At 41.7% G+C, this 143,104-nt stretch overlaps 10 protein-coding genes and 2 long non-coding RNA genes across 26 annotated transcripts in view; 6 read left to right on the forward strand and 6 right to left on the reverse strand.

The window, feature by feature from the left end:
• Nucleotides 1-1,815, reverse strand: part of LOC121682154 (granule associated Rac and RHOG effector protein 1-like) — a 36,690-nt gene extending 34,875 nt beyond the window's left edge. The window contains 1 exon segment of the mRNA XM_042062193.1: nt 1,808-1,815. The gene's annotated coding sequence lies outside the window, so the exon portion shown is untranslated.
• Nucleotides 1,816-7,907: 6,092 nt separating this feature from the next.
• celf1 (cugbp, Elav-like family member 1) lies at nt 7,908-47,728 on the reverse strand. 11 transcript variants are annotated; one of them, XM_042061078.1, is made up of 17 exons: nt 47,558-47,728; nt 44,752-44,796; nt 36,486-36,608; nt 27,519-27,706; nt 27,094-27,176; nt 26,329-26,377; nt 25,728-25,862; nt 25,522-25,601; nt 24,732-24,893; nt 22,892-22,949; nt 18,168-18,290; nt 17,402-17,518; nt 16,027-16,248; nt 15,440-15,460; nt 14,983-15,126; nt 14,303-14,472; nt 7,908-10,393 (listed from the first exon to the last, which is right to left on the reverse strand). In XM_042061078.1, the coding sequence occupies exons 3-16, from the start codon at nt 36,587-36,589 to the stop codon at nt 14,345-14,347; spliced, it is 1,614 nt and encodes a 537-aa protein (XP_041917012.1). In that variant the 5' UTR covers nt 36,590-36,608; nt 44,752-44,796; nt 47,558-47,728; the 3' UTR covers nt 7,908-10,393; nt 14,303-14,344. The 11 variants fall into 11 exon arrangements, with proteins under 11 accessions (XP_041917012.1, XP_041917011.1, XP_041917009.1 ...); XM_042061077.1 differs by having other exon boundaries at nt 16,027-16,245; nt 22,892-22,961; XM_042061075.1 differs by having other exon boundaries at nt 22,892-22,961.
• Nucleotides 46,272-52,397, forward strand: ptpmt1 (protein tyrosine phosphatase mitochondrial 1). 2 transcript variants are annotated; one of them, XM_042061087.1, is made up of 4 exons: nt 46,272-46,472; nt 49,261-49,341; nt 50,306-50,497; nt 52,002-52,397. In XM_042061087.1, the coding sequence occupies exons 2-4, from the start codon at nt 49,297-49,299 to the stop codon at nt 52,131-52,133; spliced, it is 369 nt and encodes a 122-aa protein (XP_041917021.1). In that variant the 5' UTR covers nt 46,272-46,472; nt 49,261-49,296; the 3' UTR covers nt 52,134-52,397. The 2 variants fall into 2 exon arrangements, with proteins under 2 accessions (XP_041917021.1, XP_041917020.1); XM_042061086.1 differs by lacking the exon at nt 46,272-46,472 and adding an exon at nt 48,863-49,150.
• A 2,490-nt stretch (nt 52,398-54,887) lies between these two features.
• Nucleotides 54,888-56,643, forward strand: LOC121681959. Its single transcript, XR_006022368.1, has 3 exons — nt 54,888-55,021; nt 56,427-56,429; nt 56,611-56,643. It is a non-coding gene; the product is annotated as an uncharacterized LOC121681959 (long non-coding RNA).
• Nucleotides 56,644-64,919: 8,276 nt separating this feature from the next.
• LOC121681960 lies at nt 64,920-75,356 on the forward strand. The gene is made up of 3 exons (XR_006022369.1): nt 64,920-64,932; nt 68,146-68,147; nt 75,195-75,356. It is a non-coding gene; the product is annotated as an uncharacterized LOC121681960 (long non-coding RNA).
• LOC121681958 (high choriolytic enzyme 2-like) lies at nt 64,964-67,503 on the forward strand. Of its 2 annotated transcripts, XM_042061928.1 has the most exons (9): nt 64,964-65,051; nt 65,300-65,303; nt 65,401-65,472; nt 65,856-66,008; nt 66,178-66,295; nt 66,540-66,718; nt 66,883-66,964; nt 67,056-67,180; nt 67,325-67,503. In XM_042061928.1, coding segments are annotated over exons 1-9 (810 nt in total). In that variant the 5' UTR covers nt 64,964-64,976; the 3' UTR covers nt 67,327-67,503. The 2 variants fall into 2 exon arrangements, with proteins under 2 accessions (XP_041917862.1, XP_041917861.1); XM_042061927.1 differs by lacking the exon at nt 67,325-67,503 and having other exon boundaries at nt 67,056-67,188.
• Nucleotides 75,357-78,248: 2,892 nt separating the features above from the next.
• LOC121681955 lies at nt 78,249-81,616 on the forward strand. Of its 2 annotated transcripts, none has more exons than XM_042061924.1 (3): nt 78,249-78,315; nt 79,134-79,173; nt 79,269-81,616. In XM_042061924.1, the coding sequence occupies exons 2-3, from the start codon at nt 79,164-79,166 to the stop codon at nt 80,666-80,668; spliced, it is 1,410 nt and encodes a 469-aa protein (XP_041917858.1). In that variant the 5' UTR covers nt 78,249-78,315; nt 79,134-79,163; the 3' UTR covers nt 80,669-81,616. The 2 variants fall into 2 exon arrangements, with proteins under 2 accessions (XP_041917858.1, XP_041917859.1); XM_042061925.1 differs by having other exon boundaries at nt 78,280-78,315; nt 79,111-79,173.
• Nucleotides 81,617-81,653: 37 nt separating this feature from the next.
• On the forward strand, nt 81,654-86,842 carry ndufs3 (NADH:ubiquinone oxidoreductase core subunit S3). The gene is made up of 7 exons (XM_042061926.1): nt 81,654-81,757; nt 82,258-82,317; nt 82,466-82,563; nt 82,730-82,879; nt 83,187-83,312; nt 84,726-84,845; nt 86,532-86,842. Exons 1-7 carry the CDS (start codon nt 81,703-81,705, stop codon nt 86,694-86,696), a joined length of 774 nt encoding a protein of 257 aa, XP_041917860.1. The 5' UTR covers nt 81,654-81,702; the 3' UTR covers nt 86,697-86,842.
• Nucleotides 86,843-89,671: 2,829 nt separating this feature from the next.
• c1qtnf4 (C1q and TNF related 4) lies at nt 89,672-103,287 on the reverse strand. Its single transcript, XM_042062369.1, has 2 exons — nt 103,122-103,287; nt 89,672-91,123 (listed from the first exon to the last, which is right to left on the reverse strand). Exon 2 carries the CDS (start codon nt 91,113-91,115, stop codon nt 89,964-89,966), a length of 1,152 nt encoding a protein of 383 aa, XP_041918303.1. The 5' UTR covers nt 91,116-91,123; nt 103,122-103,287; the 3' UTR covers nt 89,672-89,963.
• Nucleotides 103,288-113,583: 10,296 nt separating this feature from the next.
• On the reverse strand, nt 113,584-116,314 carry c6ast4 (six-cysteine containing astacin protease 4). The gene is made up of 8 exons (XM_042062560.1): nt 116,237-116,314; nt 115,789-115,877; nt 115,366-115,518; nt 114,949-115,066; nt 114,517-114,695; nt 114,308-114,389; nt 113,829-113,953; nt 113,584-113,673 (listed from the first exon to the last, which is right to left on the reverse strand). Coding segments are annotated over exons 2-8 (741 nt in total). The 5' UTR covers nt 115,871-115,877; nt 116,237-116,314; the 3' UTR covers nt 113,584-113,671.
• Nucleotides 116,315-120,312: 3,998 nt separating this feature from the next.
• Nucleotides 120,313-123,335, reverse strand: LOC121682420 (high choriolytic enzyme 2-like). Of its 2 annotated transcripts, XM_042062559.1 has the most exons (9): nt 123,241-123,335; nt 122,989-122,992; nt 122,829-122,900; nt 122,292-122,444; nt 122,005-122,122; nt 120,952-121,130; nt 120,706-120,787; nt 120,490-120,614; nt 120,313-120,345 (listed from the first exon to the last, which is right to left on the reverse strand). In XM_042062559.1, coding segments are annotated over exons 1-9 (810 nt in total). In that variant the 5' UTR covers nt 123,316-123,335; the 3' UTR covers nt 120,313-120,343. The 2 variants fall into 2 exon arrangements, with proteins under 2 accessions (XP_041918493.1, XP_041918492.1); XM_042062558.1 differs by lacking the exon at nt 120,313-120,345 and having other exon boundaries at nt 120,482-120,614.
• Nucleotides 123,336-139,924: 16,589 nt separating this feature from the next.
• Nucleotides 139,925-143,104, reverse strand: part of LOC121682422 (low choriolytic enzyme-like) — a 3,234-nt gene continuing 54 nt past the window's right edge. Inside the window, exons 1-8 of the mRNA XM_042062561.1 lie at nt 143,090-143,104; nt 142,031-142,091; nt 141,676-141,828; nt 141,517-141,634; nt 140,933-141,111; nt 140,699-140,780; nt 140,239-140,363; nt 139,925-140,014 (exon numbers count right to left, since the gene is read on the reverse strand). The exon at nt 143,090-143,104 is cut by the window's right edge and continues 54 nt beyond it. Coding sequence (XP_041918495.1) covers nt 140,013-140,014; nt 140,239-140,363; nt 140,699-140,780; nt 140,933-141,111; nt 141,517-141,634; nt 141,676-141,828; nt 142,031-142,091; nt 143,090-143,104 — 735 coding nt within the window. The 3' untranslated portion in view covers nt 139,925-140,012. The remainder of the gene's footprint in view (nt 140,015-140,238; nt 140,364-140,698; nt 140,781-140,932; nt 141,112-141,516; nt 141,635-141,675; nt 141,829-142,030; nt 142,092-143,089) is intronic.

Consider the following 143,104-nt stretch of genomic DNA (forward strand, 5'->3'; position numbering starts at 1 on the left):
TCGCTGACTGCACCTTAGTTTAAATGTCAGCACCATTAACAAAGTGGGCTAATCAATACACTAAATGGGTCAACACACGACACTGTACAAGTCATTTAACTAGCCTGTGCCTTTATTTAAAAGGCATGAGTATAGATATCATTTAGACGTGGTAGTGTGGGTGTTTGTTTTAAGAGTCTCTCTTCACATCACAATCTACAAATAGTCCCTTTGCAGAAGCCGCCTCATGCGGCCCTCATGTATCTTAATCCATCCTCTCACTCGCAGTCAAACCTCAGGGAGACGGTGTGGTGAGATCCAAGCAACAGTGCAGGGCCCCAGAGCCCTAGCATGAGAACACCCCCGTCACAGGAACACCCCTGCCTTCTGTGAAGTGAAAAGATAACTTAAGATAAAAGGGGCATACATTCTCCTAAATCCCCCCCCTGTAACATCAATCAAGACCTTTCCTCAGGAATTACCGCTCCCTTCAGATCTAATATTTCAAATGTGATGTGTGCTTGCTTGTGCGTACTGTTATTCAGAATTAACAACACCCTTCCAAACACCTCTTTCCCGTGGTCTGACAAAGTTTGTCTCGTCTGCAGAATTCAGAATAAGAACAGGAATAACCTCAAAGCAGTGGGTGGCTCACACCGTCTCCCACAATGCATCACGCTGCAGCTGCACGCTACACAACTACAGCGTGAGGGCAGTTCCATTTCAGATTCCAGGTGAGAAACCCCCATATGCCTCCTCTCAGTCAACCACGCAGTGCTGAACTGGGCTGAATAAATCAAAGCTGAGCGTGAGATAGGATCTGAGAGGCATGACGGCATGGGCCAGTGAGGTCAGCTATCTCCTGGGGGGGGGGCTTTACCTGACAAACAGCTATAGGCTGAATGCATGAAACGTGAAAAAAAATGGAGGTAACATGTGCCAGACAGAGACACCTCATGAGAGGGGAATGCGGAGACTGTGCAACGTTGCTCAAGTAGAACATATTTTGCGGAGAGCCAAGGCCCCATTTCCTATGCTTGCAAAACAATGTGCTCCAGCCTACATTCTCTGTACATAGAAGACTCTGCCTAGAAACACCTGTTTCTCCTATGACATCATACCATGGTGAGTGACAAATTTGGAACCTGAGGGCTCTATAACAGACAGACCCCCCCCAACCCCCAATCCACCTATCAGGTACCCAACTGATCCACAACAGGACAAAGAGAGCACCCCCCACTCGACCCCAAATCCACTCCAGACAGTGTGCAGAAGGAGAACACACACCCATGAAACACTAGAGTCAGAACTCCTAATCTGCCCTTTGTTACGGCACCCCCCCATCCACATCATGAAAGATTCCATTGTGACATTCTAAACTGTGCTGGGAGGCAGAGAGAGCAGCGCATACTCACAACAACACACCATCAGCAACACTGGAGGGCTTTGTTAGAGCGTACAGCCAACCCCCAACACACACACACACACACACACCACCCTCCCGCCTCCCCATCCAGTCCAGTAGCCCAGGATCCAGCAGTGTAGCGCTTACCAACACAACTGGCACAAAAACCAAACACATGACCAGTGACAAAGGGGCAGGAAATAGGAAAGGCAGAGAGATATTGGAAACCAGCTGAGCTTCAGAGATGCCACACAGATGCCACCATAAGACACACTCTCACTTGTGCTGGTTCATGAGTGAATGGAGATATAACTGCACGCCTAACGAATGGAACAAGACGAGATCCCAACTGCTGCTACAGACACTGTCTGGGACATGAGTATTCAACATCTCATTACGTAACCTTCAGGCAAACAATCGGACCACACAAACACACAAAACAGAGCGATTTCATTCTAGTAGCCTATTTTTGCGCCTCGTCTCAGATCATCTCAGGTGAAACCCGTCCCACGCTGTAGCAGCGTAGCCAGCAGTCTCACGGACGCCTTCAGCTAGGCCAGGGAGAGCGCACTGCACTGCACTACACGGCAGATTTTTGCAGAGCGACGCATTTATTTCCATAGCAACAGTGCTGAGTAGCGAAATCAGTGACTCATCAGTCAGTGAAAGGACTTGTCTGGAGAGGCTGATGTGCAAAGAAAATATAATAAAATAAAAACAGGCTGAGCTGCTGGAGGAGCAGTCCCAAGCACTGCTGCAGCTCACACAAAGTAGCCTGCATTAAGGCCTTCCCAGACATGAGGGAAGTTGATGATCCATCTGAAGACCAATTCAAATGAAACCATCTTAGTTCAGTTGTGCTTAATGCACTTAATTGTCAGAAAAAAAAAAAAAAAAAAAAAAAAAAAAAAAAAAATTATATATATATTATTAATGTGCTACATTGAAAATTCAGATATCAGCCTATAATTGTGAGCCATAGAGGAAAATAAAATAGCTATCCCACCCTTTGAATTCTGCCATTCAGATCTTGACTGCAAAGAATACACATACACAGTTACATGCTGACTGTCCACTAACAAGATGAAAACACACAAGTGGATTATGAAATAAAGCCTGATGAACCCACTGGCCTATCTCTCTGCATGCACTTCTGACAGCCACAATCAATGCAACCAGAATGGGTTATACCAACGAGACTGCCTTCCCCTGATGTTTTTACCACAGCAATGTTCAGGGTCAACCATTTGAAACAATACGCTACATACCACACAAAGACCGAGTCCGCCTCACTGCCCCAGGATCAAAATACTGCAGTGAGCATCTTCAGGGGAGAAAGAAAATGTCCCAACTTCACACAGACAAATGAGTGCGCGAGAGAAGTGCTGTGAGACCCAGTCCTGTTTTCCCATCGTTCCCAAACGTGACCAGACCCAAACAGGAAATACATTCCACATGACCTCGGAGAGGCAGGTCCTAGCTGCAGAAAAGTCTTCACACACACAGTTCTGGTGCTCCAGAAACTTTTGCTTGGCTGAGGGATAGTTATAAATATCTGTTTTTTGTGATGTAATCATTAACCATTAGGCAAACGTCCATGTACTAGCAACTGCAGTAACAAACCAGAATAAAAGTTAGATTGTACCTAATAAATGAGACCATTTGAGAGATCTCATTATTGATGTTTCTATACCAATGGGACTCCATTTACTACACGCCTGAACAGCAGAGGAGAACCCTTTCACGCAGCCTCATACTAACCCCGAGCAGTGCCATGGCTATGTTTATAAACTCAGGCCAATAAAGGAAATAACTGATGAGAGACACGATATCACGCAGTGGCAAACAAAGACTTTATAAACGCTTAGGTGTTCAACATGAAAAACAACCATCAAGTGAATGTCCGGAAGGTGTAGGCTGACGCTACTATGCAAATAAACAATAGAGGTTACATTAAAGCATTGTTTGTTAAGTTAACACATATCTGGCAAACAAAAAACAAACATTACTGTGTCGAAACGGAGCCAAAAATCCCGACACAGCCAGGAGTCTGGAATTTCAAGATGGTTTTGTCAGCTAGCTGGGTAGCTGTAACTGTCAAAATCACAATTTGTTCTTAGAAAGACTAAATACTTAAATACTTAAGAAGACTAAAGAAAGAGAAACACCGACCGTTAAATACTTTCGTTGTATATACGTTATGTTTAATTAGATTTAGCATGCAAATTCGTGCAGAGAAATCGCAAAACCTCTGACAGTCGTAACAAGGTGTATAACTGCTGTTACCCTTGTGGATGCAAGGCAACATAAGCCACGTACCGCTTTTCTCTATCCTATCCATTCCATCAGGCTTGCCGACGGTATAGTTAAAGGACATGAAACAACCAACGGGTGTATAAAATCAACGTTACAAATCCACAGAAACTAGGAATTTGTAAATATGCTAAATAGCGCTGGAAGGTGCATTGGAATTCTCGCAAGCGCAGTCAGCCAGTTTCATCGAAACTCACGCGCAGGCGACACCAAGGGACACTTTGTTGCAAGCTATTAATACGGCCTTTTAACGCCCTAAGTACAAATCTGCCTCCAGCTAAAGCTCAACTTGAGCGACGCAACAGTTCTGATATGTCCCTGGAGACTGACCCTCCTTCTACAGTAACATTAATATAAAATCGGCTAAATACACAACAGGTTGACAGATCCTTCGCATAATGTCAACCACATAACGTTATCTAATGAGAAAATTAATTGCCAGCTACAAACCACACTGTGCTGCAGCAAGCTTGCCGTCAGGGCTAGCTTGGTGGTTATCGTGGTTAACCTCCGATGTTCGCCAGTTTGCGAGCTAATATTACAAATTCCTAGAAATGTCCTAAAGGCGTCGAATTTCAGTCACAGCCAGACAGTTTGATTACAACCTAGCTTTAGATAGCTATATTTGCTAGCTTGCTCGTCCTACCGCTAGCTCACATAACGTTAAAAGTGTGACATTGTAAAAATGCAACAGAGCACATATCAAATAAACCACTCGAGGGAAAGTGTCAATGATGTGTCTCATCACGACCTGAAAGACAGAAATCTGATGGATGTACTCACGCTGTCGAGCTGTGTTCAGAGCGTTATCCACTAACGTTAGCAAGCAAGCGAATGCAATGGAATGAACTGCACCAGTTGAAAAACTAGCCAATCGATAGGTGCAGAGCTAGCTAGCTAGTTTGCTAAAATAACCAATATTAGCTTGCTAGCATTTAGCTAGTTTTCTTGCGACACGGTTTTAAATAATGCACCGTTCACTCACAGGGTTAAGCAATCACAATATCGTTCTGAAATACCTTGCTTTGTACAAAATGTAAGATGTAAACATGTTAAGCGATATTTGTATGCACAATGCACCCTTTAAATGCAGTTGATAATCGCATATCTTACCAGCTATGTATCCACCCCTCTGGCACAAGCAACAATAACAAAGTTTCTCCGGGTCATAATATTCTCAAAGGACGTCAAAATAAAAGTCTCAATTAGGTTTACAAGGCTTGCATACGAAGACACTGACAATAATTATCCCTGTGTATGTGTGAAAAAACTAGTAATGTTTTCTTCAAATATGAACAGTTGCCTCCATATATGGAATATTCAATAGAAGCATTCATACAATCACCGTTAACTCTTTAGTTCAGAGTTTATAAATTGTTGCTGCTGCAAAACTACGTGGGATAGCAGGTAATAGTATTTCGATTCTACTGGTGCATGTAGGATAGTGAATTTGCACTATGGTTTAATCGGACAATTTTGCAGAGAGGCTAGTGATGATATAGAGTTGCCGAGTTAAAATAACAGTGCAAGGTCTGGTTATAGAGATATGTTAAATTCCTAGTGATAATATGTAGGAGAATTCACATAGCATCCACTCAACAATCAAGTCTATTTACTGCAAAAACATATACATAAAAAAAAACACATCACCAACAGAGCAGCATTTCACTGACACATTATTTATTACATGGAAAGCAAACTCTGCCATGCTAAGGTCAGGTTCACAGGTCATCACCAAGACAACAAGGCTTTGGGGGTACTCTCCATTAAGGTGTGGCAGTAGTGGTCTAAATATAGGGAGAAACAATAATCCTGTTCTGGGCACTCAAGGCACATACTGTATGTATGTATAAAGGTGCTGAGAATTTTAATGATGGTCATGGTGTGGGATGGTGGTGACTAGCTCACATGCACAACAAACCAATTCCATTCAGGGTTGTGCTGGATGAAATATCAGTGTCATTATCCCCTGCAAATGGCTCAGCACAGCATACCCACAATGCAGCTGTGCTGTGATCCTGCTGTAGAAACCAGTCAAACATATTCCACTAAGCATCAGGAATCTTCACTACACTGTTATGAAGGATAAGGTCTGAGCAGCAGCATTCTGAGAAAGGCATACTTTTCTTGCATGTGCATTATCCATGAACATAATAAATTGAGTATATAAGTATAAGTATATATAATCGTTTGATCCTGTGAGGGAAATTTGGTCTCCCCATTTATCCCAATCTGTGAATTAGTGAAACACATTCAGCACACAGTGAGGTGAAGCACACACTAATCCCGGTGCAGTGAGCTGCCTGCAACAGCAGCGGTGCTCGGGGAGCAGTGAGGGGTTAGGTGCCTTGCTCAAGGGCACTTTAGCCGTGCCTACTGGTCGGGGTTCGAACCGGCAACCCTCTGGTTACAAGTTCAAGTGCTAACCAGTAGGCCACGGCTGCCCCAGAGACCGAATTGATATGATTCTGACCATAAGAGATTGTGGAAGGCGTGGAAGGTCGGAAGGTGGGCCTTTACAGGTTGATACTGTAAGTCTGTGCCTACTCCGATAAACATACAACCTGGTCACCCAATAATTGATCATCATAATTTTGTAACATTCCCTCAGGCACGTCCTTGAGGATATTATCAGGTCAGGTAAGTCCCACTCAAGATAAGGTGGGTGATTGGTTTCCAAATGTGAGAAAGTGTTCCTCAGGAGTACAACCTTAAACAGGGAAAGCAGTTAGGGATCTTGGTTACTTGTGTAGATACTGAGTTTATATTTGGGATTCATATGTGTTTTAGCCTACATTACATTTATTTGATATTTTTATTTGTAATAAGAGAAATTTCCTCAACACTTGTTTAGTAGCATGCATGCAGGGATAATCTGACAGATTCAATCAAAGTCTGGTTCTGTTATTGGGTTGGATGTGGTATCTTTGACTAATGCTGTAGATCCATGAATAACCGTGGAAGACAGGGCAGAAGGTCAATGGGAGTTCGACAAAAGGAGGCCTACAGGAGAGAAACTGACCAGTCTACCTTTGTAAATCAATCTTGAAATCTTGGTGGGGCAGCCGTGGCCTACTTGCCGGTTCGAACCCTGACCAGTAGGCACGGCTGAAGTGCCCTTGAGCAAGGCACCTAACCCCTCACTGCTCCCTGAGCGCCGCAGTTGTTGCAGGCAGCTCACTGCGCTGTGGAGTGTGTTTCACTAATTCACAGATTGGGATAAATGCAGAGACCAAATTTCCCTCACAAGATCAAAAGAGTATATATACTTACACTTGAAACCATTTGCATGGGAGAGATCACTGTGTTAAGACATAATAATAATAATAATGACTACAGTACATACTGGTCCTCTGTGTACTCAACTTTATATTATAGAACATAGTTATCTCTGTATTTTGGAATTATGTGAACAGACTATTTATAGTATACATTAGTGTATGGCCACCTTACAAAAAGAGAAACAAAACACTAGGTGGCAGCCTTGCTGCAAGACTGAATTCAGAGATTACAGAACCCATATTAGTGCAGTCTTGCACCAACTTGCATATGAAGCTGTTAAAAAGTTAATGTTAACATTTGAACCTAATGATAACCAAATAATCCAACTCTGATATCAGAAAAACGACTGACTCCACTACTTGCTGAAGATCTCTTTTAGCAAACACCTAACCTAAGGTGAGGACATCCATAATATCAGCATGTGTATTTCTTTGTCCTGTGACTTATCTCTAAACAACACCCTTATCTGCCACAAGCACTGCCACAATCCCCCCCCCCCCCAGAAAGCCAGATGGAGGGAGTTTCAGCATACTTTGCCCTGGTCCTCTCTGAACCGAGTTTCTCTGCCTAAGGCCCTAGGTGTGTCATTTATTCACCATCTGTCTTTCTTTCTTTCCTTCATAGACTTTCCCAGTTCCTTTTCAAAATCCCAGTAATGACTCATAAAAGGGTCAAATGTTTTTGCTTTTTGGTCTAAAATTACACACAGCAGAGGGCGCCATGCTAAATCTCTGCAAGCAAAGGCATCATACCAGCTGGCATGATGTAATGGCCTCTGTCATACTTCCACATTGTGTAACACCTCTAAAATCACATTTGGCCCCACAGTTTCAAATAAACTAAATATGGGCTAGATTTTGCATCACAGAATTGATCACAGAATGATTTTGTGTGAATCAGGAGGAAAAATTCTGAGTGACAGCCATTGTGGATTTTCTCAAACAGTTTAATAGTACATAAACAAACTGACCAAAAAGGAATCACACACTTGGTTTACAAAAGTACTGCTTTGTTGGGTGTGCACTCAGCTGTATTCCTGTGGAGACATCCATGTGAAATCTTGATAACTGTCTCATCCCATTCAAAATAAAAAAGTCTCAACAGAAAACATTAAAAAGCAAATGGTTTTGTTGGCCAACTAATGAATTCATTCTTCTCTATTCGTCACATCAAAATCACACAACTTAAAAACAACAAAGACACTAGATTGTAATTGAATTTAACAGAATTTGATATTTTTTTTTAAGTAAAGCTTTTTGCTCATCTATGGTACAGACGTAAGTTTGGTCATGGTGGCAAGATCTACATGGCTTCACTAAACTGAATTTAAATTTCACATTTTGAAACATTGTCCTAGTAGAAAAGGCAAAAACTGTACAAATTCTAGCGTTAAATACAATCACTTTGTACCAGTAATAGTAATGATAAAAAAATCCCACAGGTTATTTATAGTCAGAAAAAGTATCAGGAAAACCTGAAAATAAACTGAAAAGATCTAAAATCCAATTATCAGTACAACAAATGCTTGCCATCACTGTTACACACGTGCAACTCTAGTCTTACACATCTATGAGAAGGTTTGTTGAGCTGTGGGATGTCCAAAAGAAAAAGGAGAAAGAGAAAGAAACAAAATATGCCAGTTTCAGAACACAACAGTCATGAAATGACATGGATAGAAGCAAACAAAAAATAATAATAAAAAAAGAGTGGCTGTGGAATTGTCAATGAGCGGTGATGTGATGCTGTGAATGCTCGTGTTGAGATGACAACTGCATCAGTGTCAACTCTGGATACAGACACTAGACCACTGACTACTAACAGGGACATGGGAATGTGTTTATGCTACTGGGAGGTTGGAGACTTGCGTGATTGGCTGATTTTTGCAAATAGCATGACTTTAAAAAAAGGTGGCAGTTAAACCAGCTATGACATGATTTTAGTCTCAATTGAAAAGAAACTGATACATACATCTGATCTGAACTGAAATCTCATATCGGTAATATAGAAGGCAATCAAGTGAATCCTGGGAAAGTAAATTGTAAACTGGTTGCAGACGTGATATAAGGACGTGCGTTGGAGAAATGGTTCTATTATTAGTAGTGTGTTTTGGTCGAGAGACTCCACAGGCACATCTTTTAGAGAAAAGAAAAAAAAAAAAATATGAACACACCTTAATAAGGATACAAATACTTCACTTCAATAGTCACAGCACAAAACAAAACTAAAAACACACTCCTCTCTATGGGGTTGGTGGTGGTTTTGGGTGAGAGTTGGACAAGAGTCTAAACACACACTCACACACACACACACACCCAGGCACACGCGCGCACGCAGGGTGGAATTGCCTGCCTGTTTAGATCGGTCACATCACATCAGTAAAACTCACTGTAATCTCTTGCCCAGTGGAACTTCTCAGGTGACGACAGAGGAAAAATGTGACCAACAGGAACATGCAAAACTTTTGGCACTAGTTTATTTGTTTTTCGATTTTGGAAAGAAAAAAAAAAAGATAATAAACTAAAATCACATTATACTGAGGTTTTCAGTGCAGTTACAGAAAAAAAAAAACATGCAGGCTAGATATACCGTATATACTCCACTAACAGTGACGAAGAACTCAAAACTCTGCTGTGTTCTGTGCTTTCAACCTAATGCTGAGCCTCACACGGCAGGAAATGAAGAACATTATGTGCCTGTGATGGCTCGACACACGAAAGGAAAGAAGAAAGGCAAATTCACGTGTGTAGTGTAGATCCCACTCTTGTTAATAGGAAACTCCCAAAGTACACCATGCCAACTAACCTAGCACAAAATTACAACATCACCCTCAGAATCAGCAAAATGTGACCAAAAGACATCCTAAAAACTTTTTTCTTTGAGAACAAACGAGAGATAGAGGAAAAAACACCCATACAAAACTCACGCACACAAAGGTGATTCTATAAATTGATTGGCTGCTTTTAGACACCACAGAAACTAAAAAAAACAGGGCACTGGAAAGACTGCTTGGAAATGAGGACTAAAAGGAGAAAATGGAAGCAAAAAAGGCAATTCAAAGTGACAAAATGAAAATAAAACGCTTTTGCAAAATTTAGTGGTTATGTTCGGAAGTTCTAGAAAAATAGATTTTTTTTTTTTGCTCGTAACAATACTCATGTAACTTTATACATTTTTTAATAGAGTTAGCAGTCTTTCTAATGCACCTTGGCAGCACAAACAACAACATAGATGAACACACAAAATCCACAAACAAAAAACTATTATAATTAATAAGCGTCAAAAGTTAAACAAAAAAGGGGTCAAAGGTGAAATTTCAAGCGTCAGAGAAGCGCAGAGGACAACGGACTGGACGATGAACTTTTGACGTCACATCGACATGCTAGGCAAGTGATGAACAGACGGGCACGGAGAGATCTAGAATAAAAACAAAAAGAAACACAGGGAGAACAAACTGAGGTTAAGGCCACAACAGAAAAGAGGAAAGAGGGAGACAGGAAAAAAGAAAATCAGAAACGATTATCTTTGCAGAATGGGGGTAAGGAGGGGAAGGGGAGAAACACATACACACATCACCTAAAACACTTAACATTGAATGCAACATGGGGCAAAGGAGAAGAGAGGGGGTGGGAGAGAAGAGAGGGGGTGGGGGAGTTCACAGGGGTGGGGGGTGGGGGTGGGGATGACGACACGAACGACATGCCGACGAACAGTTAAGATGAGAATGTACAGTACACGACACCACAGAGACAAAACACAAGACTATGTGCCCACAGTGAACACCACACAGAGCCGTACACCACACAGAACAAGGCTGCGCTAAAAACATACCCGATTTGGGCCACAGGTACAACTACAGCTAGTAAAACCAAATCCCCGAAAAAGAAATTACTAATAATAATCATCAAAATAATAATCACAATAATTCATACTTCTCAACTTCACTGATTGCTAAAAATATCAAACTGAGGATTCAGGATATCAGCCAGCAGGACAGTGACCCACAGACCAGCAGGACAGTGACCCACAGACCAGCAGCAGCAGCAGCAGCAGCAAGAGGAACATGTTGTGCTTCGATAGTCTGCCAGAAGTCTGTCGTCATGACGACAACCGTTTTCAGTTGCAGCTGAAATATCCTTAGCTTTGGGGGTTTTTTTGTGCTTCAAATTTTGAATTGTATGGGACTTCTCCATGAGGATATATTAATACACAAACACATACACGCCACAAAGATTAGATTAGATTGTAGGAAACTGGGGTAGTCTTATTTCCTCCCCAATACTACCCTTACAGGTAGCGTCACAAAAAACACTGGGGCACTGTTTCTTCTTAGCAAAGCACGTTGCCTTTCAATCTCGGAACCACAAAACAGACGAGAAAGAGAGAAAAACAAAACACACACTCCAGTGTAATAAATAAATAAATAAATAAGCTCTAAACCTGACGTAAATCTCAAATGTTCACAAGTACATCTCAAGTTACACAACTTTTAATTAAGACTATATATTTATATATGTATAATTCTATATGAATAGCCCCTATCATGTGGTAAACAGAAGAGCGTTTTTGACCGAGTTTGGCACTGTGTCCTCGACTGCTTTTGGCTGTAGGACCGCTCTTTATAAATTCCAGCTCTGCGTATTCGACATGACTCTGTACTTTGTTGAAAAAAAGGTTTAACTTTAGAATCAGGATAAAAACAAAAGGGTGGCGGATATTATTACTAGTAGTCATTCCTTGAAGAAAAGACAGAAAAATGTCCATCAGTTCTCCCACAAAATTCAAATCTTTGAATTGTGCCACAATTCAGGCCATTATCCTGAACTGGGACATGTTTGGTTTTCCTGACTCTCCTTCTGTCTCTCGCAGTGGACCTTATTAAGGTGCTTTCACACAGGCACAGGTGGGCTTGGGAGGCAGCTTGGGCTCTTAACCTCCCAAGCACTGACAGCTTGGAGGAGGTAGTGTTGGGGTGGGGGAGGGGCAAGGGGTATGAAGAGAGGGGGTAGGGGGCAAGGGTACGAAGAGAGCTCAGGTCTGAACTGGGGAGGAGGGTAGTTCTGTTCACTCACTGAACCAAAATAAAAATGAATACAGTATACGCACCACTCTGCGAAATGAAAAGGCTCAAACAAGTCTGAACATAATCTGTGAATGTCATCACAAAATGTCACATTAGAATTCTACAAAATACTGTTGAAGTTTTAATGACTTTTCAAACAACTGCGTTCTGAATGCAGATAAATAATTTAGGCAATAAATAACCCTGGTAATCAGGAGAAGTATAAAACCTCTATAAAAATAGAAAAGGCATAATAGTTTAATATACATCTGGACAACTGTTTCTAGACCAGTTTTATAAAAAGACTCCTCTCCTGACTGTGACAGTCTAAGAGCTCTGGTGATTACTGCTGTTTATGAGAACATTTAATTGACAGAATTGACCAATGAAAATATACTTCAGACCATTCTGAACCAATCAGAAATGCCAAACTGAGATTAGCAATATATGAGTGGACGTGTTGGCAGATGTGATTTTTCTGGTGATGCCAGGCAGATGCAGAGCCAACTGCTCTTGCTGTGAATGACCTATTACTGAAGCACCAAAGGCCTCAAAACAAACAAATAAACAAACAAAACCCTCAAAATGTGAGGAGAACAAAGAGGGGTCAATAAGCTAACTAAGGGGTCGATTTTGCAGCGATTTGTTCATTCTGTATGTCCCGTCCTATTCTCCACCCTTTCAGGGGCGGACTCGTAAGCATCCTTTCCTGGGTGTCGTTATTGCTAGGAGCGTGGACAGCAACATGGCTAGGAACGCTTGATCTGGTGCTACTGGTGAAGGTTAACACAAATGGACAGCAAGAGGACCATAGTCTTAAAAGAGGGTGGGTGAAGGGTTTTTTTGTTGGTGTTTTTTTTTTTTTTTTACAGGTGAGGAATGTTCGAGCGAGTGTTTTGAATGTAAAAGTAAAAATGTTAGAGTTCAGTCTATACAGCCAACACCAGAGATCTGCCTGGCTTCTTTCTAGAATCTTCTTTTTTGTCCAAAGCAGCATCAGACATGGGCAACGGTACACAGCAGCAATGAAAGAGCTCGCTACTGCCAGTGCATAAGGACAGGGTAGTACTTTAAAAGAGTCAATAACAATAACCAATAATGATCATAATTAGAATAGTAATAGTTTATATACATTATCTGTTCTCTCCGTCCCAATGGGGTCCCAATGTTTTGAACAGTAAGTGATGGTGTGTGTGTGTGTGTGAGTTGGTACCTATGTACATTTTGAAATACTCATTTACTTTAAAATTAGCCATTATGGCAGTTGTGGTCTTAAGACCAGCTAGGTTTACGTTATGCTGCATACTGCATCTTGACCGCAAGCAATACTGTCAGTGTTCTTCACATAAAAAGGTTTCATAACAAGTGATAACCAAAACTTGGATCTGAATTTGTAAATGACTTCAAGTTTTCTTGTTATAAAAAAAAGGCAGAAAAAAAAAACAAACAAATAAATAAATAAATAAATAAATAAAACATATTTTCTTAAATGTCTTAAAAACAATACTAACAGACCTTGCAATAATTCTACCCCCACCCCCCCCAAAAAAAAACAACAAAAACAAAATGAAAAGTGAAAGAAAAGGCTTCAGTGAGACTGGATACTGAACAGTGATCAACATGTGACATAACCTCAGTGATGACGCAGGACTCCCTGGTCTCACTACAAGAGCAGCTTTGGCTGGCAGACAGGGGCTTGGGGTGGGTGGGTGGGGTTGCGTATAATAGTTCAGAGATTGGGGTGGGGGAGATATTAGGATTCACATCGGGTTTGGATGGGTGAAGGGGGGAGGGCAATTTCAGCAGGGAAAATTTGTTTTGGCCACTGGCATTTCATCGTGCAACATCCTTTTCTTCGGACTCCAAACGGTTACACAGCAAACTTGTAATATGGCACCAAAGCTTAGATAGAAAAAAAAAAAAGAAAAAAAAACACAAAATAAAATACAGCCATGTTAAAAATACAATACAGAAAACTGAAAGGCGCAATAAAGAATGTAAGGAAGAAGCCATTTCTCAGAATTCTTTTAGTTTGTTTGTTTGTTATTTGTGTGTCTGAGTGTGCTGTTCTCCGTCTGTTTGGGTTAAAGAATGGGGGGAGGTGGGAGAAGAGAAGAGTTCCCCAAGAGCTGGAGATCCAGTGCCGTGCGTAAACAAGGGAGTGGGGGGGGGGGGGGGGGGGGGGAAGCAGGGGGTGGTTGGGTGAGGGAGAATAGGAAGGGGGGGGGGGGGGGGGGGGTCTTTTTTTTCCACACTCCACTTACCAGAAAACAACATTCCTAACCAAGTCCATTAGAGGGCAAAGCTCAGTATGGCTTGCTGTCGTTTTTGGATCGCTTGAGCTGGACCTTAAGCCGCTTCATGCCAATCTGAAAGCCGTTCATGGACTGGATGGCCGCCTGTGACGACACAGGATTGTCATAACTCACGAAGCCTGCAGTGGAAACGAGCGAAAGCACGTTAATAACTGGTGTAGGTGCCCACACAAGGGGACACATAGATACACACACAAACCTGTCAAACATAAATCATACAAGCCACATACTACCAACCTCACCACATAACATGCACACAATCCAGTACTACGAACACACACACACACACAACCATCACACTGGAGTACCTCACCACATAACATGAGCGGGAGCATGCACACATCCAGTACTATGAACACGAACACACACACACACACACACACACACCATCACACTGGAGTACCTCACCACATAACATTGGAGGGAACATGCACACATCCAGTACTGCACACGCATACACGCCTACTTAATCAAAGCACTACAGGAGACTGGCAGTGCAGTGCTCTGCAGAGTGCTCTCTGGATCCACACAGCAGGATTGTGGGTAATCTCAGATACAGCTGAAGGACCATCTGGACAGAGCAGAGCCAAGCTGAAAGGCATTTCTGTACCTGTGCTGGCTCGACTCACCGAAACACTTGCTGAGGTTGGTCTGTTTGTCGATGAAGACCTTGGCCGAGATGACGTTTCCAAAGGGCATGAACATCTGCAGGAGATCCTGGTCGCCAAATTCCTGGGGCAGGTGGTATATGAACAGGTTGGCTCCTTCAGGACCTTCAGCCAGATGAAGGAAGAGGAGGGAGAGAAAAGGTTATGCATCTGGACGCAGTGTCACTGGTGTTCGATTATACCCACATAATTGGTACTAAACGCTAAGAAAACATCTAGAACATCTAGAACGCTAACAATGCAATCTAGAACACTTAAGAGTTCCACCTAGACCCCCGTAAGGAAGGGTTGGTTCTGAAGTGTTATGGGCAGGAAAAAGAAGAACCTTCTTAACGGATCTCCTTTTATCTTATGGAAATAAGTTGGAAAACAGTGCTATAGAAATGAACATTTCAGGAAGCCAGGATGGGTCTCTTACCGGTGCTCTGATTGCCGCTTGCTGTTGCAGCAGATTTAAAACAAGACAGAATCCTTAACAAACAGTCATAATGCATTGGCTAATATGCTATCCTAGTCCTATCCTACAGTTTTCACATTTCACAAAATGCCTGAATCTGTTGACATTCTTTACCTTTAATATTTCACTATTATCCTTCATTTGACAGTATAACCAATTGCTGTATAACAAACAACCCTAAGAGGGGTGTTAAGAGGAGCATGCACAACTGCTAACTTGACATGCTGCACAATATCTAACTACTACCACTCCTCTGACAAACACCACTTCCTAACACAGTGAAGTCAAATACATTTTACATTCTTTTTCGTTCCCCTCCAAATTACCATACAAACTGAAATGCTAACAGTATGTTAACTTTCCTATAAAACATGACTCGCACTTGACCCTCCCCTCCTGTCCACGTCCTGGTAGGCCCTGACACTTACAACCACCACCATAGACACACAGATGCACACAGACACACACATACACTTGACCCATGCAAGTGTCCTACCCGCCCTCCCCCCTCCATTCCACCCCCCTAGTGAGCCCCAGGTGGCACTTGCCTTCCTTCTGGCTGCCGGCAGCGCCCATGCTCTGCTGGGAGAGCAGGCTCTGGTTGTAGAGGCTGGGCAGGGCGGCAGCCGCGTACTGCTGGATGCCCGAGTAGGCTGCCTGGGTCAGGGCCTCCATGGTGCTGGCCGAGCCGTTTGACAGACCTCCACTGCCCAGACCTCCGCTGCCCAGACCTCCGCTGCCCAGACCTCCGTTCAGCGCTGCCATGCCTGCTGAGGGGGGGGACGGTATGTCAGTCATGTGGGGGTGTCTATATCCCATTCAAGCACCTCATACACAGGGGTATATGTATTCCCTCCCTAACCATTTCTACTCTTTGAAATGCTAAATATTGATATATATAGAGAATATGCGTTCACTTTTCCTAAACACATCCAGATACACATGCACAAACACCCAATTTCTCCCAAATTAAGTATTAGCAGAGCAAAACTGCATTAGTTGACAATGCTGAATATACAAGATCCGATTCCAACCCAAGACCAAAATGACATTAAAGGGCTGTTCACACCAAGAGCGATAACTATACCGATAACAAGTATCGCTCTAGCGATAATATGAATAATTGACGACTTCCACACATATACTATCATAACAACTACAGAGAGAACAATATCACGGCATCACTTTCAGGTCTATTTTGAGAACGATAGAAAGCTGATAGCCAATTAGCACCCACTACCCAGACACCACGCCCTTCTGCCCAGACACCACGCCCTTCTGCCCAGACACCACGCCCTTCTGCCCAGACACCACGCCCTTCTGCCCTTCTGCCCAGACACCACGCCCTTCTGCCCTTCTGCCCAGACACCACGCCCTTCTGCCCTTCTGCCCAGACACCACGCCCTTCTGCCCTTCTGCCCAGACACCACGCCCTTCTGCCCTTCTGCCCAGACACCACGCCCTTCTGCCCAGACACCACGCCCTTCTGCCCAGACACCACGCCCTTCTGCCCAGACACCACGCCCTTCTGCCCAGACACCACGCCCTTCTGCCCAGACACCACGCCCTTCTGCCGCTTTCAAATAAAACTCGCACCCGTTTGGCTGCGTCTACACCTGTTTGGCTGCGTCTACACCCGTTTGGCTGCGTCTACACCCGTTTGGCTGCGTCTACACCCGTTTGGCTGCGTCTACACCTGTTTGGCTGCGTCTACACCCGTTTGGCTGCGTCTACACCCGTTTGGCTGCGTCTACACCCGTTTGGCTGCGTCTACCCGCCCCGACCCAACTCTCTCGTGCATACTGTTGAAAATCATATGCACTGATGTTACAGATGTCACTGTTTATGTCAGCATGTCTGCGTGCGAGCACGTGTGTGTGCGCGCGTATGTATGTATGTATGTGTGTGTGTGTGTGTGCTCACCTGCAAGAGAGCCCATGTTAAGGCCAGCCCCAGCACCTGCGGCCAGAGACTGCAGGGCTCCAAGAGAAGCCATGGGATTCATAGAGGAGTTAGTGCTGGAGGTGGGGGAGGAACCCGCTGGAGAGAGAGAGAGAGAGAGAGAGAGAGAGAGAGAGAGAGAGAGAGAGAGAGAGAGAGAGAGAGAGAGAGAGAGAGAGAGAGAGAGAGGGTGGGTCATTGTCTTGTGCATCTCATCATGTTGCATGCCTCAGAAATATTCAGTCCACAGTGACATCCATGCCAGAGGAGGAGGGGTGGTAGCATGCAGACATAAGCAGGTGAAACACTTGCAGGGGTAACAGATAGTCAGGTGAACTCACTTAAGAATTGGTATCAAGAATACCAGAGCAGGTGAGCAAAATGAAGCTATTCTGTCCTACATACCTCAGCAGTTGATACACTAAAGCATTGCTATGCAGCACACCTGGCCTGGAGAAGGTGGGTTGGCACCTAGCACACCTGAGCAGCTACGGACAGTGGGAGCTGGACTAAGGTAGGAGGGGATTACCTGAACAGGTGAGGATGAAGGCAGGTGGATAACTAACACACCTGTGTAGGTACGGGCAGTGAGAGCAGGGCTAGAGTAGGATGGAGTGACTGAAGGAGATGTGGCAGCTACCAGTGGGGAGTGAGGCTGCTAGGGTTGCCAGAGCAGATAGAGCGGTATGAGGAGTTTGGGGGGGTTGGGTGAGGGGGAGGGTTGGGGGTGAGGCTGCTAGGGTTGTACCTGAGCTGGTGAGCACACTGAGGGGACTGCTGGACGTGGTCAGCGCACTGCTTCCTGTGGGCGTGGCCTGTGTGCCACTCGCTGCTGCTGCCAGCGCTGCCAGATTCTGCATGGCACTCAGACCTGAGCAGAGACATGTGGCGGGGGAGGGGAGGGAGGGGGGGTGGGGGGCGCAGGGAAGGAGGGAATGATCGAGATGGAAGACATGAGAGGGAACACAAGGGGAAAACAGGGTGAGAGAGAGAGAGAGGACAGGCAAAGAGGCAGAGGAAGGGAGAGTGCTCAAACAGGTGGACGGATTGGACACAAATGGGCACAGACAGTGGGGTGTGAGGGACACGGTGAGGGAGAGACAAAAAAATAAAAATAAAATGTGAGCGGGGTTAAATACAGGACAACTGGAGGACTGGGGCATCGGAAAGCGTACATAATTTAACAATAAGTGCCTCGGACTAGACTGGGGCATCGGAAAGCTTACATCATTTAACACTAAGTGCCTCAGACTGGAATTTCCATCTGGTGATTTTTACCTCCAAATGTCACAGTGTTCCCTGATTAAAATTCCGACCAAACCACCAAGTCTGCCGTGTCCCGATCTGAATCCCTTGTACAGTGCTTTAGAGTTTTTAGCAGACTGAAACTCAAAAGAATATGCATCCTGGGATATAACTTGCATCCATCACCAGCTGAATGGCATGCCATTGTGGAAAGAACATGACAATTCAGTTCTGCAGTTGGACAAATACGACATCTCCTGCCAACAGGCCATGAGTATGTTCTTGTTTTGGTACTAGTGTAGTAGCACTCCTTAATGATATACCAAAGAACCCTGGACTTTAAGGTGGACAAACTGGGTGCCAAACAGAACACTCTCAGTCAAGGAAAAGGGATGCTGGACACGGGACTGACAGAGCCACAAACTCCTGGAGGGACAAAAACAACGAAATCCTTCAGGGCCTTCAGGGCAAGTAATCACGAATGTTCCACCCCAAGGCATATTATGGTGTCATTTGGCTTTAAATTGTAGCGTACTTAATTTACATTTTATCGACCGTATAAAGGGGGGTGATTCATCGCATCAGCCAAGATCAATATTCCTCACTTAATTTACTTCATTTGGAGCGTGACTGGGGTGGGTATGGAAGAAAAACGATTTTAAAAGAACAATCCATCCCCACTAGTTAAAAGGTTGAGCTATGGACCTTGAATATTTCAATGGTGCATTCTGCACTTTCTCTTGTCAAAGAAAATTAACTATACCCCGAAATATACCCCGAAGCTTCATTAACTAAGGATATCAAGGCCCAGCTTACAACTGCTCTTTAACACCTGAATGAATGATACCATTTCACATTATTATCGGGAGAATATTACATGTTAACAAGTTTATAATAAAGACACACTATGCAGGTTTAGGTATTTTTGGCTACTGTAGAGCTCCATCTAGAGTCGCGATTATATATATTATATATATATATATATATATATATATATATATATATATATATATATATATATATATATATATATATAGAAAGCTACTCAGGCTAAAAAGCTATGTCTACCAGACATGTGGACTCGAGTCACATGACTTGGACTCGAGTCAGACTCGAGTCATGATTTTAATGACTTCATACTTGAATTCGGCATGACTTGCGACTCGACTTGGACTTGGACTTGAATACTATTCACTCGAGACTTGACTCGGACTTTGCCTCTTTGACTTGTGATGACTTGACATGTCTCGAATCAAAAACTAAATTTCCTGATCGTGGACCAGTCACCACAGAGACGCTTTCCCGCGACTAAAAAAAAATAAAAAATAGCGGAGACAAGCGGCCAGAGCACAGTTCAGTACTGCCGCTACCCCCACATGCGTTACGCACTATGTGTGTAGGGCACCAAGAGACAGAGGAAGGACCAACATTTAGCCAATCACTAGTAGCTTTACTGCAAACTGATTTGCACTCTTGTTAGAGAATGTTTAATGTCAAAAAGCACCAACAGCATGTTACATAAAGTTGATACTTTTTGAGTCCTCTCCATTAAGATCCAACTTGAACTTATGCTAGCCTACTGCATTTAATTGAGAACGCATCTAAGCATGCACGAGAGGGAGAGAAAATGAGTACACTGCAAAAACTGCTTATCTAACAAAATCTAACCAAGTGTTATTAATCTTATATCAAGATAAGAAAAACTAGTTGGTATTGTTTTCAGTATAAACAGACTTACCTAGCACTTTCTTGTGAAATCATTTGACTTAATTTAAAAAATAATTCACTTATTTTAAGACATCTTATCTTGAAAACAAGCAAATTTGTCTGCCAGTGCGTTAAGCAAATTTGTCCTAAAAACAAGCAAATTTGTCTGCCAGTGCGTTGAGCAAATTTGTCTTGATAAGACTCCTTAAAATAAGTTAAAGTCTTCTTAAATTAAGTCAAAATGATCTTTTGAGAGGGCTCTAAGTAAGTCTTTTCATACTAAAAACTAGATTTTAGATTTAAAATTAGATTTTTTAATCTTTAATATAAGATCAATAACACTTGGTTAGAATTCATTTTTTGCAGTGTAGCTGGCTTGTCATTGTTGATGATGATTGATATCTTCTTTTAAATATAAGAAACATATAAAAGGAAATCGTGAAGGCAACAAATACGAGATTAGAGGAGATTGTGAATTTATCCAGTTCTCACTAGCCTACTGTAGGCCTACTGTTATAAACTATGAGATCCACTATGACATAGCTGCACTCACTGTGATTTGGAAAGTGGACAAGAATATTATGAAGAGTTGTCTTTGCCTTGTGTAATGGAACTGGTGAGTCTTGAAGTATTCAGTAATTTATTTACATGAAGCACATGATATGCCGATTGAAACGCATTTCACTCAGCTACTGTAGCTAGGTGGCTACTGGCTACCAGGCTCATAATTCACTTTTAATTGCAAACACAAAAAATGTCAAGCAAGCATCATGTCATACATGCTTCTCTTTCCAAGGGAATGAAAGCTGTTTGTGCCAACTTAATATCATGCTTATCATTGTTAATATTGTGCTATACATGTGGCACAAACAACGTTTGAGTTTGTGGACTAGCCATAGGCTATATTTGAACGGAGCTGGTAAAAAAAGATCATTATGAGAACGTGTGGACAGTGGCACACAATGACACAATGGGCTTAAAGTGACAGTGCACCATTTACAAATGAGATAAACAGCATCAAATGTGTAATATTTCTTTAGAAATGAATACTTTAAAACAAAATTACTGTCATTATTATCTTTTAAATAATATAAAAGTGTTGACCTTATGAGTCGCCACTGGCAGACAGCCTAATAAATTGTTTGAAGGCAAATCTGTGGCCTAGCGCAGTGAAATACAATCAGTCAAATTATTACTCATCCTTACAGTGGGCTCCGCAATTTGGAAAGACATTATATATATATATATATATATATATATATATATATATATATTTGCAGCTGTGCTGAGTGTCATGTAGCTATCCGTTTTGTACAGATTACTCAGGTATGCACGTGTATATTACACAGGTATGCGCATGCATATGTCGTAAAAGATTACAAGACAAAAACATTGAACATATTTTAATCTGTATTTATAAAAAAAAAATACTGTGGATTAGATGGAAGTGCTAAAATTATGATCGATAGTCTAATAATGGCATTATTAAGTGAAGAGTACCTGATGACTTGTTCAGGACTTGAAAAAGATTGGGACTTGGACTTGGACTCGACTTGGCTTTGATGTGACTTGGACTTGGACTCGACTTGCCCTTCTCTGTCTTTACTTGGGACTTGACTGCTAGACTTGGGACTTACTTGTGACTTGCCAAACAGTGACTTGGTCCCACCTCTGATGTCTACTGACAAGGTAATGTTTCACGATTCTTGCGAGATTAGTCAGGCCACCGCCGTTCTTGAAGTTGCATGGCTGGTTTTCTCGGTAGCGACTTGATACATCTATGCTGTATAGCTATGCTAGGTGAACAATTCGCCTATTACAAGTTCATTTACCATACAATTGGCTTATTAAAAGGTTATACTGAGGTGAAAATCTTACTGGGCATTTGTAAAATGCACACCTGAAACGGTGCAAGCCTAACTTCCTGACAAAAAGCAGTTACTTTGAGGAGGGGTTCACAGGGGGCAGGGAGGATATATGGTGAACACTTGACCAAGACAACTGAGCAGCAACACAGCCAGTACAGCTGAGCGAACAGCTGACATAGCTCACTAAGAGCAGACAAGCACATGCGTGAGAGTCACCACACACACACACACGCCAAATGAATGAGTTCAACATTGGCATGGGTCTCTCAGAGGCAACCCTGAATTAATCAGACATTCCATTGTTTGACTGACTGGCTGGCTAAAGCCAGGAAGAGAGACAGACACTCAGAGAGACAAAAACAGAGAGGGGAGTGTGGGGAGGGGGTGTAGATAAAAAGATCTAAAAGAAAAACAGATCTGGAAAGAGATAGATAGAGAGATCAAGACAGCAGCAGAGAGAAAAAAAGAATAGAACAGGGAACAACACAGAAAGAAAAGAGCAAAAGATAAACCGAACAAAAGCAATATAAAGAAATGAGACAGCAGAGCAAAAGAGAGTGCATGGGGGGTGGGGTGGGGGGTGGCATGGTGTACGCTCCGACACACTGAAGGTTAGGGGGGGGGGGGGGGGGGGGGCAGGAGCATGCCTTACCTGACATGGGGTGCAGGTTGTTGAGTGCATTCCCAGAGGAGGCAGACTGCTGCAGGAGCTGCAAATAAAGCTAGACATTACACCAAAACAGAGAACACAGAGGTCAGAACTGCTGCCAGGACTGTGATCACTGGAAAGAAAAAAAGAAAGAAACAAAGAAACAGAGAGAAAGAAAGAAAGAAAGAAAGAAAGAAAGAAAGACAGAGCAGGAGGAAAGAAAGAAAGAAAAGAAGAAAAAATGAATGAAAGACAGAGCGTAGAGGTAGAATCACACACAGAACTAAGAGGGTGGGGGAAAAAAAGACACTCAGTGGGAATTATGTAAGGAAAACAAGATGGTGGAGTAAGTGGAGCCTCGTTGCGGTGAGATTTTATTGGTGTTGGAGAGCACTCGGGGTGGCGAGTATGAGAGCTACTCAAGACGAGAGGTGGACTGAGGGAAAGTGAAAGACTCAAAGAAAAGATCAGTTTCCACAGCACACCCATGGAGCAGCACTAACACTTTAAACCGGGCCCAGCATCAAGGCTGCACGCTGACAGCTTCTCACTGGCTGCAGAGTAGTCACTCACATCAGCACCAGAACGAGCCAATCAGAAAGCATCTCAGGAGGTAGATTTTGCTTATTTTGTTGTGAGAGAGCTGGGATGGGGCAGCAGAGATATGAAGGCCCTCATGCAGAAAACACTTCAAAAACACAGCAAAGTGAGTAATGCAGCACCACACACACACACACACACACAGGCCAGATGGGAGGGGGGGCAACGGGTATCAGGCATATGGGCTTCAATAGTTTTGACTTTGTGTAGCATCAAATGATAGATGTCAAGACAAACTGTGCCTTCTGTTGCAAACATGCTTAGATCCTGATGCTATCACTGAGCGTTTGAACTGGCCACAAACACATGCAAGCTCTATCAGATGTCAAACAACAATTGTAACCCTGGCAACTGTCTTCGACCACTTGTCCAGAAGCAAACAATCACAGTTTGTATTATGTTACACATGCTGAGACCAAATCTCATAAGCACACTATTTTCTCATTGTGGCATTTCAGTGGTCTGAGTTCAAACCCTATGTGCCAAGCTAACACATCCTGACCGTGCTTATCAGGCAAGCGCTCACAAACTATCCTCACATGCTTATGTTAGCAACCAGGGGCCAATTGGCAAAAAAAAAAAAACTGAAGTTGGTTACTGGCCATGTGTTTTTTGTGTGCCTTTTTATGAAGCATAAAACACTGCATCTGAGCCACCATGATCCAGTTTTGCACAACTGATGTCTCTCACTAGAGGGACACCCTGTAAAAGCACTAAAGTAACCGATTTCAGATGCCATGCTGTGCAAATCATGATGCACAAGCGAGGAGGAAACATTCTAATGCCTGGCAGAGATTCCTGTTTAGGGCCTAATTCCATTTCAAATAGGACACTTTAACAGGTAAACATCAGCAAAGAAAACAATAGGATGCTTTCATGTATTTATTTATTTATTGATAGATCCATAGATAGATAAATAGACATCAGTCACTAAGCAAAATATGATTTACGCATCAGGAAGCTTTCAACTACCTTTTCATGGAGTGTAGTTAGACAACTGCTAAGAATTATGTCTTTACAACTGAAGCATTATACTCACTGAAGAAGGAATACTTGAATACAGTAAATGGGAGTGGGAGCGTCTACTTCAAGGCAATCAGTCCTTAGACTCAAGAATGGTGTACACGAGTAAAGTGTAATGTGTGTGATTTGGGTGGTGGGGGTCAGGGATTACTCACGGTGAGGTGCATCTGGCCTGGTGTACGGGTGAGCGATTGAGCCGGGCGGGCTGAGGGGAACTTACTGCGAGGTACTGGGGGCCCAGCGAGTTGAGTCCAGCCAGGTTGCCCCACATGGAGGCGGCATTGAGCTGCTGCATCTGCTGTTGGAGCTGCTGCGCCATGCGCTTCTGCTCCTTATCCTTCTGCGTGTCGGCAAACTTCACCACGATCGGGGAGGAGCAACCCTGCGCATGCACAAAGCTTGTGTAAACACACTGACCATCTGACCAGCTCTAGAAACACACACACACACAAAGCTTGTGTAAACACACTGACCATCTGACCAGCTCGACACACACACACACACACACACAGCTTGTGTAAACACACTGAATACCATCTGACCAGCTCTAGACACACACACACACACAAAGCTTGTGTAAACACACCGAATACCATCTGACCAGCTCTAGACACACACACACACACACAAAGCTTGTGTAAACACACCGAATACCATCTGACCAGCTCTAGACACACACACACACACACACACACAAAGCTTGTGTAAACACACTGAATACCATCTGACCAGCTCTAGACACACACACACAAAGCTTGTGTAAACACACTGAATACCATCTGACCAGCTCTAGACACACACACACACACACACACACAAAGCTTGTGTAAACACACTGAATACCATCTGACCTGACCAGCTCTAGACAGACACACACACACACACACACACACACACACAGGCCCTTTTGCAGGACTTCATAAAACATACTTGTTATGCAAGCAGACATATCAGGGGTGCAGACAGCAACAACAAGAGAGAGAGAAGAGTGACAGAGGCGAGGTCTTTACCTCCATGGTTTGGGACTGGTGCATTGACTTGATGGCTGACTGGGCCATCTGTCTTGCTGTGAAGGTGACGAAGGCACAGCCTGCGACAGGTGAGTGATGTGTCAGTGTGTGTGTGGAGAGAGCCTCTACATTTTACCCCCTTCACACCCCTCACAGTGTTCTATTTACTAAACAAAAGCTGGAGTGTGTATAGAGGGGAGCAGTACCGCGGCTCAAGCCATCAGGTCCTCGCAGTATCCGACACTCTTCGATCTGTCCGTAGGGCGAGAACATGAGCCGGATATCGTTTTCGTTGCACTTCTTTGAGATCATGCCGATGAATAACTTCCTGTCCTCTACGGCTGGGGAGACATGGGCACAGAGGGCAGAAGAACTCAGACCATGCTTGCAGCATTACAATGAACACAAATTAAACAAAATACAGCTGCAAAATGCAGGTTCATCACAAAAAGTGGTGGTTGCCCTCTGCAGAAAGCTGTACCTTTAACACAATTTGACAACTCCAGAAGCTACGAGGTGGCTGAAATCATAATAAATGGCCCTCAAAAGGTCCTGCAGAGACCATATGATTAAATGTCCAAATTACCCACCTAATGGAGCATTTGTGAACCATGCCTCGTGCAAATGGAAACCACTTTGTATAGAAAAGAATAATTTTGTGTTTCAACATTACAAGTCATGACTATTATGCTAATGCTTTATAGAAAAGAAATATCAATGAATTACGGTTGACTCCGTGCCAGTTACCAGTGTGTGTGTGTCTGGGGTCCCCACTGAGGGGCTTTTGCAGACTTCCACTGCACTCACCGTTGTTCTTCTCGCTGTCAGCGGGCTTCATCTGGATGGGGTGATGCATCTGGGAGGAGAGGGAGAAGGAGGGAGGGAGGGAGAGAGAGAGAGAGAGAGACATAGAATCAGAGTGAAAGAGAAAGGGGAAACAGAGGGTAGGAGGGAGCGAGGGAGCAAGTCAGAGCGAGACAGAGAGCAGTAATGGAGGAAAGGATGTGATCATGAGAACATGACAGGAAAGCGATGGAGAGACAGGAGGAGAGGGGATGGAGAGAACAGTTAGAGGAGAAGTCAAACGTGCTGCTCTAGGGGTCTCAAAGGACCACACGACTGCACCCCGACACCCTGATTATCAATCTGTCAGGGTGGCAGATGATTCAATTTTTCCCTCAGTGTGTGTGTGTGTATGCATGTGGGAGTGCATACATGTGCCAGCCAGTGTGTATGAGAAAATGTGTGTGTGTGTGTGTATATGAGAGAATGTCTGTCTGTCTGTCTGTCTGTGTCTGTCTCTCTCTCTCTCTGTGTATATGAGAGAATGAGAGTGTGTGTGTGTGTGTGTGTGTATGCATGTGGGAGTGCATACATGTGCCAGCCAGTGTGTATGAGAAAATGTGTGTGTGTGTGTGTATATGAGAGAATGTCTGTCTGTCTGTCTGTGTCTGTCTCTCTCTCTCTCTGTGTATATGAGAGAATGAGAGTGTGTGTGTGTGTGTGTGTGTGTGTGTGTGTGTGTGTGTGTGGAAATGTGAATGTGAAATGAAGAAATGAAATGTGCATTACCCCTGGGAGTATCTTCATGTTGTGAAGGGCGTTCTGTGCTTCTAATGCAGCTTTGCGTGTGTAATATGTGATGAAACAACAACCTGCAAGTGGAAAGGTAGAACAGAATTACGATACAGGGTAGATCATGTTTGGAACCACTTTTAGAACCATTTAACTTTTTCCCTTTGACGTGACATCCATGATTATGAGAGGATGAAAACTTACACATAACTAAAGTTACATGCTGAAGTTATTCATAAACAAGTAAATACTGGACAGAGATTGCTTTTGTCAGAAACTGTCCACTTAACTTGAAACCTGCATTTTAATGTTCAAAAACTGATGGGGACAAAACGTACTTCCAAAATCTCATTTTAAATTCCTCAGACCTAACGTGTCTACTACTGATATCCTAATAATCTACCTAATTGTCTAATAATGACCTTTGCTCTGCGGAGGGTTCTGGCTGCGGTCGCGGAGCACGTTGATCTCGTAGACTGCGCCGTACGGCTCGAAAAGCTCCCTCAGCTGGTCCTCTGACCAGGAGCGCGGGATCTGCCCCACAAACATCTTTATGGCGTCGATGTCCGGCTGGTCCGGATGGTCCAGGGTTCCGTTCATCTTCTTTGATCTGGACACAAAACAAAACAAAAACAAAGCCACACCGTCACTGCTTGTGATGAAAATCTTCAAGCAGAGGACCCACATATACATACTTCTATTCCCTTCTACACGTTGGTGTATTTGCTTGTCAAAACAAGAGCATGAACACAAACATGCGGAGGCCTGTGAGAAAAGTAAACAGTAAAATAGTGTAGGGTAGAGATTAGAGTAAACAAATCAACGTGATGCTTGTGTGCAGACAGAGGAGCTTAAGAGCACATTTTCAGGAGGCAATGTAGACATTAATTCAAGGGACGATGGATGGAAGCATTACAGGCAGCCTATGGAAGTACTCTGCTCTTCCCAGGAAACATAATAGCCCTCAGCTCATCCTCCAGGCACTATACTGTACATCATGACGACATAGTCATTAGTCTGTAAACAAATAAACTTGAGGCCGCATATCTCCCTGCTGAGGCTTCCTGAAGCCTGTCGTTATGAAGATCCCTTTGAAAACCACAGACAGACTTCCAGGCACCCCAAAGCTCCAGCTTTACAAAAACGCAAACCAACTGACAGATGAAGCGTCCCAAGTGGCCTACTCAGTAACCCAGCAACACATCCCGTCCAGCAGAAAGGGTTTCCCTGTGGCGGCCGCAGGGGCCTCCGCCTGGTTCAGTTCGTCGCTGAGGGACCCAGCCAGCATGACACGAGCAAAGACATCTCTGGAGCTCCATCAGATAGAGGCAGGGGATCTCGAATCTAAGAGGGCTGACTGAGTGCTTCTGTCTGTAAACTACTGCCTGTGGTCAAACTCCCTCCCCAATCCAGGAGCTCAATGAGTTAGAGAGTAAGATGTGTGAGTGCTAAATCAGGCAAGAGATGAAATGAGAGCGATGGGGATGGGGATGGGGGGACACAGACATTTTTAAGATATGATGATGATGATGATGATGATGTGGAAAAGGCAAAACCAGAGGAAAAAATCCAAAACAAAATGATCACAAAGGGACACTCAACAAACTCACACCCCCCACCTTCCACATCCTAAGCCTGGGCCCATTCGGGCGTTGTGTGAAACCCCCAGTGAACACGCAGGGTCATCCAGAGGGTCAGCAGCCTCAGGCAGCCTGAGCCTAATCACTTGGCTTGATCAAGAAGCTCGGCAGTGACACACACACACACACACACAAAGAGCTCCAGGAGTGTGAGACATGGCTCTGACCTCACAGGTCTACTCCACTGACTCACAGCTACGGAAAGAATCAGGCACAGTTTGTGCAGAGCTCTCACAAGCTCCTTTCACTGGAGGATCTCAATACAGAAAGGGGAGCACAGAGAAAAACAACAGGCAGAGGTCTTCAGCATTGAAATAAGTCGGTAAATACGGAGAAAAAGTGTGTGAAATCCCCCCCCCCCCCATCTTATTCTAAATTTCTAATCAGCAGAAACTGCAAAACTATAAGGAGCCCTTATATCCACGCAGCGGGTTCATGCCACACCACACGGTCATGGAAAATGCTTGCAGCGCTTCATTCTAGTCCTCTTGCGACAGACAATGGCACCGTCATTTGATACTTTGAATGAAACTGAAACCAAATGATTTGGCCATTAAATCCCAAAGTATCAATAGTCACTTGTAAAACCTCGAGGGGTGCTCCGAACTTGAACTGAACAAAAGGACCTGCTGTATTACTTTCAGTTCCCTCAGAGCCAAAAGAGCCAGAACACAAAGAGGAACCAGCTCATGATAATGTCTCCACTGAGTTAGAGCTGCTGCCCTCTTGGTTAGAGAATATATAAGAATATACAATATCTACAAAAATAGAGTGAAGTCAATAGAAAGATGAAATGAGCAGGAATATAAGAATGAAATGTTTGTTAAAGGTAGGCTACATGAAGAAGATTGCAACACTGAAGTGTGGCAATGCATTGTGGGAATATAGCCATTAGCCAACGCGATCAGTTTCTCTCACTGTCATATCACCTCCTCACAACACAGAGAGAACACAACAACCTCTAACATTTTTATTCAACTCACACACTCCATCAGCAAAGAGAGACATCGATCTTCTCAAGACTGAAACTGAAACTAGTGGAGTGGTCAGTGTGTGGCCACACTCAGACGATTCTGCCAGAGTGCAGAAAAGCTGCCAACATGGTGCACTAGCAGTTTGTGGTAGAGAGGCATGTCGGTGGCATGTAATTCTCAACTAGCTGAAGCACATGACCACAGTGGCACGAGGTTCAGACCTGGCTGTAAACACCAGCAGCGTCCATTACTGAGGTCAGAGGAAACCCCCGTCAATAATGTGTAGTTCAACAATAGGAGAAATAAAATAAAAGCCATGATGCACAATATTGAAGGGTGACAGTCATTAACAGTGTTTCTATCGGCAGAGAGAATGCCATGACAGTGAACCTGCAACATGGCTGGCTAAGAAACTACAAGTTTGACAAGTCTCAGCCATCAATAAGAACACAAAACAAAACAGGGGTCACCACAGGTGTCTCTTTGCAGAGAATCAAACAAGCGTTTTCAGCTTAACAATGGCCGACTGAATTGCTTTGGTCTAGTGCAGTCTGCCATCAAGGCGGTTGACATGGAATGTTCGTTTGCCTTGAAATGACACCCGTTTGGACTCACCCGAAGTACTTTAGGGTATACATACTTCTCCACTTAAACAACAACGGCCTGTGTAACATCCCAATCTCCCACCTGTGGGGTGTACTACAAATCTCGATTAGTGGGTTAGCGAGGTATGTTGCGCTCAAAGCCAGGCTATGCTGTGACACGAAAGTGGATCTGTTTTAGTGTCGCTATATCACCATGGTATCTTATGCTGTCAACCAAACCTGGTCGGGAGGAGGTTATGTGCTAAGGTATAGCTCAAATCGTGTAATCTACCGCACACTGACCAATCAATTGTCTTAAAAACGAAGTTCTCTCATGTGTAGGATTCTGTCATATATCTGACAGGTGGAGCTCCGCCTCTACTAACATTTTGGATCTCGAATGCGCTTTAATAGTGCTGTGCGTGCAAATATCCCACTATGGACGTGCATACCATACAACAACTGATGACAATTGATTTATTTGATGTTATAGGTTAGACACAAAAAATGACCGCAGTGTAGATTAAGCTATCGCTCATGAATGCGGAAGTACAGTATATGTTTTTAAATAGAGGCGGTCTTATGCGTCTCCACGTTACACGATTGGCCTTAGTCATCCTAACACCGAGAACGCGCACAGATCTGAGCTGAAAGCCTAGTTTGACAAATATATCACATAACTGCAATCGTAGTATCACTTAACGTATACCCCTGAGTCAAGGCTTTGTCAAGCCTCGATATGTCTACATAGCCTAGATATGTCTAACGTGCTTCGTAGTATACCCCACAGGCACTACAAGTGAGGCTTGGAAAACTAGGAACCAGACAAGCAGCCTGAACCCAGTGGTCAACTTTAGCTCAACAATCTCTGCTGAGAGAAGTCTGTGGATTCAAACTAAGCAGACAAAAAAAAACCCTTCAGTTCAACTGTATTGTCTATCCAATGCTAACAAAAAGCTTCTCAGGTGGAGGTCATGGTGCTTACCACTGAGAGCAATTTTTTACCAGGCCAATTTTCTGAAAGTGTACAGGATGCATCTCTGCTTGTTTAGCAAGACAAGTGAGTGAGAGCTCTCTGCCCTCCACTGTGTTTTGTGCCCTCTCTTGTATGGACACGCTCAAGTCTCAAATAAAACAATTTTGCAGCATCCTTGGGAACAACAATGGCCACCAGCTCCAAAAAAATGTCAACTAATCAATTAAGTGACAAATCATTGCAGTCAGTGCAGGCTCCAAGGGTAAGTCTTCCATTTTAACAAACCCTCCATCTGCCATGATAGACAAGTAAACCCCACACACAAAGCTTAGCTGTCTAATTTGTGATAGTTTAGGACTGTGTCTTTAAATTTCTGTATAGCCCCTTTAAAATCCCTGAAATGATCTCTGCCTTAAAGAGAAACTATGCAGCATTGGCAATTTTTTCGCTGTTTTTGCTTATTTTTCGCTGTCTCTGTCATGACGAATGTCTGAGAAACTTCATCGGTACCTTGTTCTAGCCGGTGCCTGGCGTGTATGTGTATTTAAATGCAGTAAAGCAATTCGTTACACTCGTTATAGCCCTGCCGTTGTGACGGTGGGGTTTCCGCTCACAGGCGCTAGGGGGAAGCGAGACCGCCACCATTCAACCCAAAAAGTGTCACATAACCATTCCAGTGACTCCCAAGCTGTCTAGTTAAGGTAAATTAAGCTAAAAAACCTGCATATTAAGCCAAAAAACCTGCATAGTTCGCCTTTACATCTACATGTGCCTTCATAAGTACTACTCTGCTGTCATCTTGCCTATCAGCGGCGTGAACCCGAGCTGACCTCCCCTGACCCGCGACGTCCGGCCATTTCCCATGATCGCACCCTCCAGCGAGGGTTAATCTCTCAGGAAACGCACACGTCTGAAAACATCAGCGCTCGCCCATCAACTTCTCTCCTGCTCTCTGGTCCACAAGGGGTCCACATAAGAAAGCCAAGCTGCATCAGTGTCATCCTTAACACACTCAAACAAAGCCCGTCTATTTCAAGCTGCATCAGTGTCATCCTTAACACACTCAAACAAAGCCCGTCTATTTCAAGCTGCATCAGGGTCATCCTTAACACACTCAAACAAAGCCCGTCTATTTCAAGCTGCATCAGGGTCATCCTTAACACACTCAAACAAAGCCCGTCTATTTCAAGCTGCATCAGTGTCATCCTTAACACACTCAAACAAAGCCCGTCTATTTCAAGCTGCATCAGTGTCATCCTTAACACACTCAAACAAAGCCCGTCTATTTCAAGCTGCATCAGTGTCATCCTTAACACACTCAAACAAAGCCCGTCTATTTCAAGAGCAATAGGGCACATTTAAAACAAAACTATAGCTGCATTACATCCTCTGACTTAGTCGTCGGGCAGAGAAATAATTATCGGAAAATTGTACAAGTTAGACAGTCATTTGTCCAAGTCATCTGAGCTTGGATTGTTAAGGCTACTGCAAGATATTCAATACAAGTACATCATGCTATCCAAAATATGATCCCCATAATTTATTTTCTACAGTACATCACAAAAAGTTACAGAGCTCTATATACAAATGTCACTCACAATTCTGTATGGCCTGTGAGGTGTCCAAAAACAGAGTCTGATTTTTTTATCTTTACTGACACATATTAGTTCTGAAGGAAAAGCACAGAAATAAATGGGAGAAAATAAAGCAACAAAAGGTACTCACACTGGACTTGAGTTCAACGTACAATGATCCACCATCATCTCAGGCAGAAAGTCGAGCTTAAAAGAGGACATTTTCAGGAGCGTCCTTTCTTCACCACACACCACAGGGAAAAAAGGTCTGTTCAGACTCCACTACGATAGTCGCACTTGTCCAGGAAAACACACGCGCGCACACACACACACACGGTTTGTGTAGTAATCACACTTTGCTCCGTAACAGCACTCTGCCACAGCAGTCAGCTCGGTCGCTTGCAGGCCACTGTCACCTTCCCTGTTGGGGTCACCACCTGTGGGGCGCTACGCAGGAGAGGCTGGGCTTGCTGGCCGGGTGGACGCCTCATCGAGGCCAGGTCAGGAGAAAAGATAAACACCCCCGGGGAAAAAACAACAAGCCAAAACAAACAAAGATGCACCTGGAAAAAAAGCTTTCGTGCTGTGGGAGAGAATTAAAAAAAAACACCTAGAGGAGTTTTTATTTTTTAAAAAGACGAGAGTTTAGAGGGAGAGGAGAGAGACGATGCCGTAAAAAAGCTGGCACTGTGGTGGAACACAACACACGTACACACACATTAAAAAAAGGCCCTTCACAGTGACGGCAAAGCGGCATACACCCTGGGTGTGGATTAGGCTGGGAGCGAGTCAGGCCACTAAATGCAGTGGCCCCAGGGCACACAAAGGAAAGTGCTGATGGCCAGGGGCTTTTTTTTGTGTGCGTTTCTCCTAGCCCAGCAGAACGGGCTGCCGCGTCAGATAAACGCCGTGTCAGATCCATGCTGATAAGAGTCGCTGACGGGACGCGGTGAATGGACCAGGGGCGCAGGCAGCTAATCCCTGCCTCCATACACACCCAACTGCCCCCCCTCTCTCCAGTCCCCTCAACAACCCTCTCAATAAAGCACCCACAACACCCCCGCCTCCTGACAAAATCAAGTTCCGGCGCAGAGCCCGGTTTACACTGTTGTCATGGGGAGAGCGAAGGGGTGGGGGTGGGGGGTGGGGGGTGCAGTCAGTAGGGTAGGATGGGGTGGGAGTGGCCAGCGGAAGTCATGTGCCCCATGTGTGTTTTTTTTGCCAGAGAGAAAATAAAAGCACCACAAGATAAACACAAACAGCTTTGGGGCCGACCTTTGCAACAAACCCGTCCCCCTGGAGTTACATCAGCATGTCACGGCTCACAACTAGCATGTGTCTGTGTCAACTGGCATCACAACTAGTACAGATCAAAATAGCATCAATATTCACATGTCTGGCATTTACAAAGTCACTCTCATACATGCCAAAGCTCTTCTGGGCAGAAAGGAACACAGATGCAAGCCTGTAGTAGACGGCAGTCTGTAAACTGCAAAATGTGTAAGTTAACTGATGGCAGGTTTGAGCCATGTTCTTTTCAAAGCAGTACTCTACAACACCCCCTCATCTTCATGGTGTCCAGCATCATGTGTGTAAATGATTGACATCAAACTTCATATGTAAATTGCTAAAACAATGTCTATAATATTTAAATGTTAAAGCACTGTCTATAATATTTATTTAAGATTTACAGCTTTGGACAATGTCCACCAATCTGCAAAAAGTAACAATTACTGTATGAAACTATGGTTACGGTGGTATGATGAGAACACCACAGAAGATTCTTCACATGACTACACACAAAGCTAGTTTCCATTTAATCATAACTTTAATCACTCAAAAAATTATCATCTTCATCCATGTTTGTGACAGAGGCTAGTTTTGACTCTCCTTCTAACCTAAGCTGAGGTTTCACAAAACACAAATGTACAAAAAAAAAAAAAAAATGTGCTCAAAAAACTTCTCAAAAGTTACACATGGCATTTCAGCGGATACTGAATTGGATTTGAATACTTTGGAAAAAGTAATGCCACCTCACTTTAACAGAAGACCCCAACACGTGCCGTCAAAGCTGTTACATGACTAAGCAAACCCCCCCCCCCCTTCCCCAACGATCAGGTACTGAATTTCAAGATTTATCACACACATAATGCAAGACTTTTCCACAGGCGTCTCTAAGGAGGGCTTTCCTACATGCTGGGACACGACATAGTCCTTCTGATCTCCCTGACAGTGTAACAGCAGCAGGAAGTCAGGACAGAAAAAGGACAATCAATGTGAACAACTGCTATCATTCAATCACGTATTAACATACAACTTGGGGATGCCAATATTCACAGCTGCTTCATTTCATACAAATATCACTAGAAAAAATGCTCATATTAACATGGCAGTATTAATGCCATGACAAAATAATGAAAACAATAAGAAATTTGTTGGGAGGCAGGAAATTTTATTGAGGCGGCCACCTCACAAATCTCTATGCAGGAAAAACCCGGCACAAAAAGGTGCATGTGATACTTCGTAAGATTTCACTACGGTATTAAAATACAGTTACACAAAGTTAACACCTCATACTGTCATACATCTTAGTTGTGTTCAATCAAAAACAAAACAAAAACAAATTGCACTCAGCAGAAAATGCGCACTGTGCAATTTGTTTTTGTTTTGTTTTTAACTGAACACAACTACGGTATTAAGATGTATGACAGTATGAGGTGTTAACTTTGTAACTGTATTTTACTTCATAAGATTTCACTACATCACATCATATCGTATATCACCATTTCTGCACAACATATCGAGATCAGCGCTTTCTAGCCATGTCGTCCAGCCCTGACATGACTATGTTTAGATACACTTTGGCATTATGGTGATGCACTGATATGTGCTTCATTACGACGAGCACATCCATTATAGGACCATTTCAAACATTCAGGAACAAAAAACAGCCAGGAGGAGGCAGACCGTGAGCTGGTACAAAACACAGAAAGAGGCATATATTTCAAAGGGAGTACACTTATAATTCTTAAAAAAAAAAATAATAATAATAGCCTGTGTGTGTCTGTGTCTGTGAAATTAGATGACATTGTATCATGCTAAGCAGGCTAAGTGATGATTATGAGCTAGTTCTATCTAATCTGGGAAATGGTCTAAGCAGAGTTCTGTCAAACATCCATTACATTTGACTAGGCTTATAGACACCATCATTATTTATATGTCTCATATTAAATCTGACTAATACCAGATTTCTACAGGAGTTATTTAATAATCAGTCCCAGTCTTAATATAAGAAGGTAATCAATGTTGGTGAAGACTGATAACCAATGTTGGTAAAGAACCTCAGTAATTGAAATGGGCAAGCGGAAGCTTTAGTTAAGTCCGCTGGTATCGTCTGACCCACACAAAACGCAACAGGTTCCTCGCAGGCACGCATACGAGTGTGTAACTCTCTTAGAATAGACTGACTGTGTGTGTGTGTGTGTTGGCACAGACGAGTGTATTCACTGACAGAGGGCCAAAGAGAGGAAGATGATGAGATTGCGAGTTCGCCTTGGCAGAGACGGTGTAACTCCCATGAGAGGGGTGGAGTCGAGCGGGAGAATAGAAGAGCTAGGGGGGTGGGGGGGGTGCGTTCTTACCCGCCCGAGGCGGCAGCCTCCAGGGCAGAGAGGGGCAGCTCGCACTCATGCTGCCCATGCTGCTCCGCGGACAGGTACAGGGTTTCAGCCTCCACGCTATCCATCCAGTGCCTTTGACAATCACTACAGGGAAAACACACACAGAACAGGTACAGGACGCACACATCAGACGATGGACAAAACACACAACACAACAATCACATAACATAACATAACACAAAACACACACACACACACACGGGAGACGGAGTGAGAGATGGAGAGAGGGAGGATGAAGGGAAGATGAAGCACAAGAGAAAAGAGGAGATGATGGGGCGATGGCACGGGGTATAAACTCATGCAGGCAACAGCACAGAAGGGCAGAAGACCGACCGTGACTAAGAGCTGATTAATGACAAAGGAACAAGAACAATTGAGATACAGGCTTGACTAATGCCCCTGGGGAGGGACAGAAAGAAAGAAAGAAAGAAAGAAACACACACACACACACACACACACACACACACACACACAGTTCAAACAGATGGGCAACGACACACTGGCTCAGTTTTCAGGGGGATTAGGATGCAGCCTGAAACCTCCACATTGAGAGTCCTGCGCAGTCCAACAGATTTACAGCCATCAAAAACACTGACCGATAGGGAGTGGCTGCACCGTGTCTATTGATCCCTGCCACTATCATTTTTAACCAACGTGCCCGGACGCCCCCTAGCCCAAATTAAATGTCCAGTCCACAATGACAGCAGTGAAATATGAGGTGTGCAGACAAGGGATCTTCAGATAAACCGCATCCTATTTAGAATGCTCACTGTGCATTCTCAGCTACCCGCAAGTGCTTCTTTCTTCTACATTCATACAGTTTGACCATCTGTGGTCATGTATGTGTTCTTGATGGAACCTTAATAAAGGCTGAAACATCGGTCTTTAATAAATATAAAAAGAGCTCTGTCTTGAAGTTGATTACCTCCTGGCCAGCACCTCAACTTGGTTGTGCAGTCCTCCTCCCTGCTTTTTCAAGACACAAACCTCTCCCCATCAAAACTGCAGGGACTTATTTACATAACATACAACAGCATGTTCATGTTGCAATGTGTTTTACAGTCAACACAAACACTTCTGGCAAGTCTCACATGGTATAGCAAACAGTGTACAATGCAGAGCAAAGTTCACTTCTTCAACCTTCTACTGCAGCACACGCAATGGGCATCCCATCCCACGCATAAACACCCACCAATTCCCACCACACACACACACTTCACTTCACTTCACTTCACTTCCCAGATGACAAAAGAATCTGAGGCCTCTTTCTGAGTCACGGCCTCCACTGTCCAACCCCATCGTGTTTGGTGTCCTATTGGTGTCCTGTTTGACATCAAAACCATGGGCTCACCTCTCTAGTTTTCTCTACATGCTCAAACACCATGCCAAGTGCTGACCACCTCAGTGAAGCAATAAGTTAAGCAAGTTACTAAACGTCACAAACGGAACAAGACCTATCCCAGCCTACTAGGTAATAGACTTAGCCTTGCCTACTAGGTAATAGACCTATCCTAGCTGACTAGGTACAGCTGTGAGTGCAAATGGGCATGCTGTATAGATCTGCAGAAACACTAGGATTCAGGGATAACGTTGCCATCACAGGGAACTGCATTATGTTCCCTCTCTACCGACCCACAAATCATAGGGAAGAAAAATTACATACAGAGCCTACAGAACAATTCCAGTTATAAAAAAGAGAGGCATGAATAGATGTCTTCCATGGACAGCCATAAAGCTCTACCTGAGGAAAAGGTATATGAAGCTGAAATATCTCTGCAATTAATGTGCGCATCACAAAACACTATTAGACCTGAATGAAATGTGATGTGCCGTTCTGTATTGCAGCAGCAGCAGCCCTGAGAATTTCACTGCAGTAGTAAAGCGGATGGGGGGAAAGATCTGGTCCAAAGTAGCCCAGTTAACAGTGCACCAGGGAGTGCAAACAAGCACAAACAATTGTGCTGAGGCAAAAACACAACACTGCCTTTCTGAGTGGGGCGGACACACACACACACACACACACACACACACACACACACACACACACACACACACACACACACACACACACACACACACACACACACACACCAAGCAGGTCAGGCAGTTTGCAGTATTAAAGTTGAATGAGGCACAGCTTTTCCAGGCCTTCCTACTAGGGTTACAGTGCTCTACTGGTCTGGGAACGAGGAGGGAGCTGGTATGTCGAAAGCCAAGCGGTCAGGTGACTCAACTCAACAATGTAAATACTGTACACATCTTCTGCACACACACACACTAGGGATGCACCGATCCGACGTTCTCAGTCTCCATACCAATACCGATACCTAGGCTTTGTCTATCGGTCTCCATACCAATACCGATGCCAAGGCTTTGTCTATCGGTCTCCATACCAATACCAATGCCTAGGCTTTGTCTATCGGTTGATACCAATACTGATGCCTAGGCTTTGTCTATCGGTTGATACCAATACCGATGCCTAGGCTTGGTCTATCGGTTGATACCCGTTATCGATCCCACACCAATACCGATGCCTAGGCTTTGTCTATCGGTTGATACCAATACCGATGCCTAGGCTTTGTCTATCGGTCTCCATACCAATACCGATGCCTAGGCTTTGTCTATCGGTTGATACCCGTTATCGATCGCACACCATTGTTGAATTAATAAGCTGCATACCTCAGGCAAAGTTTATACAGATAAGAAATTAAAATGACATTGTATTTGGTTAGAGTGTTTTGCGTTGAATCTCACGCATAAACGTGTAAATTGGCGCATTATGGCTCAGTCCTTGAAATTGAAGTAAACGGATCGACCCATGGATCTGCCCAATTTTTGGGGCCTAGCCTATATCCGATCTTAATATCAGATTGGCACCCCTAATACACACATACAAGAGCACACACACACACACACACACACACACACACACACACTTTTTGGCCATGTTTCAGTAGTGCTCACACATAACAGTCAGGGTGTGAGTTTACAAGAGCAGTTCAACAGCTGAGCCCACTGAGTATGCAGCCTTACTCCTGTCCCGATTTACAGCATCAGTTTCAAACTGATCACACGACCCTTCAGCCCGTCTTCATGGCCCACAAACACACACACACACACACACGTACACACACACAGACGAGAAAAGAAAAACGCCCTATTTATAGCTCAACCCAGAGGGAGAAAAGGGTTGGGATGGTTTGCGAGAACTCTCCACCTTTCAGAATGCCAAAGGTCAGTCTCCTCCGACCTATTGCCTCCTCGTCACCTAGAAACTGCAGCACAAACACCCTTAATGACAGAGATCCATAGGTCCTTCCCACAACATGACAAACCAGAGGCTTTAACCACAGCACAGCAGGGCTAAGGCATCTGTACACAGACATACCAGAACTGATACCAGAACCTCTCCACCCTCTCCATGTCCATGTTTTTTGAGTAATTGACTGCCCACTACTGCTTACTACTGTTTTACTATTGTACACAGCCTAATGTTTTCACTACTGTTTTACTGCTACACTGTTTTTCATGCTATATTAGCACACATGATCAATGGCTGCGGTCAGGCTTCTGATACAATACTGAATGAATAAATGGCTATAACCCTATTACCTCAACCTGTTCTTGCACTGAAATAGTTTTTTATTTTACCTTGTGTACATTACACTTTACTCTCCTATTTGTCTATATTATTTATGCTGGTCTCTAGGCCTTACTCTTGCACTGTTGGACTAATGTTGGACTACTTTTTGTACCTTCACTCTCTTGAGCACCTTGCCAGGCACACATAACTAAGGACTATGGTTGGACTACTGTTTGCACCTTCACCATGACACTCACTCCCTTTAGCCCCTCACCAGTCCCGGCCCTGTCACTACAAGCGTCTTATGCTTGATCACCCTCAAGCACATTGGACTTTCTTAATTTAACTTATATAGTGTATTTAGTATTTAGTTTTGTTAGTTTTCTTATCCGTCTTATCTTCTACTGTCTTTATTGTACAGTGGAGTTTAGTTTAAATGTTTACCATTTCTGCTGTAAGTGCATGTTGTGTGTTATGTCTGTATGCTACTGAGACCCTTGAATTTCCCCTTGAGGATCAATAAAGTATCTATCTATCTATCTATACTGTTCACACTGATGTCTAAATGGAAAATATATATTCAACAACCTGTGCAGACTCAATTGTGCTTGAGCAAACAATGCAGGCTGCAAATTAAATCAAGTGCTGGAGAAAGAGGTGGGGTGTGTGAAGGAAGGGTTCCCAATCACAAGTGTTGGAGCTTTGCTCTCTTGTCTAGAAGGAGTTCAGCGTGACTGACAGGGTTCCCAATCACAAGTGTTGGAGCTTTGCTCTCTTGTCTAGAAGGAGTTCAGCGTGACTGACAGGGTTCCCAATCACAAGTGTTGGAGCTTTGCTCTCTTGTCTAGAAGGAGTTCAGCGTGACTGACAGGGATCCCAATCACAAGTGTTGGGAGCTTTGCTCTCTTGTCTAGAAGGAGTTCAGCGTGACTGACAGGCAAACGAGGACCTAAAGGACACGGAAGCTAATGAGTCATGCAGAGGCGTGTGTGTGTGTGTGTGTGTGCGCGCGTGTCTGTGTGTGTGGTGGCAGAACTGAACATCCAGAGGAGGCTAAAGAGCTCACCCCCTGCACATCTGTGCGGCTATCGCTCCAGACAAACAAACGCCACCCCACCCCTCTCCACACTGGCTCAGATTAGCCAAGACCGCCAGCAAGCCTGCCCAGGAGCTGAACGTCACACAAGCACAAGCTGGGCCCAGATTTCTCGCCCTGCCATTTCTGCCCTCCGTCAATATCATCCTCACTCGAGGACTGATTTGGGTTCCGGTTTCTACGCAGCAGGACCGTGGTATAAAAATAAGCATTTCAGGTGGGCAGGCAGCTTTCGGCGCGGAGTCTCTCTGCTGAGGCATCTCTGACAGTCAGGAGCTTGGGGAGCTATCAGCAGCTGTGTGAGAGACGAAACCAAATGCCTGAGCACAGAGCGCATCAAACAACAATGCAAAAACGTTCAGCGTTTTAAAAAAAAATGAAACGCTTGTAAGCGCCATTGTGGGGTTTCTTTGTGCTCTCGGAGCAATAATTAGATCTCATTTCCCGGCCAGAGCAGGGAGGCGGGTGCCAGGAGAGGGGAACAGCGGGCCATGGAGCATAATTATGAAGGGATCTCTAATCACCCTACGCCTGTGGTCTCCTGATCTGTTCAGGCCAAGAGCAAACAGTTCGGACTCCAGCATAGCAAGTTTAGTGATCTCATTCAATGCCAATAGAGGCTCTGGTCTCCCCCAAAGACCTTGGTTTTAATGCCGTCACTTTGTAGTCATTCAAATGAACAAATACAATCAAACATGCAAATCCAGATCAAAAATAATTTCTGGAATGGACTTTAATGGGCCAGTCATGAGCTGTGCATATCGCAGCCCATTTCGCAGACCATGAACTGTGCATATCGCAGACCACGAACTGTGTATATCGCAGACCATGTTAAAATCTTCTGCCTAGGGTTGACTGAATTCCATTACTGTTGGATGTCTGGGACAGCACAACTGAGATGCACCCCTACTCACACCAAGTTCTAATTTAATTTAGTGCAACATGCTGTAATATTAGCTAACTAGAGTTAACAACAATTATATTGGATCCCAGTGTTAGATTCACAAACTTCTTATATGATGCATCTAGACTAGAAAATTAAACTGGCAAATACAGACTTGCTAATGAGTTGAAAGTTCACAAGAGCACAATGGGTCACTGAGGAAACTGTCAGAAACTGTGCAAGCACCATGAGGGCTTAGATCTTTCCCTATTAAAATTAATTGATCAAATTAAGGAGAGTAAGGTCAGCCAGATAACTAGCTATCATTTCATGCAAATGGAACTCTGACATTTAGTAGTTAGCTTAGCTAGCAAAACTACTAGGCAACGGCATTTGCTGAACAACCTGAAGCAACCAGTAAATTCTTAAAATCAGATCACCATTAAAAACCACTCGGAACCACTTCTGGCTTATGTTAAATAGCCTCACAAAGACATTTAACAATCCTGAGAGAAATTCTGGGACAGCAACAGGACAAGGGCTTACTCTGATATCAAAGTCATAAATGAGAGGAGGGAAGTTCCCACTCATTTCTCAAACACAGTAATCTTGTGCTTTGTCTTCACACTGAAGCTGTGGAATACATTTGTTACTAGGTCACCAGGGAGTAGATTAACAGTTCAACTTTACCGTTTTACTCCAAATCCCACATGTCACCATTACGGTTAAATAGTGATAAACAGCTCAGAGGTAATGAGGTAGAAGAGCCAAAAGTCAGTCTGAAGGAGCAGGTTTGACAAACCTGTGTTAGATACAAGGACAGGCGCTGGGCCAATGATGAGATACACGGATATTGATAAAGGCAATGCTGGCATTTCACTTATGAAGTAAATACCAACTGCCTATCAACTCTCCATGGCAATGGCTAGGCTTACAATCCCTGTGACCAAAGAGTCAGCCTTCTAATATCTCTCTGACTAGGCCTACGCTCTGCGCTGATCTCTCCATGACAGTGTTCCAGTATGTCCGAAACAATGGCCCTGTTCACCCCATGCCACCGGACCATGCATTCTGCAGCCACAGGTCAGACGGGGGATATGGAAGATTACTGACACATCTTTTACCAGTGCACCTCCAAGGAGGAACTAGTGACCGAGTCTTGTCTGGCTTAGGCAAGCCTGCCACAACACAAACTCCTCTAACCTGAGGTGTGACCTAAGCTGGAGGTGCAGGCATGCTTGTGATGGATCCTGACTTTATGGAACAGAAGCAAAGAAAAGTGCAAAAACAAAGTGGCACATGCAGGAGTGAAGGTGGACAGTGGAGTTACGGCTGAAGGGGCTACAATAAGGAGAGGGGAAAATATGCAGTCATTCTCAAGCTTACCATCCAGGTCAAACCATCTGCTTCTGAAACTATTAGCACATGTCTAGAATACCTGATGACATCTAGATTAAAAACAACGGGAATATGATCTCTTTTAACACGTTTCTTTGCTGTGAGTGGGGAAGGATGGCATGTCTTTTTTAGACAACTGCAGAGTCCTTAAGATGGGTGATTAGACAAGATACAGACCAATAGTGAGAGATTCACAGTCTTACATCCTGTACTCTATATCCTTTTCAGTGAGCTCTACAGCTGACATTTCATCAACAAATCACTCAACCCTTTTTCTCTAAATGCCAGAGCAGATAATACACTGTCCCAACAAATCTCACTGAACATAAATATATGTAAGTAATTTACATAGCAGAAAATAGGCCTGTATTGGAATGTCACCAAGTAAAGAAATGCTACTCTTTTCTTGTAGAGAGGCTCAACAGAAGTTCAGAGGTCACAGACTCAAAGATGACATCATAAGGCCTCCAGGTCCTCAGTGAAGAGGAGATAACGGAAGTGTTGCCATGCAGGAATAAAGTCCCCCGCACAGAATGATACAATTATGGAAGCATCAGGCCGTCACATGATGGGGGGCGTGGGTGTAATACCACTGTAGTCATGGAAACAACTTGTCATTTAATTCAAGAGTGTCTCTCGAGTAGAGGCATTCAATGAAGGCACTGTTGTTTCAGGGAATGCTCCTAAAAGGAGCTCTCCTAAAATATATATCCCAAATATACCGATCCAGGTAACCAGTGTAAACAACGGCACGATGAAATCAGCAGAACATTTCCTGAGAATATGATGTTAAGAATAAGATGTTAATCTTAAATACAACTGGGGGGGGGGGGGGGGGGGGGCAGACTACAATTAACACAGCTAGTGGATCTGATTATTGATTGTTTTGTGATAAAGGGAAGGAAATAAAAGTATCATCTTACCACTTATTTACATACTCTATACAACCCCCATGTGTTGCTCTCCATGCAAGTCAGAGAGTGGGTCTGACTTTTCTGGGGTTTTCAGGCGTACTTCTTGGATCAGGTCCTTTTACCAGCTCTTTTACAACCACACTACATGAGCCATCACACAGTAAGATTGATGTATGGATCAGGGAGCATTCTTGTCGAGGTCTTTGCCAAAGCTACCGATGTCATAGTCACATAATATGTCTGACAGGTGCTGGGCTATGAGATAGCCTAAATGACATGCATGATGTGAGGACTTAGACGGGAGTCGAATTCATGCTGCTGTAGTCGATTGAGCTCAACAAACTTAAACTTACCCTGTGCTTCTCTTGTTGCCTCTGGAATAGGACCTTCTCTCAGCTCTGTGGAAGGAGAGAAGAGAGAAAATTCACTTGAGGGTCCTCAAAGAGAAGAAAAATGATATGTTCTATGCGTAGTAAGGTCACACATAAAACAATAAACCAACTTGCCCACTCCACTGTTCTTTTTTTTCCTTAGTTGAATGAGTCATGTCTCCTAAGTGCACTTTATGCAATTTGGCGTAAAATCACCAATGAAGATATCTAGCTGGGTCTAGCATTAGTGGGTAACATGACATTGCAATCCTTTTCTTAACCAATGCTGGGAGGCAATTTGCTCCCACATAAAATCTCAACATGCCTAAGAACTACTGGAACTGGTTGCTTAGCCCTTGTCAGTGAATGTATATTGTTAAATTGCCAAGTTGACCATGTACGCATTTTGCACACTTCTAATGTGAACACTTAAGCAACAATGAGCTAAACACAAAGGATCAATTAGTCGTGGAAAGCTTTGGTTAGTTTCCACTGTTGGCGTTGGAAAGAGTCTTTCAGAGCCAGTCTTGTGAGAAAAAAATAGCTTTACATTCACTTCAGACGTCTCTCTCTCTGTCTACTGTTTGTCATATTCCACAAGGGACCACTGTAGACCAAATAATCCAAGCAGACGTCTGTGAAAATGTTATTCTGACAGACGGCTTGTTTGAAATTTCTCTTAACTTGCTATCTCTCTGACGTCTGCTTGGATTATTTGGTCTACAGTGGTCCCTACCCTACCCTAACAGTTCATTTCCACACAGCAACTGTGACCACAGAGGCTAGTTTCACTACCATCAGCACACAAGATGTCCTCGGGAATGCATTCCTCTGGTCTTACAGGAGCATGGGGACACTTACTTAGCTCTTAAGAAAAGCTCACGCCTACAGGGAGCTTTCTGTATGGTAAGAATAACCTGGCTTACTCATCACATGATGGTTGCAAAAGTCAGTGAAGACTAATGGGAGAGGAAAACTTCCATTTTCAGGGAGCAGCTGGACATTATGAAATAAGAATCCCCCAGTTGTTGCACAGTTGACTGCACTGGGACTTCCAAGCATATGAGCATGCCTCTGTAAGACCTCTTTGGTTCTGAATCTCAGACTTCAGCCTTACATTCCATACATTTAAGTAATAAGCATTTCTGCAACACGCCTGACACATTCTCTTAAGTGACTGGGGAAAAAAATAAGCTTATGGCTGTCAAAGAGCCTGTTGAAAGGATTCATGCATGCATACATAGAATTCTGTAACAATACGTCTGAAATGACATCAATATTTACTGACAATTTAGAGATAATTCTGTAACAGTGACGAAATGTCTCTGAGCTTGCTATTGCATCTAGATAGAGAGTGATCATATCTCACATGGTTCCAAGGAAAGAACATAATGCTACAGGCTCTTGTCTAAAGGGTTGGCAAGAACATTGTTAGACCGTGTGCAAATGCACGTTCAGGGCAATCGCAACTATGCCTAGGAAAGATGCGTTGTAGTGCCAAAAAAATGCATGGAGAGGGAGAGTTAAATACATGGACAGAGAGAGGTGTGACTGGGCAACACAGACCAACATCTTATGTGATTTGAAGCAGGCCTGAACTGACAGTGGCGTGAGTAGTGCTGGTGACAAGGCCCCTCTCCATCTTAGTGTTTCTGAAGACGCCGACATGCTACTACCAGCTAGCTGGCAAGAGCCACACCAAAGTACGCACTTTTATTATCCGCAAACAATCGAAGTGGTTACTGTAAAATAATATATATATATATATATTATCTAAACACTTGATTCTGTCCGCATTTTAACACACCCTATGTAATTATCACCGATTCATATGATCAAGTAGAATCTGAACTTGTATGCTAACGTTATGGAGCAAGCTAACGTCAGATAGTTGACAGACAAGCTTGGACTTCTAACGTTATGTCTTACAAGATACATGCAAAAACACTGGTAATACAATCGGTTGAAGTCAACAGTTACAAACTCAATATATCAAAGTAGTTTTGAAAATAACATTGGCTGCAACGAACAACAATGATGTTCAGCAACCAAATACATCGCGTAGAAGTATGCCTGCCAAATGATTTAGACATATGGCAAGCTAGCAGCTGATTAACCACAAGACCGTTGTGTAACATTGACCAGGTAAAGCCACACATTGCTTTGTTATTTAGTTAACCGATTAAGAAATGGAAACATTGCCTTTATTTTAGACATTTGACACCCACCCAAAACACTAATAGGCAACTTTTTGTAGCCTTGATTTTAGCCAAGTCGAAGAAGTTGACGGGAGTACAGACTGACCACCACGACATAAGATACTGTTAGCCTACAACTGGTCACACAGGAATGACAAATGAAGCCAGTCTAACGTTAGCCAGCCACGTCTGCTAGCTATCCTGAGAGCAGATACCCAGTATGAACTGTATGTATGCATGTATGTTCACGTCAAACTTAATAACATAATGACAGAAACAATTAAAATAAGGGCTTCGCAACTGGTTAGTTAAACTTAAAATTTACCCGGCAGAATATCTGACTCTAGAGACACTTAGCGGTTAGTTACCAACAGCCAAGTAACGTTAATTAGCAACGCAGCTTTGACACCTTTCTGGTGCTGGCTAGCTTGCTAACAAACACCTTCTTGGCATAAACAACACGCTGGATACTCGATTAATAGCCCACTTAGCTAACATTAGCTAGTTAAGGTAAGCTAGGTTCTGACTTTAGGCAGCAGGGAAACAAGTACTGAAATATTGTAACTGATAACGTAACATGGTAAACTTACCCTTTGCACTGAAACTTGCAAATGGCTGTCAGGAGTTACCCAAATGCACTGCCACGATGAAACGTTGCGTAGATTTGAATATATCAGCTATTTGTTTCGCCTAATAATCTTCATACGGCAACTGTCTATCAGCCTTACCCAGTCTTGCAAGAGAACAGTGCAAAATGGCTGTCTTTCCTGCATTTACCATCAAATTCTCAAAAAGGGGAGTGGGGGTGGAGCTTTTATTAAAAAATGAATAAGGTATGCATCACTTTAGTGTTGAATGACTTCATAACATACAGCTCTTTAAGCAATATAGCCGCTGTGTATCTGAAATTGGAATTCGCATTTTCCAATCTGCCAAAAGTGAATCCCCTGTAGAGCCATGTTCCCTATTGACAGAAATGGTAAATTCGATTACACTTTTTTTTTTTCACATGGGGTGTACCTACAATATTTTAGTGTACTCCGAGTTATGATTAGCGGCATTTGTCCATTCGCAATTGGTGCCCTAGTTCTTTGTATAACCATGACTAATGTATTCAGTTCTTTGAAATCCCTGATTATCGTCGAAAATCGATGCAGTAGATGAACATTTGGATGAGCCATGCGCAACGCAAGTGAATTGACATAAATAGTTTTTAGGTTCATTCCACCTCACGCGGCTCTGCGCAGATCTGGCTGAATGTGATGCATGCTGGACTTTTGTACAATACAAACATGTATTGTGTTAACTTTAGCATGCACTTGTAAATGTGTGCATGCATCATGATCAGCCAGATCTGCGCAGCACTGCATGAAGTCAAATGAGCCTCTTGACTCCTGTAGGGACACTTGTGACTCGACCAAAATGTCACATACACTTTCAAATTTTGTTTGTCATATTTTATGGGCATCACTGAGCTGGGGCAGAGCAAAAGTCATGTAAACCTATCATACAGTCTAAATTCAGATTATTGACATCTCTTGAATAGTTGCATTGAAACTATAAGATAAGAGATGCAAATGTTTTGCACATTTCAATTGAAAATTATATTGGCAAGGGAAAATAATGATGCAAGGAATGTGATGTATCTGGTAAAAGTCTAGTCTTGGTACATTTTTAGTGGACAATTAGGGCATGTAGGCTAGCCTATTCCAAGGGCTTTAGTACCACCAAATTTGATAGTGATGTATCTTTTACTGTCTATGGATGTAGGTCGTGTGTGTCAATGAGACATCAAAAATATGAATGGATTCCAGCATTATTTCAAGTAGGCTATATTACTCCAGTACAGGAGGTGGCGATAGAAGATTTCGGCCAAATCCTCAGTGAAGCCAAAGAAAAGAAGAAATCAGCTCCATGCATTGGTCTATGTCTGGCTCTTACTTTTAGGATACGGCTAGCTGTAGGCCTACCTGTCACTGGGGAAATTATAGGCGTCTTTTTGTAACTAACCATAGGTATCGAAGAAAGGCTACAGTATGTCAGGGGCATTGGCAAGGCTTTTATTTTATCCAACTTTAGCTTACAATGTTTTAATGGAGAAAATAACCTCTAGGGAATGGTATAACCGTGTGGATCAGACTGTTATTTTGGGGGCTCTTCCTTTCAAATCAATGACAGAGGAGGTAGGCTACACTGTCACTGACAGACTACCCAAGGACAGTCTTCTTTTCGGTTAGTGGATAAATGTATGTTACACCTGTAACGCTCTTTCTCTCTTTATGTCGTTGTTCAGTTGGTCCAGAAAGAAAATGTCAGAGGAGTGATAACCATGAATGAAGAGTACGAGACCAAGTACTTTTGCAATTCATCAGAGGTGAGACCAGCTGTGTTCCCTTTCCTTTCAGATCAGGGATCAGTGAATTGTTGTACTCTCATCATCTGTTATAATACTTGACTTCGTTGTTGTCACTTTTTTTTAACCCATAACAACTATATTCAGTGGTTTTTCTTGACCAGCATCTTGTCTTTCCGGTTTTTACTTCAGTCTCCTTTTGCACATTGACGTAGTCAAATCAGGATGTTTGACGTTTGACAATGTCAGTGAAATGTGGGAGTGGCTACAAGTCAAATTTGAATCACCGCATGCCACTGAATTGTCCTGCTTGATTGGTATCACAAGAAATTGGGTTAATTTATTTTTAAATTTATGAGTTATGGTTCTTGGCAGACACTATTGTCCAAAGCAATGTACAATAAACATGATCATTATAACAGTTTTAATGTTGTCAGCAATACACAAATAATAGTAGACTAGATCATTTTAAAATAATAACAATACAGACTGTGACTGTAAGGATAATTAGTTCAGGAGATCCAAGGCAAACAGACGAGTCTTTAAAATGCTTTTTGAACATCACAAACCGAATACTAGAACGAAGGGCATCAGGTAAATCAGACGTGCCGCGGCATTTTGAATCATCTGTAATGATCTCACTACAAGTAGGTAGGCCAGATAACAATGCATTGTAATAGTACAGTTTGGAAAGAACCATGGCCTGCACAAGATGTTGTGTGGCATATTGTGTAAGATAAGGTCTGATCTTCCAAATATAGTACAGTATAAACCAACATGACTAAGGCTACATGTTCATCAATTATGACGGCCAAGTTAAATGGCGTTTTAGCTGGGGTCAGTGAAGATGAGCTAAGATGGATGCTGGGGTGTTAGAGAATATCTGGAATATCAGAAGCTCAGTATTAAAGAGATTAAGCTGAAATGTTGATCTTTCGTCTAAACAAATAAAGTCAAAGTGTGTGTGTGTGTGTGTGAGAGACAGGAGTGGAGAGCAGCCGGGGTGGAGCAACTCCGCCTGAGCACAGTTGACCTCACGGGTGTGCCCAGCATGGAGCACCTGCAGAGAGGGGTGGAGTTTGCCCTGCAGCATGGACAGGAAGGCACCAGTGTGTACATTCACTGCAAAGCCGGCCGGTCCCGCAGCGCCACCGTCGCCGCTGCCTACCTCATCAAGGTGAGACAGCTGTAGACTGACACTTCATGGTGGCTACAACATGTTCTGCTCGGTCTTTTACAACCCCAAATCCGAAGAAGTTGGGACGTTGTGTAAAATGCAAATAAAAACAGAATGTGATCATATACAGTACAAGTCTTGTAAACCCATATTTAGCAGCAAAAAGGACATAGACAACATATCAAATGTTAACTATTTCATGGAAAATATATGATCATTTTGAATTTCATGCCAGCAATGTTTCAAAAAAAGTTGGGACAGGGAATGTTTACCACTGTGCTGCTTCACCTCTTCATTTAACAAAATTCTGTAAATGATTAGGAACTGAGAAGACCATTTGCTACAATGTTGTCCTATTCCTGCCGATATAGGATATAGGATTTCAGTTGCTCAACAGTATGCATGATGCACCTAATTTGACAGGTCTAGACTGCAGACAGGCAATTTAAGCACCTGGACTCTTCCTCTATAGAGAAATACTGTTTAAATATGTGCAGAATTCATTTTGGCATTGTTTTCCTGAAATATTCAAGGTCTTCCCAAAAAAAGACATTTCCTGGATGGCAGTACATGTTGCTCTAAACCTGTATACATCATTTAGAATTGATTGTGCCTTGCTAGATGTGCAAGATGCCCACGCTATAAGCACTAATGCACCTCCATACCGTCATAGATGTTGGGTTTCGACCTGAGCAGTAAAACAAGTTGGATAGGTTGGATAGGCCCTCTCCTCTTTAGCCCTGATGAGTCCATGATTTCCAAAAAGAATTGCACATTTTGATTGATCTAACCACAGAACCCTTTTCCAGATGGTGGTATTTCTGTATCACGTCTAAGTACATTTTTGGCTGTTGCATGGTAATGCTTACACTAGTATTTTTGAAATGAGTATCAAACTCTGCTCATAGACAATAGTTATAAGAGGTTTTCCTGAGCCCATACAATGATTTTCTTTACAGAAACAGGTCTGGTTTTAATGCAGTGCCATCTGAAGACCAAAAGACTACGGCCATCCAATATTGTTTTCCAGCTCTATCCCTAGTTTGCAAAGATTACTCTGGATTCTCTGAATAAGTTATTGATATTATGTCCTGTAGATGATGATGATGTACTCCCCAAATACTTCACAATTTCATGTTAAGAAGCATTAAAATGACAATGTTTCATCATTTGTCCACACAGGTTTACACAGAGTGATGAATACCCCTACATCTTTACTTTTAAGAGCCTCTGTCTCTCTGGAATGCTCTTTTTCATACCCAATCATGTTGCCAGTTACCCTAATTTGAATTGGAGATTCAGGTTGCTGGAGCCTATTGTGTGGGTACCAGATAACCATGAGGGGGCACTAGATATCTGCTAAAAAATAGCCATGTTATTATCCAGCCTGATTCTAAGGTTCTACATGGGGTTGTACAAAATAGCATTTGAGCATGTTTTTAACAGACCAAAGTTGCTGCTTCTTCTTTTTCTCTCTCTCTCTTCTTCCTCCCTTTCCCTACAGCTTCACTGCTGGAGTCCCGAAGAAGCGTGTCGGATGTTGGCCTCCGTGCGGCCACATGTACTGGTGCGCTCCGCACAGCGGGAGCTGCTCCTGCAGTACTACCAGCAGGTCTGTGCTTCAGGCTCCAGCTAGAGGAGGGACGGAGATGCCATTGGGTCCATCGGAAGGCGTCTTACGCTATAAATAGCTTGGATGTAGGTGAACAGAAAGTTTTGGGTGCACTTTTTTTTAATGATCCAATAGTTGTTTTTTATATGGGTGCAGACATTTTATATACCATTTGTACACACACACTGAGCCATCAGGCTTCAAGAATCAGTCAAGTACTGTATGTGAAAAAAACTGACTTGGTTACTGTATTTATTGACTGTATTAAAGTTACAGATTGTGAAAATACAATGAAATCATGTTTTCTTTCCTGAAATGAAGAGATAATCTATTGGGAGAGTATGTAACAGGTTAGCAACTATGGTTTTGGGAAACGCAACCCAGATAAACTGAAGAAAGCCTGGAAGAGGGCTGTCTCACTCAGAATCAGAATTCCTTTATTGTCATTGTGCAAAGTACAACACCAATGCATTATAGTGCTTGACAGTAATATCTGTAGATACCTGGAACACCATGATTAGGCCTATTAACCATAAACCATTCAGATTAGCCATTAACATTTCAATGGTGTTTTAATGTAGCGACTTTACACTAGGGCAGTGAAAAGTCCCTGACGCTGACAAGGTGAAACCACACAATCTGAGATTGTGATGGTGTACAAGGATACAAGGATACAAGGAAGTTTATTGTCACATGCATATAGTTACTGGAAGTAAGAAATGCAGTGAAATTATGTCTGGTGTCAGCCTATTTGTGCATTAATGGGGGGGGGGGGGGGTAAAAAGTGCAGTAGAAGAGGGGTTTAGTAGATTAAGTGGCAAGGGCTGCATAAAAAAGGTGGGGGAGAATTGGGATTGGGTGGGGGGCACCAACAAGGAGCACCCAAGAGCAACAGGGGCAAGGAAAAACTCCCTTACCAAGGAAGAAACCTTGGGCAGATCCACGGCTCAAGGGGCTAACCCAACTGCCAGGGGTCTTGGTGTGTGTGTTGGGGGGATGACAGGGGAGATGGGATAGTGTGCTGTGTATGTGGGGAGAGGGCAGTGTGCAATATGTGTGTTGGGGAAGCTTCCTCATGAGACAATGTGCTGTGTATTGGGGGGGGGGGGGGGGCAGTGTGCTGTAAGTATGTTGGGGATGTGTGTTGGAGAAGCTTCCTGATGAAATAATGTGCTGTGTATGTGGGGTGGGGGGTGGGGGGTGGGGGGGGGGGCAGGGACTTACTATTGCAAGCAGAGTACTGTATGTATGATGTATGTGAGTGATGACAGTGAAGATGTGTGTGTGGGCGGGAGGGGAGTGGAGCAGTGACTGTGTGTGTGTGTGTAGTGTGTAGGTGGGGGCAGTGTGCTGTAAGTATGTAGAGGATGTGTGTTGGAGAAGATCCTGAAGACAATGTGCTGTGTATGTAGGGGGGGGGGGGGGGCAGTGTGCAGCAAATATGTAGAGGAGGCTTACTGTAGCAAGCAGTGTGCTGTATGTATGTGAAGTGATGACAGTGATGATATAAGTGTGTGTGTTGGGGATGGGGGTGGGGTGGGGGGGGGGGCAGAAAGGCTAGGCAATCAAGGACATGGGTAGATGGAGAAATCAAAAATAATAAATAAAAAGTTCTATGGAGATGTGCAAAAGTTGGAGAAAGTCAGATGTGTGTGTGTGTATGTGTTTTGACGTGTGATGAAATAAGAAAATAAATAAAAGGTCTGTAGCATAGGGAGAGGGATGTAAAAGTGCTAAAAGTCTTGTAAGTGTGTGTGTGTGGGGGGGGGGGTCATGAGTGCTGAGTAGTGAATGAGTGCAAAGTCAGTATAGTGTGAGTTCAGAGTTGGGAAATGTTTGAGAGTGCTGAGGAGTGAATGTGTGCAAAGTCAGTATAGTGTGAGTTCAGATATTCTGTGTAGCCTGTGATGGTGTACCCTGTAATGGAATAAAGTAATAAACACTCACACTAGGCTTTTATTTTCAGCAGCACGAAAATGTCATCAACCCAATTTCTAAAACTGAATGTGTAATAGCAGCAGTTAATTACTACTGAATAATTGACAGGGCCAATTTTAAGTTAAAAAAAAAGATAGAGAAAGTTGGTAGGTAGTAGAGCAATATTGATGTGGCAGGAGAGATAAAAAAAAAAAATACAGTGCAGTTCTCTTTAAATGTAGGCCAATTTGTGGTCCATCTGCTTCAAGGTTTGCTGTGCTTTCTGAGATGTTTTTCTGCTCACCACATTACAGAGTGGTTATCTGAGTTACCGTATAGCCTCTCTATCAGCTCGAACCAGTCTGGATATTCTTTGTTGACCTCATTCATCAACATGGTGTTTCTGTCCGCAGAACGTCCATTCACTGGATTTTTTGTTTTGTTTTTCGCACCATCTTTAGCAGGGTTGCCAACTTTGGGTGTTTGGCTGGAGTGAGATTTTGTGAAGTCATAGTGTGTGTGAGTTAAATTTTTTCCTAAACCTAATTTTAAAAATGTCTGTACCCTGACTTTTTTGCTATGTACAGTATAATCCCTGATTTATGTTTTTTTTTTTTTTAAAAACTAATAGAATGGAAAAGTTTCTTCAAAATGTACAATTAAATTATTGATTGCACTTGAAAACAAGACCAGTGTTTTAACCCCGTGGCATAGAAGGATTATGAGCCACTGGGCCCCTGGGCACAGACATGAAAAGGGCCCCCCTGCCCACCTGAAAAAGGTAGTAGCTCAGTAGAAAAAATTGAAAAATAACCCCTTAAATGATTTTTGTGGAAAGAAATGGACAGATTGAGACGAATTAGAATCCTTGAACATTCCGCCATTCATTTCAATGGGGCCCAAAAACGCCGAAAAACGGGAATACCGCGAAAACTACAAGGGCCAGCGCCACGAAAGTAACAAGCAAGTTACACCGGTTCGGGCCTGAATTTTTGGTCGTCGATAGCTCAAAGAACTACAGACCTCGTAAAAGTAGTATGTAAAATGACTCCATTCACTTCATTGCAAAATCGCGGTTGGTCTGTTTACACATTAAAACCATACTAACAATTTACATTTCGACTCCACATCGCTGTAACACCATACCAAGGGTCTTAAGAAGTGAGTCAATTTGGCTGATTACGTTAACGCATTTCCAGGGCTTGTCAGCTCAAAAAAAGCAGTGGCTATTGCTAACGCATTCATTTTCAATGCCTAGCATGTTAGCTAACATTAATAGGTTGCATATGACAACAGCAAATAGCTAACGTTTACGTTAGCCTAACTTACTTATTGTTGACGTTGACCCGACAAGCTAAAAGGGTTCGTTCTTTGATGTCTTCAATTCCGTGTGTATCCTGTGTATCTTTCGTGCTGCTATCCTGTTGCCTCTTCCCTGCTGTTCCGGCAACAAGGTTTCACGCGAGATTTCCGCCACATCCCAGAGAGTTGTGTTTTCCCAAGATGGCGCCCGTCTGTATATGTGAACGAGACGTGAACGGTACTGTTTTTCTTTTTAATAAACTGCCTGTAGACTTACACAGTTCTCAATGCTTCGGTTTACATGTAGATACACTCATTATGCTACGGTGTAAGTGTGTTGCTATTTGGAGCCTTGGTAGCGACTTATTTTAACTCTAATCACAGCACAGCACCCAGGATGCATTGTAACACACCGTCATGAAGGGACTCATCATTAGGTCAGCTTTAAATAACATACAGAACCTATAGTAGTTTAACGTTGTCTGTAAGCTCCACTGATCGTGGCAAGACAATTGAATTGATTGTGGACTTCTTGCCGGGCAATGATGAGTAACTTAACATGAATGGTAGTGCTGCGTGGATGTGCTTAATATCTGTATGAATGTGTGTTTCTCAAAGTTATAATCTATACAACTGTACACATGATTAGGTTTGAATGGAGCTAGCTGGGCATTGAACTGGGCTGAATGGATTGGGAAAATACTTTTTTTTTTTCTTTTTTTTTTTTTAATGACCTATATGAACATGATTTGGCTTTAAAAAAAAGATGAGACAGCGCGAATCTTTTTTTACATGACCTTTACAACTGGTGCTGGCAAGGCATTGAACTGGGCTGAATGGATTTGGAAAATATACATATATTTTTTATATATATATATATATATATATATATATTTCTTAATGACCTGTATCAACATGGATTGGCTTTAAAAAAAGATGGTGCTGGTGCTGGCAAGGCATTGAACTGGGCTTCATTCGAGGATTCCAACGGTACCTCATTTATGAAAATCGGACATACGGGTCAAAAGTTACATGCACACACCTTCATATACACAGACAGCCCAGCCCAGCCCATTAGAGCTCTGCCAGATGGCTCAGAAGGTGCAAGCTTAAACAATTAGAGCTGTGATGTCACAATCGGAATTAGAATCCTTGAACATTCCGCCATTCATTTCAATGGGGCCCAAAAACGCCGAAAAACGGGAATACCGCGAAAACGACAAGGGCCAGCGCCACGAAAGTAACAAGCAAGTTACACCGGTTCGGGCCTGAATTTTTGGAGTTCAAACTGCGTCGATAGCTCAAACGGTCTAGGAGCAGTAGTTTGTCCAAAAAGTGGGTGAACAGGAATAATAAATAACTAGAATTGCGGTTCCGAGGAACTGCAAGAGTGGGTTTGATCAGGGGCATGGAACTCAGCCCCATCCAAGGATTCCAACGGTACCTCATTTATGAAAATCAGACATACGGGTCAAAAGTTACATGCACACACCTTCATATACACAGACAGCCCAGCCCAGCCCATTAGAGCTCTGCCAGATGGCTCAGAACTCTGCCAGGTGCAAGCTTAAACAATTAGAGCTGTGATGTCACAATCGGAATTAGAATCCTTGAACATTCCGCCATTCATTTCAATGGGACCCAAAAACGGCGAAAAACGGGAATACCGCGAAAACGACAAGGGCCAGCGACACGAAAGTAACAAGCAAGTTACACCGGTTCGGGCCTGAATTTTTGGAGTTCGAACTGCGTCGATATCTCAAACGGTCTAGGAGCAGTAGTTCGGCCAAAAAGTGGGTGAATAGGAAGATATAATAACTAGAATTGCGGTTCCGAGGAACTGCAAGGGTGGGTTTGATCAGTGGCATGGAACTCGGCCTCATCCAAGGATTCCAACGGTACCTCATTTATGAAAATCGGGCACATGGATCAAAAGTTATCTGCATTAACGCAACATCCAATAAGCTAAAACGCATAAATATTGTGGTTGCTATGCTGGTTGCTAGGGCAATCATGCTGGTTGCTATGGTGGTCACTAGGTTAGAAGGCCAGCGCCTCCTGAGAGGCCTGAAGGGTCGGTTCTGAGGTTGTTGGCTGCTGGAACCGAAAAATGGACTGCATTTTCTTAAAAGACAATGTGACTGAATGTGACTAGTTTGCACAGAAATGTACGATTTTTCCCACCCTCATCGACCTTGTCATAAAACTTGTTTAAATGATCACACGACGCCTCCTTGCTGCTTTGTCGTCTACATCAGCATTTCTCAAACTTCTTTGACCTGAGGCCCAGTCAAGGCATACTTTGGGGTCATAGGGCCCACCTACATGAACCCACCCCCTCCTCCCAACCCCTATCAAATTGTAATGATATCACAATTATTATTTTTATACTATATTGCTATAGCCTGGCTAGCACCACCACTTCTCAATGAGACGTGGTCTGGGAACCGGTTCTTCGATGTCTTCAAATTCGTTCGAATTCCGTGTGTATCCTGTGTATCTTTCGTGCTGCTATCCTGTTGCCTCTTCCCTGCTGTTCCGGCAACAAGGTTTCACGCGAGATTTCCGCCACATCCCAGAGAGTTGTGTTTTCCCAAGATGGCGCCCGTCTGTATATGTGAACGAGACGTGAACGGTACTGTTTTTCTTTTTAATAAACTGCCTGTAGACTTACACAGTTCTCAATGCTTCGGTTTACATGTAGATACCCTCATTATGCTACGGTGTAAGTGTGATGCTATTTGGAGCCTTGGTAGCGATTTATTTTAACTCTAATCACAGCACCCAGAATGCATTGCAACACACCGTCATGAAGGGACTCATCATTAGGTCGGCTTTAAACAACATACAAAACCTATAGTAGTTTAACGTTGTCTGTAAGCTCTACTGATCGTGGCAAGACAATTGAATTGATTGTGGACTTCTTGCCGGGCAATGATGAGTAACTTAACATGAAAGGTAGTGCTGCGTGGATATGCTTAATATCTGTATGAATGTGTGTTTCTCAATGTTATAATCTATACAACTGTACACATGACTAAGGTTGACTGGAGCTAGCTGGGCATAGAACTGGGCTGAATGGATTGGAAAATACTTTATTTTTTTTTTTAATGACCTATATGAACATGGTTTGGCTTTAAAAAAAGATGAGACAAGGATACAAGGATAGCTTCGCGCTGTCTCATCTTTTTTTACATTACCTTTAGAACTGGTACTGGCAAGGCATTGAACTGGGCTTCATTCGAGGATTCCAACAGTACCTCATATTTGAAAATCGGACATACAGGTCAAAAGTTACATGCACACACCTTCATATACACAGACAGCCCAGCCCAGCCCGTTAGACATTGCCAGATGGCTTAGAACTCTGCCAGGTGCAAGTAATCAACTCTTAGCAGTAGAGGTCCTCCAGGTGCAAGTAATGAGGTGCTGTGATGTCATAGAGGCCCAGCATTCCGCCATTCATTTCAATGGGGCCAAAAAACGCCGAAAAACGGGAATACCGCGAAAACGACAAGGGCCAGCGACACGAAAGTAACAAGCAAGTTACACCGGTTCGGGCCTGAATTTTTGGAGTTCGAACTGCGTCGATAGATCAAACGGTCTAGGAGCAGTAGTTCGTCCAAAAAGTGAGTGAACAGGAATAATAAATAAGAAAACTTAAGAAGAACAATAGTCCGCAAGCTTGCTGGATCAAACCCACTAACAATAAGTAAACTTAAGAAGAACAATAGTGGGCTAAGAAAACTTAAGAAGAACAATAGTGGGGTTGCTGGATCAAACCCACTAATAAAGAAAACTTAAGAAGAACAATAGTGGGCTTGCTGGATCAAACCCACTAATAAAGAAAACTTAAGAAGAACAATAGTGGGCTTGCTGGATCAAACCCACTAATAAAGAAAACTTAAGAAGAACAATAGTGGGCTTGCTCCGCAAGCCCCATGCTGTGGGCTTGCTGGATCAAACCCACTAATAAAGTAAACTTAAGAAGAACAATAGTGGGCTTGCTGGATCAAACCCACTAATAATAAGAAAACTTAAGAAGAACAATAGTGGCTTCGCCATGCTGTGGGCTTGCTGGATCAAACCCACTAATAACTAGATGTACCGCATAGCGGTACAAAATAATGTAATGTAAAATATGACCGCCGCTCAGTCCTGTACATCCGTTCCGCGAAAATAAATCACACTTCAATTTGTCTCCATATTTTACTCCATCCCCCACTCTTGAAACTTTTGTGTATGCTTGTTTGGCATGCCTGAGTGTGTGTGTGCGGCTGCACAGAAAGTAGCCTACTGGTGCTGAAAAGGTGAATAGATTGTAGAATAGCCAAAGAAGATGTAGCATTGTTATAAAACCTTTAAATTCTCTAAACAATCACAAGTAGGGCAGTTCATCACAGTTCATCCATTGCAACTGGATTGATGAAAGGTCACTTACACCTGTAGGCTACATTGTATTTGGGAAAAGCAAAAGGTATCAGCATAATGTTATTTATTTATTTATTTATTTATTTTTATGTATTTATAAACAAAAACATCTCTGTCAGTTCCATGCCGTTTTCAACAGCTATCAAAAACAAAGGTCATTTATGGATGGATTTTTTGTGAATGTTTCTTCTTCTACATAAGATTTTAGTCATCTTTAGTTCATGTAATACTTTATTGTCAATGCACAAATTAAGTAACAGTAGTCTGAAACGTTATTGTTAATGCACAAATTAAGTAACAGTAGCCTAGTATGAAACGAAATGCTGTTTTACATCTAACCAGTGGTGCAAATAACTGACATGTCCAAATGGGCCTTGATGAAATGCGCCGCTAGACTGTTCATACACATTTTAACGGGCCAAAGTTGAAGAGCTTTTGTCCGTTATTGTTCGTGCAAATATAGGCTGATTCATGTTCCGTTGCATTGTGTAACTGAGGTCCATGTTTAGTCTGGCTTTCATCAGACCAAGCTCAATCTTTTAAGAAATCAAAAAATAAATAGCGGGCAGATCAGGCTGGGTTCACCCAGCCTAGTCCATAGGCACCCGATATTGTTTAATTTTCCGATTGAGATATACACGCTCTGGCTATTCTAAATGCAAAAATGCATCAGGGAGTTATGACAAAACGGTAACTAACAAACTAGATCCTAATAGAAAGCTGTTAGCTTCCCTAAGCTACAGGTAGGATTATAAGGTAGGCCTATTTACAACATAAATTGTCAATAGGCTATGCTGGCGACACAAATAAAATCTCCTTTGGAAACCAATGGTTTACGCCTTACAGTATCAAGCGGACTTAAACTGTCATATCGTGGCGAAAAGTTGTAATAACATTCACGCAGCTCCATGAGTCAAGGAAAGCGCGAATGAAGTAGCCACTTCTAAATGGGACCCACTACACAGTAGATTAAGGTGTGTTGCTAAAGCAGCCATAATGAAATGAAGGTGTCATTGTTTGGATACTTCACACACACGTGCTTTTTAATTTCACAGACTACAACTACCAAGCTGTAATCAAAGCACATCGATTCCCCTCTCACACCCTGCAAGCACTTAAAACAAAATAAACAGGCGTCTCAATCTCACTCATGTATAGGCAAAACTGTATCAGACCGGTGTAACGTTGGTAAATCTTCCATTGCACAGAATGATTTTGTAGCACGTGCAATAAATGACAGTCGAAAGATACAAACAGTGCTGCTATCAATTTGCTTGGTATAACCGCATTTATAGTTTTCTACAAATGCAATCAATCAAATTGGCCTCCATTACTCAACCAATGCTAACGGTAACATTACCTAGGTCCTTATTGATATTACAAGATCAACGTACCTGCAGTAAAAACCAAGCATGTCCGATAAACATCCTCAGATTTATTTTGGCTTCAAGAAGAAATGGGAATTACACTTCATGTGAACATCGTCCTATCCTTATTAGATGTTCGCTGCGGTAAATTACAGTCCTTGTAGGAAGCGTCCATTGTTTTTTCCAACCCACTTTTAACTTCCAACAAAATTACGTCTCACTGCAATGATGCGCCATCTAGTGGACAAACGACTACTTATCGCCAATACTGAAAATGCAGCCATGATGATGATGATGAATATTTATTTTGGCTTTCTTTTAATCCTACTGAATTTGTAATTATGTATCGGCCGTTCTAATACCGATAGTATGTGGGTGCCTGTGTGTGTGTGGTCCGTGTAACGCTTTGCAGTGCTTTGTTCTATTTGTTCCATCCATCGGGTCCAAATAAAAAATGTGTTCAATAATCCAGTTTTCAATTTGTTTTAACTGGTCAGCAAATAGATAATTGCTGCTATTTTCTAAATGTGTCATTAGTCACGCAAGATAAAGAAAACAGAAACTGGATTGGAAACAAAAGTAAAATTCAGTTAATATTGGATTTTGGCCCCTTTTTTTTTTACTGTTTTTGTTGGGCTGAACCACGCGTAGGGGTGGGTGACCTGATAGATATTGGCGCGCGGTGTTGGTGATCACATTTTATCAGCGGATGTAGAGCATAGACTGTAAAAAATAGATGTAGAGATGGAGGGCTATCAAACACAGTTCCGCTTGCATCAAGGTGCCAAGCGATTGATAATGTCAGCTCGAGATCAGAACTTCAGATGCAGAGGGAGACATTGCTGCGTCCTGACACTTATGAGTAGGCCTACGTGAGCCCTAGTAGCCTACAGGCCAATGTAGGCTATTTGCTGTTGAAATTAATAAATGGATAAACGGATAAATTAGGCTCACCGTTGTGTCTTCGTTTAGCCTAATGAAACCTAGTCTAGCGTAAAGCGTTAAATAAGCAAAAATACTCGGGGTAGCCTGTATAGCCCGGTATAGCCAAGACTGACGTCGATGACATTCTGCTTTGGGGAATTATTTGCTATGGCATGGCTATGGTATTCAAATATAGGCTACTGTAGATATGTTCAACATAGGCTGAAAGTTATGTTTAACGTGCCTTCTCCCAAAAAGTTTGTCATTAATCTCTAAAGTAATGAGTCAAAATCACAAACAACTTCAGGCGGCGCTCCCTTCCACCATCTAGCCTGGCCCAGCTAGATGGTGTTCTCCCCCCGGTGTTCGTGGTTCAGTCCAACCACAAGGGCAAAAAAGGAAAATTAGAAAATTGACGCATCATTTCAATTTTTAACTTCTGAACAGAAAACCGTAACTGTGCTCAATTGAAAATCAAAATAAGCAACAATAACCCATTTACTGTGCCGTCCTAAAGAATGGATAACGGATTTTTAAGCCTATTTTTATATTTTTTCATGTGAATTCTGCAAATAGAACATAGCACTGCAAAGCGTTACACGGACCGTGTGTATGTGTGCACCGCCATTTACAGGCCAATGAGTATACAGTCACTAAATGTACACATAACCTCATTTTTTTAGACCCCCCCATGGATGAAATTCTACGAAACTTGGCATACCCCCAGAGAATGCCAGGTCAATCATACACATAAAATTTGGTGCAGTTCTGAACATCTTAACTGAAGATAGGGGCGATTAAAGCAGAATAATATTGCATTTTCATTTTTTACCGGGGGGTGGGGGTGCAAATCACAAATGAGTGATTATGAGCCAGGTTGATGTGGGCCCTTGAGACCAACATACCATAAAAGATTCTTCATCCTCAGTGCCACGGTTCAGGTAGTTATTTAGGAAAAACTGTTTTTTTTTTTGCGGTTCGGGGGCCCCAGCACGGGGGGGGTGGAATTGGTCCCCGGGGACGAAATGAAATTTTTCCGTAAAAGTCTAGTGGGGCTACATACCCACCAAATTTCATGTACCCCGGTGGTTCGGTGTCCCGGGTATCAATGACCAAAAATTCAGGGAGTAGATGACGGGAAAAATTCTTGAATTGTGTGCATGTGTGCGTGTACAAATTTATGTTTATGTGTGTGGGTGTGTGTGTGTGTGTGTGTATGTGCGTGCTTGTGTGTTTGCCTGCGTATGTGTGTTTGTGCATGTGCATGCATGCGTACATATGTCTACTGTGTGAGTATGTGTCATACGTATGATTACTGTAAATGTATGTGTGTGCGTGTGTATCTGTTTATGCACATGTGTGCACATGGAATGGGTCATGCCCACCAAGTTTTGTGTACCCCGGTCTTTCAGTGTCCCGGGAATCCTTGTTGGTGTACGTCACTAAATGTACACATAAATTATTTTATTGTAAGGCCCCCCATGAACGAAAGTACACAAAACTTGGCATGCATTCGGAGGGTGTCATAATGATCCTACACTTTTAATTTCGTGCAGTTTTGACCTTGTCAGCCAGAGATATTGTGATGAAAACACCTCATTTTTTGCTTTTTAATTTTTAACTAGGTGGCGCTATACATGAAATAAGTGGTAATGGGATGGGTTGACATGCCCCCTTAAGACCAACATACATAAAAAAGGTGGACCTCCTAGGCCCTACGGTTCTCGAGATATTCACAGAAAACTGTCTCCGGCCACCTACAGGCCAGTTGGTGTATAGTAACATAAATTAATTTATTGTGTGGCCCCCCATGGACAGAATTCCACAAAACTTGGCGTGCATACAGAGGGTGTCATAATGATCCTACACTTCCAATTTCGTGCAGTTTTGACTATGTTAGGTCACAGATACCTTCAATTACAACACCTCATTTTTACTTTTTTGTGTTTAACTAGGTGGCGCTATACATGAAATGAGTGGTTATGGAATGGGTTGACATGGCCCCTTGAGATCAACATACAAAAAAAAATGGTCCTCCTAAACTCTACGGTTTTCGAGATATTCACAGAAAACTGTGTCTGCCCTACCCTCCTTTCAGGGGGTCCAGTCCAGCGGGGGGGCTACAGATCAAAACGAAACACGATGGTTCCATGCTATCCATGTGGGGTTACATGCCCACCAAGTTTCGTGTACCCCGGTCTTTCAGTGTCCCGGGAATCATTGACGGAAATTTGGGCATGCGAAAAAGAAAAAATAAAAAATAAATAAAAAATAAAAAAAATCTGACTAAACCTATATGACCGCCGCTTCGCTGCGCGGCGGTCATAATAAACCTGATTCCTGAGTTTTCCTGAAGTTTGCCAGTCTAAGATTAATATTAAGTAATTATTCACCACGATTACTTTCACATCACAGAACCATGTTCTTAAATCCTGAATCGGGCATGCATGTATTTTAACATATGTGACACGCATTCACTGAAAAAAAATTTCTGATGACTATCAAATCCATGAGAAACTCACAGATGACAAATACCTAATCTCCAGATGTCAAGGTTCCATGATAAAGATATCCATAGACATAGTAAAAATAATACATACTGTACATGCATTTTCAAGGACTTGCATGCAGCTTTGAGAGCTATAAAAGCAGATCCTAGCCAGCTGCAGTTCACTCATCTACTTCTGAAGCATCAGGGTAACGTGCATTCTACTTACAGTGTCTGTCATATGCATGTGTCAATAGAACATTAGTAGTTCAATTTTGAAACTGGAATATTTCAAATATTCAAGTTATTCCTGTTTGCAATTTTCTGTTGTTTTTTGTGGTCATATTATTCATCCCAAGTAATACTCTGTATAGTAAAACTATGTAATAATAATGTTTTAAACTAACATGTGGTGTTTCCCCCAGGTGTTTGATTGTCATGGCCGTGTTCAAGTTCACCGTGGGTCTGCTGGCCCTGCTGCTGGTTGCCTTTGCCTGGGCTGAGGAGGTGGAGGTGAGAAATAAGCAAACTAACTTCTTACAGTTTTACAATATAACACATTCAATCTTTCATCTCCTCATATAGCTTCGTGGAAACACATTTTCATTTTACTATTGAGAAGAGATCAAAGATTTCACAAGATTTTACATTAGCAAAATGCATTTTAGAACATCAAATGAAACAAAAGACTGATATGTAGGCTTTAATTATTCTATTTCCTTTCTCTTTTTACATGGTCCACCTGCATTCATCTCCTTTAGACTGGTAAGAATCATCATATGAATGCATCTATTTCAGAGTTTTTGTGATGTGTAAAGCTCCATGATATGATGTATAATTTCCCCTGTTCCCATCCACCCAGATGAGATTGTGGAAGACACCAATGCTGAGCTGTCTGTGTCTGAGCTGCTGGAGAGAGCCAACAGGGACCGCAGTACGTCTGCCGTTAGACACACGTTCACGCATCAGCTGTCTTACTGCATGGCTTACATTACATTCATTGACAACAACAATGTAAACATCTTCACATATAATGAAGAAATAATTGTGTTAGGAGATTGCTTGAGGAGAGAATACACAATGGTGGGACACCATTTCAAAGTGTTTACATTGAATATACATTCAATATAACTTTAGCTCATTATCTTACTTTTAAACACCAACAATAAGGCCACAGAGAGCCAGACCTCAGGATTTAAAGAGTGTGTTTTTATAACCGTCAGTGAACATGTATTGAAGATCTATTTTTAATCTTCAGCTGGACAATATTGATTGTCTGTAACAACAGTGGTCACTGCTGCTGTCTCCCTCCTACAGCTCCTGACTTTGACGAGCCTGAGCTGATGGGAGACATCGCCATCGACTCTGCTGATGAAAGGAACGCTGACCCCTGCACCTCCAGGGGCTGCATGTGGCAAAAGTACAGTGATGGCAAGGTCTACGTGCCCTACGTCATTCAGAACCACTACTGTGAGTTCTTTGTCTCTTCCCTGTTGGCTAGGTATACTCGGCGTGGTAGCTTACAGCATTTTCCCTTTTGGTTTAAGATTAATTAAATACTGTTAAATGGCCTTTCCATCAGAATTAAGGCTATTCAGTCTTGCTAGTGAATATTAAATATTTTGTTGATTTTTTTCAGCTTCCCGCGAGCTGTCCATCATCCAGCGTGGTCTGGACTCCTTCTCCTCCATGTCCTGCATCCGCTTCAAGCGCCGCAGCAACGAGAGGGACTACCTCAGCATTGAGTCTCGCAATGGGTATAAACCACAAATCACTACTCCACATATTATACACCGGAATATTCCATAGAAATCCCATCTGAAAAGGAGTATTTTCATCATTAACAGCTAATTTTAATGTCAATTTCTTCAACCTCGTCTTGCAACCTCATCTTTGCCTTCCCACGTTACTCCTACATTTATTGTCGTGCAAGCTCTGAAGTTTGTAAGACTCTCTTTATCTGTGAGTGTGACCCTGTTGTTGTTGACCTCTGCCCTCTAGATGCTACTCTTACATTGGTCGTACTGGAAACGCTCAGACCGTGTCCCTGAGCCGCTCCGGCTGCCTGTACCACAACACCGTCCAGCACGAGCTGCTCCATGCTCTGGGTTTCAACCACGAGCAGACCCGCAGCGACCGTGACAACCACATCCGCGTTGTCTGGGAGAACATCATCGATGGTAGGATGATGAGACTTGAACCCTTTAAGCAAAGATTCTAGATATTTTAGTGTATATGATTATCATGCTCATGCTATCATGCTCAACAGACAACAACTCTTTGAAAAGAATCAATCATATGCGATAACATTTACAAGTAAAAACTGTTTGTTTCTATCACACAGACATGAAGCACAACTTCAACAAGGTCAACACCCTGAACCAGGGAACTCCCTATGACTACAACTCTGTTATGCAGTACCACAAGTCAGTAACACAAAGCATACTGATCTACTCTCACAACTAATTTACACTGATTCATGAATAGTAGACTGAAACATATGCTTGTTGCCTCCAGGACCGCCTTCTCCAAGAACAACCAACCCACCATGGTGCCCATTCCCAACAGCAACGTTGCGATTGGCCAGGCCACCCAGATGAGCCAGAACGACATCAACAGGCTCAACAGGCTGTACAAGTGCTGTGAGTAGCTTTCAGTCAGCACTGAAATTGAATCGAAGGTTTAAACCTAACCCTAGGTAATGACATGTATTACTTAACTGTGCAGTAGACTATTGATGGGGTGTTCTAAAACCCATTCTATGTCTTTTTTTCTCATCCAAACAGAGGTTTACCAACACTGATCAGGACAACAGCCAGGTGTTCTGAAGGAAGACTGAGGGAGATATCCAGATGTTTACATTTCTGGAACTTTAATCTCATCTGATTTGATAGCAATGCTTTGCTACACAGCAATTCAAAATGTACTCCCTCAATAAAACATCAGAATTGAGTGCAAAATCAAAGCCTTTGGTTTGTTGTATTTTTTTCCCTTGTGATCTTGTGATCTCGCATGAAGAACTAAATATTTATGTATGAACATGTGAAGTGTTACATTTCTCTCAGTGCGCTCTGAATATTTGGTCTTGAGTTTGTACAACAGACAATCTAATCAAGAGTGTTCATTTATATCTGCATCCTCATTACATTGCAATCTGTCTTTGGTTAAAAAAAACAGGTTGCAAAACAACCCACATGGAATAATGGCTATAAAGTTCAGAAAAATGCAGATACAGCTTCATTTTCTTATTCTCTGATTTTCAACAAATGAGTTCCTTAGAAACTTTGTTGAATAAACAAGTTTACTAAACTTTTGAATTAATCTGGACACTTCCAATGACCTACAAAAACTTTAAAGAACCCTTGATAGTGGGAAGTAATTAAAAACATTTTCAAAAATTATTTTAAAAAGCATTGTCTTAAATATACAGTTAACTATGGTACACATTTCAAGTGTTTAAACACACAAAACAAAACATAGGCTATCTCCTTTGTGGGATCTCTCTGCATGATTTTATTTGAGGCTGCACATCCCAGTGGCAATGAGAGGTAGGCAGCACAGCCACGCTGGCATTAATTAACATACACAGGTGTGGGGATATATTTAGAAGTCTCCAGGACAATGTAATCTCATCAATCACAACTCCCAAATCACACGCACCCATGCACATGTGCTTCTCTGCTCTGGACATATTTGGACATCTCTCTCATGATATATTATACAACATTTTCTTGATATTGTAAAAGACATCACACTATGGGATCACAGAATCTTTGGATAACAGAATGTGATTCAGTGAACACTATGTCTCATGAACAGTGTTGTAAGTATTGACATAACACTCCCATATCAACAGAATGACACAGATTTAAATCAATATACAGCAATACTCCTATATCCAGAATACAACCTTCTGTATCACCAGAGTGATTGCAGAGATTGTAATACCCAACTGCCTTTTAAAACTAAAGGCATGGAACTGGAATAGTCTTTTTCCATCTTGGACTTCAACTGTCATCTGAAAGCCAAGAAATGTCTTCTATTCATTTGTTATTAACCCATAACTCATCTATTATTAACAAACCTTCCTTCATTCGGCTCACATCACTCACAGGGTATCTGTTGGCACACCTTATTTCACTGTAACCCTCCTCCTGCTCTGAATAAGAGATGAAAATGTAAGGAAGAAAAACAAAAGGATCAAACGGTGACATCCACAGCTGATCTCACTGGAGAGGAGGGAGCAGTCTGCAGTCGTGCTCCCTTGATTGATACAGCCCATTTCACTGTGCTCTGTTCTGCATAATGACAATAAACTGAATTGAATTGAATTGAATTGAATTGAGCAAGGACCATGATAGCTTGTCATGTAAAATATTGAGTTTATTCATTATTTTTCTTATTGTTGATAAACACTCTGGCCTCATGATTGAGATATTGGACAGTATAGCCTACTTACTCTTCTTACAGGTAGCTTATCTTCAAGACAATTTCACCCAAATCGACTTTAGTGAGGCTTCACAGGTTTAATGTTATCAGTAGCTGTCATCTCTGTCAAGAAAGAATGGTTGGAAGCTTACTTCACCTTGTCACACTCAATTTAACCCATGGTGCTGTGGGACCCGTTTTCAATGTTTGCTAAAAGAAAAATTATCCTATTTATTATTTCTTCAAACTCAGACTCATTGGCCTTGGCTCATTTTTTGTGAAGAACATGAAAAAATAACTTATTTTCAATGACTGCACATGGTACAGTAGCCTATGTAATTTTAAAACATGAGGAAAAATCCAACCTTTAAGGACACCAATTTTCTTTGTAAATGAATAATGTATCGTAAAGAAATAAATGTTCTTCCTTAAAATACAGGGTGTATACACACCCCTATGTTAAATTCCCATAGAGGCAGGCAGATGTTTTTTTAAAGGCCAGTTATTTCATGGACCCAGGAGGACACTATGCATCCTGATAAAGTTCCCTTGGCCTTTGAATTAATATAGCCCCACATCATCACATACCCTTCACCATAACTAGAGATTGGCATAGTTTTATTTCAGTTAGCCTAATAGCTGGTTTGATTTGCATTGAGAGATGATCGTATGGAAAGTACCCCATGCCAATCTCTAGGTATATGGTTAAGGGTATGTGAAATATTAAATTGACCACACCCTTTCAAGCATAGATGGAAATGGCTTTGTTGGATTCCGTGTTACACTTAGCGCAGCACCTGAACCACTGCTACTCACAGAACTGAGCTTGTGAGGTGGTGAATTGCTACCAGTTTAAGGACCACAGGTGCCATAGATATGCCCGCTCTCATAATGTCAGGTGGCTTAACCAATGCCCATCCTCAACCCTAATTAGTGACGTAGCGGGAGTGCAAGAGAGTGAGCAGCAACAGCAACAGAGACCATAGGTTCCTCTACTCATAAGGCTACACTTCTATACGCACAAAAAAGTACCTAGTTGAAGAATGACCTGTAAATGTTGTCATGTAGATACAATCTCTTTTCAAATGTAGGCCAAGTTTATTGGACTGCACAAACCACAGCTACCAATGGAAAAAAGTAAGTTGCCTAAAATTATATGTTTTAGGATTTTATACCTGGTTATTGCTCGATACTTACACATACTTTATATTCGTCTTTAGGTGAAATGATTTGGTTCCTTTATATTTTTTTGTCTTTCGTTTTTACTCCACAGGCAGACAATCACCCCTTTGTGTGGTGCTCACAGCAGCCGTCGGAGGCTATGCTATCACAGCCACTACAGCACAAGCAATAGAGGCAGGAGACTGGTTTATCAAAAGCACCACCTTACCAGAGGTTATTCACATGGCAGAGGACACCGGTGCATTTGGTGTGGGTCTGCTGATGACCTGCTTGGCACTGGGCATTGCGCTGTGGTCAGCTGCAGTGGGCATCAAGTTTGCCACAGGAGTAAATAGTCTCTTGAAGATGCTAGGGTTGAACACTTTGACAATGATCTCCGTGGGGCCGTTGATGGCCCTGGGAGCCTCAGGAACTGGAGCTCTGCTGGGGACAGCTGCTGCATCTCTCCTGGTGTGGGGAAAACAGGGACTCTTCATAGGACTCAGTGTTGTGATACTAGTCAGCTGCATTGTAATGTGGCCTCTCACTCCAGTTGCACTGTCAAGTGCTCTTGAAGAATGTGCCCTCTTGATGAAACAGCTAACAGTGCTCTTGATCATGCAGTTCATTGTCATGTTTTGGGGATGGTTGTGAGCTTTGTTCATCCAGGTGCATATATTTTAATGCTAATAATGACATGGGGTACCGTGGGTTCAGAACCAACTCGCCGATATATATTAGCACAAAAGACATTTCTCAAGTCGGATGCCAGATTCAGGAGATTTGCTTGTGTATACTTTTTGTATGCTTGATAACCGGATTTGCTACGGGAACTACTGGTTTTTGCTTGGCAGAATGGAATTCAGTAGCAGTACACCAAACTAATGCTCCATGCTAGGATTGAATGGTACAGATGTTGAAAGAGTGGCTCTTGGGGCAATGGGTGCAACCATATTGGCACTGAAAGGTGTTCCAGCAGCGCTTGGACCTTGGGGTACGGCCGGGCTGCTCATTGGAGTAGGCAGCGTAGCAGGACTGTCTATGGAGGCAAAGCACCTGCCCTGTCTGGTCCATGGTACCTCATTTTTGCAGCAATTACAGCTAATTGCTGCAAAAATGAGGTACCATGGACCAGACAGGGCGCTTGCTATTTTAGGGACAATATCTTTATCAGTAGGAAGGAAAATACTATTATCATCAGTAACGGCTATTGTGGCTGTAATGACAGATCTTACAAGACCCAAACCTCTCGGGAGTGTTCAAAGTATCAAACCACTTGAGAGTGTCGTTGAGGGGGCAGTGTTGTTGGGGGGACAGTGTTTTTTGGCCTACTTGCACTAGCCACAGGAGCTGGACTGGCAGTAATAGTCCTTTGGCTCACAGGAAATACAGGGATTGTCATAGTTATTGTTGTCAACTTTGAAGCAATCAGATATTTTTTGGAAATTACTACTTATTAAAACCTAATCTTCTAATCGTCTTCTAATTTTCAATGAACACTTAATGTTCACATCATAGTATATGTTGAATCTGAAAAGATTTTTGTTAAAGTATACACAGATACAAATACAGATTAACTCTTTTACTGTGACGCTGATCACATCTATAGATATACTATACTTCCACCATAAAGTTTCCATCTGAGAACACAATCTGTATTCAGTCTCATTTTCTTTCACACCAAATAGAACCGAAGTGGAACCTGACTTGGCTTTCTGCTGTTGTGGTCTATCTGCCTCAAGGTATGTTGTGTTCCGAGATGTTTGTCTGCGCACCACAAATGTGCAGAGCTTGGGTTACGGGATAGCTTCTCTGTCAACTCAAACTACAGTCACTGACAAAAGTCTAAGCAAAATACACACACTTTTGGAGTTTTTTTGAGAAAACAAACAAACCAGGACCACTTCAATAGCTCAAATTCCCCAAATTCAACACAAAATATCACCAAACTGCTGCAGGAAGTGAACGGTCACATGGTCAAAAGTCTTGTCACCCTTCACAAAAAGTGTCTTTTGCACTGATAAAAGCACACTTTTCATTGTTAAAATCCAGTGCTAAGGTTATGGGTAGTCAGGTGTCAGCTGTGGTAGCATTCCTGAGAATCCGCATCACCACGGATTTGAATGAAACTTGATTCTGATTCGGATATATAAGAAAGCCATGAAACTGAAATTGCATGTGTTTTGAATTAATATTAAGGGAGATTTGGCCTAATGAAGTCGGAATAAATTGGGGGGGGGCAACTATGACTTTGGATTAATGTATCTCCCTCAATTCAAATGGTTTTCACATCGTTGTAAAGCTCTTTTCCAGCTCTGCATTTAAGCATTCCAGCTCTACATTTATTTGAGCAAATATTAGGCTATGGTTTTTGTAATGAAGTTGTCAGCAAGGATGTCTTGTCTGTGAGTATTTTGCTGCATTTTAAGGATGCTGCCTGATGTGAGTAGGCCAGTTGTTGCTGTGAGGACGTCTTATGTGTGAGTTGGTGCTCTGTAAGGACGCTGCTGATGTGCCTGTTTGGTGTTCAGCTGTTGTTGTACCAACGTTGCAGTGATGATGTAGGCTATAGTAGGCCTATCTGGTGGTTCAATTGTATGTTGCCTTGGAGGGGGGGCCCCACAGAAAATGTAGCCTAGGGGCCCATGACCACCTTAATCCGCCCCTGCTAGTCACCATCAATATTTTGAGATGACAAAATTGTCCCCACAAATATTTTACTCCTTTGTGCTATTTGTACTGATTCCAACGGCCAGGACAACAGTTGATTGGCTGAAACAGAAGGGGGGTTATTTGACACACACAAGAGTCACTTTGCCACTTTGTGGTGGCACTGGCAGATAAGCGAGCGGATGTGTCGCGTTGGCTTATCAGGGCTGTCTACCAGGCACGTGCACACATAGACGTCAAAGGGGGCTTGAGCCTTTTTTCTTCCAGGAGAGAGCGTGCCATTTTTTCTGGAGTGCTTTCAAAACTAACTTGACTGCACATTCCTACTTGCACACTGTCAGAACTATTGATTAAACTAAAAACCTAAATATGACATCGGGAGATTAGACTTGTTTGGTGCCCTCTCTACCTCTCTCCCTACACATCTTTTGCGCATTGCTAAGCACACGTTGACAGCATTGGAGGAACACAGGATCAGGGTGTATTTTAAAAGAGGTTACAAATGATGATATTCTGGCTTTGCTGGCTGAAGTGCATGGAGTTGTGCTGAGTGTCTTAAGTCTAGTGCCTCACAGGAAGTGATGCTGCTGTTTGCTATGATGTTGCTCAGTTTATTTTGACTTTGTATCTCGAAATTTTAACTTTCTTCTCATTATTTTTACTTTGTATCTGAAAATGTTGAATTTTTCTCATTATTTTGACTTTAAATCTCAACATTTTGACTTTATTTCTCATTATTTTCACTTTATGTCTGTGCTTTTTTAAGTGGCTTAAACAGGCTTCCATAGAAAGAAGACACGGTAAACCAAAATCTCAAAATTGACCAGTAGCCTATACATGGGGGAAATGTTGTGTCTGTAGTGTCCTGCCTTAAACATTAACTGCATCATTTTGATTGTAGGCTCCTTACCCAATAACTACAGTAGGCCTATTCATTTCACTAGTTTGTTCTTTGCTGATAGATCTTCATCAATACATGATATACACAGCCCTGCCTTACATGTGAAAATGGGGATTGTATAATACTACTACTGATTCTTTTGTAGAAATCTGTTGAGTAATAAATATTTGCATGAGCGTAAGAGTATTGTAATAAAAATTGGTTAGTCAGACATTTTCTAGCCTATATATTACCCACTTGTTTTAAAGCAATTTGTTTGGAAAATTATGAGAAGTGCCCTTTTTTTCCACTTGAGACCCTGCCCCCCAAAATTTCTGTGCACGTCCCTGCTGTCTACCAATACATAACCCCAAAAAGGCAAGTGTAAAACATTTTAATATTTTTTATTGCCCTTCAGCATATACATTTCTGCCCCTTTTTGTACTTTGTACATCAGCTAAACCACAAAAGAAGAAAAGGGACATAAGAAGACAAACAAACAAAACAAAAACACAAAGTGGCAACTACAACTGTAGCCTAACATGATCAGGCTTTTAAATGTGGATTCTACTGTGGAAAATGCATTGACTGGTGAGATGTTACCAGGATATTGGATATGTCTTGTTACAGCTAAACCTAGCTTCTGTAATCTTTCAACCGAGGTTGATTCATGTTGATTAGGGGTGTGCAGCACAGATAGTCGCATATAGCACAACAGAGTAGAGGTTGCGCTATTATGATACAGTTACTAGTCAGTATTGAGTTTAAAATTGTACTTTTTAAAGCCCTTAAAGGTTTAGCCCCACCTTACATCTCTGAACTTCTGCCCCCACACTTTACTACCAGGTCACTCAGGTCACAAGACCAACTACTGCTTGCTGTCCCACGTACACGCCTCAAAACCCGTGGCGACCAAGCTTTTTCTGTAGCTGCTCCAAAGCTCTGGAATACCCTTCCTCCACATATCAAATCCTCCCCTACAATTACCTCCTTCAAATCCAATCTCAAGACATATTTTTTCTCACTTGCTTTTAATACAGTATGATGTTTTTGGTCTTGTTTTAATTTTCTTATTTATTTTTATTTATCTTATCTATTTTCTTGTCGCTGCTACTAATGCTGTCTTTATACGAATAATCACACTTAGTTTGTGTAGATGTATGGCCTTTGTGTAGATGTACAGTATGGTCTTATTGTTATGACTTATTAGCTAACCTTTTCTTTGTTCAGCACTTTGGCTCAACCCCTGTTGTTTTTAAATGTGCTATATAAATAAATGACTTGACTTGACTTGACTTACCATGTCACTGACTTTTAATTACCTTAGTTAGTAAACGTAGTAAAGTTAGAATCTTGCAGTCGCAATAAACAATGAATCTGAAAGTGTCCCCACCAAAGCTGAGCCCAAACTACGCCCTTGAGCATTGGAAGATCTAAGGTTCCTTTGTGTTTGATAAGATATTAAAAGCTCAGAGATATATGATGGTGCTATAGTATGCCATTTAGAGGTTTGTAAGTAATTAACAGAACCTTAAAATCAATTACATAGGAAACAGGGAGCCCGCGCAGTTCAGCTAACACAGGGGTGATGTGCTCTCTCTTCTTGGTCTTAGTTAAGAATCTAGCAGCAGAGTTCTTCCAATTCCTTATGCTTTTGTAGGAGACCAGTAAAAAGTGCATTGCCGTAGTCCCAAACTTTTCCATGACAAGGCCCCCCACTAGGTTCTGGCCAAGGACCCCCTTGATGTGTTATTAAACCCATCGACAATACAGCAAATGTAAAAATACTTTAAGCTAATCCTAATAATTATTTTAGCCACAAGCACTTCGCGATGGAGCATACAGTGTGTACAAATTGCATTTGGGGTTTTCTGCTATTATACTATTATTCAGTCATTATCATGGAAAATATAATGTTCAGATATGCGAAAAATTATTATAATGGCATTGTATAACAACCCTCATAGTAATAGGTATATTTAACATTTTTCAAATGTATTTATTTGTTGCTTTTATTTTTCCTTCCAACTTGCTGAGGCCCCCCAGGGGCCCCGCCCCCACTTTGAAAACCACTGGCCTAACCTACTAGATAAAGGTATAGATGAATTTCTCTGCATCTTGTTGAGTTAAAAAAGGCCGCACTTTGGCAATGTTTCTCAGGTGGAAACTGTCTGGGTAATATGGGGTTTGAAGCTTAACTCTGTTTCTAAGATGGCACCCAAGATTACTTTGATTTTGGTACAACCAAAAGTACCTCTTTTTTTTATTGTCATTTAGCTTTAAAAAAAATGTTCATCCACTGATTAATGGAGTAAGCATGCGATAAGGCTGATTTGTGCCGCAGGCTAGATAAGGGAGCAAAGGCCATCTTGTGACCACACAGAAATATATAATTGGGTATCGTCTGCATAGCTGTGGAAGTTTACATTATGCTGACTTATGATGTTTTCTAATGGAAGCAGAGAAAGTAGAGGACCAAGACAGTTCCTTGGGCCACACAGAAAGGCAAATCATGTTCTACAGACACAGGATCCTCTAGAGACTACTGTAACATAAAACATCTCTGCCAGTAATATAGGTTTGAAACCAGTTTAAAACATGATCAGAGAGACCAACCCACTTCACAAGGTGGTGAATTAAAACGTTATGATCAATGGTGTCAATTATTAACTCATTTAAATTATTAACTCAATTATTAACTCAATTATGAACTATTTCACTATAGGGCTGTTTCTGTGCTGTGATCTAAAACCTGATTAGAATTATTAGAATAATATAGATAAGATGAAGACATATGGCCAAACCAAATGATTTCTACATGCCGGAATAAATACCTCAGAGAGCTGACTCCCTTCATTAAAACGTTCAGATTTAAACCATTAACAGTTCAAACCAGAAATGTGTTATATGTTTTGATAAGAGTATTGTCAATGTATAAATCATAATTCTTTTTCGAAATTGAGACACTGATGATGGGCTAGGCCCGAAACTTTTGTCTATTTTCGTTTCTCATGCTAATGCTGGTTCAGCACTCAGCACTGGTTCAGCAATTTTTTACATCTTTCAGCCCATGAGCACAGTCTCTACCAGGTTTGTGCAAAATTCCGAATTTTAGAATGGATCTCCATTCAATTCACGAATTGGAATTTAAATTGAATTGGCTCCGCCCCACAGGAAGTTGAATTTGAATTGGAATTGGAATGACAGGAAGTGGAATTAAATTCATGGCAATTCAAAGTAATTCCACAGTCACACAACAGGAAGAATGTGTTGAATCTCACATGCATTCAGTTTTGGGAAAGTCACTTTGCACTGTAAAATCAAATAGCTATTCTTACTTAAATTTAGTTATAACTCAGTTATTGTCTTTTGTTGATTATGTTGATTTTGCTTTTTTAGATTACTTGGCTAAAAGGAGTAATTTAATGTTGAGGTGGAAAAGTGAACATGATCATTTAAGTCAAGTAAACTATACTTGAATTGCTTAAGTTTTGCTACACTGTGAAGTTAGTTAGTTAGTTAACCTTACTTAACCTGTTAGTTAACCTTAGTTTAAAAAAAACATGCAAACCGATTGTCTTGAAATTACAATGTAATAGGAATTCCAAGTTGTGCAAACAAATGCTTACTTTGTGTAGTACACTTACACTATGAGAATTCCTATTTAAACTAACTTGGCCATTACAAGTAAAGTATATTGTGTGTTTATTAAACACAAGGTCAGCTAACTGATGTTACATTTCCCACAATGCATTTCCAGAATGCCACTGCCCTGACCCACATATTTGTAAAGATATCACATATTAATCCTTACTGAAATTCAATCAAATTACAATAAAGTGACAGTGACACTAACAGTTATATACTGTTGGTGTGTAATTTATGTGGATGCATCGCACAAGTAGATGACTATCCAAAACACTCTGTGGGTAGAACATCAGCAACATGTTACGTTTATTTATATATTGTTTTACACTCTGAAAGTACTGCACAGAGAAGGGGAAACCTCACTATGTACCACCAATATGTGGCACACACCTAGGTTTGTCCAGCGGATCAGGGAACCCCCTAATCTTTGATGTCCACAGTGAGTCAGGACTTTGTTTTTCCATTGCATTCAAAGGCCTGATTTCTGCAGTTCAGTGTATACATGATATTGTGAAGGCATTGGGGTTGATATTAATATCCTGACCAGAGAGGAGAGTGCCATTTAATGGACAGCCACTAACACCCTTCTAGTAGCAACATAAGTTGCAAGGAGATCACCCAAAAATCCTAATCAAGCTCACATTTAGCCTCAGTAACTTAGCAGAGACAGGGTACCTGTATGTATGTTTTCCAGCTACAGATCTGTGTCTGTCTATAACTGTCAGCACTAGTTCACATGATTAGTCTGTTTTGGATAGTCATTGATGGGGTGATGTATCAATATAAACAGTATATATAGCCTTTAGTGTCACTGTCACTTTATTATTGTAACTTAGGATTGAATTTCAGTAAAGATTAATATGTGATCCCTTTAACAATATGTAGGCCGGGCCTGTGGCATTCTGGAAATGTGGAAATTCCATGTGCCGAACAAAACTGAAACCAAAATATCCAAGATGGTGATGGTGTAGTCTACAATGGAATATACAGGTAAAACATTTATCATTTTTTCAGCAGTAAGTAAATGTCACCGATCTATTGCCTCAAATTCAATGTGTAGATATGGAATATAATGAACTTAAGGCATTAGTTTTGTTTTAGCAGTATAATAAATGTCACTGATCTCTTTCTTCAAATATATAGATAGATAGATAGATAGATAGATAGATAGATAGATAGATAGATACTTTATTGATCCCGAAAGGGAAATTCAAGAATTGAATTGAATTGAAGAACAAATTGAATATGTAATAACAGTGGTTATTATTACATAATTGTCAGTTACAATCAGGGGTGCCACTAGACCCAAAAATCCAGGTCTAATCTGATGATAATAATATTAATCTGCTGCCAAAGAGGCAATAGGATCTAGTTTACCTTAAACCTGAACACACAGTACAGTTCAATACTTGGGCACATGCCCCAGTAAAAGGGTCTATAGTGACGCCCCTGGTTACAATGTAGATTTTAAAACAAGAAGTATGCGGCTGTTGTGGTAGATCGGAGTCAGAGAGCAAAGTGGATGTGTCAGGGGAAACATTTGACAAATAAATAAAAAAAAGAAAATGTGCTTACTTTCTTTTCTCCACTGTTAGAAGACGGAGCCGTTGCTCTTTTCTGTAGTTTTTCCATTCTGCAGGTGGTAACTGGTTTTACTGGTTTACCCACTTTACACAAACTGAGCACATGGTATGAGGGTTAACGTTTGACAGAAGGGCAAAATGACTTTGTTTCTTATGGATAGCACTGACATTTGCCATGTAAATACCTTTATTGTCGATGTAGATATGCTCTTATTTCAAATCTAGGTCAAGTTTATTAGACAACCCCAGCTACCAATGGAAAAAAGTAAGACACCTAAAATTATGTTTCAGGATACTTGGCTGCAGCTGGATACTTTATATTTGTCATTGGGTTCCTTTAATTCTTTGTGTTTCATTTAGTCTCCACAGGCAGACAATCACCCCTTTGTGTGGTGCTCACAGCAGCCGTCGGAGGCTATGCTATCACAGCCACTACAGCACAAGCAATAGAGGCAGGAGACTGGTTTATCAAAAGCACCACCTTACCAGAGGTTATTCACATGGCAGAGGACACCGGTGCATTTGGTGTGGGTCTGCTGATGACCTGCTTGGCACTGGGCATTGCGCTGTGGTCAGCTGCAGTGGGCATCAAGTTTGCCACAGGAGTAAATAGTCTCTTGAAGATGCTAGGGTTGAACACTTTGACAATGATCTCCGTGGGGCCGTTGATGGCCCTGGGAGCCTCAGGAACTGGAGCTCTGCTGGGGACAGCTGCTGCATCTCTCCTGGTGTGGGGAAAACAGGGACTCTTCATAGGACTCAGTGTTGTGATACTAGTCAGCTGCATTGTAATGTGGCCTCTCACTCCAGCATTGAGAAATCCCCCTGAAGAATGTGTCCTTTTAATGAAACAGCTAATAGTGTTCTTGATTATCCAGTTCATTGTCATATTTTTGGGGATTATTTTGAGCTTTGTTCATCCAGGTGCATATATTTTAATGCTAATAATGACATGGGCCACCGTGGGTTCAGAACCAACTCGCCAATGTACGTTAGCCCAAAAACTGTTGAGACATGTTCCTGGTCAGATGCCAGATTCAGGGGATTTCTTTGTGTACAGTTTTTGCATGGTGACCTTGTTCACGGGTTTTACAACTGGAGCTACAGCGTTTTTTCTATCCTACAGACAGCAAGCACAGCAAGCCACCAAAATAATACTGTTATCGTGTGCACATATTGGACCACTGTGTGCCACCATAATGGGATCTGTGATTGGCATCTACTCCATGCTGGGTTTAAAGACTAAAGATGCTGAAACAGTGGCTCTCGGTGCAGTAAGCACAACTATATTGGCACTGAAAGGTGTTCCAGCAGCCCTGGACAGCCTTGGACCGTGTGGCACCGCAGGTCTGCTCCTGGGAGTGGGCAGCATAGCAGGGCTATCTGTGGAAGCTGCTGTAATAGCTGCAAAGATGAGGTACCATGGACCAGGCGGTGCAGGTGCTTTGTTAGGGGCATTTGGGGGTGCTATTTTAGGGACAATATCTTTATCGATATCTAGAAAAATACTATTATGGTCTGTAACGACTATTGTGGCTGCAATTCCAAATCTTGAGAGAACTGAACGAATTGGATGTGGAGACGTAAACACACTGGAAAGTGCTGTTGAGGGTGCAGTGTTTTTTGGCATAGTTGCTCTAGCAACAGGAGCTGTAGGACTGGCAGTAATAGTTATTGGGTTCACAGGAAATACAGGGTTTGTCATAAGTATTGTTGTCAGCTTAGTAGCAATCATATATTTATTCAAATTGACTAAATAATGCATGTTTAGGCTACCTCAAAGCATTATGGTGGTTATTGCATTTAGCAGATGTTTTTCTTCCAAAGTAACTTACAGAATATAAACTTACAATAGTTCAAATTAACAGTAAACATTTTTTAAGGAGGAACCACTGAGGAAAATAGTCTTAAATCTGACCTATAGCGTTTATGGCAGGTCGATACAACAGACTCAGGCTCATCAGAGACTGCAGTGGGCGATTGGGGATATAGAGCTGGATCATGGCATTGAGATAGCAGGGAGCAGTACATGTCCAGAGTGAGGGATTTGAATTGAATTCTGACTGCTATAGGAAGCCCAATGCTGAGTGGCCAGGAGTTACATGTGTCCTCTTTGGCTGATTAAAGACTAGGGCTAGGGAATAGGCCTACTGCAGCATTCTGAATGAACTGGAATGGTCTCACTGCAGAAGCAGGCAGGCTAGGTAGGCCTATGTATTGCAATAGTCCAGTATGAAAATAACCATAGCCTGTACAAAAAGTTGTATGCCATCTTGTGTCAGATAAGGTCTGATCTGCAACCTTCTGTAAAGGATAAACCATCATGATTTTGCTATTGAAGCTAGTTCTGGGCTACATGCTCATCAATTATTAATTCATAATTAATTAGGCCTACTGATGTCCTGTGTTTCATGTCAGAAAAGTTCGCTGAAAGATGGCTGGCCAATGACAGCAAAGTAATTGCCGTATGTCTTGTATGCATTACAATGGTATGTTTGATGAAATGCCTGAAAATTACGAGGCCGTGTGCCGGGCCGATCTGAAAGCTTATGCTGCCACCTAGTGTATTAAAAGTTTACGTGAAATCCGATCAGTCTCTTTTTCAATAATTGTTTAATTGGTCAAAAACAGAATATACGTTTCGATTTTTGTACAGTAAATCGAATTTGTTGATTAAATGAATCAGAAAGTAATAGGAAAACTTACAAAACACGTAATTTATTTTAAAAAACAGTTTTTGGAAAAATCATTATATTCAGTGACGTCACTCTCACCAGCCGATTCATTACCCAACATGGCGGCCTCCCTTGTCAGATTTGTCCGTGGAGGGATCCACAAGACTTTAAATCGTGAGTAACCTTCAAGCTTGCCTTGTTCATGAAGAACACAAACATATTAAGGATCTTTAAAGTGGCAGGACAACCCCATTTTTACCGAACGACTTATTTTATCGTTGAAAGCCGCACAAAACAGTTGACCTTCTCAGCATATCAAACTAGCACGCTAGCAGTCGCTAGCCAATGCCATCGTTTGCTGTGCAATTAAACCGTTTCCACTGACCTAGTGTGTTCACAGTGTTTACTATTTCTAACGTTGTCAACAGAACATCACAATATATGAGTTTCTTCACCTATTGTAACGTAAATAATTGACTGGCTAGCCAACCAATTGTGTGTATAGTTGAATGTAATCAATGCGAGCTAGCAGTTATTATTGGCTATCATGTGCAGAATTTAACGTTACGCGTGTTTGTATGTAGTCTAGTTGCGGTTGTTGGTGGCATGGTAAATAACAGAATGAATGCAGAAATCCCTCAGAAATACTTATTTTAACGTAACCTTTGTTGTAGTGAGTCGGAACGCCGCTCTTATCCAAACGCGGTCGGAAACTACAACTACTGAAACCAAGCGTAAGTAACAAACGTTGCCTTCATCCAATGTTTAGTCCTAAAACTCTTAAGTTTGCCTCAGCCTAGTGTGCTTTGTTAGTTGTTAAGAATTCATGTTGTGTTTTTCAACGTCCATCAGAATAATTAACGTTAACTTACTCTCAAACAGCAACTGTCAGACCTAAGGATGCCGTCGCCCACAACCAGTTGTCTGCTTTTGGAGAGTACGTGGCGGAGATACTACCAAAATACGTTCAGCAAGTCCAAGTGAGTTCTATACTCTTAAGTATGACCTTTGCCATTTTCCTTTTCTTTCACCGAAAAATAAATTGATATATCCATGCAGAGCAAGGTCGTTGTGGGTCTCCTCTTGAAGTCTGGTGAAGATATTGTGCAATATTTATCATACTTATGAGCACACTTGTGATTTCAGGTGAGTTGCTATGATGAGTTGGAGATCATGATTCATCCTGATGGAATAATTCCTGTTCTGACATTTCTGCGTGACCACACCAATGCACAATTTCGGAACATGAGTGACCTCACGGCTGTGGACATCCCCACACGACCTAACCGCTTTGAGGTGCTGAGTCTTACCATTTCTGTTGTTTTTTGTTTGCCTTTGCTTAAAGACACCTACTGTGATTGGCATTACTGTTGTTTCATGCCATTAACTTTTCCCAATGTTAGACTGGATCAGTTTTATATTGATTATCATTATTATATGTTGACTGAGCCTCTGTTACATTGATATTCCTTTGCTCTGAGATTATACTTGCCTTGTTGGCTGTGTAACACCTGAAGCTTTAAAAGATATAAGTAACTTTCATAAGTGTAATTACCGATTATACTCACTAGTTAAATTCATGCCTTCTTCTTTGTCCTTATAGATTGTCTACAACATGTTGTCTCTTCGCTTCAACTCGCGCATCCGTGTGAAGACGTATACAGATGAGCTCACCCCTGTCGATTCCAGTGTGTCTGTTCACAAGGCAGCAAACTGGTATGAGAGGGAGGTCAGTACACATGTTCCGATTTAGACTCCGATGTACACTGAAATACCTGTTTATTTTAAGAAAATATCAGTTGCTTTATACAGACCGCATGCAACAATTTGTCAGTTTTTTAAAGCATGTTTTTAAGAAGCAGCTAATAGCATCTTCTGTAATTTTCAAATTAAATTTCATGGTGTATATAGAATATGTGAAAAACAGACAAATACACCTGTTGTTTATATGTTGCATAAACAAATAAAACAAATGTCTCAGCTAAGTCCTTAACCCGTTAGCCCGCGAATGACCTGGTACTGGGCCTTGTTACCCTCCTCCCCCTCGTACTATACATCAATTCTATACACCATATTTACGAAGCACCATAGTCATACTATACATCGTTTAAAAGTTAAGACTCTCAGGAATCAAAATGTAAAACTTTCCATGAAAAAATGTGTTTTGTACATTACTTTATTTAAGTAGAAATATTTAGGGTCTGGCTATGAGTAATGAAAATGGCCTAACTTCTTGCAAATTCAAATTGTTCTCTCGTGAGAACTTTGGATTTCCAGGGTAAGGATAACGTTCACAGAGCACTGGAAGGCTATTGTCCCTGTTTTACTGCACCAATCATTAAAGGAGAATTCCGGTGTGATATTGACCTAAAGTGAGTTGAAACATGATACCGAGTGTGAACGTATGTCTCATAGCTCACCTTGGCTTGTCCCCTGCACTCAGAAATCTGGTGCTAGTTAGCCAGGTAGATAAATAGATAGATACTTTATTGATCCCCAGGGGAAATTCAAGTGCCAATGCTACCAACAGTTTTTCGTTGCGGTGCCTCGGGCATCGGCCTAGCCATGCAAATAAATCACTGTTTTACACCATTTACGAGGCTCAAAGTAGCTCCATACTTCATTGGTAGACTTCCGAGGGCCTTGACATTTAAAACGAGACATGGAGAACTTTGAAAAAGCACTGGTAGTTTATTTACAAGATGATTTATACAGACAGTACCTTAAGGAATTTTACCGTACAACGCCATCTTGAATTTAGTCACGATAAGTCGAGCGATGAGTACAAACGAACATGTTTGCACGAACGAACATGTTTGCACGAACGAACAGGTAACAGGAAAGCAAGCCTCTGGGGGCAAGAAGACTGAAGCAATGACGTTGCGCGTGGATTATAAGGGAGGAGGAAGTACCTCCTCTGTGTCTCACACGTCAGTCGTCCAGCCAATGGTGGCTGGCATAATGAAATATGGCTTTTGGGGAACCCATGACGGTGTGTCCCATAGTGAGCTGCAAATTAACCATTTAAGATATTTAGCTAACCTTTTGTAACTATCAAAGGCTATTTGTTTTTGTTTGCGACACAGGTCAAAGAATTAACAGTGGGTGTTGTTTGTAACTGACAAAAGTTCTTGTTTTTCAGGTGTGGGATATGTATGGTGTTTTCTTCGCCAATCACCCAGACCTAAGACGAATCCTGACAGATTACGGATTTGAGGGACATCCCTTCAGGAAGGACTTCCCTCTCTCTGGATATGTCGAGGTGAGGATGGGTGACACTATTAACTCATTGAATGCCAAGCTGTTTTCAGAAGCTTTGTCCTAGAGTGCCAGCAATCTAGACCATTGTTGATGATTTTTGTACAGCCACAGCATATTCTGTGTTATAGCTATGAACACATACAATGGCTCGTTTGAAAGGTGAGACTTTAAGCTCTCAGTGGGTGCAAACCGTGTATTTCTACACGCTTCTGTTCCTGAGAAATCGCAAGCTAAACAGTGGCTAGTTTTCATCAAAATCGCTGTTTCTTTTTTCTAGAAATGGAGATATAACGTCTTTCATGAAATATGAAGTGTTGCCTGTAAAGGAAGGGGAAGTGACCTAGCGAGACCTGGCGAGACTGCCACCTAGTGATAGACCCACGAAAATGGCCTGGTTTTGAGCTGACGTGCATGCGTTACTGATTCGACCCAAAGCGGCAACCAAGTTATGATAAAATGTCCAGATTGTGCGTTTTCATGAGTATTCGATCATCATATATTTAATTTCCATATATATTCCATATTTAAGTTCCCAAAATCACATATAAGGTGTGTTAGAGTGTCTAGTTTCGTAAGTAAAAAAAAAAGCTAAAAACATAATATTAAGTTTTTGGCACTCAACGCATGGGAAGGAAAAATGTAATATTACGTTTTTGGCACTCAATGAGTTAAACACTCGTGTTCAACTTTCTCCCACATTACCCCAGTAAGAACAGAGGTGCGTTCAAAGGCGAACGTTCGCTAACGTTTGCAAACAATTTTCTGTTTGCCTTAGAGTTTTTTGCGAATGTTGTGAACATTCGCAAACAGGTTGAAGAGGTAGTTCTCTACGAACATGTTGGGAGTTGGACAGAGAGTTACCATTGAGATGAAATATTTACACAAAATTGTTCAAATGTATATGTTTATACAAACATGGTCGCCGCGAACGTTCACTTTCGCAATTCAAGGAATTTTAATGCGCCTTAGGATTTCTCCACTTAAAAACGTGTATGTGATTGAGAGCTTGCTATTTAGGTTCTAATATTACCATAATAAAGAGAAGGGCAAGCACAGTTTCCTGTTGTTGCATCAGTCACTTTGTAAACACTCAGTCGTCTATCCGAGGGACGCCACCTTACATGGTTTTCCTCCAGAGGAGCTGGGTTGATTAAGTGTGGAGCCATAGGCCCCCATTTGGGACCTGAGTTTGGGATTACAGCTGTATAACATTGCTAAGAAGGGCCAGTCTCTTTTTAGACATCATCAGAGGAATAGTGTGAAGCCTTTTTGCATTTTTTTTTTTTGTCATTGTCTACTAGGTCAGGCTGGGTGGACATAGCCCTAGTGTGAAATTGGTATTTTGTTCTCAAAATGTCTGTTAGTTGTTTGTTTTATTTATATATATATATATATATATATATATATATATATATATATGTGTGTGTGTGTGTGTGTGTGTGTGTGTGTGTGTGTGTGTGTGTGTGTGTGTGTGTGTGTATGTATGTATGTATGTATGTATGTATGTATTTTAGCTCTGCTGACCAGCAGATGGCGTTAGTATCGCATTGCCTGGTTGTCTGATCCAATTGAAAAGCAACAACTGGCGCTGTTGAGATGACCCAAAATAAATATATGTGGATATTACGTAACTGTATTTTTAAATGCACTTCCTTCACCTCATTCCCTCCATCTGTTGTGTTTGTAGGTGCGCTATGATGACGAGGTGAAGCGTGTGGTAGCCGAGCCAGTGGAGCTTGCCCAGGAGTTCCGCAAGTTTGACCTTAACAGCCCGTGGGAGACTTTCCCAGCGTACCGGGAGCCCAAGGATGCCCCGAAATTGGAGGCTGGAGATAAGCCTCCTGCAAAATGATCTATCCGTTGTGTGTTGTATCCCACTGCTACTCTCGATGCAGGTATTTATGTAAATAAACAAACAGGTTATGTGCATCTTTGGTCTCTAAAATCTCATGGTGGACTGAAGCTCAACAAGCAGAATAAAGATTATATAGATACAAATATGTCTGACTCATCTTTTTACTCAGTTGGTTAGGTCATAACATGTACTGATTATGAGGTATATCCTCCCGTCTCTTGCACCAACCTTTTCATTTTATCATGTTCACAAATCAGTCATAAATTATCATTTCCATGTGCCAAAATTAAGAATCCAGAGTGAGTAATAGTAATAACAAATATAACGGGGGGGGGGGGGGTCACTTGATTTATTCAAAACACTCTTCATTAGGAGAGGTGTTGGCTTCTACACAGGTTGCTGATCCTCATCAATGATTACAGTGATACATTGTTTTCACCCCCCTTGGATATCTCTCTTTTTTTGCTTTCAGAAATGGAATCTTTGTTTACAATAATTGACAAAAATCTAATCTTTAATGTCAAAGCGAAAGCAAATTTCTACAAAATAATGTTAATTAATTAAAAATATATAATGCAAAATAAGCAGTTGCGTAAATATTCACCCCCCCCCCCCCCTAAAGTAACTGACCTAAATCAACAGTGGTACAGCCAGTTGGTGCTAATAGTCTCACAATTAGTGAAATAGAGATCACCTCAGTGCAGTGAATGGAGTCGAGTGAAATTCATCATTAAGGAATGTAAGGAATAATAATAAAATAAAATAATATAAAATGTGCAAATCTGCCTAGAGCCGGTCGTCACCTGAAGGTCAGAAGGAAGAAGGTTTGTTGGTCTGATTTTTGGTCATCAAACTAGATACTATTTTTTTTACACTGCACATCACCAAAAACACACCATCCCTAATTTGAAGCATGGTGGTGGTAGCATCATGCTGTGTATGCTTCGTAGGCCCAGGAAGGCTTGTATAGGTAAAAGTAAAATGAATTCAGCAAAATATAGGGAAATCCTGGTGGACAATCTGATTCAGTCTGCAAGAGAACTACAACTTGGGAGAAGATTTACTCTCCAGCAAGACAATGAGCCGAAGTCTACAGTGAAAACTACACAGAAATGGTCTTAAGACATCAAGGTGAATGGTCTGGAGTGGCCGAGCCAAAGCCCAGACCTCAATCCTATAGAAAATCTGTGGCTGGACTTAAAAAGGGCTGTTCACACCTGATCCCCTTCCAACCTGGTAGAGCTTGGGCAGTTTTGCAAAGAAAAGTGGAGTAAAATTGCAGTATCCAGATGTGCAAGCCAGATTGAGACCTATCTACGCAGACTCCATGTTTTAATTACGGCCAAAGGTGCATCTACTCAATGCTGACTTGAAGGGGGTGAATATATATGCACGATTTAAATTATTATATCACTTATTTTAATTTTAGTATATTTTTAATTAATTAACATCACTTTGCAGAAATCTGCTTTCACTTTGACATTAAAGAGGGGATTTTTGTAAATTATTGTAAAAAAGGCCACATTATAAAAGCAGTAGAAGTGGAAATATCTTTGAATTCCACTTTATATCTTTGAATATCTGTGAATACTTTTTATAGACACTGTATATGCTGTGATTGACCTTTACAGAGAATTGCAATACTCTCCTTTGGTTTTCTTGTGTTTATTGATCTTGAGTTGAGCTTGGCAAAAATCCATGTAAGCATTCATTTTTAGAACACTGAAGAAATATTGTTTTATTACATAGCAGAAATGCAATGGCAAATGACACAACCATAAAAGTAGAATAACAAACAAAATACAAATATTTCCTGTCATTCCTGTTCGTGACCAGAAACTCCTGGTCAACTTTGTTATGGTACCTTATGAAAGTCACTGAGTTAAGATGCCATTAGTGGAACATGCTTGGGTTTTTATTCCACCCAACTTCAGGTCACAAAATACAACTCACATAAATAAAGATACATCTTCAATTGTGAGGAATGCAGATGAATGCATACAGGCCATTATGCACTGCAGGAAGCAATATGTGATGCACACGATTTCATAAAAGCATGCATGACAATAAAACACTGGGACCACTGATGTGTTTTCAATGATGCTGGGCAATACAGAGGACCCGTTTATGCTACTTGATTTTTTAAAAAAGATTGAAACTTTTTGTGTGTGCTAGATATTTTTCCTCTTTGTTAGGGAATGTGTCAATGGAATTTTACAATCTTCAAGACAATCAAAAGTTCATTGAAAAAATAAAGGACACATTTAACAGCCCTGTTTAAAGATTTCTTATAGGTGATTTTAGTTAAACCACAAGCATCTGTTGGTTAGAGACTCTTTGTGCTTCTTAGTTTGGAATTGAAATCTCAAGTTAGCCCAAGCTATATCTGTTGTGCTCTAGGTTCTACTCTTACACCACTGAACAAGTTAAGGAACTAATTCAAACAACCTGATTTGAACAAAAATGACTGTATATAATATAACCTGTGACTTGAACAGAATGATTATGTGTTGGTAATTTTCTCAGTAGTACAGTGATGGAGGGGCAGCCGTGGACCACTGGTAAGCACTCTGTACCTGTAACCGGAGGGTTGCCGGTTCGAGCCCCGACCATGTAGGCACGGCTGAAGTGCCCTTGAGAAAGGCACCTAACCCCTCACTGCTCCACGAGCGCCGCTGTTGTAGCAGGCAGCTCACTGCGCCGGGATTAGTGTGTGCTTCACCTCACTGTGTGTACACTGTGTACTGAGTGTGTTTCACTAATTCATGGATTGGGATAAATGCAGAGACCAAATTTCCCTCAAGGGATCAAAAGAGTATATATACTTATACTTATAGATCTCAAAAGAAAGAATAGTCTGATTACTATTAGGGTCAATGCTCTAGCTTTCAGCACTATGGTTGACCTTACATGAAATAGTATTATTAGCGTCATTAGCAGGGTTGTAGACATCTCATTTCGTTGAGGGGTAGTACAGGAAATCAGTTTTATCCAGTTCTGTTGCAAAACCATATGGTTGCTTTTAAACCACAATGATGACAATTTATTAATGGATAAAAAACAACAAGACTCTTTCCAGCGATAACCTTTACAAGGTGCACAGTCAAGAAGGAAGTCATATATTAATAGTTTCCTGGTTTAAAATACACAGGGGTAGAGTTTAGAACGGACTATGACACATTGACAAACATATCAGATCAATATGTATCCCAGCAAGCACTTTCCCAATGTTCATCCATAGGACCCCTCCCAAATTCCTTTCAGTTACGGCTTTGTGTTTTGCTGCGGCTGCTGCTGCTCCTGTACTTTCTGCTTGGGGGCTTCAGGGTACACCAGGAAGCCGGTGAAGGTGATGTACTTGGCGTGGTTGCTGTAGGCACCGAAGCCGTCCCGCTGGTGACTGTACAGCCAGACGGTGTCACCGCGCTGCAGCTGGAGCATCAGACTCTGGCTCTGGAGGGCCTTCTCCTGGTCGCTGTCGTCATAGATCATGGCCTGCACCTCCAAGTGGTTCTTCATCAGCTTGATGGACAGTGTCTTGTGCGGGAGCTTCCCAGCATTGAAGGCGAAGTAGTAAGCACCCGGCAGGCGGCAGGTAAAGGTGCCGGTGGACATGTTGAAGTCGCTGCCGATGTTGACGAAGTCCGAGTCAAAGGTGATGGGGTGGTGCTCAGCGTGGCCTCGGTCCACTCCCACGATACTCTGGGTGCGGCCCACGGAGAAGGCTGACCTGGGATCTTCCTCCTCCTCTTCCTCCTCTTCTGTCTGTTGCTCTTCCTCAGCTTGCTCCTTCTCATCCTGCGCTTTCAGGATGTTCTCCCTGGCGTCCGGGATGACCTTGTCGGTCTGGGCGTTCTCGTGAACCACAGCCTCGTTCTCGTGGCGGTTCGTCGTCTCTTTGACGACCGGCTCCTGGAAGCTGTAGGTGTCAGGGTAGATCAGGTAGCCATTGAAGGTGGTGTAGTGGCCCGTGTTGCTGTAGATGGCGTAACGTGGGTCGCCATGGAGACGGAGCCAGACGGTGTCGCCGAAGTCGAGCTGCAGCATGGCGCTCTGACTCTGCACTTTCCGCTCCTCGTTGGCGTTCTCATCGTAAACGATGGCCTGCACTTCGTTGCGGTTCTTCATCAGCATGACTGACAGGTCCCGGCGGGGGAACTTCCCCACAGTGAAAGAGAAGTAGTACGCCCCGGGTATCCGACAGCGGAACATGCCTGCTTTGGGGTCGAAGTCGCCGCCAATGTTGACATAGACCTTATCAAAGGTGACCACCATCTTGGGGCCACCCTCCATGCTGTTGGTGCGTGCTACAGAGAAGGCCGATCGCTGCTCCACGTCCTCTGTCAGACGGGCAAAGCCCCATGCCAGGGTCACATGACTCAACAAGCCAATCAAAAGAGGCCAGGTGTGCTTCATCCTCTTTTCTGTGGGGATCAAAGAGAATAAGGGTTAAGTTAGATTTGATAACCTTGAATTCTTGTCTAAAATAGCCCACTTGTATTAAATCTCAAATCTCAGTAGTTGCAGTAGAACATTTTTTCTCAGACAAGATTAGGTCATAAAGGTCACTGGCCACCTATTGTCATGAAAAAACATCAAACAGTATTAATAAATCATCTAGGAAGCTTATCCAACAGAGAGGCAGCCTACAGTAACAATTTGAGTTATTCTGCTTGAATGCTATTTGTTGGAGATTTATGCTTTAGAGATTTATACAAGACACTACATTTTACAGACCTCAGACCTGTCATTCTTGTGTCATTTTCAGATATTGTAGGGATGATATACTAATGTGAAAGAATTTACAAACACTCGAACTGCAATCAATATTTTTGTCTGTCTGTATTTTCTGTATTTTTGTATTTAGTCTTTCATTTTGTGTACACTGCTTTACATTGTTTGCCTATATTTATTTCAACTCTTTGTTTCTCCCTGCAGAGGTAAATTACAAACCTATTCACACGCTAATGAGAGATAAGTAAATGCATTTTTCTGTGAAAGCCTGTTCAAACAGAGCTATTCAGAAATATCTTAATTTATTCTGGAAGCAAACAATGACATTGTTACAGTGTACATCTAAACAACTCTATTAGACTTTTAATGACAGCAAACAAAAACAGTATGTCTGGTGAAAGTGAATGCATGTTTAATGGAACAATCAGGTGCTGATCAAAGTTAGCAATGTGTCAGTGGGGACAAAATTACAGTACATAAAATATTCATCATAGCAGGAAACCTGTAGCGCAGGGAAACCTGCTGTGGAGCCTTTACTTTATAGTGAATTGCTATTTACAGCAGGCTTTTCTATCTCATTCCAAAACAATGCAATCATAAAGTCGCATTCTCTAGTGTTTTCTGAGTGATGATTGTATAATGATGGAAGTGATGGTTCTGTTTTTGTAAAGATGATAAAGGTGCAGAAAAGTGAATCAATTTAAATTTATTCCATTTATTTATACACAGGCTTTCTGCCTCTGCACTTGCAATCTACATCAGGCAGTGCATGCAATGTTACATAATGGCGTTTTCAATTATAGTGCATATATTGATTTTAAACCATTAGTCCAATATTATGGAAAGCACTCTGAATGTACTCTGACTGAGTAAACAAGACTGATTTGCATTCTGATTCCCTTGGCCCATTCAACAACTTCCTCATATTTAACAAACTGGCTTGCTCTGGATTCTCAAGGGAACAAACACGTTACTTTTCCGTGGGTGTTCACAGCAACAGGCCAATGCAACAGAAGCAGATGCAAGACTATCACAGTGCAAGCAGTGCTGTCCACAGTTTTCATGGGTGGAGGAGGCTGGCGATAGACTCCAAGTGGAGCACAGCACTCAGAGGACTCTGCCTGCAGGTTGAAACACTTCTCTGTGCTGTGTTGTGGGATCACACAGAAGTGAGTCTGCATTAATTAGGAGCTAATTACTACTGGGGAGCGCACACTTGACTTGGCTAATGAAGGAGCTGCAGAAGACAGAGAGCTTGATCAATGTGTTTATTCCTGCTATGCATGCTATTGGGGGTGCTATGCTATGCATGCTATTGGTTCTGCTTTCATAGAGGGATAAGATGGTTCTGAATATGCAGATCATTTAACACTTCAACTCTGAGAGACTGTGACATTGCTTTCCTTAACTAAGCAGTGATGGTAATTAAAAATACAAAATGCACAACAATAACTGGCCTTGAGGAGGGGGTCAAAGCAGAGTAGTGTTACCATAGTGTTACTACTGGAAGCAGTATGACAATAATTGCTTAAATTGCATGATTTATGACATTGTTGACATGTTGTACATGTATTGTATACTCAAGTTGCATGGTTACATTTTAAGATTTATTCTATTTTCTTCAATCAAGTCGGCTCCACCACCTCCAATCATTATTTGGTCAAGCTTCCACAGGAATGTGTCTATGATCATTTCCAATGACATTATTTTGTGTGTTCTGACTTTTAAAAAACCCTTTAATACCTCATCATTGCTGGATAAAATCTTCAAAGGTATAAAATGAATCGGCACTCCACACCCTAATGTTACAAGACCTTTTGCTAATGCTCCTGCTACCTCTTCATAGCGCACAAATTCCTTTTAATGCTTCATCGTTCTTTTGAAGCAAATCACTTGGAGATATTTGGGCCTTTCTTGGCTTTGTGCCAGTGGTTTTGCGCTACAGTAATGTCAGCCAGCACAATTTGGTTTATAAACAGATGCGATCGGAAGTGCTAAGTAGTGTGTAATTCTTGGATGATCAAGCCTCGACACAGATTGCATTAATCAGCATGATGGCAATCCTGCCCCTACCCTGTTCTTGTCATCGAGCATTGTATCACATCTGTGATGTGGGTGTCTTTTAAACATATTTTTAGCCTTCAAATGCACCACCTTCCACAATGAATAAGATTGCATTAGATTTGTTTTGGTAAATGGAATGGTTTTTGATGCTTTTGTACAAAACATGCATTTTTGACTCATTTTCCATTTCAAAAGCTATGACATATTCCTGATATGAATTAAATATATAACATATATTATATTATATTATATTTTAGAAAATATAGTTTCTATGTTTGCTACTCATAGCACTAATCACAACACCACTGTCGTCAGCACTGCTTAATTTAACAGCTTGCAGATGATACAGTTAGTCAGATGACAGAGGATGGATCTCTAAGGATCACTCCTATTCTCATTCATTTGTCACATACAGGAAACAGTGGCAGGCCTTTTACATCTGTGCTATCATCACCAAATGTGCTAGAGCTAGACCTAATGACACTCGTAGGGCAGAGAGCAGTTCATCATGCTATTATGCTGCTTATCTAGGGCATCATAATGGGCTTGGTAGAGTACGCTAGTCAAAGTACTTCTTGGTGTCTTTGTACTGTGTTACTGAATCCATCCCTCAACAACAACAGCTGCAAGGCTGCATGCTATGAGGGAGAATCCCATGCTAGGGTGGTCACAGCAAAGCAGAGTGGTGAAAACAAGGGCAATGCTTCAGCAACCAAAACACGCTAATGAAAAAAATAACTCTCTGTCATGTTACTTAATGAGACCTCAGAGGAGGAGAGATTGCAGATATTTTCTATATTTTTTTTAAAATCCTTTTACCCACTTTTGAACAGATGCGAAACGCTCAACTGGCGGCCCAGTTTTGTGTCAAATGAGGCTTCAAAACAGCACAGTTGTGTCGTTGCTGTGCTATCTGGTGAGAGGACTGCCTAGTGTGTCTGCCATCTTCGTTCAAGCCTGGCACACACAGATATCCCTGTCATAACTGTGGTTAATCCCTGTGTTTTGTATGACAATTCCATTGTGTGAAAAGATACAAATAAAAGGCTATAATTGCCATGGTAATGACAACAGAGAGGAGCACTGAATTCAGACTCTTGGTGCATCATCTCCATAGCAAAAGCCTTTAATGGCTGGATATTGTATGTTGTCCCAATTGAGCGCATGGTACAACAAGATGTTAGATTGTAGAAGCAATCTGAAGGGACTCATTCTGCCTCTGATCTGTAAAATGACAAGCTTCACAAAACTGTTTCAAATCTGGATGAGGCTCTTTCATTTCTGGAATGGCTGAGGGGAATTGTATTATGGACATATCTTATGGCAGACACTAAAATGAAAGAAATTGAAAATGGAAGAAAGAAAAATAGATAATGAACCTTTGAACAAACAGCCACAGTCAAAGGTTGGTTTCTTTGGCCCCCGGAACACAGTGAATGAGCATCCACAGCTTTCTTATTCATGTTAATCACCTGGTGCACAGACCATGGCCCCCAGCAAAATAGCTATACGAGAGGGTTGTGTGTGCGGCCCTTTGAAATGGAAATCACTACAAACCCATAACATCCAGACTGGCTCGTCCTGTTTTTAAGGGAGGCTATTTTAATCACATGGATAAAACGCTGGGATTCATTCGTTTTTAACGAGATGCAGTGAATAGCAAATTGAGATGGGGCGTGGAAGGTGAGGTGTGTGGCTATCACTGGCACTGTTGAGATAGATCTGCATGTGTGTGTGTGTGTGTGTGTGTGTGTGTGGGGGGGGGGGGGGGGGGGGGGGGGGGGGGGGGGGGGGTGAATAACTCAGCCTGAGAAGTGCTGTTGTGCTTTGCACAGCTGCCAAGGTTGATGAGGTTATACCCCTTGGAATAACACACAGATGGCAATACAATAAAGTGAGAAATATTTATATGAACTAACAGGAGGAACAACATGTTGACTTAGCAGTGTGGTTCCATTGCCATATAAAATATATACCTTGCAAAGTAAAGCACTGATAATTAAATGTGTATTGAATTAAGGGTGTGATACTGTAATCAAGTGCATTCTGTCAGCTTAGTTACACAGTTCTCAGGACCAGAGACTGTTAATCTTCACAGAAACCTGACGCAGTTGCTTAGACATTTTAATGTTATTTATAAAGAAGCATATAGGATTAGGATACCTTTGTTAACATGTTAAACACATCTAATTCATTGTATCAATATTCAACAACTGGTTGCAGCCATGCACTTTACTGAATGCTTGACTTGAACCCTGAGGGGCAGGGGAGGGATTATAAAGTTAGGTCAGTTTGGAGGGAATCAATAACTGTGTTTTTCCATCACATCAAGAAAAATCAACATACTTCTGAAAATAACATAGCATTCTTATATATTTCAAAGGGCAATAATATAATATCCAAGAATGACACTGTACTGACGCGGGTTCAGTTTCATGATACAGGGTCTGTTACACTGTACGATTGTCCATATTCCTGTCTCAGTCAGTGAACGAGGCCAATCCCTGTGCTAGGAGTGAAATCGTGTTGACACACTGAGCCTTGTGCCAGTCACTACAGACAGATATCGTTCATCGTGACTCATTCAACTCACGCCACCAAAATAACTGCTGAGGGTTCGCACTTCACATCACAGTCAGATTTAAGAGGCTGAAAATGCGCCACAGTTGCGCTTAACAAGAATGGGTGATGGAGGTGTTTATTGGTAGCGGTGTCAGAGGGGACTTTTGGGTCTCCATTACCTCAAAAATGACCCAATTTATTAGTTATATTATATTGGAGTTATATGCTCCTTGGCAACGTCAGTGCCGAGACAAAGTTAGGGAAAGGATTCTATATTCTCCAACTGACTTATTGACTGCTTTTAATTTACGTCTATCATATCTCAATGGAATGCTCATCTAATGCAAGTCAGGCGTCACCTCTTCAATTCATTCATTTATTTACTTTTTAGTAAATAAATATCTAAATATGAGTGTGCTGGCTTCATCATAGCTGAAGAACACTTAGAAATACAGTACATGTTTAAAACCTTGGTTTTTGCCATTTTTAAACCCAAACTGACTATCCTTCAAAAGAACCATTGTGTTTACCAGTTGCATATATCCAACTGAGGCATTTCATATCTGAAGGTTTGAGCCAGTAGGGGTGTGGGGCCTGTCTCAGTCAGTCCATGTGTCTGGTGAGAGTGATAACAAACATATTCCAGGCAGAAGCAATTTTTGGGAACAACATTTTCATTTTTTTTTTCTTGAATGGAGGCACCATCACTTCAAAAAATAGACAGAAAAAATAGAAAGACAACTCTGACCAGGAGGGTTGGGACTGCAGAATTTAAGCATGACCAAAGAGAAAATAAATGATCTAATTTGCATCTCTGACTTCCTACTTTAAATAGCATTAATTGACGTAACATTAATATTAACACAGATGGGTCCATTATGTAAGAAGCGCCATTATCAGTTCAATGCTTTGTTATGACAGCAACTAAACACTCCAGGGTTTGAGGGCTTATTTTTACATTTGTTTTCTCTCTCTCTCTCTCTCTCTCTCTCTCTCTCTTTCCCCTCTATTCCTTTTGGACCTCTCTCTCGGTGCACTGAGAGGAAGAAAGCGATCATGAAATCCCAGTGACTCTTGTGTTTGTCTGGCCGTTTTGGCAGGCCGCTGCTGAGGACAGAGTGCATCACTCATCGGGCATAAACAACAGACAGGAGAGGCTTTATTTCCCTCGCTGCCGCACTCTGAAACGAAATCTCCTCCGTTCCCGAAAAAATGATAGAGGCCTTTTTCATCTGTCCTTGCTGCTCCAGATGTCCCTGCGCACTGGCGGGCACAGATATCAATAGCCAATGACCACGGGGTTCCTTTCACCCTCTAAATAGGACACACGAGAGCCAAGGCACACGGCCGAGGGTGGACGCCCATGAGAGCACGAAACACACCGATATGAACAGACGAATTTCTTTGTTTTCCTAAAACGTCCAAAAACATTCCCCTCTATCCTTGCATGGAGCTTTGAGTAGCACCGAGGCTACATGCAACTGAATATGGGTCTGCTGCCAATGCAGACAAACGGCACTGCACAAGAAGTCTTTAAGTCCTCAGTGCCTCTCTCTTATACAATCTTAGAGATTGGTCTCTCTTGATTCACTCTACTAAATCCCTGTTTGGAATCTGTTGGTGCTGAGAATAATGCCTCTGCTAAAAGCTAAAATGTTCACACTGTCAAAACAATTGTCTCCAAAATTTCCTGTTGGGGTTTGGCTTGATCATCCAATGTTTCTTTTGTGCATTTTGCCAGGAAAAAAAGAGACTGCACTGTAAATATAAAATTTACATAAGCATTTAATTGGATGTGAATTCATTTGGGATCCACCTTCATTGTGAGATGAGAGTACCTTCTTCAGGACGTCTTTATACTGTAGGCGGAATCTATTAGTGATGAAGCCTCCTTCTGCATATGCAGCAAACAATCTACACTGGACCTTAAGCAAGAGAAAGGTAAGAAAGTCTGATGCATGGACACACATCTATATGCACACTGTATGTCTTCACATGGAGACAAACACAACATGGACACAAACACAAATAAAATTTCACACATACAAAATCTCTCTCTCTCTTTCTCTCTCTCTCACACACACTCACTGATAAAGACACACACACACACACACACACACACACACACACACACACACACACACACATCTATGCATACAGCATCTCTGTCGACTTCCCAGGAAACCCAAATCACACTGGCAAGCAGTCACAAACAAACTGTGCGCAAATATGGCAATCTGGACCGACCTCAAACACAAGCCAAATGAGGATCTATCCATTCTGGCTGTTGCGTCAGAGGAAGGGGGATGGGTGTTATAAAGTTGCTTCTGAATCACACTTGAAAAGACACAGAAAAATGATGGCGGAGAAAGTGAGAATAAGACCTCAGCTTCTGACAGATTTAGGTTAGCTCCTACCTCATTACAGCTATGTGTGGGCTGCGAGGAGAGATGGCGTTTATTATGAGTCTCTCTCTCTCTCTCTCTCTCTCTCTCTCTCTCTCTCTCTCTCTCTCTCTCTCTCTCTCTCTCTCTTTTTTGTCTTTCTCTTTCCATCTCTTCCCCTTATTCAGTGACTCTCCACTTACAGTAATGCGGTGGGTATATTTAAAACATGACATTCACCATCATGATGTAACAGCATCCACAGTAATACTTATGCAACTTATTAATTACCAGAATATAACCGTATGTGGATGCCGTGCACAACCTAACCTTGACCTGAACTCTAATTCTAAGCGGGTCCATACAAGTCGTTGCATCATGAATTGACACTTGAGATGCGAGACTGACAACATGTCACGTTGTTCTTGTACACCCCACAACGGTGTTGAATGAGAAACATCACACACACACACACACACACACACACACACAAACACGCACACACACACATGCAATAGCGAGTGTGTGCAGGATAGAGAAGGAGAGAAAATAATTGGCTTTAGTGGAATGCACAGTTTGTTTACGGAGTTGACTCATCTATGTTCACAGCTACCAGTGTTTTTCTCCGTATTTTCTTTAGTGCACAACAACTGTAAGCCCCATGTTATCTCACACATTTACCATAATTCTATAAAAACACCTCATCTCCACTTTTTCAAACACACACATTATGATTGTACAACACCATTATGACATTATGCAGTATCAGTGGTCACAATGGGCACTGCGTACTGTACTTGCCAACGCCATCCATTGCAAACCCCTGTAGGCACGAACAAGGCTCTTCAAAGGCAATGCAGCTGTGTCAAATCGGACAATTATTCTGCATGGAAAAACAAATCAATACAACTCTAAATTGAGGAGGGAGCTCCGTGCACTGTGCATGGCATGGCCCTCTGCGTCTGACCTCAGCGAGGCTTGTGGTTGTGCTCTGCTCTCCACCTGCAAATTGTCTGAAGAGGATGCTTGGACAGGGAGAGGAGACGAGATGAGAGGGAGATTATGGGATGACCTACTTTCTAATGAAATCTCTGTTGCAATCAAATGTCCTATATATGATATAAATTTGCATATGTTGCATTGCTGTTTAAATCAAGGTCTGAGGCAACTGGAATGAGGCTCACTGGATCACTCTCCTCTCCAGTAGGGTGCTCTCGTCCGTGGGCCGGCGAGATGAGGGATTATGTGCTGTGGAAATAATAAATGGCCCTACGGTGTCTGCGCCAGGATAATATTGCTCATCTGTTTAATAACAGGGCTAATTATTCACACTAATGAAGCGTTCGCCACCACCACACCACCTCCACCCTCACCGCCACCCCTGCTGCCTTAGTCTCTGCCCACAACCTCTCTGTCCTTTCACTGACGGCTGACAGTGAGGTCCCCTAAGTATAAGACAGCTGTCTTACCGAGCTGACACAGTATTGATCACACTGTGTGCTTGCTTTTTAAGCTCTGCTCAAAGAGGTTGGTAGGCTGTCCAAGAGCTTCTGCAAATGTCTACGTATATATGGCCACTTCAGAGGTTTGTCTGTGCATTGCTTAGTGTAAATGGACTGTATTGGCTCTGAATAAAGAATGGTAACAATGATATTGAAATACAATTTCCTGTGTTGCTGTCCATAGAAATACAGACAGAAAACAAATGCATATGACCTCAGCTAAGCATAAAGCTCTCATATAAATAATCTGATCTCATTGTCTCTTTTGATACCCTGCACAGTGTTTCCTTCTGTCCAGACTTGTAAAATCTATCCACAGAAGTATGTTTTAATTTGGCATATACATGACCCAGAAAGTGTGGTGCATCCATGCCTTAAGAAGGTTTTCTCTCTCTTTTTTTCTCTCTCTCATGCACTTTCTCGCTCTTTCTTTCTCTCTTTCTCTCACTCACTCACACACTTTTTCTCTCCCTGTCTCTCTCTCTCTCTCTCTCTCTGGAGCCTTTTTATCTCACACAACACCACCCTTTCCAGTCCTGCCATTACCAGTTAGTGCACTGGGAGATGTCATCTCACCACTCATGTGGAGCAACGACATGAGGCACGGATCTGTCTGTTCCCACACAGAGCTCTCATACAGACAGAGAGAGAGAGAGAAAGAGAGAGAGAGAGGGAGGGAAGGAGGGAGGGAAGGAGGAAGAGAGAGCATGAACGCAAAGATAGGTGGGGTTGGTTGAAAAAAACAGTAAATGAAGGCAGGAGGAACAAAACGGTGTAAAATGGTGGCAATCCAAATGATAAGGACAGCACAGGCAAGCTGAGAAGATAGATAGATAGATAGATAGATAGATAGATAGATAGATACTTTATTGATCCCAGAGGGGAAATTCAGGAAAAAAAAAAAAAAAATGATGTTAAAATACTGACAGGAGGATGTACACCCGGAGAATGGAGGGAGGAGAGAGAAGGCAGAGAACACAGGAGATGGGTGACAAAAGAAAACACACAGAGGTGGGTGGTGTTAAAAGTGAGAATGGGCTTTTGGTGACAATGCTCTTACTAAAAGGACAAGAGGAGAAGGACAAGAGGAGAAGGGTAGAAAGAAATGGGGGGAGGAAAAGGAGGAATATAGAAGGGGAGGAGGGTGTGAAAGACGTTTATCACAGTTCTCAATCTATAGTATTGGGTCTTCATTCTCAATCTATAGTATTGGGTCTTCATTCTCAATCTATAGTATTGGGTCTTCATTCTCAATCTATAGTATTGGGTCTTCATTCTCAATCTATAGTATTGGGTCTTCATTCCTCTCAATCACTGACTATTTTCCTCCCCCTCTATCTCACCACTCTGTGTGGCATACTGGTAAACACACTCCCCAACCCTATAATCAATAAAAACATTCACCCGCAAGACACACACACACACACACACACACACACACACACACACACACACACACACACACAGATACACAAAGTATTTCCTCTGCTCTTCAACCAGGTCATGGGATTCAGCCACTGCGCCCACAATGAATTGGTCTCCACGTGTCCCCTCGGCAATCCATCATCCCTGGCCGGGACTAACAGCCCGTAGTGCAGGCTCAGTCGCTGCCCATTAAGCAGCAGTGTTGTTGCATTCCTCCCCAAAGACGCGGACAGCAGCGAAACACTCGCCCGTTTCTCCCCACCTGCTCGTGGGCAGAGTTGCCTCACACAGCCAACAGAGACATTCGACTGAGAGAGGAGGGAGGGAGGGAGTGTTTGTCAGCACACAAATGAGTTACTCCACTTCTACTCATCTGATAGCCCTGCCAAAATGGTCTGTTTGAAATAGTCTGTTTAATTCATAGACTGATTAAAAAGTATATATATTGGATTGATCATATAAGTGATACGAAACGCTACTTTTGCTTCCTTTTAATTAATTTTGCTGAAATTGGTAATTAGACTGAAATATGTTCATGCTGTGTCAGTTGTGCTTGTGCAAGAGTATGCCCTGTCACACAAAATTCACAATGGCTGACCACAAAATGATCAATAACTGACAACATGAACTGTTTTTCAACCATTCACCTTTTCTCCTCCAAAGCAGCTCTCATAGTGCGTCACCATAACATGATTCATACCCAGGTGTGCTATGTTATCAAACACAAAGCGCTTCTTCAGTCCAGCCCAAAACCTTTAAACCATTTCACTGTTTCATCATCTGATTAATCGTCTGCTTTATTTACACATGCATCTAATAAACATGAATCTATTGATATTAAATATCAAACATGCCCACTCAGAAGATCTCTGTCATTTGCAATGATTTAAAAACAAAAAAAAACTGACATTCTGAAAGCCCAGCAAGGTGCTTACAGACAGATAAGCCTCAGCCCAAACCCCTCTGTTATAGTCTGTTCCTAATTCCTAACTGTTACTTTTTGTTTTGTGGTTGGTAGACCTCCCCAGCCAGGATCTGCTTCCCTTATCTGTTCTCTTCTACAGCTAGCTCCCATTCATAGACCCAGGTGACTAGCTCACAGCTCCAGGGCGTGAGGTCTCTATCCCTGACCTCCACCTTGATCATCTACTCCACGCTCCGCACAGATGAAACACTCCTCCCCCAAAGGAGACCCATGAAAGTCTTGCTTCCACCTCTGCCCCCCCCCCCCCCTCTCTGTCTTTCTTTTTCCCCTCTCTCTTTCCCTCTCTCTTTCCCTCTCTCTTTCCCTCTCTCTTTCCCTCTCTCTTCCTTTCTCTCTCTTCCCGTCTCTCTCACAGGCTGCCCGAGCATCAAGTGTGAACAAAGGGGAAGGAGGAAACCGATAAGAACTACACACTGAGGTAACTGATAAACCTCGTATCTCAGCGCCACATCAAAACACTCCTCTGTTCTGCATTCGCTCCCTCTCTCTTTTAACAAAGGGATCGAGCACCATGTGCTTAGCCAAAAGCACAGAGTTAAACACGCCGTGTGCCCTTTTGCTCGCTGCAGATTCCAGCATAGATGCTAATACCGATCAGATAAGAGATGCATGCATCCTGGCTGCAGCAAAGCAGCGAGAAAGAGGGGGGGGGGGGAAATCCCACGCTGGATCCCACTGCTCAGCCGATTCAGAATGGGAGCAGGAGGGTGAGCAGCCTGCCCTGTGTCCTGCCCAGAGACCCGCGCCGGACCTGTGGTGTGCTTACCTGTGTGTGGAGAGGAGGGCTGAGGTCTCTGTTCAACTCCTCTGAATGAGCAGTGGTGGCTGGACAGGAAGCGTTTGGTCTCTGCTCTGCCTCCCGGAGCGTGTGTGTGTGTATCCTCAACCTTCTGCTGTTGTCTGGCAATCTGCGTCTCTCTCTCTCTCTCTCTCTTTCTCTTTCTCTCTCTTTCTCTCTCACCCTCTCTCTGTCACACACACACACATACACACACACTCATAGGAGGATCTGAGAGCAATCGAGGGAGGCTTTAGGTGGTAGGGGGACTCTGGAAGGACGATTAGGAGTGCTACTCGGGCAGCATTCACCATGGGGAGATGCAAGGGGGGTTGGGATTACAGAGGGAATGAAGGCACAATCTGTAGAGGGTGGTGTTCAATTAGGTTTAATCTCTGACAGTATCAGAATGTGTTATACTGTATGTGTGTGTGTGTGTGTGTGTGTGTGTGTGTGTGTGTGTGTGTGTGTGTGTGTGTGTGTAAGATAGCAAGTGTTACTGTGGGCATGTCCATTTGTGCATGTGATGCTATGTAATATGCTGTTTGCGATATGATGTGATTAAGAAGTCATACGTGTGTGTGTGTGTGTGTGTGTTTGTGTGTGTGTGTGTGCGCACCATGTGTAAGCTTGGTGTCCATTTATCTCTGTGAAGATTAAGATACGTAGCAAATACATAAAGCCATACCTGTAAAACTCAGTGTGTGTGTGTGTTCAGTGTTTAAGCACTTAAACACGGGATCTAGTCCGTACTGAGGGTTTTTCAGTATTGCAACAATAATGGCAATTTCGCACTCTTGTGCATGATTATAGTCATTATCCTGATTCCCAGGAGGGCAGAGAAAGAAAGAGAGAGAGAGTGAGAGAGAGGGAGGGAGGGAGAGGGAGAGAGAGGGAGAGAGGGAGAGAGAGGGAGGGAGGGAAAATGAGAGGAGAGGAATAGGGTGGGGGAGGTATAGAATTCTCTGTGAGAGTCGAGTGCACAGCACAATTATCACATTGAGATATTTTCTCTGGCTATCATCCTTGCTGCTTGCACAGGCACTTTGTAACCCAGTGCTAGGTTGATATGATTTTTTGGAGTGTGTGTGTGTGTGTGTGTGTGTGTGTGTGTGTTGGTGGGTGGGGGGGGTGGGGGGGTCCAGTTGGCACAGGTGTAGATCTCTGCAAGGATACGCCAAATGTTTGGATAGCACTGAAAACAGATGAGCCCTTTCAGCCAAAAATAAAATTGCTCAAAGACAGACTGTGAGACATTTACGCTGTGAATCCATCCAGGTACTCTAATAGTTCACCGGAGAGTCTCTCTGGTGGACATGTTTGCCATTTCTGCTGGTTATATAACGAACGACCCAGACAATTTGCAGAAGTTGCACAAGTTGCACCAAAAAAAAAGAAAGAAAACAAACGTACAAGTGTGAGCATCTGAATGAAACATCCCGTCCTTTGATACTGCGGCGGCGTGAGCTCTAATACGGCTCTGTGGACTTTGGAGGGGACAGTGGAGAGAAACGAAAGGCACAGAAAATCCCTTTGACACTTTCTCCGAGAGAGCCGTGTCGGAGAAGAGAGGAGTGCAGCCCGATAGGCTTTGGGAGGATAAGGCTTTGGGAGGAAAAGGCTTCTCGGCCAGAAGAGTGACAGGTGCGTGTTCGGGTGGAGATAAGGGGGGCGCTGATAAAAGTAGCACATTAAATTACCGCCCCAGCAATCCACAAAATAGTGCTGTTTCGGCGAAATGTGTCATTAAACTTTGGATGATAGCACTGCTGTGTGTGTGTGTGTGTGTGTGTGTGTGTGTGTGTGTGTGTGTTGTATTTTGTATTTTGTTATCTTGTCCTCTTTCTGGGGAAATGAGGGGAGTGCAAAAGCCTATTTTTAGTTTGGCTTGTTCTACAAAAAAAAATACTAATAAGAAATCTAGGACAACCTGGAATTTCAAAGAGGTCCTGGTCAGAGATGGATCAAAGCAACCTTACCTCCAAGGGCTTGCCTTCATTTCCTCCAAAGAACAAAAACAGCAAAGCTGTGAGTTCAACAGATGAAAACCATAAAAAACAGATTATGCCTGTTGAAGACTGAAATATGTAGTGATCACATATCTTATATATGTTATCATATATAAGTATTCATGAACAGAATTTCAGAAATGTTGAAAGTTACAGTTGCATTTATGTTAACAGTCTCAAACTAATTCCTATAGTTCTAATTTTCACTTCTGTTTCCTCAAATGCATCAGTCATTCCAGTATAGGACTAAATGGGTGGAATGTATTATGTGTGATGGAATGTGCCTATGTATTTTGCATTGAGGGATGCAAGATGTCAAGGCTGGTTGCACGGATGTTGGTTTAACATAATATTGCATGTATCTGCTTGAGCTATATTAATATTTCAAATAAAAAGCCATTTGCTCATGGTTTGGCTCAAAGAGGTCAAATACATATCAGAGACTACATACTGTTTACTGGAAGAGATGAATGTCAACTAATGTTTGAAATATGGTTTTGTATCTGATTGTGTGTGTGTGTGTGTGTGTGTGTGTGTGTGTGTGTGTGTGTGTGTGTGTGTGTGTGAAGTAACTAACAACATTCATTCATTAATTCTATAAAGACTGTCTCTTCAAGACAACACAATTACATGATTAAAAAAAAAAGCCCTGCTGATAGTAAAGGCTTTGAAATGAGACTGAACACCAGTGGTTTTGGTCTGCATACAGTATTTCAAGGCAAGCGCTCATTAAAAAATATGCAGCTACCGCTGTTACACATGGAGGAATAAATCATGAATAAAGGCGATGTGGGGGACACCTCCACTCCCTGCTCAAGGCCAACTGAGAAGAACCAAATGAGATGGATGAGACGCGCACATCACCACCATGAATAATTAACTTAAAAGAGGGGTGTGATCCTCGGAGCGGGACGAGCTTGTCATATTATTAGTCTTCTAGGGGTTTCATGACCAATTTTATTCAGCCGTCTGCATACTGTTTCTTGGAAATGGAGATGAGACGAGATGACTTGAAATCAATTATTTCATTAGAATTTGTTTAAAATCTGACAAATAACAAATCAATTGAAAATGTTTTTAAATCATTACTAATGCTAGTAATTACTGTATGGTTCCTGACTACTAACAGAAATGGCAAATTAGTGGACTGTTTTATTCATTTTGTTTGCTTGAACTTAATTGATTCTTGTTTGTACTTAAATTAATTGTTTTAAATTGATTCATGAAGTTAGTCTGCAACGCTCAGAAACTTACAGTGCTAAGATGCCTGGAGGAGGAGACAGAAATAGCAGGAGCTCAGGAGCTCAGGAGCCAGTATGGTGTCTCCAAGGAGGTAATCCCACCTAGTGCATCCCTGGCAACCTGCAGACAAGGCGACACTTCTGAAATTTCCATCCGTCCCTCGTCAGTCTGCCTCCGCAGGAGAAACTGCCAGAACGCAGTGCAAAACAGACACTACAGTTTCCCTTCGAAGATGTTTGCGGTAGGGTTTTATTTTTTTTGCGAATAACGTGTGGGAGGGATAAGCATGCATAAAAGCCAGGAATGATTTTGCTTGTTTTGTTTCCCTCTCTGGCATGGGTTTGCATGCAGTTGCCCTCGTAGAACAAATCTCCAGAATGCTATTACATCTCCACCTGGTTCTTTGCCACCAGCCCTCCAGGGTCTCACAACTTGAGCCCCACCAAACCTCCCCTCTCCCCCCACCATATGAGAGAGAGAGGGGAGTGGGGGGGGGGTGAAACATGGGCATGTGGCCTCTACCACATGGCAGTGCCCTGGGGCTGCCCAACCTCCATGTGTCTCACCCACTCCACTGTGTCACCCAAAGCCAAGGGAGTGAGGAGGGGGAGGGGGTTGGGTTGGGGGGTTTATCAGTCGGCTGTGTGCAGCAAGGACCAGGCTCGAGTGGGTGGACATGAGTGGGCCTCATGTGTCCTGGCTCTCTTGGATGACATCCATTTGTGGATGGGTTATTTTTAGGGAAGGATCCAAGGCAAAAATTGCCTCTTTTGTTTTTGAGAGAGAGGTACAAAGAGTGTGCAACAGAAAGAGAGAGAGAGAGAGAGAGAGAGAAGATCTAGGACTGCAGGCTTGGATCATTTGATGTTGACTTAAGAGGGATTTCTTTCATGGCTTCCTGCTAATGTTGATGGTTAAGCGGACTTGTTTTTCCCCGGGAACCAAAGATGAGAGGTTTTCATTTCTAGCGCAGTCTGCAGCAGCAATCCTTATAAACAGAAGAGCTCCGCTTCTTCTCCTCTCCTCTCCTCCACATTCCTACAGGAGCAGCGTTTGGCTGCACACTCCTCTCTACTCCCGCTCTCTGCTGTGTGCTGTTTTGAGATTCCCCTTCAGAGAATAAAGCCACCCCCCCCCCCCTTTAATCTCCCTCGCTTCGACTTACAAGGAGCCAGCCTTGACATGTGGCCTTGACATTAAACTCTGAGTGGACCCAAATCACACACACTTTCATTTACAAGGACATTTACTGTTACACTTGTGATTGGCCAAAGGTGTGTTTGGGCTTGGGCATATTGCCTCTTTCAGCTTTTTGCTTTCAGAGCAGCCTAAGAATTTTTGTAGAACTGTTCCAAGGATTTCATTTCATATGTTTTTAAAGCAGTGTTCAGCTGTTTAAACTTATGAAGAACTTTCACTTTTTGCTTTTATTATTCTTCTGTTCTTTGTTTTAATGATTAGTATTTTTGTATGGGGAAAAAAAACAATGTGAGTTCTTGGAGTTCTTGCTTTTTCAAAGGTTCTCAGCAATTCTAAATTCTGCTGAACCTTCTGTTCGGCTGTAGAAATATTCCGTTCACCTGGGGGCTAGTGTCAGCCACAATAATAAAACTGCAATATGCAGCACTACAAGCTGCTGCTGGAGCCAAAGTTCTGGAGCATTGTCCTCAAAGCCTGTGTTGCTTATTACGGTCATGAATTTGGGTTTGCTCAAAACATGTTTAGAACTAGAGCTTATGGCCCTTAACTCTCACTGCACACACTCAGATTCCAATACCAAGGTTCCATGGGGGAATTGAGAATCCTTGTGGATGTGGGGTGTTCCCGCATGTATCTGCTCGCATTCCTTGATGAGACCCTTATCAGCAGAGCTTGGCAATTACTCAGCCTTTCCATGCCTCAAGTCCAAGAATGCCGCAGCAAAACGGGATTCAATTACCTTCTGCCACCGACATTCACCCCCATAGATAACGCTCGGCAGACACGTTTTCTAATCGTGACTAAAGTACTTAATTAACACGCAGATGAGATAGTATTAATTGCTGAACTCAACGGACACACTTGCGTTGCACTGCTGCAACCCAGACGAACCCGGAGGAAAATGTCAGGTTGCCTGCGAGTGAGACGAGATTCGACTCGTGGAAAATGTCAGCGCCGAGAAGAGCGGTGAATCCGTGCATGTAGCTCACGCTGGTCTACCTCCGATGAGCCCTTCTGTTCGAATCTTAATAAGATGAGACAGTGAGCAGATGCACGAGACAACAAGCATCCTGGGCTGCGACATAGTTACAACAGCCTTATTTCATGGTCAATTAAGCAAGGGGTTCATAACCTAACTACTATAATATGTTTCCCACTGTTTCGATTTTAGACTGATAAGAAGATGGACTACATGAAGATGTGACAAATCAAACCCACTCTTCACCAATGAGTGCAGTGTTTTGGTATAGACAGCAACCAGTGAACCAGACTGAAGTCCCAGTGTAGCCCAGCTAACTAACATGCCTCCTGTGTCTTAAATCTCCCAGTTTTAAAAAACATCACCCAAACATTCATTTTGGTTTATAACAACAACGTGGTGCAGCAGAGTGCAAATAGCTTTAGTTTTAAGCCAGAGGGTTAATTGTTGGCTGTGTGAAGCAGAGGGTCTCCACTCCTGCAAAGAAGATAGATAGAAGGGCCTGTAAAATTGACCATGCCTTTTGTAGACGCTCAGGTCAAGAGTATTGATTGTACCCTTCTGGCCAGGTACATCTATGAATCAGGGATTAGTCATCAGTTCGCACTCGATTCTGTGACTGCGATGTTTCAAGGGGAATCTCTCGAGCTCAGACTTCAAAAGCCTCTGCACTTGATACGACACAAGACTGACACATCAGTTTATTGCTGATATAGTGAGGGAAATCTTATTGTAATTAAAGTAAGTAAGTCTTTTGTAACACAACCTAACAGTGTGCAAAGGTATGGAAATTGAAAAAGTGCTTCAAAATGAACTAATTTTCAATATGTCCAAATGCATTTTAATGTCAAGGTGATTAACGCAGTACAGTAGGATAACATGGGTCTGTTCACTGATTCAACAAATGAAAGGACAGCACTGTGTAGTTTACAAATGAAAGGACAGCACTGTGTAGTTTTGTCATCACAACAGCACAGATTCTCAGACTGACCCTTGCTCAATATCGCTGAGTAAATCGGAACTCGGAACTTAATCCCTTTTAATGAAATTGCACTCGAAGATCCATCTGAAGTTCAAGCTGTCTCTCTCTTTCTCTCTCTCTCTGTCTCTGTCTCTCTCTCTGGTTTTCTCCTACTTTTAGAATGAGTCTTGCGAGTGCTCGGAGCATTTGTTTCCACGCCTCCTCTGGTGTGGATCTGATAATAGACCATCTGTCAGAGCCTGCGGCAAAAAAAGGGACGGTGCCAAGCAAGCCCCCTGAGACTCTCTGAAATCCATTTTCACCTCCCATGGTGTGTGGAGTAAATGGGGTAGGAGGGGAACGGAGAGAGGTCTACCACCAAGGATTTACATATAGTCACAGGCGATGTGACAGCATTGTTCGCTATTCCTTCTGCACGCGTGGCACACCTTTGACACGGGCAAGCAGCAGGTTGGACGCCAAAATATTTTATCCACTCAGTCTCTCATGGCAGCAGAGGTGCACATTTGAACTGTCAAGCAGAAATAACTTTTTTTCTTATGCTAAATCATGGCTAGGAATAGGTGTCTTAAGTACTGCCACAAATCTGTAGGCTGTCATTCTTGAATTTCCCCTGGGGATCAATAAAGTATCTATCTATCACTATCTATCTATGTGTTCCACCAGTTTCAGTCAGTAAAATTATAGAATGTTGCAGTGTGATAACACCAGCAACAATAAAATCAACATTTACATTACATTACATTTGAATACATTTTAACAGAGTACACTTGAATAGTATTGAACTGAATTGAACAGTACACCCTCATGTAAGAACTACATTAAAGGATGTGTATTCATTGCTTTATTTTGAAGGACATGGAAACTGTGAGAAAGAGGTGAAAATGACGACCACATGCTGAACCAAAGATGTTAATGGAAAACTCACGTTCACGTGATACAAGTTCCTGATACAAGTCTATTTGAGAATGGTCGTGTTCACCAGTAGGCCCAGCTCCTGCTGTCAGTTTAAGGACACTGCATCTTTTTCCCCATTTCCCCTCCATTGACTTCCATTCCTTTTCACAGCTAGGGCTCAAACCATTTTGGCCGAGTGTTGATGTCTGCTGTCGTGGAACGAATGGGAAGGAATAAAAAATATACTCCACCGTCTGCAAGAACCAGTCACAGCAGGAGAGATGTGTGCGGTCAGCGGCATCATGGACTCATGTTGAACTACATGAAACACTTAAAGGTGCAGTCAGCAATTGCAGGAAGTCAGATGCTTTTGTCCAAAACAATGTACATTATATTTTAACCAAGGACCAAACTTCAGTATTCCCAGAGAACTCTATGTAGGGTTTTGTTTTTGTTCGGGGGACAGGCTGCCCCCACTTTTAGAACTTATTTTTTATTTATCAGAGGTAGTCAGCATAGACAAGTATCCATTACAGTATACCAAAAACCAAAAAGAAAGATATTTATATACATACACATACATATACATATAAACACAAATACAGACAACAGACATACATATAAAAGGGGGGGGGGGGGGTGTCAGGGGTGATCGCTCAATAAGACAGGGGTCCATCTCTTAACAAGTTTATGCCCCTGGATCCTCAGTTTATGGGTTATGTCCTCCATTCTATAGCGCTTCCACACACGCTCCTTCCAGCACTCAAGTGTTGGAACAGTAGGCCCCCACTTGTTGTTTCCTGTTTCCTGTGTCCTGAGTCTAGGCTGCTAAACTTTCACATGCATCCTGTATTTCGGAGTTGAATATCTGGAACGGGAATGGACTACTGTCCTTAGGGTGAATGCTACAGCTGTCCTGTTTCCCATGATGGCGGACTGACTAGGCGTGCATCTCTACAGTATAGCCCCTTCATCCTCCTAACGGGTAGCCTCAGAAGAGTGGCTTTGCTTTGTCAACCACAAGCACTGCGGACAACAGATGGTTACTTCATATTCAGGGACATCGTTGCTTGAAATGTCATCACACAATTACTAGATAATCTACACAAATAAAATAATGCAGCATGTTAGCCATTGTATTAAATGTCACTAAGGGGATACACATCCGTAACAGAGGAAGGCTCTGTTTCTAATGCTGCATAAATGGATTATATACTGTATGTTGCGTCATTTAATTCAGGTAGATAAAAGGAGATATTGCTGTATGCTTTATTCACGTTTCCTCAATGTCTCGTTTTGCCCAAAGGAAGAGGCTGGGTGGAATGGCATTCCATTTCTGATAAGAGCACAATTGATATTCCGCACCATAGCAACATCTTTCTGTCATTCCCATGGATTACAAGAGGCTTATGACAAAGAAAGACTCAAAGAAGAGAATGAAAAAGCCTCAGAGACAGAATCCATGTGAAAGGCCATTGCTTCTGTTTTCTTTTTTTTTCTTTTTTTCCACCACTGAAAACAAGGTACAACATAAAATAACTCGTAGGCACTCCAGAGGATAGTTTTTACAGCATCCTCTGTCTGCAGTGTCTGTGCTGTTGCTAAGAGACCAGTCATGTGGCTCATGCTAGCTCTACTCTACTGAAGGCATCCATAGCCCTGCTGCTTGGTGGGGTGGGGGGAGAGGAGCACCTCGGTGGGGTGTTTGGAGATGGGGGTATCTCTGTCCTCCACACACATGCATGTGCACACACACACACACACACACACACACACAGACACACACACACACACACACACGCACACACACACACACACACACACACCTTCCAGTAAACAGTAACATAATGTAGCACAAAGGCTCTTCCCGTTGGCTCCAGCAGCAGCTTGTAGTGCTGCATATTGCAGTTTTATTATTGTGGCTGACACTAGCCCCCAGGTGAACGGAATATTTCTACAGCCGAACAGAAGGTTCAGCAGAATTTAGAATTGCTGAGAACCTTTGAAAAAGCAAAACATTCCCAAGCCACACCAGTTTCGCAATATCAATTACATTCTATGGCCTGTTTGCGTGATGGGTGAATTTATGCACCTTTATTTGGCCTAGATTGGAAGTCCTCTTCATATCATAATAAGCTTTATGTTGAAATGTATTATCCCAAAACAGGGATATTCATGCGAAATCTGTTGTGTCTGTTTGACTGAGATCTCAACTGCAACTGAAGTCTTTGCATCTGATCCACTGGCAGAAACCCTCTGCTTACAGGTGCCCATGCTCAGCAAACAGCTATGCACACTTTCTACTGTACTTATTACACAATGTGTATATACAGCTAGTGTAGCTAACCTATTTAGCAATAATATGCTTTATGAAATAGCTTTGTGTCATAGTGCTACTTTTTTGTACCCATGAGCACACTATCTTAGCAAAAGTGTGCATATCATGTACATAAACCGCATGTAGTGTATGCTACCGTGTTTTATCCTGAGGTGTATAAATGAATCTGTCAGCTTCTGATTCCCTCTCCTCCTCCCGTCCTCCCCTCCTCTCTTCCATTCTCTCTTTTTCTCTATCCCTTTTTACTCAGCCAATCCTGAGCAGATGTGTCCTCCATCCTTCTCTTTCGTCCTGTTTAAAGTGGAGTGTTGCCTTGCCGCGGTGGCCTTAGTGCTTGCTGTAAGGAGCTCAGCCTCTGGGCTATGTAAGGCACCTTGAAACTATATTGATTGTTATAGGTGCCATATAAATAATTGAACTGAACTGAATTGAGTCACCAGTGAACAATTATGTTCATTCAGCTTCTTATGTAATTGTATAACATCTACCTTCAACCAAGCATTTCCCAGCTCTAGAACATTGTTTTGATCCACAATTGATCCACACAATTGATTCACTCTGATCAAAGTGATTCACTCTGATCACATTAATATTTTCCTGTTCTCTTTTGCTTGTCGATTACTGCAACATCTCTAGGAATGGTGTGATTTTTGGATGGATTTTGGATTCATGCATTGTATTTTCCCAGTCTACCCTAATAGACTGCTGAATCCTTACATTAATTCAACTCTTTCAAATAATTTCAACAAATGCACAAATGCCCTTTAGTGAATTAGAGAAAAGAAGCCCAAAATACATGATGATTGCGCTACATTACATTTATTGTTGGTAATTTACTCCAAAAGTTGTCGTTGATGGAGCAGATGTCAGGTCTGGTCATGTTGCCTCAGTTTCTGTGGAGAAGAATGACATATTAAGAAAAGTGACTTCACCCAAACTATTGCTTACACTGAAATTGAAATAGCTGATAATACTGTATAGCATGTTTATAAACACATTACTTGCAACGTCTATTGCTATAACACAAACATAATCTCAAGCTACTCACAGCACTTGTACAGCCTGTTGAGCCTGGTGATGTCGTTCTGGCTCATCTCGGTGGCCTTGCCAAGAGCAGCGTTGCTGTTGGGAATGGGCTCCATGGTGGGGAGGTTGTTCTTGGAGAAGGCGTACCTGAAGGACATGAAGAGAATTGTTGTTGAACATTGTTGACGTTCAGTTCAGTTCAGTTTGGACACTTTCCAACAAATAACACCTTATTATTAAGTATGTATTTGCTTAGCATAATTATTATCATTAAGTATGTATTTGCTTAGCATAATTTAGAAAACAATTGAAGGCCTAAAAGCAATGTGTTGTGGATCTTTCAGAACCAAAGCTGCACACACTGTTTAGCATTTATAGCGATGATATTCACCTCACTAAATATATGACATGAGAAGAATTACCTTCCATTTTAGGTATACATCAAATTATTTGTTTTAAAGTGAACTAAAGTAATTAGTTAGTTAGAGCAATGTCACTTACCTCTCATACTGCATAACAGAGTTGTAGTCATAGGGAGTTCCCTGGTTGAGGGTGTTGATCTTGTTGAAGTTGTATTTCATGTCTAGAGAAGAAATTGCATAGAACCAAGAATGCTTTATAAATACATACTGCTTCTCCAGAATATTAATCCTCCCTGAGAAAACTGTATAGTCTTTGTTGTGGTATTGGTATTCATCATCCTACAGTACCATCGATGATGTTCTCCCAGTAGACGCGGATGTGGTTGTCACGGTCGTTGCGGGTCTGCTCGTGGTTGAAGCCCAGAGCATGGAGCAGCTCGTGCTGGACGGTGCTGTGGTACAGGCAGCCGGAGCGGCTCAGGGACACGGTCTGAGCGTTACCAGTACGACCAACGTAAGAGTAGCATCTAGAGGTCATAGGTCAACAACAACAGGGGGGTTATTACAGGGGAAAGAGAACCTTACAGAATAAAACCAGCTTTATATAATTGTGATATAAATGTGATATAATTTTTTTTTTTTAATGTTCCATTTAATGCTCCACTTCTGATCTGATTTCAGGTTGTGATGATGAGAGCAATACCACTGCCAGTCCTAAACTAATGTTGGCTATAGTCCTCTGTGAGCAGCATTTGAATGGTGTTGTGTGGGGTAACTCACCCACTGCGAGACTCAATGCTGATGTAGTCCCTCTCGTTGGAGCGGCGCTTGAAGCGGATGCAGGAGGAGGAGGCGAAGGAGTCCAGGCCACGCTGGATAATGGACAGCTCACGGGAGGCTGTTGGGGAGTGAAAATTAAACATTTTCAGCCTTATTTGGCTGCTCTGCTCTCCTTAGAGAGTGACAGTGTAGCAACACATCTGAGTGTCTGCCAAGATGCACCTTGTGGGGGAAAAAAAACTCATCACCAGATTGTGATAATGTTGTCATTCACGGTGTCACTAGCAGTATTCAAGAAGACTTCAGCTGCACATTTTAAAAATGATGCTGCCCAGTGGCAGCTGGAAAAGGGAAATATTCTCACTGAGAATGGAGACTACTCAATCTTTGAGGTTTTGAAGGGAAAAATGGACTCACAGTAGTGGTTCTGAATGACGTAGGGCACGTAGACCTTGCCGTCACTGTACTTTTGCCACAGGCAGTCGCGGGAGGTGCAGGGGTCAGCATTCCTCTCCGCCTCGTTGAGGATGGCGATGTCTCCCATCAGCTCAGGCTCGTCGAAGTCAGGAGCTGGAAGGGGGGATAGAAGAGTCCTTTATTATAGACCGGTCCTAGCTATATTAAAGCACTTACAAAATAATATGCTTGATAAAACGACAAGATTATGTTGTTTAAAATACAAATTATATTTTAATTGCATTCGTCTGTAACAAAAACATATGATGCAGGATAATTAAGACAATGATAAATAACATCCATGCACTGTATTAATACACCATAATAACATGGATGTAATTTCAACATCAGCTGATTTGATATATTGAGGTGGGATGCCCATACTCAGGTCCCGGTTGGCTCTGTCCAGCAGCTCGGAGACAGACAGCTCAGCAGTGGTGACGCCATCAGCCTCATCCACAGCCATTTAGGGTCATTTCATTTCAGACTGGGATGGTTCTTTTAATTAACAGGAAGGGATTTGATTATGAAGACAACGTCAAAAGATCACATTTTAATTAAGTTGGTATCTCTTTTTGGAATTGAGTCATTGACGTATCATTTACCACAATGAGTTGAATGTTTTTTTCTCACCTGTCTGTAAAAGATGGCAGGATATGTGAGGCATTTTTGAGAAGAGAAGGAATGATATGAGATGTTAGAACACATTATTTTTTTATAATTCAAAAATGAAATCAATCTTGCATCTCATAGTACCTTATACTCCTTTTATGCACAGTGTCATATTGTTCTGTTTGTGTATAGTTTAGCCTGTTACCATAGTGACCCTCACCTCGACCTCCTCAGCCCAGGCAGAAACCAGCAACAGAGCCAGCAGACCCACAGCGAACTTGAACACAGCCATGACAACCTGTGTGAATTTTTAAAAACAGACATATAGCCTATACTATGTAGGGCAGTTGTGGCCTACTGGTTAGGGCTTCAGGCTTGAAACCAAAGGATTGCCGGTTCGATCCCCGAACAGTAGGGAAAATGTGGGCTAGAGATGTGGTTGAGCACTGCTCTCCCATGCCCACATCCACAGCTGAAGTGCCCTTAAGCAAGGCACCTAACCCCTCACTTCACTCAGGGCAGCTCACTGCTCCGGGTTAGTGTGATAAATGCAGAGACCAAATTCCTTCTATACGAATATAAATATAATTGGCCTATAAACCTGATTTACATTTACTATACATAACAAGGAATAGTCAATACACTAAAGCCTAGCGTATCAGTGGTAGTTTTGTCCTGGGTGTAGAGCGGTAGATTTTTACCCTACAGTTAGCCCTCAAGCAGTCACTGTGGGTCTCTTTCTCTCCCCATTAGGATGAAAATGCAAAATTGGATTTCACAAAGGCAATTTTCTGTTTTACAAATGCCATTTCATTTACAAATGCACATCTACAATTGTGAAAACCAATTTACAAATATGATTTTTTTACGTGTGGATTTGTGTGACTTTCATGCGAAGAACGTCTTAAAAACACGTAACTTTGGAAAGCGAAGAATGCGTGTGCTAGTGATCCACAAATGCAGAATCACATTTCACAAATGAAATTTTTGGTTTTACAAATGGCATTTAATTTACAAATGCACATCTATATTTGTAAAAATCAATATACGAGTTACAAATATGATTTTTTTATTTGTAGATATCAAAACACACATGCAAATCAAGAAATATTTGTGGATCCCCCTCTGTGCATATACAAATATTATTGAGACAAATTTAGCTCCATAGCCTCATGCCAAGGTACTGTATCACTAATGATTCTCCTCTGAAGTTGTTAAAAATAAGCACCTTGTTTCATACAAAGGCTCTAAATAAAAACCTGATTAAATGAAAGAAAAACAGTTGTACATGTCTACAGCAGATTGTAGAATTGTGCTCACATATTAGTGACTTACCTCTGAAGTGTCAGAAATGAGTGACTAATTGACCAGGTGAAAACTGCCGTGTTTTATACCCTGTTTCCCTTCATTCATACGCTGATAACTCTTCCCAAATATGGCCAAATAGTTCCAAGCAATGTGCTTGCAAGGGCACTTTTTTATTTGAACAAACAGGAACTCCTGCTTTTACCCAAATCTGTCGACTGTCACTTTAACATGTACTGTAACAAATGATCACATGTCCTGGTAGTATTATCATGTATAAATATGTGCACAGCCTTGCCAAGGAACATCAGGTGTTCTTTTCCCAAATTCCTTGACTTACCATAGGCTTACCATAAGTTTACCATAAGCTTACCATAAGCTTACCATAGGCTTACCATAAGTTTACCATAAGCTTACCATAAGCTTACCATAGGCTTACCATAAGTTTACCACAGAGGCTCAGTTGTAAGTCCCTCAGTATGGAATTAATTTGATAGTGGCTCATTCTTTGAAAATATTTCATAAAATTAATTAATTTAATTTGTATTTTTTATATTTATATTTGTTTTCATCTTTGCATCAATACCATGCTTATTCTGTCATGGAAATGGTAATTTTGTCTGAAAAAGTGCTCTAGAAATCTCTCTATAGAAATATTTAAATGTATGGTTCATATTTGCCATTTACCCCAGTGAGATCAAATTTATGATCATATGAATGACTCTTTTTTGTGAGAAAATGAGGAAATTAAATTATAAACAAGGTAAAAAAATAGAAACAAGATTTTTGATCATGCTTACTGTATTTCTTAGAACTTAATCAGAACAGGTGCAAGTGCTTTAAATGTAACAATTTTGTTACTTTGTGTGGGAATAGCAGGTGTAGAAAGACAACATTCCCCCACACAGACACCTACACTCAGACACACAGACACACACACAGCAGGCCCATGAGGAGGGCACAGTTAAGGTAGCACCTACAATTATTACACTCGGATCCAGTAGACCTGAACACCACATATATAATAGCTATGTGTAGGGGGGGTGTACTGTACCATGTCATTGAAAATAAGTTATTTTTTCATGTTTTTCACAAAATATGAGCCAAGGCCAATGAGTCTGAGTTTGAAGAAATAATAAATAGAATAATTTTTCTTTTAGCAAACATTGAAAACGGTTCCCACAGCACCATACATGGGTTAAATTGAGTGTGACAAGGTGAAGTAAGCTTCCAACCATTCTTTCTTGACAGAGATGACAGCTACTGATAACATTAAACCTGTGAAGCCTCACTAAAGTCGATTTGGGTGAAATTGTCTTGAAGATAAGCTACCTGTAAGAAGAGTAAGTAGGCTATACTGTCCAATATCTCAATCATGAGGCCAGAGTGTTTATCAACAATAAGAAAAATAATGAATAAACTCAATATTTTACATGACAAGCTATCATGGTCCTTGCTCAATTCAATTCAATTCAATTCAATTCAATTCAATTCAGTTTATTGTCATTATGCAGAACAGAGCACAGTGAAATGGGCTGTATCAATCAAGGGAGCACGACTGCAGACTGCTCCCTCCTCTCCAGTGAGATCAGCTGTGGATGTCACCGTTTGATCCTTTTGTTTTTCTTCCTTACATTTTCATCTCTTATTCAGAGCAGGAGGAGGGTTACAGTGAAATAAGGTGTGCCAACAGATACCCTGTGAGTGATGTGAGCCGAATGAAGGAAGGTTTGTTAATAATAGATGAGTTATGGGTTAATAACAAATGAATAGAAGACATTTCTTGGCTTTCAGATGACAGTTGAAGTCCAAGATGGAAAAAGACTATTCCAGTTCCATGCCTTTAGTTTTAAAAGGCAGTTGGGTATTACAATCTCTGCAATCACTCTGGTGATACAGAAGGTTGTATTCTGGATATAGGAGTATTGCTGTATATTGATTTAAATCTGTGTCATTCTGTTGATATGGGAGTGTTATGTCAATACTTACAACACTGTTCATGAGACATAGTGTTCACTGAATCACATTCTGTTATCCAAAGATTCTGTGATCCCATATTGTGATGTCTTTAACAATATCAGGAAAAATATTGTATAATGAGAGAGATGTCCAAATATGTCCAGAGCAGAGAAGCACATGTGCCTATAGGTGTGTGTGATTTGGGAGTTGTGATTAATGAGATGACATTGTCCTGGAGACTTCTAAATATATCCCCACACCTGTGTATGTTAATTAATGCCAGCGTGGCTTTGCTGCCTACCTCTCATTGCCACTGGGATGTGCAGCCTCAAATAAAATCATGCAGAGAGATCCCACAAAGGAGATAGCCTATGTTTTGTTTTATGTGTTTAAACACTTGAAATGTGTACCATAGTTAACTGTATATTTAAGACAATGCTTTTTAAAATAATTTTTGAAAATGTTTTTAATTACTTTCCAACTATCAAGGGTTCTTTAAAGTTTTTTTAGGTCATTGGAAGTGTCCAGATTAATTCAAAAGTTTAGTAAACTTGTTTATTCAACAAAGTTTCTAAGGAACTCATTTGTTGAAAATCAGAGAATAAGAAAATGAAGCTGTATCTGCATTTTTCTGAACTTTATAGCCATTATTCCATGTGGGTTGTTTTGCAACCTGTTTTTTTTTTACCAAAGACAGATTGCAATGTAATGAGGATGCAGATATAAATGAACACTCTTGATTAGATTGTCTGTTGTACAAACTCAAGACCAAATATTCAGAGCGCACTGAGAGAAATGTAACACTTCACATGTTCATACATAAATATTTAGTTCTTCATGCGAGATCACAAGATCACAAGGGAAAAAAATACAACAAACCAAAGGCTTTGATTTTGCACTCAATTCTGATGTTTTATTGAGGGAGTACATTTTGAATTGCTGTGTAGCAAAGCATTGCTATCAAATCAGATGAGATTAAAGTTCCAGAAATGTAAATATCTGGATATCTCCCTCAGTCTTCCTTCAGAACAACTGGCTGTTGTCCTGATCAGTGTTGGTAAACCTCTGTTTGGATGAGAAAAAAAGACATAGAATGGGTTTTAGAACACCCCATCAATAGTCTACTGCACAGTTAAGTAATACATGTCATTACCTAGGGTTAGGTTTAAACCTTTGATTCAATTTCAGTGCTGACTGAAAGCTACTCACAGCACTTGTACAGCCTGTTGAGCCTGTTGATGTCGTTCTGGCTCATCTGGGTGGCCTGGCCAATCGCAACGTTGCTGTTGGGAATGGGCACCATGGTGGGTTGGTTGTTCTTGGAGAAGGCGGTCCTGGAGGCAACAAGCATATGTTTCAGTCTACTATTCATGAATCAGTGTAAATTAGTTGTGAGAGTAGATCAGTATGCTTTGTGTTACTGACTTGTGGTACTGCATAACAGAGTTGTAGTCATAGGGAGTTCCCTGGTTCAGGGTGTTGACCTTGTTGAAGTTGTGCTTCATGTCTGTGTGATAGAAACAAACAGTTTTTACTTGTAAATGTTATCGCATATGATTGATTCTTTTCAAAGAGTTGTTGTCTGTTGAGCATGATAGCATGAGCATGATAATCATATACACTAAAATTTCTAGAATCTTTGCTTAAAGGGTTCAAGTCTCATCATCCTACCATCGATGATGTTCTCCCAGACAACGCGGATGTGGTTGTCACGGTCGCTGCGGGTCTGCTCGTGGTTGAAACCCAGAGCATGGAGCAGCTCGTGCTGGACGGTGTTGTGGTACAGGCAGCCGGAGCGGCTCAGGGACACGGTCTGAGCGTTTCCAGTACGACCAATGTAAGAGTAGCATCTAGAGGGCAGGAGTCAACAACAACAGGGTCACACTCACAGATAAAGAGAGTCTTACAAACTTCAGAGCTTGCACGACAGTAAATGTAGGAGTAACGTGGGAAGGCAAAGATGAGGTTGCAAGACGAGGTTGAAGAAATTGACATTAAAATTAGCTGTTAATGATGAAAATACTCCTTTTAAGATGGGATTTCTATGTAGGGTTGCCACCCGTGCCTGACAAAAATCCTGGACATTTTGACCATCCAATCGACCTTTTTGTTTGTAAGCAATGGCGCCTTTCGCACATCTAACCCAAGATAAAAACCGTCATTCTAAGCGACAATTGTATAGCTAAAATTAGTAAGAATGACAATTTCTAGTTATTTGTTTAGTTAATTGCTTTATTTAATAGCAGACCTTTATTATTTTGTTATATTTTCAACAGTTTTTAGTTGTGGACACCTGGGGGCAGTATTGAGAAAAAAGGGGGAATACATAATTAGGTTCTGCTTTTTTGCTTATGTGGAATAAACTTTCCTTTCTCTGTCTCTCTTGTCCCACACACTCTCCGTCTCCACCTTACCATTTCTAATGAACCTCCACGGTGCGTGCCCCCACCACCACCACCCATGTTATGCTACGTCATTTTTGTAGAGCCAATAAGGCTGTGCATACGTTTATGGACGTAGGCACGCTTCAATTAAACTGAAATATACATTTTGCGCATCATGTACAAAAATCCAGGACATTCAGTGTCGAGGATTTTTATTTTTATTTTCCTGGACAGACCATGAAAATCCTGGACAATCAGGAAAATCCTGGACAGGTGGCAGCCCTATTTCTATGGAATATTCCGGTGTATAATATGTGGAGTAGTTATTTGTGGTTTATACCCATTGCGAGACTCAATGCTGAGGTAGTCCCTCTCGTTGCTGCGGCGCTTGAAGCGGATGCAGGACATGGAGGAGAAGGAGTCCAGACCACGCTGGATGATGGACAGCTCGCGGGAAGCTGAAAAAAATCAACGAAATATTTAATATTCACTAGCAAGACTGAATAGCCTTAATTCTGATGGAAAGGCCATTTAACAATATTTAATTAATCTTAAACCAAAAGGGAAAATGCTGTAAGCTACCACACCGAGTATACCTAGCCAACAGGGAAGAGACAAAGAACTCACAGTAGTGGTTCTGAATGACGTAGGGCACGTAGACCTTGCCATCACTGTACTTTTGCCACATGCAGCCCCTGGAGGTGCAGGGGTCAGCGTTCCTTTCATCAGCAGAGTCGATGGCAATGTCTCCCATCAGCTCAGGCTCGTCAAAGTCAGGAGCTGTAGGAGGGAGACAGCAGCAGTGACCACTGTTGTTACAGACAATCAATATTGTCCAGCTGAAGATTAAAAATAGATCTTCAATACATGTTCACTGACGGTTATAAAAACACACTCTTTAAATCCTGAGGTCTGGCTCTCTGTGGCCTTATTGTTGGTGTTTAAAAGTAAGATAATGAGCTAAAGTTATATTGTTGTTCAAATTCAATGTAAACACTTTGAAATGGTGTCCCACCATTGTGTATTCTCTCCTCAAGCAATCTCCTAACACAATTATTTCTTCATTATATGTGAAGATGTTTACATTGTTGTTGTCAATGAATGTAATGTAAGCCATGCAGTAAGACAGCTGATGCGTGAACGTGTGTCTAACGGCAGACGTACTGCGGTCCCTGTTGGCTCTCTCCAGCAGCTCAGACACAGACAGCTCAGCATTGGTGTCTTCCACAATCTCATCTGGGTGGATGGGAACAGGGGAAATTATACATCATATCATGGAGCTTTACACATCACAAAAACTCTGAATTCATATGATGATTCTTACCAGTCTAAAGGAGATGAATGCAGGTGGACCATGTAAAAAGAGAAAGGAAATAGAATAATTAAAGCCTACATATCAGTCTTTTGTTTCATTTGATGTTCTAAAATGCATTTTGCTAATGTAAAATCTTGTGAAATCTTTGATCTCTTCTCAATAGTAAAATGATAATGTGTTTCCACGAAGCTATATGAGGAGATGAAAGATTGAATGTGTTATATTGTAAAACTGTAAGAAGTTAGTTTGCTTATTTCTCACCTCCACCTCCTCAGCCCAGGCAAAGGCAACCAGCAGCAGGGCCAGCAGACCCACGGTGAACTTGAACACGGCCATGACAATCAAACACCTGGGGGAAACACCACATGTTAGTTTAAAACATGAGTATTACTTGCAATGAATAATATGACCACAAAAAACAACAGAAAATTGCAAACAGGAATAACTTGAATATTTTAAATATTCCAGTTTCAAAATGGAACTACTAACGTTCTATTGACACATGCATATGACAGACACTGTAAGTAGAATGCACGTTACCTTCAGAAGTAGATGAGTGAACTGCAGCTGGCTAGGATCTGCTTTTATAGCTCTCAAAGCTGCATGCAAGTCCTTGAAAATGCATGTATGTACATTATTTTTTACTATGTCTATGGATATCTTTATCATCGAACCTTGACATCTGGAGATTAGGTATTTGTCATCTGTGAGTTTCTCATGGATTTGAAAGTTATCAGAATGTTTTTTTTCAGTGAATGCATGTCACACATGTTAAAATACATGGTTCTGTGATGTTCATAGAACCATGTAACCTATGATGTAGTTCGATTTTATTTGGGTTTTGGTGCCCTTTATTATTTTAATAGTTTTAAAATGAGCAGACTGTATGATTGTGAATTATTGTGATAATATCTGTAAAAGTTATTAAGAGACGCTATTCTCTAGCCATGATAGAGGCCAATAGGGCTGGTGTTTTTAGGCGGTTTCTGCCATGATAGAGGCCAATAGGGCTGGTGTTTTTAGGTAGTTTCTGTAGTGCTGTAGATGAAAGTAGTCTTCCCCCTGGACAGGACACCGCATCACAGGGTAACCACCAACCGAAGTTGGTACACATACCATGGGTACAGACACTCGTAAAACATACTGATAGATCATGTTTCTCCAGTTACACCCACAAATATTTCACATAGGTCTTTTGCTTGATGTGTTTAATGTAAATGTAAATTTGATTCTTTAATGCCACATTTACCCTACTGTTGTTACCATATGCTGATGCTTTCTGTTATAGATATCTTTGATCATCCTCCATATCATCTTCAGCACCCAACCATGTGTGTTATTATTTTCCTTGTCAGACTGGAAAGCAACCTCTGTAGTAAATGTATGTGTTAGCACAAGGTCCCAGCGCCCTCTAGTGGCGTCTACACTAAACTATCGCTCTGCTGCTTCTGCAGCTCCAATTTCAAGATGAAGTTATAGATTTCAGCCTGGGCAAAATCATTAAAACAGCACAGGAATATATATTAAATCAGAATGTCATTCAATCAAGTAGTGGAAATCTGGTTTTGAGGTTCTGGAATTCGTTTTTACCGGTAAGCATTAATGATTAAATAGGTTGAATGACAGATTAATAATTAATGAGGGACTTTTATTTGCATATCAAAAGATGCTCAGTGGAATAAAATATTATGGTATTGACAGAGGTTACACTGTGAAAGCAAGATACCACTGTGTTATGGTTTTATGTAACATCTTTCACATTAGTATCTAATTATTTCTTGGAATACCTACATGAATACACATAATTGTTAATGGACTATTCAGTGCTAATGATTGGAAGGCAGCCATAATCTCAAGTGCAGACAAATTCTTCATATTACTAAACCTACTACATCTGCTGTGTAGAAAATAAAAAGTAGAGGATAACAAGTTGACTCAGCACACCACAGTAAACCACATGTGACACTGGTTTCCTATGAAATCTTCAAAAATAGCCCAACGTTTTATCTTCAACTGACACATAATCACTTGCTGTCACTCCAACTATACTGGACCACACTGCAAGCAAGTGTACTGTATACAAGTAGACGTCAGTTCAAAGATTTTCCTTAAAGGATATAACTCTGTTATGTGTGGAAATGAAAACACTGCTCATAAGTATCCGTCACGAGGTGAAGAAACTATTTACATTTGATCAGTAGGCCAAAATAAAACATTTGAGCCATTTTCTACCACAGTAGCTAATAATATCTATAGATCTGCAGAGCCAGTAGCTGAGCTCTTGAAATTCATTATTTCCACCTGACGTTTTCTTTTGGAATGTTAAGAAAAAGTTATGTTGTTTATATGGCTGCAATTAAGTCATTGTGTTAAGTCAAGTCAAGTTTATTTATATAGCGCATTTCATACACAGAGGTCATTCAATGTGCTTTACATAAACAAAACCAAACAATAATAACAAATAAAAGCATAGAAGGGCAATATAGTCAAAGAATAGTTAAATGGTAAAGATCATAATAAAAAGAAACATAAAACACAAGGTAAAATCATTTAAAAATAAAGAATAATTAGTAAGCAAAAACAAAGGCAAAAGTAGTAAAAAAAAGTAATAAAAGACAAGGTAGAATAATTATCAAGGCAGATTCAGAATTTGTAACTCGGCACAGTTGGCAGAAAGCATCTGAGAACAGTTTGGTCTTAGGTCTAGATTTAAAACTGGCTACAGTTGGGGCCTTTTTGATGTCATCCGAAGTTGGTTCCACAGCTGAGCCGCATAGCAGCTAAAAGCTGCTTCACCATGTTTAGTATTAACAGTAGGTTTTACTAGCAGGTTTTTCACCTGGGACCTGAGAGGACGAGAAGGTGTGTACTGCTGAAGCATGTCTGACAGGTATTTAGGTTCTGCTCCATTTACTGATTTATAAACAAGCAATAGTGCTTTAAAGTCAATTCTGTGACTTACTGGAAGCCAGTGCAAGGACTTAAGAATTGGAGTAATGTGGTCAGTTCTTTTAGTTTTTGTTAGAATCCCAGCTGCTGCATTTTGTATCACCTGAAGCTGTTTAATAGTCTTTTTTAGGAAGGCCTGTGAACAGTCCATTGCAGTAATCAACCCTGCTGGAGTTTTTCTAAGTCATGTTTTGACATCACCCCTCTGAGTTTGGCAATATTTTTGAGGTGGTAAAAAGCTGATTTAGTTATCGCTTTCATGTGGCTGTTGAAATTTAGATCACTGTCAATTAATACATCAAGATTTTTAACAGTATCCTTTGCCTTCAACCCTTAGTCTTTCCTCCTTTTTACCAAATATAATTACTTCAGTTTTTTCTTTGTTCAGCTGAAGAACATTTTGAGACATCCAGGTGTTGATTTGTTCTATACACTGACACATAGATTCAAGAGGACCATAGTCGTTTGGTGACAAAGCTAAGTAAATTTGTGTGTCATCTGCATAGCTATGATATGAAATCAAATTATTTTGGATGATTAGTCCAAGTGGGAGCATATAGACTTCTTTGTTGCCATCGGAAACTGTACCTCAACGTCCTTGACCTGTGGTGTTCCCCAGGGGTCGATATTGGGGCCACTCTAGAGGTTGAATAATAGTGGCCCCAAGATCGACCCCTGGGGAACACCACAAGTCAAGGACGTTGGTGTTGAGGTACAGTTTCCTTAATCTAAGTTATGTTTTATGTTTGTACCGTGTTTGTCCTCGTCTTGAATGTTTGTGAGTGAATGCAACCCCCTCTCTGTGCATACGTGCAGGTTGTGACCTTAAAGCTGACCAGGTGGTTGCGCTCATGCAGCCTGACCTCCAGGAGCTGTTGGGCCAAAGTGGGTGGCAAGCTGATTCCCAGGTGGTGGTTTCCCTTCACTGTCCTTTGTAATTGCTGTGCATCAAGTGTGTGCCGTGTTCACCTGTGTTGTGCTGTGCCTGGATCCTACCCCTTGTTAGCCTCTTGCTAGCCCTGGTGAGCCCACTGCCCTGTTCCCGGCCTATTGGACCTTGTGCAATATCTGTGTGCAACCTGCTTGTATGTGGGTGTATCTTGTATATGATTAGTTTCCTGTGGTTGTATTCCTGTTTGTGTTGTCTCTGTGCAGTCCATAATGGACCTGTTATTGTTATGTGTCAATAAATTGTCATTTTATTTTTATAGAACCATGTCTCTAGTCTCAGTGTTGCGAACCTGTGTGCCCAAAGGGGTCTAAACTGACCAACAAGGTTTCTAAATTAGTTCCTGGGAGGGCCTAACCCTCGCAGGTGGCGTAGTCGACTAGCTCCATCCGAACATCTACCTCCGCCCTGCTACAACTGCATCGAACTTAAACTGCAGTATTACTGTAATTTTCTATTATATTTCTCTAACTGGGGTAACTTTCTTGAATTTCCCCTGGGGATCAATAAAGTATCTATCTATCTATCTATATAGAAACTAAGGGACCGTTCGGTATTTATGGAATGGACCACCGGAGGAAAACAGGGGAGGGTCATGTCTTTTTATTCTTTGTTGAGGGGAGGGTCACCCAACTTTTTTTAGTCTAGGAGGGGGGGTCACCCAACTTTTGTATTCATGAAAACAGCAACATTTCAAAGTGGCCTGTTTGGTGCATATTTTTCCTTCAGTCTCAGTCTTAACACTTCGGGCACCCCTCATTTCCTTCTTTCTTGCAGAGTAGCAAGATAAAGGCCTCGCGCTGCGGCTTTCGTAGAGACTCAATGGAGACTGAGGGACATCTAGGCAAAGGTTCTAGAGGGAATGAGATTTCTAGCGCCATATTACGTTCTCTTTCGTTCCATAGCTGTCAACATTTTGGGGCAGCCGTGGCCCACTGGTTAGCACTCTGGACTTGTAACCGGAGGGTTGCCGGTTCGAGCCCCGACCAGTGGGCCATGGCTGAAGTGCCCTTGAGCAAGGCACCTAACCCCTCACTGCTCCCTGAGCACTGCCGTTGTAGCAGGCAGCTCACTGCGCTGGGATTAGTGTGTGTTTCACCTCACTGTGTGTACACTGTGTGCTGTTTGTGTTTCACTAATTCACCGATTGGGTTAAATGCAGAGACCAAATTTCCCTCACGGGATCAAAAAAGTATATATACTTATACTTATATTGAACATTGAAAATAAGGGAGATGCCCCGGGTTTCTCACCCAAAATACGAGGAAAAGTCAACATTCGCCCCCATTAACGTCGGAAGGGTTGCAGTTGTAGCAACAAAGTAGCCTACTTTATTCACACATAACAGCCTATATTACAGTAATTTGGTCAACTTTACACAGCCCTAAAAAGGCTACATTTACCTTTGGCTTACTTTTAGTATACCGTCTAACGTTAAACAGCGTGCATGCTTAACATAGTAAAGCATACTTGTGCTTCATCCATCCACATCCAGCTCCTAACGTTTTGATAAGCATATCTACCAATTGACCTTGTTCCTGCCCAATCTCTAGCTTTGCTGTCTCCCCATCCTCTCTGTTTTTTGCTTTGTTTTTTTTTACAGCAAATTACAAACAAAAACAAATGGACATAAAGGACAAAGAAAGAAAGAAAGGGGAAAAAAAAAAAAACACACACACACACAAAAGATGTAACCCCCACCCCCTTTACTCCCCAAAAAGAGACAGCCATCCAGATATCAATATATTATCGCAAATCTTACCCAGATTCTTTGCAGATATATGACTGATCATTGAAAAGTACCCAGGCTGTATTTGTAGAAAAGGAAACAAGCTTCTGTTGAATAATGGATGAACTAATTTTATGAGTTTTGTTGAAAACCAATCAGGATTATGGTAGTATGTTGGTATCAGAGAAGCTTTCAATGATAAAGTTAAAGCCTTCAGATTCAAAAGCTTAATTCCACCTATACTGTAATCATTATACAGGTAGGAACGTTTTATTTTGTCTTTTTTGTTGCTCCATATAAATTTAAATATTTGCCGTTCATATTCCTTAAAGAAATCTTCTCCAGGTATTGGCAAGGCTAACATCAGAAATATGAATTGGGTGACAATCATTGTATTAATTAGTGTTGTTTTCCCATAGATAGATAATTTACTTCCTTGCCAAGGTTGAAGGAATTTTGAGACCCTACTTAGTTTTTCATTATAATTAAGTATTGTTACATTTTTTATATTGTCTGGTATAATGATATCTAATACCTTTATATTTCCATTAGTCCACTGAATTGGTATACTGCATGGCAGAGTAAAATTTGTATATTTTAGTTGACCAAGTCGCAGCAAGAAACATTTTTCATAGTTTGGTTTTAAACCAGATATGTTTGAAAAGTTATTCAATTCTGTTATTAAGTTTTGCAAGGATGCAACATCTGGTGACAGTAGAAAAGTTGTATCGTCTGCATACATAGATACTTTTATATTTATACCTTGAAGGGTCAAACCTTTAATTTTATCATCCTCTCTGTTTTTGTTGCTTGCAAAAATATATAGTATTTATTGTAGTGCTGTCAAACGATTAAAATTTTTAATCGCGATTAATCGTTGAATTCCTATAATTAATCACGATTAATCACATATTTTATCATATGGTTAAAATTCTATTATTTTGCATTTCTGAACTTTCCAGGAGTCCATATTAACAATAAAGCAATTATTGTGTATCTTGATTGGGATTCAAATGAAAGCAAAGCAAGTTACTTTATTAACTGAACTTTAAGACGTAGGTCTATTTGATTATTTCAAATCAAATTTCGAAAGATGTGCAGCAGACCTGAGGCAACACAATATATTCTTCAGAAATCTAGCTGATATAAACTGAAATAAATGCTACAGAAGTGCGTGCACAAAATGTAGGCCTACACACATTACAAAGGGCATAACAAACAGAAAATATTATATTCATACTATATTAATTATCTTTGAGTTCAGTTGAAATTAAGGAAGTTTTCAACATGAGTGCATTGCCATTTTATAGGCCTACAGTCTATGGTGCACTGTCACTTGCCACACACATCAGCGCCAAAGTTCTTAACAGGCAAACACTGGATGAACAATGGATTTTATGGAGCAGCGTCGACCAAATATAACTGAATCGTGATTTACACGGCGGCAAAGTGCGATGCTGGTGTGCGGAGTTGTATTGAAAAGAATGGAATCTAATGTAAATGAATGTCGAAAGCAGAGTGCATCGCAGATAGTAGCAGCCAAAGAGGAATGTTGATAACAGAACAAGTGACGATGAAAGAATCTTTGGCGGCACACATTTAATGCGTCAGCCTAGGCTACTACTCTTTGGCCGGCTGTAAGCCCAAACAAGTGTGTGCAGCATGCCCTTACGTAGCCTAATAACGGCGCATTATCATAAAGATACATTTAATCTGCATCACGCCCCATTTTAGAGGAAAACAAGTTAACAATATATTATTGATTCCAATAGACCTCTCCAGAATAAGTCCCGCCTCCGTAACTTCCGTATCCATCCAACTTCCTGGCGTCAATTGTCTATCCATTGTCCAGTCTACTGGATTTTTTGATTGTCGGTGCCGTTTAAGTAGTATACTATAGACTATACTACTTAAACGGCACCGAAAAACAAAAAATCCAGTGGAAACTAGATGGCAGAAGTGTGTAGGCCAATCTGCCCAGCAGCTTTTTCTACTTTGTCACCTAGTTTGACAGGTACGATCTTTCAAAACACCATGTTATTTCCCATAGACATTTGACGACCGAAGGTTGGATGGATACAGAAGTTATGAGGCGGGACTTGATTCTGGAGAGGTCTATCGGAAAGACAGCTAGTAATCACACGTTGACATATTTTTTAATTCACAGGACATTCAATCATTTTACTAACATGGCAGTTATGAAGAATTATGTTTATGTAACTTACTCATGTAGAAACTATGTACATTACCAGCCTAATTTGTTTGCAATACCTCATGTTGAGAACAAATTTAGCATGTACACTTACCATAATATCCCATGCAAAACGGTTAGCTTGCTAGCTAGCTAACTGTGGAACTTCAGTATAACATAGCCAATTATCTCACCTAGTTGTAGGAAATAGGCTACGTTCATATTACAAGTAATAGAATGAATGTGTGACTTATGTTTAGTTGATGTTATGACATGTAAAGTTAAGCTTGCTGAACTTAGTTATAGTCAGCCACTGGGCAGTTTGACTGTGCCTATCAATACATTCGTGACACTCCTGTAAACTAGAAAAAGCAAACCATAGGAACATGGTCACATTAATCCCATAATCACACAGATAACTCTTACACCAACCTTATTTTGTGCCTTTTATTCACATTTGTTTCAAGATTTAGTAAGTATAAGCCCTTTTCGCTCCCCACTTCGATGCAGCATAGGTTTCCATTATATCAGTCATCTTTTCCCTAAAAGGGGGCAGCACATACAACGTTCCATTCTATTCGTCAGTGCGTATTGTTTAGTTTCCGGTCTAGCTAAATCCAGTGTGGTGTTGTAGTTGTTACTAGTTGTTGCAACAGCATGTGAAAAAACTACAAAGTTTGTTTAACCAAAAAAAAAACGTTAATCTCGTGTTAAAAAAATTGACGCCGTTAAAATAGGTTTACCTTAACGCCGTTAATAACGCGTTTAACTGACAGCACTAATTTATTGGTAACCAGCAACAAGTGCAATTTGTTAATCGCTGTCATTCTCTCTCCTACGGTGGCGCATTGCATTCACATCACAAAAAAAAAATCAGGTTATCTCGTAATTATGAGATAATTATAGTATCTCATAATTATGACATATTATCTCATAATTACGAGATAATTATCTCATAATTACGAGATAATCATGATTTATGACACATTTCCAATTCTGCCCCCACTTGTGTGAGGCAATGACATGGTCTATTAGAGAAGATAGACCTAACAGCTTCCCAAGAGAAAGTCTGAAGCTGAAGTTCCTTTCAAACCTTTACTTAGGATTCACTGTAAAACTATGCAGACCAACAGAGTACATCTCAGTTATTTCCTTCAATGTTTTGTTTAAGAGCAATCATGTAGACTAGAATTTCAAGTTACAGAATAGAAACTAATGTGTTAGCTTATGGCTAATGTATATGAGAAATCCCATAGAGATGCTAACGGTTAGCATAATCAATAAAAGTAGATATGTAGAGCCAACTTCAGTCCATTTACGAAAGGGTTACATAGGGTTCTTTGTTTACAACTGACTATTTTCTCTCAATATAATACGTGTAAGAAAAATGTGACTGTTTAACTCATCAATGCCACTAGTCCTAGTGGCATTGATGAGTTAAGGCATTGATGAGTTAGGCCTAGTCTAGCTGCACAAAATAAACAATAGGCGTGCGTGTGACAACGTGGATGGAGGTAGCCCTATGCGTAGTAGTACCTCCACCTACTGGTTAGGACTGTAACGTGCAACATTGTATTGCCTTTGGGCAAAGAGTAGCCTATAGAAGCTTACTCTTTGCTTTGGGGTTGTTGGCGATTTGACAGGCTTATTTTTCATGCCACTTAAAGACATGTTAAGTACGAAAGTCATTCAAAGCAGGAAATCAGTAGGAAATATGTGCTTGCTTTTATTGAAAGGCTGTTTAGATCCTCAGCACGGATTCTATCCTTATCTCATAATTACGAGATGATTATCTCGTAATTATGAGATAATATGTCATAATTATGAGATACTATCTCGTAATTATGAGATAATTATCTCATAATTATGAGATAACCTGATTATTTTTTATTTTTTTGTGATGTGAATGCAATGCGCCACCGTACTCTCCTGCGCAAACAAAAATGTGTTACGTTCCAAGTAGCCTAGTGCGTAATTCTGCTTCTTAAAGTTGAACAAATACATTTGGTTATTTCACAGAAAAATATAAATAGCCAGTTTATGGTCTACAGTGCAGAGTTGGTAAGTTATGGTAGGCCATTGGAGTGAACATACAAACAGGGGAAATTCTTTCTCTAGTAGGCTAGCTGAGTAGCCTGATGGTAGGCAGGTGTGCACATAGACATATGGCCGAACACTATGCAAGCGCCAATGAATCGTGCTCTCACGACAATCACGCCGTTGAACTTAAATAGGTTAACATCACTCTAAGTTCGCCTTCAAGCAAGGAAAACGATGATTTGAAGACATCTGTTTCGTTGGAAGGGCTAGGGGTTAGCAACAGGGCAACACAGAGACAGGCCAGATGGCAGGGCTAATGTTATGAGAGTATTAAAATATGGGATATTCTACTGGAAAATATTAAAACGGCAAGACAGCGGGAGAAAGTTAAAATACGTAGTAAACACGGAAAAAGTTGGCATGCATGTTTCGGTCTCTGTGCACAGGGATATTTGTTAAAATTGTGCAAACAGGTGCAACATATTTAAAAAGGAAGGACTGGTAGTATGCAAGCTCCCGGAGAGATTCATTTAAGAACGTTATCACAGTGTGTCTTCATAGACCTCTCCGGAATAAGTCCCGCCTCCGAAACATCCGGATCCACCCAACTTCCGGTTGTCGAATGTCTATGGGAAATAACATGGCGTTTTGAAAAATCGTACCTGTCAAACTCTGTAGGTGGCAAAGTAGAAAAAGCTGGTGGGCCGATTGGCCTACATAGCCTACTTCTGCCATCTGGTCAGATGCCATCTCTGCCATCTGACCCCTAACCCCCCCCCCTTGGTGTTAAGCAACCTTGGGTACCATGAAAGGCGCTATATAAGTCCAAGCTATTATTATTATTATTATAAAATACCGACACATTTAGCTAGGAGACGGCTTGTAGCTCAGTGGTTTTCACTGTAGCAGAGGCGTAGCAACAGTCATATTTTAAGGATGTAACAGGTCTAAAGTCGGCATGGAAACAATACTCATTAAAAGGAAACGAATGCGGGGTCTCTCAAGCAGTTAAGGGCAGTTCCAGCGTTATGGATGTGACAATTGGACTCATATTGGTAAACAAAATGCCTTAGAGTGGGGGCAACATTAGTATCAGTGAATTCATTTGCATAACTTTTAATGCAACCTCTGTCCTCTGAATACTGAGAAATCCTCAAATTTCATATAATCAATTTCATCCTAAGAATACAAGGCATTTTATCAGTGTTATGGATGTGACATGAAATGGACACACTTTTGTGAGAGATTACAGGTTTTCTACAAACTCTGTGAATTTTGAAGGAAACTGCCGAAACTATGATATATGTAGCATGAAGGAGACTTGAATGAACACAAAAAGTGTGTTTTTGAAACTATGCGTCATTTTCGTTATGTAGGAAAAACTGGCGTTATGGATGTGACGGTTTCACGTTATGGATGTGACGTGTCTGAACCAGTCGACAAACTACATAAAATACATAATTAAGTAGTGAATTTTGATATGAAACAATTGAAATAGTAATCATGAAAAACTAGCAATGAAATTATTGCTTCCTCAGTGCCCACTAAGATCCACAGGAAGAATCAGGACAACAAGTCATTTAAAATATAAAAAAGAAATTTATTTTTTTCTTTTACCGTCATCAATTTTGGTCAGTGATTCCCGGGTGACTGAAACACCAGGGAACATGAAACTTGGTGGCCCCTCCCCTAAATAACTAGCCCTACCTGAACCGTTGCACCCAAGATAACAAAATATTTATGGTATGTTAGTCTCAAGAGCCCGCATCAACCTAACCCATACCCACTCATTTGTGATTTGCACACATAAAGTACATGCACGCGCACACACGCACATACACACACTCGCACACATACAGACAGGCAAGCACACACATAAACACATACAGACAGGCAAGCACACACACACACACGCACAAACACCCACCCACATGAATGCAGACACATAAACACACACAGACAGGCACGCATACGCATGTGCGTGTAACCTGCGTTGTGTTGAACCTGCGCGATTCAGCCCTGCACACACCCGGACTCGAACCCTCAAACAGCAGTACCTCGGATCGGGAGGCGAGCGCGCTAACAATTGAGCCAATAGCCCAGGCTACTGGCTCACATGCCAGCAGCACTCTTGAGGCGTCGGGGAGTGAGGTTTACCAACGTTCCACAAGCACAGCTAAGCTAGCTGGCATCCATTACATGCGCATGCAAACACACACACACACATAAAAACACAGGCACGCATACGCACATGCACACACACAGACACACACACACACACACACACTCTTATAAAAAAAGCAAACTCACATATGCACACACTCATTTACATGCACATGAGTTGCAGGAGTAGGAGATGGAGAGAAATTGACAAGCGTGATTTATTTTTGCGAAGAGAATATGCAGGACTGAGAGGCGGTCATATTTTGTACCGCTATGCGGTACATCTAGTTTATTGCTGCCCTTACTCATGTTACTCTGTGGGTATTAGCTACAGAGGACCTGACACTTCAAATGCTGTCATATCGCGTCACATTTAAAATTAACTAAACTAAAACTAACTGTGTTAAGCAGACGTGAACGGCAGGCTGAACAGATCTGCAACAGAAAGAGGTTGCTATGTTAACTCTAGCTGCAAAGTCAGCCATCTTCACCAGCTAACACAATAATCCAGTTACTGTACAACAACAGTATGACAGTTACAGGAAGATAATCGCTCAGATTTTCGTTATTAGGCCACTTGAAAATAGGCTATGGCTAGGCTAATCACTGGATGTATTTTAATATTATGTTTGTTTTGCTAATTGTTAGGCAAGGCCTCCCTGAGGTTTTGATCATCCTAATAATCTTTGAAATGTCACTTGTAAACACTAAGTTGAAATGCGTTGAAACTGACATGCCACCAGAACAGACGTTTTATCGGCTTTGAGGTATAATAAAGTCCCCAGTCTTGTAAATTTACATTATGTAACATCCATAACGTCACATCCATAACGCACCATTAAAGGTTTTAAAAGTAAGAAAGGGGCACAATTTGGTCATCACACGTTACATTGATATAAATCAGCTTTGCACAGACACTATGGACATTGTCACATCAACACTGTATGTGTAGCATAAACTTTTCCTATAAAACGTTATGGATGTTACATGGCCATGGAACTTGCTGACTTAAAAACAAAAGCCTTACCAATGTAAGGAGCTGTGCTCTTAAAGGCAAGCTGAGCATAGACATTGCTCTACCATTCCCTTGTCAATTTGGAATTTGTCAAATGACACAATTTGTTTGAACCTTGGGTCCATTTATCCACTTTTTAAATATGTATAATATTACCATGTGAAAAATGTTGTTTCTATATGGTTGCACACCATATTTATGATGTAAAAAGAGTGTCATTCTCCATCAAATTCAATCAGATCAGTTACAAACAATAAAATATAGATAAATATGAAGATTTTAACAACAGTTCTATTTGCATATGCACAACTTTTTTTTTCCATGGTAAGGATGACCTTTGCATGGAATTGCCCTTAACTATCGGGGACATTATTTTTATGATTTTCCGAAACCCCATAAATTCTCTCATAGGGATTTTGTCTTACAAACCAGAACATGCTAACAATGCTAATCGAATGCATATGCTAACAAATGATAGTGGTCACCTTCACAGTCCACACTCTATAATTGAAACATTTATGTTTATTGTATTATATACTGTATGTCCATTATAAATAAAATAACATAAAATAAAATAAAAAAAACACACATATTCTTCCCAGTAGCCACCCAGGCTACTCAATATGTACTTTTGTGATAACAGCACAAAACCATGTGAAAATGTAACAGGTTGGGCTCGCAAATAGGCTACTTTTAAGATCGCAAAAAATACTTCAGCAAGCTAGCTAGCCTTTTTTTTAGTGGCAACTGCGATTGGTATTGGCAAAGCTCACTGCATGAAAAGTGGGATTTTCGTCAGTAAACGGCACTGTACATTGTCGTGGAACTTCATGCTGTTGACTTTTATCTACTTCTACAGGAAAACTTCAGGAAAACAAACTTTCTGTTGCTTAAAAGGGCATTCAGATTGAGGGCTCACTGCAGGGTGTCACGGCCCCTCTACCATGGGTGCCTGTGCCATGGCCATTGCCCTGTTTTACTGCAGAGGTCCACCGGGGCACTAGGTGTCCCTATGTTGTCTTACAGGCTTCCTGATTGTTACACCTGGGCCCGGGTGTACCTTTATAGGCTAGCCTGTGGGAGTGTCTTCTCTCTTCCCCGCTCACTTCGCCAGTGAGAGCTGTCTGGGTGGCTTGACTGCAGCAGACCCAAGTGATGGCTGAGGCGTCTTCTGCTTTTGTTTTGTTACTTTCTTTTTTGTAAATATCTTTTTTGTAAATAAATTATTGTCTTATTTACGCTAACCCCTCGAGTTGTCTCCATATTTGCCATGGTCTTGAGCCAGATCGTGACAAGGGGTTTTGCAGGCCTTGGATAAAGAGCATCTCTTTTGAGACATTCTTTAAGCATATGGACCCCTTTGTTACCAGACCAGTTAACCCCTTTGCTTCCCTATCAAAATAAGCAAAATCCAGGCATTTCTAGAATGCAGGGTTCCCGCGGATCCTTAAAAAGTCTTAAAAAGTCTTAAATACAATTTTCGGTTTTTAAGGCCTAAAAAAGTCTTAAATTGTCTGGGATGTCTTGAATTTTCGAAAGGGAGGTATTAAATTTGCGTATGGGACCGCCAGCGAGTGCAAGAGAGCAAGTGAAATGTCTCCATCCGGTTTCGTGTATTTAAAATGCAATTTTATAAGTGACTATAAGGATACGGGAGGAAGTGTAGTGGTTGCAGAGATGTTTTTCACGGGTGTGGAAAGGTGTGACAACGGTAATAATACAGTAGGCCTATGTACAAATACCTGACGTTTTCGTGGTGTAGCCGAGGCCTGAGAGATAGGCCTACGCAGGTAGCCTACGTGAGCGGTAGAATTTATTTTACTGTCTATGGGTGGAATGAGCGGGAGAAAGAGTTGGTAAGCCAGTTAGCGATAGGTTGGCCATACGTTCGAATTTAGGCCGGACATATGGATTTTAAAAGACCTGTCCGGCGTCCGGCTCTGCCTCAAGCCGGACGCTCATTTGTCCTCCTTTTTGGAGTTGCGCTTGGCATCGTTTCACAAACTATGGATGCGAAGACTGCTGGTCAAATTATGCGCAGTGCTTCTGTCACTCGTCTGATAATTTGCTGCGCAATTTATGAAGGAACCACGGACTGACAGAAAAAGAAAACAAACGTTTTCGTCACGTTTCAGTTCAGTTCAGGAGGAAATACTGTACATGTTAAGTTGATCTGTTTGCATCATGATCTGACGTGTCTCCGAGGGTTGGAGAGAATTAATAAATTGTTTGTATTTCTATACCCTTTTATATCCTGTCTCCGGCTTTGATTGCCTTATAGACCTCATATTTCCAGCGTGTGTTGCTGGCCTAGCCTAGGGAAGAAAATATCTCTCTAAGTTATAATACCTGTAATATCTGTCAGCAGCTTGCTTGCCAGCGTTTCCCAGTAGGCCTACTTCGCAAAAGTTGTGAAATATAACCGCATATTTTTTGAATGTTGGCGACTGGCTACATAAAAAACGTGCGTTCATAATACGTGCGTGCTTGAGATTAAACCAGCAGTTTTCAGCAGGATCATGCGAGGAGGACCTGTCTCTTTATTAATTTAAAACAAGTGAATGGTTTTACAATGTTTCAGTCAAGCTTTGGTTGGTTTAGATACATGCAAAATGTAAAGTAGTGAATTAACTTTGCTGTGCTGCATATGGGACAATAGATGCACATAGTAAATTATATAAAGTAGGCATATTAAAATATTAGCTTAGTCTAACTTTGAAAGAAATAATGAAGAGAATCCAGTCCATTGCACATGTCTTTGGCAAGTAGCCTAGGCTACTACAGACACAGGTGAAGAACAGTCAGCCTCAGCCAGTAAGCACAACCAAATATGTACAGCCAGCATTTATAGCTGTGAAGGTAATTCACACACAATTATTTTTCTTTCGCCAAAATATATTTGCTAACTTCTGTAGACATCCAAAATGGGGTGGGGGTTAAAATTAGTAGGGAAAAAAAACGATTGCATAAAACAGTTTTAAGTTGTCGTATATATCTTTTTGCTGTGGTATAGTCCGTGGTAAAGGTCTTAAGTCTTTAAATTTGCACTTGGAAAATGTGCCGATACCCTGGAATGAAAACAATTTAGGAAATTTTATACACTTCCCTGTCATATTGTATTTTTATTGTCTGCCTATTGTGTGTGGTGTCTTCCACATGTTTATGTACTCTGTATGATTTTTAGATCCCTCTCTAAGTTGTTTGAGGGTTCCTATGTAATGCATGTATGGCTGGTATTGTGTTTACACATTGGAATACTCAATACAAAAAGAGACAGATGAAGTATAAGACTTGAGATCTCACATGGCCTGTCACACAAGAAACCAGCTCCTCTACATCCCGGGATTCCCCTGCTCTGCTCCCTGTTACCCTGCACTGTGCACAGACCGCACGCTCCGATATCCACTCCCTGGTTTTCCTGCATGCTCAGCTTTCGGCACATCTGTGCTAATGATTGAATCAGCCACAGTATATAAACTCCACTCCAGGGATCAGTCTCAGTGGAGTTATTCTGCCATCAGGCCAAAGCCACACCAAGCTTAAGTGCTTTATTTTTGTGACTATCATGCTGTGTGATAAGAAGTCCCAGTAAAAAAAACACTTCCCATTTTAAATCAAGGTTTATCCGAGTCTGCTTGCGGGGTCCAATTCTGCTCTCAGGCCTGCGGGCCATGACAAGGCTAGCAGACTTCTTCACTATGCCAATAACCAATAGTCCTAAAGAGTAGTCCAAAATGTATCATTTCAAACATCTGCTGTGTTGTTTTGTCGACAAAACAATTAATATTTCTTTAATTCCATTTTAAACTTTATTTCAGCATTATTTCATTCTGACCCTTTGTACACGAAAGACAAGAGAAACAAATGTTGTATTTCTCATGACATGCACAGCTTTATTTTGAAACAGGTGACAGATACAGTATAAGACAGGGGGAATTAGATCCAGGAGTCTTATCTGGCTTTTAACAACAGGTTCCCCAGCATTGTTGTCCTTTATTTCTATTAAACAGATCATTTAAAACAATGAAGTTAAGAAATGGTATCTTGAACAAATTGTATAGCTACCATTAAAGAAAGAAACATAGACAAGTGAACAACTTTAGTAAGGTATACCTTTAGAGTCTTTGTAAGAAGCATTAAGAGAAAACATCAGGAAACCTGACCCAGAGCTTTTGATCAGGAAAAAGACAGTAAATAGATAGTTCATGGAAAGTTCTACTCACAGCACTTGTACAGCCTGTTGAGCCTGTTGAGGTCATTCTGGCTCATCTGACCGGCCTTGCCAATCTCAACGTTGTTGTTGGGAATGGGCACCATGGTGGGGCGGTTGTTCTTGGAGAAGGCGTATCTGGAATGACAGAAAATCCATATCCATCCCGAATATTCATGAAGAGGTAAGAAATTAATAAATGAATTGGGGTTAGTAGTAGCGTAGTGGTTAATGAGCTGGGCTAGCATGCAGTAGCCTGAAACGTTGTGGTCTCGATTCCCGGCTTCCACCGTTGTGCCCTTGAGCAAGGCACTTAACCCCAAGTTGTTCTGGGGACACTGTAATCCCTTGTAATATAATTGACATACTGTATGTAAATCACTTTGGACTAAAAGTATCTGCTGAATGAATAAATGTAAATTAATGAATCAGTGTAGATTTGTTGGTAGACCAGTGTGCATTGTGTTACTGACTTGCTGTACTGCATGACAGAGTTGTAGTCATAGGGAGTTCCCTGGTTGAGGGTGCTCTTCTTGTTGAAGTTGTGCTTCATGTCTGTATGAAATAAACAGTTATGAACATTATCTCTGCTGCATTATCTCAAGTCACTACCTGCGTTTATGATAATCAAGTACTCGTACCCACACTACAAATAGGCTACTAAGACTGAATGAAGATATTTTGCTACAGTGTATATGCTATCCCACCTTCAACAACATTCTCCCACATCACACGAATGTGGTTGTCACGGTCGTTGCGGGTCTGCTCGTGGTTGAAGCCCAGGGCATGGAGCAGCTCGTGCTGAACGGTGTTGTGGTACAGACAACCCCTGCGGTTTAGGGACACAACCTGCTGACCGCCACGGCGGCCAATGTAGGAGTAGCACCTGGAGCCAAGGAAAGGACATCAGACCAAAGCTACACTCTTAAAACGAATGTGTCCCTATCTGGACACAAAGATGTGTTAAAAAAAAACAACGCAAGTTGTGTTATTTTCAACACATATTGTGTAACAAATAAAGAAAGGAAACAACACAAACTGTTGTCTCTATCTGGACACAGAGGCTGGTCACTTATCTGGATGCAAGTTCGGACGCAAATTAGTTTTAAGTGTATGTTATGCCAACAACAGCAATACAACCCACACAGAATGCATAGATTATTCACAGAAATAACTGTGCTTGCACATTATGTTCCCAATAGAAACAGACTCTCCAGATAGAAATGGAGTCATATTCTATCCATGTAACCACTCCTAGCTGCTACAGTGGTATCTGTATTCTCATTCACACCCATTCTTGGAGTAGATGCCAATGTAGTCCCTCTCAGATCGGCGGGGCTTGAAGCGGATGCAGGTGTTAGAGGCGAAGGAGTCCAGGGCACGCTGGATGATGGACATCTCACAGGAAGCTGTGGGGGAATGGGTAATGACGGAATCAGAGGAACTTGACAGAAGTCCCTGCTGATGACGTAGGGCACGTAGACATTTCCATCACTGGACTTTGGCCACATGCAGCCGCGGGAGGTGCAGGGGTCAGCGTTCCTGTCATTCTCGCTGTCCACAGCGATGTCATCCAGCAGTTCAAGCTCATCAGCATCATGTGCTGGTGAAAAGTAATTGACACCAAATATGTCGCTAACCTGTTCTTTTTAATAAAATAATAAACTCTCCAATAATATCAGGACTAAGCACATTTAATACTTTACTATACTACAATAATCAAACAATTAATGGTGGACAAGTCTAATGAACTTTAAGTTCTTTATACTTAGAATTAGATGTAAAGTGTCTTTGATGTTCCTTACTTATACCGGTGTTGGCTCTGTGAAGAATCTCAGACACAGGAAGAATCTCCTCCTCGGAGACCTCTGAAGAAATCAAAGAGTGGACTTTTGTAGTTGGAAATAAGCAACTTTGCTACATTTGTAGTTGGAAATAAGCAACTTTGCAGAATGACTTGCAGAATCAGGAAAATATTGAGCACAGAAGAGACATTAGGCAGAGAGATGGTATAAGGGGCAAAATGTTCTCTTTCCTCTTTGTAAAATAAGCAGATATCTCAACACAGGATCTACACAGTATACCATGGCCTTTGGGACAACAACTCAGCAAGACATGTGTGATATCTGTGAGTCTACGACGAAGACCCTTGTGATTGTGCAGCAAACCCAATTTCCCCATGGGAACAATACAGCTATCTATCAAACATTTTCAAAATTCGGTTCCTACATTGTTTCATTGTAAACCACACAATTTTAAACATCAGAAAAGATCACTATACCGGTTTTAAAACACATATGATGAGGAAGGAAAGAGAGCACAATATCAGGCAATGCAGTAAAGTAAGATTAGTTGCAGAAAATTATGCAGGCACATTGTTATTCTAACATTCATTTAAAAATGTATTTTAAATTTAGCACATTATTATTGTCTAAATACTTTTTATCTATGAAGGTTTCAGGATACAGCATTTATTAACTTTGGCTCATTAAAGGTGCTATGTGATGCCTTTATAGTTAAAACATCCAGAAATGAACTAGAAATACAATGCAAAGAAACAACTGTTTGATAATGTCAAAGACGCTTAAGCTCTGTATTGTCCAGACAACCAAGCATGCAAAGCAAGGAGAGCTGGCTCTCTTGTAATACCACACCCTCACGGGATCAAAAGAGTATATATACTTATACTTATACTTATACTTATACTTATTACACCACATGTGGCTGCTGTACTAAATACAATGCAATAGTGTGGTGGGGACATCTGTTTAGCATTTAATCTGTTTTGGTGGGTTTAAGGCGATCTCTTCCTTTCCTCTGGCTAAGGACTTAGGAGAAGTAATGGACCTAACCCTCACCTCGACCTCCTCAGCCCAGGC

Source organism: Alosa sapidissima, chromosome 14, assembly GCF_018492685.1.
Source record: "Alosa sapidissima isolate fAloSap1 chromosome 14, fAloSap1.pri, whole genome shotgun sequence".
Taxonomy (NCBI): Eukaryota; Metazoa; Chordata; class Actinopteri; order Clupeiformes; family Clupeidae; genus Alosa; species Alosa sapidissima.

Excerpts from the sequence above, each read along its gene's own strand:
- ndufs3 (XM_042061926.1), top strand. The coding sequence starts at position 81,703 with ATGGCGGCCTCCCTTGTCAGATTTGTCCGTGGAGGGATCCACAAGACT. Across the intron at positions 81,758-82,257 it reads GATCCACAAGACTTTAAATC|TGAGTCGGAACGCCGCTCTT; the intron begins GTGAGTAACCTT and ends CCTTTGTTGTAG. Across the intron at positions 82,880-83,186 it reads CACGACCTAACCGCTTTGAG|ATTGTCTACAACATGTTGTC; the intron begins GTGCTGAGTCTT and ends TTGTCCTTATAG.
- LOC121681958 (XM_042061927.1), top strand. The coding sequence starts at position 64,977 with ATGGCCGTGTTCAAGTTCACCGTGGGTCTGCTGGCCCTGCTGCTGGTT. Across the intron at positions 65,473-65,855 it reads GAGAGCCAACAGGGACCGCA|CTCCTGACTTTGACGAGCCT; the intron begins GTACGTCTGCCG and ends TCCCTCCTACAG. Across the intron at positions 66,965-67,055 it reads TCTGTTATGCAGTACCACAA|GACCGCCTTCTCCAAGAACA; the intron begins GTCAGTAACACA and ends TGTTGCCTCCAG.
- ptpmt1 (XM_042061086.1), top strand. The coding sequence starts at position 49,004 with ATGTCAGGGGCATTGGCAAGGCTTTTATTTTATCCAACTTTAGCTTAC. Across the intron at positions 49,151-49,260 it reads TCAAATCAATGACAGAGGAG|TTGGTCCAGAAAGAAAATGT; the intron begins GTAGGCTACACT and ends GTCGTTGTTCAG. Across the intron at positions 49,342-50,305 it reads ACTTTTGCAATTCATCAGAG|GAGTGGAGAGCAGCCGGGGT; the intron begins GTGAGACCAGCT and ends TGTGAGAGACAG.
- c1qtnf4 (XM_042062369.1), bottom strand. The coding sequence starts at position 91,115 with ATGAAGCACACCTGGCCTCTTTTGATTGGCTTGTTGAGTCATGTGACC.
- LOC121682420 (XM_042062558.1), bottom strand. The coding sequence starts at position 123,315 with ATGGCCGTGTTCAAGTTCACCGTGGGTCTGCTGGCCCTGCTGCTGGTT. Across the intron at positions 120,788-120,951 it reads CTGGGAGAACATCATCGATG|ACATGAAGCACAACTTCAAC; the intron begins GTAGGATGATGA and ends TCTATCACACAG. Across the intron at positions 120,615-120,705 it reads TCTGTTATGCAGTACCACAA|GACCGCCTTCTCCAAGAACA; the intron begins GTCAGTAACACA and ends TGTTGCCTCCAG.
- c6ast4 (XM_042062560.1), bottom strand. The coding sequence starts at position 115,870 with ATGGCTGTGGATGAGGCTGATGGCGTCACCACTGCTGAGCTGTCTGTC. Across the intron at positions 115,067-115,365 it reads CGTCATTCAGAACCACTACT|CCTCCCGTGAGCTGTCCATT; the intron begins GTGAGTCCATTT and ends ACTCCCCAACAG. Across the intron at positions 113,954-114,307 it reads TCTGTTATGCAGTATGAGAG|GTACGCCTTCTCCAAGAACA; the intron begins GTAAGTGACATT and ends CATGTCCTTCAG.
- celf1 (XM_042061075.1), bottom strand. The coding sequence starts at position 36,589 with ATGGATAGCGTGGAGGCTGAAACCCTGTACCTGTCCGCGGAGCAGCAT. Across the intron at positions 25,602-25,727 it reads ACCTGATGGCTTGAGCCGCG|GCTGTGCCTTCGTCACCTTC; the intron begins GTACTGCTCCCC and ends CACCTGTCGCAG. Across the intron at positions 18,291-22,891 it reads CAACCTGCACCCCATGTCAG|GTCTGAGTGCCATGCAGAAT; the intron begins GTAAGGCATGCT and ends GTCTCTGCTCAG.